The 133,973-nt window shown below is 51.0% G+C and overlaps 14 protein-coding genes across 31 annotated transcripts in view; 6 read left to right on the forward strand and 8 right to left on the reverse strand.

Annotated features, from left to right (window-relative positions):
- Window positions 1-4,493: 4,493 nt before the first annotated feature.
- On the forward strand, window positions 4,494-15,937 carry Prodh2 (proline dehydrogenase 2). 3 transcript variants are annotated; one of them, XM_038339206.1, is made up of 10 exons: window positions 4,494-4,765; window positions 4,839-5,035; window positions 5,125-5,263; window positions 5,341-5,427; window positions 8,865-8,945; window positions 9,019-9,174; window positions 9,253-9,419; window positions 12,250-12,360; window positions 13,595-13,680; window positions 13,850-14,441. In XM_038339206.1, exons 1-10 carry the CDS (start codon window positions 4,592-4,594, stop codon window positions 13,999-14,001), a joined length of 1,350 nt encoding a protein of 449 aa, XP_038195134.1. In that variant the 5' UTR covers window positions 4,494-4,591; the 3' UTR covers window positions 14,002-14,441. The 3 variants fall into 3 exon arrangements, with proteins under 3 accessions (XP_038195134.1, XP_038195133.1, XP_038195135.1); XM_038339205.2 differs by lacking the exon at window positions 13,850-14,441 and adding an exon at window positions 15,708-15,937 and having other exon boundaries at window positions 4,495-4,765; XM_038339207.1 differs by lacking the exon at window positions 13,850-14,441 and adding an exon at window positions 13,805-13,845 and having other exon boundaries at window positions 4,495-4,765.
- A 2,276-nt stretch (window positions 15,938-18,213) lies between these two features.
- Window positions 18,214-27,440, forward strand: LOC119820986 (inactive serine/threonine-protein kinase TEX14-like). Of its 9 annotated transcripts, none has more exons than XR_005286569.1 (15): window positions 18,214-20,647; window positions 23,599-23,713; window positions 24,007-24,172; window positions 24,252-24,406; window positions 24,491-24,748; window positions 24,843-24,989; window positions 25,298-25,633; window positions 25,710-25,867; window positions 25,948-26,141; window positions 26,223-26,280; window positions 26,365-26,441; window positions 26,527-26,656; window positions 26,786-26,833; window positions 27,046-27,104; window positions 27,192-27,257. XR_005286569.1 is itself a non-coding variant. In XM_038339763.1 (15 exons), the coding sequence occupies exons 1-15, from the start codon at window positions 20,515-20,517 to the stop codon at window positions 27,286-27,288; spliced, it is 2,067 nt and encodes a 688-aa protein (XP_038195691.1). In that variant the 5' UTR covers window positions 18,214-20,514; the 3' UTR covers window positions 27,289-27,440. The 9 variants fall into 9 exon arrangements, 7 of the variants coding, with proteins under 7 accessions (XP_038195691.1, XP_038195689.1, XP_038195690.1 ...); XM_038339763.1 differs by lacking the exon at window positions 26,786-26,833 and having other exon boundaries at window positions 24,491-24,551; window positions 24,624-24,748; window positions 26,527-26,712; window positions 27,192-27,440; XR_005286568.1 differs by having other exon boundaries at window positions 26,786-27,104; window positions 27,192-27,274.
- Arhgap33 (Rho GTPase activating protein 33) lies at window positions 27,433-40,071 on the reverse strand. Its single transcript, XM_038339769.1, has 21 exons — window positions 39,785-40,071; window positions 38,626-38,723; window positions 38,458-38,542; window positions 38,024-38,104; window positions 37,784-37,921; window positions 37,242-37,334; window positions 36,161-36,283; window positions 36,000-36,077; window positions 35,851-35,917; window positions 35,714-35,773; window positions 35,471-35,623; window positions 35,296-35,398; window positions 33,773-33,917; window positions 33,612-33,694; window positions 33,420-33,527; window positions 32,258-32,403; window positions 31,461-31,614; window positions 31,232-31,377; window positions 31,075-31,149; window positions 29,137-29,799; window positions 27,433-29,048 (listed from the first exon to the last, which is right to left on the reverse strand). The coding sequence occupies exons 1-21, from the start codon at window positions 39,860-39,862 to the stop codon at window positions 27,793-27,795; spliced, it is 3,933 nt and encodes a 1,310-aa protein (XP_038195697.1). The 5' UTR covers window positions 39,863-40,071; the 3' UTR covers window positions 27,433-27,792.
- Window positions 40,072-44,269: 4,198 nt separating this feature from the next.
- Proser3 (proline and serine rich 3) lies at window positions 44,270-54,781 on the reverse strand. Of its 4 annotated transcripts, none has more exons than XM_038340515.1 (11): window positions 54,622-54,781; window positions 52,140-52,235; window positions 51,642-51,806; window positions 49,459-49,586; window positions 49,278-49,378; window positions 48,032-48,114; window positions 47,780-47,862; window positions 46,249-46,430; window positions 45,170-46,145; window positions 44,816-44,897; window positions 44,270-44,653 (listed from the first exon to the last, which is right to left on the reverse strand). In XM_038340515.1, the coding sequence occupies exons 2-11, from the start codon at window positions 52,196-52,198 to the stop codon at window positions 44,512-44,514; spliced, it is 2,001 nt and encodes a 666-aa protein (XP_038196443.1). In that variant the 5' UTR covers window positions 52,199-52,235; window positions 54,622-54,781; the 3' UTR covers window positions 44,270-44,511. The 4 variants fall into 4 exon arrangements, with proteins under 4 accessions (XP_038196443.1, XP_038196442.1, XP_038196439.1 ...); XM_038340514.1 differs by having other exon boundaries at window positions 47,780-47,898; XM_038340511.1 differs by having other exon boundaries at window positions 47,780-47,931; window positions 54,622-54,780.
- Window positions 54,782-55,782: 1,001 nt separating this feature from the next.
- Window positions 55,783-58,073, forward strand: Hspb6 (heat shock protein family B (small) member 6). The gene is made up of 3 exons (XM_038340054.1): window positions 55,783-55,982; window positions 56,875-56,997; window positions 57,072-58,073. The coding sequence occupies exons 1-3, from the start codon at window positions 55,785-55,787 to the stop codon at window positions 57,237-57,239; spliced, it is 489 nt and encodes a 162-aa protein (XP_038195982.1). The 5' UTR covers window positions 55,783-55,784; the 3' UTR covers window positions 57,240-58,073.
- Lin37 (lin-37 DREAM MuvB core complex component) lies at window positions 58,073-62,440 on the reverse strand. Of its 2 annotated transcripts, none has more exons than XR_005286585.2 (9): window positions 62,304-62,440; window positions 60,304-60,379; window positions 60,072-60,122; window positions 59,711-59,740; window positions 59,547-59,632; window positions 59,296-59,462; window positions 58,473-58,617; window positions 58,316-58,389; window positions 58,073-58,237 (listed from the first exon to the last, which is right to left on the reverse strand). XR_005286585.2 is itself a non-coding variant. In XM_038340053.2 (9 exons), the coding sequence occupies exons 1-9, from the start codon at window positions 62,335-62,337 to the stop codon at window positions 58,156-58,158; spliced, it is 741 nt and encodes a 246-aa protein (XP_038195981.1). In that variant the 5' UTR covers window positions 62,338-62,440; the 3' UTR covers window positions 58,073-58,155. The 2 variants fall into 2 exon arrangements, 1 of the variants encoding a protein (XP_038195981.1); XM_038340053.2 differs by having other exon boundaries at window positions 58,477-58,617.
- Window positions 62,441-64,811: 2,371 nt separating this feature from the next.
- Window positions 64,812-66,065, reverse strand: Psenen (presenilin enhancer, gamma-secretase subunit). Of its 2 annotated transcripts, XM_038340056.1 has the most exons (4): window positions 65,926-66,065; window positions 65,662-65,804; window positions 65,202-65,306; window positions 64,812-65,088 (listed from the first exon to the last, which is right to left on the reverse strand). In XM_038340056.1, exons 2-4 carry the CDS (start codon window positions 65,720-65,722, stop codon window positions 64,949-64,951), a joined length of 306 nt encoding a protein of 101 aa, XP_038195984.1. In that variant the 5' UTR covers window positions 65,723-65,804; window positions 65,926-66,065; the 3' UTR covers window positions 64,812-64,948. The 2 variants fall into 2 exon arrangements, with proteins under 2 accessions (XP_038195984.1, XP_038195983.1); XM_038340055.1 differs by lacking the exons at window positions 65,662-65,804; window positions 65,926-66,065 and adding an exon at window positions 65,399-65,640.
- A 121-nt stretch (window positions 66,066-66,186) lies between these two features.
- U2af1l4 (U2 small nuclear RNA auxiliary factor 1 like 4) lies at window positions 66,187-68,548 on the forward strand. The gene is made up of 8 exons (XM_038340051.1): window positions 66,187-66,284; window positions 66,422-66,509; window positions 66,813-66,879; window positions 66,967-67,016; window positions 67,088-67,186; window positions 67,344-67,477; window positions 67,580-67,675; window positions 68,293-68,548. Exons 1-8 carry the CDS (start codon window positions 66,241-66,243, stop codon window positions 68,375-68,377), a joined length of 663 nt encoding a protein of 220 aa, XP_038195979.1. The 5' UTR covers window positions 66,187-66,240; the 3' UTR covers window positions 68,378-68,548.
- Window positions 68,549-69,123: 575 nt separating this feature from the next.
- Igflr1 (IGF like family receptor 1) lies at window positions 69,124-71,271 on the forward strand. The gene is made up of 4 exons (XM_038340099.1): window positions 69,124-69,732; window positions 70,095-70,279; window positions 70,536-70,860; window positions 70,946-71,271. The coding sequence occupies exons 1-4, from the start codon at window positions 69,567-69,569 to the stop codon at window positions 71,269-71,271; spliced, it is 1,002 nt and encodes a 333-aa protein (XP_038196027.1). The 5' UTR covers window positions 69,124-69,566.
- A 718-nt stretch (window positions 71,272-71,989) lies between these two features.
- Kmt2b (lysine methyltransferase 2B) lies at window positions 71,990-92,283 on the reverse strand. 3 transcript variants are annotated; one of them, XM_038339093.2, is made up of 37 exons: window positions 91,921-92,283; window positions 90,800-90,872; window positions 88,525-90,563; window positions 88,217-88,330; window positions 87,973-88,123; window positions 87,464-87,743; window positions 87,229-87,284; window positions 86,730-87,008; window positions 86,362-86,456; window positions 85,982-86,080; window positions 85,729-85,842; window positions 85,476-85,622; window positions 85,284-85,379; window positions 84,799-84,916; window positions 84,198-84,311; window positions 83,845-84,029; window positions 83,682-83,771; window positions 83,469-83,573; window positions 83,284-83,357; window positions 82,426-82,541; window positions 82,244-82,335; window positions 82,016-82,153; window positions 80,826-80,984; window positions 80,542-80,662; window positions 80,385-80,463; window positions 80,131-80,291; window positions 79,188-79,412; window positions 77,643-78,942; window positions 77,472-77,561; window positions 77,281-77,387; window positions 73,808-73,945; window positions 73,658-73,732; window positions 73,400-73,577; window positions 73,072-73,179; window positions 72,889-72,972; window positions 72,640-72,769; window positions 71,990-72,555 (listed from the first exon to the last, which is right to left on the reverse strand). In XM_038339093.2, exons 1-37 carry the CDS (start codon window positions 92,281-92,283, stop codon window positions 72,280-72,282), a joined length of 8,169 nt encoding a protein of 2,722 aa, XP_038195021.1. In that variant the 3' UTR covers window positions 71,990-72,279. The 3 variants fall into 3 exon arrangements, with proteins under 3 accessions (XP_038195021.1, XP_038195020.1, XP_041911448.1); XM_038339092.1 differs by having other exon boundaries at window positions 73,808-73,948; XM_042055514.1 differs by having other exon boundaries at window positions 73,808-73,948; window positions 88,217-88,333; window positions 91,921-92,100.
- An 839-nt stretch (window positions 92,284-93,122) lies between these two features.
- Window positions 93,123-95,564, reverse strand: Zbtb32 (zinc finger and BTB domain containing 32). The gene is made up of 5 exons (XM_038338322.1): window positions 94,637-95,564; window positions 94,368-94,441; window positions 94,205-94,273; window positions 93,923-94,087; window positions 93,123-93,786 (listed from the first exon to the last, which is right to left on the reverse strand). The coding sequence occupies exons 1-5, from the start codon at window positions 95,500-95,502 to the stop codon at window positions 93,509-93,511; spliced, it is 1,452 nt and encodes a 483-aa protein (XP_038194250.1). The 5' UTR covers window positions 95,503-95,564; the 3' UTR covers window positions 93,123-93,508.
- Window positions 95,565-97,937: 2,373 nt separating this feature from the next.
- On the forward strand, window positions 97,938-100,082 carry LOC119820212 (mitochondrial import inner membrane translocase subunit TIM16-like). The gene has a single exon (XM_038338323.1). The coding sequence runs from the start codon at window positions 99,687-99,689 to the stop codon at window positions 100,059-100,061; it is 375 nt and encodes a 124-aa protein (XP_038194251.1). The 5' UTR covers window positions 97,938-99,686; the 3' UTR covers window positions 100,062-100,082.
- A 10,648-nt stretch (window positions 100,083-110,730) lies between these two features.
- On the reverse strand, window positions 110,731-121,463 carry Upk1a (uroplakin 1A). The gene is made up of 7 exons (XM_038339820.1): window positions 121,383-121,463; window positions 118,767-118,967; window positions 115,570-115,644; window positions 115,322-115,429; window positions 113,443-113,622; window positions 111,416-111,499; window positions 110,731-111,289 (listed from the first exon to the last, which is right to left on the reverse strand). The coding sequence occupies exons 1-7, from the start codon at window positions 121,461-121,463 to the stop codon at window positions 111,245-111,247; spliced, it is 774 nt and encodes a 257-aa protein (XP_038195748.1). The 3' UTR covers window positions 110,731-111,244.
- Window positions 121,464-131,340: 9,877 nt separating this feature from the next.
- Window positions 131,341-133,973, reverse strand: part of LOC119820632 (cytochrome c oxidase subunit 6B1) — a 10,114-nt gene continuing 7,481 nt past the window's right edge. The window contains exon 4 of the mRNA XM_038339149.2: window positions 131,341-131,527. Within this exon, the coding sequence (XP_038195077.1) occupies window positions 131,474-131,527 (54 nt within the window). The 3' untranslated portion in view covers window positions 131,341-131,473. The remainder of the gene's footprint in view (window positions 131,528-133,973) is intronic.

Here is a 133,973-nt window from a genome sequence, read left to right on the forward strand (position 1 = left end):
ACCTGTAACTACAGCGCCAGGGACTGAGGCGCCCTCTGCTGGCCTCCCCAGGTGCCTGCATGCACATTTCATACAAGCACACGCACATACATTTTAAGCACACAAATGATGTCATTATATTATAGTATCAAAAGATAAAAAGAAATAATTTCATAAAGTAAATAAAATAAAACCCTGAAAAATAAAAAGCAGAGAAAATTGAAACCAACAACAGCTGTCAAGAAGGTGGAGAAATGCAAATTGATGAAGGGATGGAAAATGGTTTGGGGGCCATGAAACACAGTACGGAAGTCTCTCAGAAATGAATTCACCATTACATGGTGATCTAGCAATGCTTCTTCAGGCGTCCATACCAAAAAAGTCAAAACTAGAGAGTTGTACAGAGATAAACTCATCTGTGCTCAAACTAGTGTTTCTCAAAGTGTGAGTCAGTCTAAGTGTGCCAGAGAGGTAAATAATGGAATGTGACATGAGTGTGTGTGCATGCGTGTCTGTGCGTGCATGTGTGTGCATGTGTGCATTCATGTGTGTGCGCATGCGTGTGTGCGCATGCATGTGCGCATGCGTGTGTGCTCATGCGTGTGTGCATGCATGTGTGTGTGCATGTTGCATGCGTGTGCATGTGTGCGCATGTGTGGGTGCATGCGTGTGTGCGCATGTGTGGGTGCATGCGCATGCAGGCATGTGTGTGCTTGTGCTCATGACACACATGTAGAGGCCAGAGATCAACTTCAGGGATTTTTCTTCAACACTCTCCACATTTTTCTTTTCTTTTTTTTTTTTCCAAGATTGGGTTTCTCTGTGTAGTCCTGGATATCCTGAAACTCACTCTGTAGACCATGCTGGCCTTGAACTCAGAGATCCACCTGACTTTGCCTCCCAAGTGCTGGGATTAAAGGAGTGCACCACCACTGCCCAGCCCACAAATATTTTTTAAGTGGCTAAGATAGAAGTTTTTATTTTATGTGTATTTTTTAAAGGTGTATTTATTTATGTATACAGCATTCTGCCTGCATGTATGCCTACATGCCAAAAGAGGGCACCAGATATCATTACAGATGGTTGTGAGCCACCATGTGGTTGCTGGGAATTGAACTCAGGACCTCTGGAAGAGCAGGCTGCACTCCATTGAGCCATTCATCTCTCCAGTCCTTTATGTGTATTTTTACCCTAATAAATCTATTTTGTGTTGCTAGGTGGTGCCTGAGACTGGTGTATACTTGGTAAAAGATTTACCACTGAGTTTTATCTCCTGCCTTTGCTGTTTTTGAGACAGGACCTCATACGTAGCCCAGGCTGGGCTGGAACTCTCGATCCTCCTGTTGCAGCCTCCCAATCGCAGTACTGAATTATAAGTATGCGCCTCCATGTCCGGGCATTAAAATAATGTTTCAGGGGTGGGTTATCCAAGTAGCTAAATAGATCAAATGGGTTTTGCACGGGTTGAGGTTGTCTGGCGAAGAAGGGAGACCAGCCTATTAATGAGGCAAGTGCAGACGTTCATGCAATTTCCCTAAATATACACCAGGGGACGGTACTAGCGCATTTGAAAAGACCTAATCTAGCTGAGGTTTGTGTATTGAGTTCTGGAGATTAGGGTTGGATCTGGGCTGAGACTAAACCTGGTCAAGGGGTGTCTCCTACAGGTAAACAGTCCCTGGGTCCCACTATTAAGATTCAGTGGCCGCGCCGGCGTTGAGGCAGGATTCCAGGAGTACAATAGCCAAAGGAACCTTCTTGATGTGCGAAATCAAGCTCAAGGCTGGGGTTGGCAGAGCAGAGCTTGACTAGCTGTAGAAGGAACAGCAAGAAGGTCAGTCGTGTTCGGGGTTCACGTGCCAGCCAACGATGAAAAGCCGTTCTGCAGCAACAACGAGGCCATTTATGAGTTATTCCAGCTTGCCTGATCGAATTCTGAGTTTGGGATTGATTTGTTTATGGTGGAGCTGGGAACAAAGCCCTGGGCCTTGTGCATGCTTGGCAAGAGCTCTCCATGGAGACTCCAGGTTCTTGTTATCCTGTCTCTAGAGCCATCAGCCACTTGGCTATCCAGTGCTCCAATCACTCAAAGCCTGCCCACCTTTGCAAGTGAGGACATCGTCTTGCTTTGGAAAATAGCAGGTGAGAGCTCTGGACAGGAACGGGGAGGGAGGGGACAGCCCAAGGTGACCGGTATTTCCTTCTTCCCCAGTGATTGCCATAAAGGCCGTTGTGGAACCCAGTCAGCACCAGTGAGAGGCCTTCTGGCTCCTCCTCCTTAACAGCTTTTGTGCTATTAGTAAAAATCTTCCCTCATCTCCCCACAAAATTTTATTCAGGAATTTTCCATGAGACTCACATGGTACACTCCTGTAATCCCAGCCTGTGGGAGACAGAGGCAGAAGGATCGTGAGTTCCAGACCAACCTGGACTAGACAGTAAGTTACAGGCCAGCTTAGGTCTCAAAACAACCCAAAACCTCCTCTCCAGCCACCGAGCAGCCCACTGTGCTGTGCAAGTGCAGGCCGGCACCGAGCGCTCCCAGCCCGGCACCGAGCGCTCCCAGCCCAGCCTCTCCCCATCTTCATCTCGTCTTAGCTATGCTTTTAAATTATTACATTTATTTATTTATTTTATGAGAATGTGTGCCCGCGTACGCATGCCACGGAGTCCATGCACCGATCAGAGACAACCTGTGGGAGTCAGTTCCCCTGTCCACCTTATGGGTCCCGAGGACTGGGCTGCAGGCTGGTCAGCAAGTGCCTTCACCCAATAAGCCATCTTACTGGCTCTATTGCGCTCATTTATTTTCTCAATATATGAGTGTTTTTCTCATGTGTTTCTATGTGCATCCAACGGTGTCAGATCTCCTGGAGTGGATGGTTGTGAGCTACCATGTGGGTTCTGGGAACCAAACCTGGGGTCCTCTGGAAGAGCAGCCTGCACGCTCAACCACTGAGCCAGCTCTTCAGCGTCTCTATTTTATTTTCTGCTTTGTTTTTTTTTTTTTTTTTTGCCTTTTGGAGGCAAGGTCCCAAGGTGATGGTGAAACCCCCGCTTCATCCTCCTCAGAGCCACCACACCTGGCTCATTCTCAATGTCCCCCTCCCCCACCCCAGCTCGCTGCTGCCAGGGTGTCAGGACACTTGTTCCTCCAGGCCATTATTTGTTTCAATGTGTCTGTGGTCCCCACAGGAATTGCACCCAGTGGAATTTGAGGAGTCTCTAGTCTGTGAATCCTCAGGGATTCATATGGGAAAAAAAAAGCCATCTTGGGCATGGTGTTGCATGCCTGTAATCTCAGCACCTGGGAGGCTGAGGTGAGACAGGAGAATTGCTGTAAGTTCAAAGGGCCAGCCTGGGCTATACAGTGAGGCTGTATTTTGTTTGTTTTAATACTCTAATGGGCCTGGAGAGATGGCTCAGAGGCTGTGAGCCCTGGTTGCTTTTCTAGAGGACCCGGGTTCAGTTCCCAGCACCATGTCAGCTGACTCACAGTTGTCTGTAACTCCAGCTCCGGGTGGATCTGAGGCCTCTCCGTGGGTGCCTGCACTCATGAACACAGGCAGGCAGGCATGTTGTTGGATGAGAGGGTTCTGCGACGCAAACCTAAAAACTCGACAGATAAAAGCATCTAAAAAACAAACAAGGGCTGGAGAGATGCACTGATAGTTAGAAGCTTGATAGTTAAAAGTGCTTCTCGCAGAACTCTGAATTTAGATTCTCAGTACCCACATGGCAGCTGACAACCTTCTGTAGCTCCAGTTCCAGTGAATCTGATGTCCTCTTCTGGCCATTATGGGCACTGCATGCATGTGATACTCAAGTTCGTGCAGGTAAAATTCTCTCTCTCTCTCTCTCTCTCTCTCTCTCTATATATATATATATATATATATATGTGTGTGTGTGTGTGTGTGTGTGTGTGTGTGTGTGTGTTTTATATATATATAATAAAAAACAAATAATTTTTAAAATTAAATAAAGATTTGGTGGTGTATGAACAGTTCATTCTTTTCATTTCTGTACAGCAGTCCATTGTGTGAGTCCCTCTTTGTATACCTTGATGTTACCATCCAGCCCATTTGGAGGACATTTGGGTTGCTTTCATTTGGGGTTAAGGTCCTAATGGACATTTTTTCCTGATGCCCATGCTCATGTTCTGTAGACTACACGTCTAGCAAGGACAACAGGGCTGTGGGCTATGCGCATTTTAAGTGTGTGCAGTAACTCTACACTGCCGCTCCCTGGAAGACGGAACGATTGCAACAAAAGAGGCGAGGTTGCTCTGCTGAGACCGCAAAGCCCAACTGACTTGAACTAGAGTTCCCCACTCTTGGGTCCAGGCGCTTATTCAGCAGCGCAAGTTGGGCGCCTGAGATCTGTTGGCCTGTCAGGCTGAAGGTTATTGGGGTCTGTCACTGGGGGTTACCTGTCCTGACACTGTTATTCTGACCTCTGTCCCTAACTATTAATTATTAACTGCCCCCCTCCCCAAGAGCCTGCTATCCTAAAGATCTGCGCAGTTAATCAGTCACTGCCCCCTCACTGGGCAAGGGGCACTTGGTAGATCTGCTGTCTGCCCCTGGTGTGGTGTGTGACCAGGGATTTAACAATGCTCTGGACACGACTGCCGCTCTCCTGCCACTCCAGACCCTCTACAGCTGACTGGCAGCCCCTGCGTTTTGATGGTGGGGCCTTCCATCTCAAGAAAACAGCGGAGCTGGCGCGTGCTTTGCTGGTGCTTCGCCTATGCGCCTGGCCCCCGTTGGTTACCCATGGACTCGCGGTGAGGAGCCAGCACAAGGACTGGTCTGAAACTGCCCAGACCTGGCTCTGAGCCCTCACTCCCTACCACCCAGTTTCAGGCCTGGTCTCAGCGACTCCTGGGCTCCCGTCTCTCGGGTGCACTTCTCCGGGCATCCATCTATGGGCAGTTTGTGGCCGGGGAGACAGCAGAGGAGGTGAAGGGCTGTGTCCAGCAGCTTCAGGCGCTAGGACTCCTGCCTCTGCTGGCGGTACCCACGGAGGAAGAACCCGACTCCACTGCCAAGACCAGGTGAGCAGAGAAAGGGCGGGGCCAAAGGAGGATGGGATGAGGGTAGGGGACCCCTAGGCTCTGGAAATTGACCTCCACTGGCCGGGCAGTGAGGCCTGGTATGAGGGGAACCTCAGCACCATGCTGCGCTGTGTGGACTTGTCACGAGCTCTCGTGGACACCTCTGGCCCAGCCAGAAATAGCCTCATGCAGCTGAAGGTGACGGCGCTGACCAGCCCTCGGCTTTGTGTAAGTGACTAAGTGATATGGGGGAAGGGAACACAGGAGCGGCTACCCTCATCACGTCAGCCACCACCCCATTTCAGAAGGAGCTATCGACTTGGATCCAAAAGTCAACAGGCTCCTCAGAGCTGAGCCCTGAGAGGCTGGCAGAAGCTATGGACTCAGGCAAGGTAAGGGATAGAGGTGGCAGTCTCTGAGGACATGGTTGACATGGATAAATATGGATCACATGGTGTGGGAGCGGGGCTTGATGAGAGACTTAGCAGAGGGTAGCAGTCATGGCTGACCCTGATGAAGTCCTTGCGTCATTCGTTCACTCATTCATTCATTCATTCTTCTATTTCTTATTATTCCAGTATCCTCTCTCTCTCTCTCTCTCTCTCTCTCTCTCTCTCTCTCTCTGTGTGTGTGTGTGTGTGTGTGTGTGTGAGCATGCATGTGTCCACGCGCACGTACCTGTGAGATCAGACGCTGGAAACAGGTACATTCCTTATTCACTTTCTATTTTTTTGTTTTTCTACATAGCCCTGGCTGTCCTAGAATTCATCATGTAGACCAGGCTAGCCTCGATCTCACAAAGATCAGCCTGCTTCTGCCTCTCAAGTGCTGGGACTGAAGGCGTTCGCCAGCACACCAGCCTGTCTCATTTTATGTTTTAACAGGCAGGCTCTCACTAAACCTGGAGCTCACTGTGATGGCTACACTGGCTGGCAGGGAGCCCCAGGATCCCCGTGTCTCCATCCCTGAAAATCTGCTAGGATTACAGTAGCCCAGTCTGTTTGGAATACACAATTCCCCTGCCTCAGCTTTTCCAGTGCCGGGATTATAGGCATTTGCCACTATACTGGGCCTCTTTTTTTTTTTTTTATTGTTCTATGAGTTTGAAAATTTTTCGTAACAAAATGTTAACAAGCGAGGTATGACTGTACACATCTAGAAGCCCAGCACTCAGGAGGTTGAAGTAAGATCTCAAGTGTAAGGCCATCCTGGAATACATAGTGGTATCCTGTCTCAGAAACAAACAACAAAAAGTAAACGAGAACCTACAGATGTAGCTTGGGGGTGGAATTTCCCTAGAACACATCAGTTAAGAGGTTGCGGGAATAACTCAGTGGTTGAGCCCCTGCCTAGAATCTCCTAGTCAGGGGTTGGGCTGTGGATACATAATAGAGAGCTTGCCTAGCCTTCACAAGATCTGGGTTTATCCTCAGCACTGCAGGGAAAAAGTTAAAAAGTCAAAAGTTCATTGTGCAGTGATTGCCCACACACCTGCCTCCTTTAACATTTAACCACACTGCCATCTCAGTGAACCACCTTCAGATACCAACCCTCGAAATGGCCTGGCATTATTTGCCTATAAGCTGTGCATATCCTCCCATGCCGTTTAATCCTCTCTGGGCGACTTGTCACCAGATGCAGCGCAAATACTGAGCAAATGACCGCTCTGCAGCATTGGGGTGGATGTGTCTAAGCGTCTGTCCTGCTGTTGTAATAAACACTCAGACGAAAGTAACTGCAGGGAGAAGGGTTGGTCTGGGCTTCATAATGTGTGGTGCAGTCCATCATCATGGGAGATCGGGGTGGCAGGAGGTTGAAGCAGTTGGTCCTGTGGCATCTAGGATCAGAAAGCAGGGAGCCACAAGTGCTAGTTTCCTGATGCTTAGCTCCACTTCTCCATTGTGCAATCCAGGATCCCCACCGAGGAATATGCACCACCTCTGCAGGTGAATCTCCCTACCTAAACACAAGACAGCCCTCCACAGGCATTCCCGGAACGCTGGCCTCTCAGACGACCCTAGATTCTATCAACTTGACTGTTCTAACCATCTCAGAGAATAATGACAGCATATGACTGTCTATGCTCAGTGTAGGTGCAGGGTTTTTCTTTTTCTTTTTTTTCTTTGTTTTGTTTTTCAAGACAGGGTTTCTCTGTGTAGTTCTGGCTGTCCTGGACCTCACTTTGTAGACCAAGCTGGCCTCTAACTTACAGAGATTCCCCCTACCTCTGCCTCCTGATTGCTGGGATTAAAGGTGTGCACCACCACTGCAAGGCTGGCTTTTTCTTCTTAAATAAATCTCTTTATTTTTCATTGCATGTGTGTGCGCCACACGTGGGCAGTGCCCTCAGAGGACCTAAGAGGGCGGTAGGTTTCCAGAAGCTAGACTGACACCCAGTCTCCTGCCGTGAGTGCTGGGAACTGAATTCTGGTAAAACAGGACACGGTCTCTCCAGCTCTGCAAGGCTTTTCTGAAATTTTTTGACCTGCCATGGGATGAATCCATGGAAACAGAACCTAGAGTTGGGGGGTGGGGGGAGGAAATGGCACCTGCTGCCCATGGATCCATCTTACTTTGTGACGCTTCTCGGTGGCTGACGTCAGTTCACTTCTGCACCAAGTGCTTCAGGCTGTGAAGCACGCGGATTAGAGCTTCCTAATTGTTTAAGCTAGTTTTGCCTTTAGAGTTAAAAAGATTTTTGTTGCTGGGTGGCGGTGGCGCACGCCTTTAATCCCAGCACTCGGGAGGCAGAGGCAGGCGGATCTCTGTGAGTTCGAGACCAGCCTGGTCTACAAGAGCTAGTTCCAGGACAGGCTCCAAAGCTACAGAGAAACCCTGTCTTGAAAAACCAAAAAAACAAAAAAACAAAAAAAGATTTTTGTTGAATGAAAACTACAAATCGAAGTGGGTTTGGCTATAAACACCTCCAAACCAGCACTTGGGAAGCAGAGGGAGAAGGAGCAGAAGCTGGAGGTCATCCCTGACTACACAGTAGATTTAGGTGAGCCTGGGATACATGAGATCCTGTGGGGGCAAAGACACACCTTGATGAGCTTCAGCAAATACACACAGTAGGACCACACAGATCCCCTTCCATATGTGGAGCCTTCCCATCACTACAGAAGCCCCATCAATCAGAGGGTGAGTTTTGTTTTTGTTTGATCCTTTCTTTTTTACTTGTTAAATTTTTAGGTTGGGTCTCATATAGCCTAGGCTGGCCTCTTACTCACTTTGTAGCCCAGGATAGCCTTTAGCCCCCGATCCTCCTGCCTCCATCTCTTGATAGGATTACAGGTGTGCACTGCCATGTCTGGTTTATGAGATCGGTTTTTGTTTTGTTTTGTTTTGAGACTGAGTCTTACCCTGACTTTCTCTCTCTCTCTTTCTTTTCTTTTTTATTATTTTCTAAATTTTTACTGCTTTCATTTGTGTGTGTGTGTGTGTGTGCATGTGTGCACCCCTGTAAACATGCATGACAAAGCATGGAGTGGAGGGGTCAGAAAACACCTCCCAGGAGTCAGCTGTCTCCTTCCACCACGTGGGTCCTGAGACTTGAACTCAGGTCGCAGCAGGTGGCTTAGCCACTGAACCACCTCGCTGGCCCTCTTTCTTTCTCAATGGATAGACTAGCCCAGGCTTCCTCAGCCTCTCAGATCACAAGATTGTAGCACAGGTCACTACATCCTGAGAGTCACTTTTCTGATTTCCCACAAACTCTTCAACACACACACACACACACACACACACACCTTACCTGTGGAAGAGGGGACTTGGGTCCTGGAGGGAGCCAGTGGTCCTGAGCGCTGTCCCCTTCCCTGATGCCCTTTAGAACCTGCAGCTCTCCTTCCTCAACGCCCAACAGAATCAGCACCTGCAGGCCTCTCTCAGCCGCTTGCATCACGTGGCCCAGGTAACATGTGGGTCCCCTGGCTCCCCACCTCATGGACACTGCTGGCCCTGACACCTTTCTCTCCCCCCTTCAGTATGCCCGGGCCCAGCACGTGAGGCTCCTGGTGGATGCGGAGTACACTTTCATCAACCCCGCCCTCTCCCTGATGGTGGTTGCCCTGGCCTTGCGCTGGAACAGACCAGAGGAGGGCGGGCCATGGGTGTGGAACACTTACCAGGCCTATCTGAAGGTGGGCAGTGCGTTCTTAAGGGCTATGGGTGGGGGCCCAGCACCCTGACCCTCCTGAGTCTGCCTGTGCGCCCTGCAGGAAACTCACGAACGGCTGGAGCGGGACGCTGATGCCGCACACAAGGCTGGCCTGGCGTTTGGGGTGAAGTTGGTGCGAGGTGCCTATCTGGACAAGGAGAGAGCCGTGACACAACTCCAGGGGAAGGAGGATTGCACTCAGCCTGACTATGAGGCCACTAGTCGAAGGTAGGGACAAGGCTGAGAGGCTGTAGGAAAAAATAATAAATACTATAATATGTCACAAGGCTGAGGAGGCAGCCATCGTCAGGGTTCCTATGGCTGGGAAGAGACACCGTGACCACGGCAACTCTTCTAAAGAAACGTTCAATTGTGGTGGCTTGTTTACAGTTCAGAGTTCAGTCCATTATCAACACGACAGGACATGGCAGCATGTAGGCAGACATGATGCCGGGGAGGTAGCTGTTACATGTTGATATAGGGCAACAGGAAGTAGACTGACTCACTGGGTGTGACTTGAGCATCTGAGACCTCAAAGCCTGCCTCCACAGTGACACACTTCCTCCAACAAGGCCACACCTCCCATTAGTGCCACCACAACAGGGAAAGTGTTTGCTGCACGAGGACCGAGTGCCGGGGTACACACCTGTGATGTTGGAGACAAGCAGATGCTCTAGGCTCACCAGGGGTCAATGCAACTGAAACATCCATCTCTAGGTTCAGTGAGAGACCCTGATTCCAACAGTAAGGCGCACAGAGCTGGAGAAAGACACCCAACATTGATCTCTGCCTTCTACATGTGCGTACATAGGGAGCAAGCATGTACGTGCACAAGTGCAAACACACACACACACACACACACACACACACACACACCCTCACAAATCTGCATGTGGTAGCTTGTTACTGCAATCCCAGTGTTGAGAAGACAGACAGGAGGATCCCTGGATCTCACTGGCCAACAAGTCCAATCTAATCAGCAAGCCCCAGGTCCCAGTGAGAGACCCTGTCTCAAAGCGCAAGGTGGAGGGTGACGAGACAGCTCAGGGGATGAAGTGCTTGTCTCACAAGCACAGTCAGATCCCCTGAACCCATAGGAAAAGATGAGCCAGTGTGGTGGCTGCCTGTCATCCCAGACTTGAGAGGCAGAGACAGGAGGTCCCGGGGGACAAGCTGCTAGCTAGACTAGACAGAATTGATGATGGGTCCAGCGAGAGCCTGTCTTAGTAAATAAAGTGAAGATTCATTGAGAAAGACACCCAGTGTCAACCTTGGGCCACAACCCACACATGTACACATACACACTTAAATTTTTAAAATAGCATCTTACTCTTCTTCTGGGGGAAAGCAGGGTGCATAAGCCTGACAGTCACTCTGCCACTGAACCACGTCCCCAGGCCCTCACTGGGGGATTCTAGGCAGGGGCTCTACCACTGAGCCACACCCTAGCCCTCACTGGAGAATTAGACCACTAAACTATATCTCCAGTCCTCTTTTTACTTTTGTTTTTGAAACAGACTTGCTAAGTTCCCAGGGTGACCCTGAACTTACTCTATAGCACAGGCAGACTTTGAACTTGCAATCCTGCTGCCTCGTTGTCCAAAGTAAGTAGCTGGAATGACAGACCTGCACCACCAGGCCTGCACAATGAATGTCATCTTACACTTGCTCGTCACCCGCCATGGAGTTCTGTGCCAAACATCTTGTGTGTGTGTTCATGTCACTTACTCTCCAGGATTTGGGACACTGTTGTTTCCCACCTGGACAGCAACGTCCTCCTTCACCCCCAAAACCCCAACCCTCAAGCCCCTCCCAGCTTACAGCTTTCCTCTGCACATCATCACTCCTAAGGTTGCCTCCCCGTTTGTGGACACCTGGCTTGTTACTAATCGTCTGTAGATGTGTTCATCACTCTTCTTGATGCTTGACAAAATCCCCGACAGTAGCAAGTTAAGGAAAGAAGGGCTTGTTTTAACTCATGTTTGAGGGGACAGAGTTCGTAGTATCAGGGCGGTGAGGCAGTGAGAGGCGGCTGGTCACATTACGTCCACAGCCAGGAAGCAGAGAGAACTAGATGCCAGTGCTCAGCTTATTCCACCAACCCCTCTAAGTTTTGTTTGTTTCGTTTGGTTGGTTTCTTGTTTGTTTTGGTTGGTTGGTTTTCTGAAATAGGGTTTCTCTGTGTGACAGTCCTAGCTGTTCTGGAACTAGCTCTTGTAGACCAGGCTGGCCTCAAACTCAAAGAAATCCACCTGCCTCTGCCTCCTGAGTGCTGGGATTAAAGGCCTGTGCCACCATGCCTGGCTCTTACTTTCTCATTTTTTTTTCAACCAGGGACCACATACATAATACATAAAATGGTGCCACCCGCATTCAGTGTGTGTTGCAGGGACGTAGGGGTTCTTTCTTTCCCAGTTAAGCTTCTATGACAACGCCGTCACAGACATGCCAGGAATTTTCTCTTATACATAATTCCACATCATGTCATATTGAAAATTAAGCCAACCAATTAAGACAGGGCTGGTGAAAAGGCTCAGCAGGTAAAGGTGCTGGCCACCAAGCCTAATGGCCTGAGTTCCATCCCTAGGACCTCTGTGTTAGAGGGAGAGACCATGTGGAGAGACCTCCACATGTATGCTCTAGAACACACACACACACACTGAAAAAATTATTATTTAAGAAAAGAATCCGTCCGTGCTCTAGTGACTAATCCTGGGGAATGCCATCTTGGGCGGAGACATGGTTTTGCTGTGAGACAGTCATTGGGTCAGAAGCTGTTCACTGGTGGCCTTCAGAAGCCCATGCTTGTCGTCCTTGTTGATGAGGGGCTAAGGCGGGACTGGGCTACATAATGAACCCGTGTGTCCGAACAAAACAAAGTCCTGCTTTTCACCCCAACGTCCGTCCTGACTTCTACTAAGGAAGCTTAATAAAGGTTACAAGAGAGGGCGATGGTTCCGAGGAGCTCCTGCCTGAAGACCAAAGGAGGCAGGAGTCCCATCGTCCGTTGCACTTGGCCCTCACTCCCTGGAGAGCTGAGCAGAACTTCCCCCTTCAGTTACAGCCGCTGTCTGGAGCTGATGCTGCACCGCGTGTCCCAGCATGGTCCCCTGTGCCACCTCATGGTGGCTTCTCACAATGAAGAATCCGTTCTCCAAGCAACTAAGCGGTACGAGGTTGGAGGAGGGGAAACCAGTGTGCCTAAGAAGCCGCATCCCTCTCTGTGACTACAAGACAGTGATGGGAAGGCCGTAGTGTGTGGGGGACAATGAGGAGGTACATGGGGGGATTTTAATTCCAACCTGGCGTGATGATACACACCTGTTGTCCTCAGAAGGCTGAGGCAGGAGGATCAAGAAGTTGATGCCAACTGGGTTATACAGTAATTAGGTTTTAAAAAAAATTAGCCCCTTCTATGCCTGTGTTGTCCTATAGGCTCAGATGTGAAAGGCATTGCTCCTTATTTCCTGAGACATAGGGAGGACTGCGGACTCCAGAGAGCAGCTGAGGCTCGATGGGTGGAAGTCTCATGAGAGTGCATGAAAATTGTTATTGATTGATTGATTTGATTTATATATGTGTGTGTATATGTGTGCACCCATGAATGCTAGTACCAGGGGAGGCCAAAAGAGAGTGCTAGACTCCCTGGAACTGGGGTCGCAGGCAGTTGTGAGCTGCCTGGCATGGGTACTGGTAACCGAACTGGGAATCTCTGCAAAAGCAAGAACTCTTTATTAAATTTTATTTTATTTTTAAATGTTATGTATTTGGGCATTTTGCCTGCATGTATAATGTGTGCACATTTGCCTGCCTGGTGCCTGCAGAGACCAGAAGAGGGCATCAGATTCTCTGGAACTGGAGTTGTAGACAGTTGTTGAGTTGCCATGTGGGTGCTGGGAGTCCAATTCGTGTCCTCTGGGAGAGCAGTCAGGGCTTTTGACCACAGAGCCATCTTGCCAGCCCTACAGTGGTTATTTGCCATCCGGTTTGGGGCTAGAGTCATTTCTCAGAATCTGTGGAAATTTGTCCTAAAACCAATTTCCATGGAAACCAAAATTTTCAGATGTTCAAGTCCCACACATCAGATGACATACTATTTGAAAATTTGCATATGACCCACGAACATCCTCCTGTAGGCTTGAAATCGTCATGCTTGTTCATAACACCTAGAGCAATGAATGTAAACGCTACATAAATAGTTACACCAATCTAAAGGGGAAACCTGTGCCGGTTTTTAGCACAGACCTGATCCACCCTCATTTCTGGTCCCTGGTTGAATGTGTGGGTGTGGAATGTGGATCCAGCTGGCCAACTGCTCTTCCTCCATATTTGAATGCTTGGGTGGCTGGCTTGCTCTCTCGATGTAGCCTCTATCTGGACTGATAATACGACCCCTTCTGCAGTATGTGGGAGCTGGGCATTCCTCTGAATGGGCCTGTCTGTTTTGGACAACTTCTGGGCATGTGTGACCATGTCTCCCTGGCACTAGGTATGTGAATGGCCACCCTGCACCCCCACCCCCACCCACACCCACGCCTCCCCCCTACCCTCACCCCTACCCCCACCCACACCCACACCCACACCCCCACCCTCTCATTCCCTCTCACCCGGAGAAACCTCCTGCTGTTTCCAACCATGAACTGGCCCCACTCTCACAGAGAACCTGCAGCTGGCTCATCCTCCAGTTCCTCCCAGACAGATCAGTGTTCCAGGATTTGGAGCCCTCACAGGGATATGCCCTGTGTCTTCTCTCCTGACCTGTGCTGGTTCTCATTTATGGTGCCATATTGCCTGTGGTTTAGGGTCCTGACTGCTGCTCCCTGAGACCTTAGACTGGATTTTTTTCCTTCTGTGGGTTACTAAGGGTAACGAGAGCACTTTATTACTGGGAAGATGGCTCAATGGGTAGAGCGCCTAACGTGCAAGCCTGAAGACCTGAGTTTGAATCCCCAGGACCATGCCAAAGCTAGACAGTAAGGCAAATGTCTATCACCCTAGAATGTTTATGGAAATGGGAGACAAAGGTAGGAGGTTCCCCAGTAGTTTGCGGCCGACTAGTCTAGTTTTATGCAATTCATAGAGGCCCTTCTCGTGCAAGGTAAAAAGGAGAGAAACAACCCCCACAGGTTGTCCTCTGACCACACACATACACACACACACGTACATACACACAAGCACACACGCACACACAAGCACACATGCACACACGCATACCCCACAATAAAGAGACGTTATTGTTTTCAAAGATCACTTTGCTCTCGATCCACACTGCCAGTGTTTTCTGCTGTTTTTTTTGTTTACTTGCTTTTGTTTCTGAGCCAGGGTCTTGTTATGCAGCCCTTGCTGGCCTAAACTCCCAAGTAGACCAGGTTGGCCTCAAACTCACAGAAACACTTCTGCCTCTGCCTCTTGGGGGTCGAGGCCTCTTTCGATACCTTGATACAAATTTAGGCTGTCACTGTGTGAACGGGCTAGCCTATGACCCCAGAAAACAGCAGTGACGAATTTCTCTGGCGTCTTTGGGTCTAACCCATTCTGTAGGAGTGTAGAGAGGTAGGGGACTTCTCACTGACTCTCCCTCAGAAGGTTCTAGCTTCATGTGGGGCAGGGTCTTTATAATGCTCAGCTGGGTGAGGCACACATGTAATCGCATAACATGTTAGGTTATCCAACATTAATCGGACTCTCCTTCAGGGAAAGAGTGGCTTCCTGTGTCCCCATCTCTCTGAGAGTTTACTTTCTTAATTATTGAATTAGTCTTTTGCTCTCCTAGCAGTTCCTTTTCTTTCTTTCTTTCTTTCTTTCTTTCTTTCTTTCTTTCTTTCTTTCTTTCTTTCCTTCCTTCCTTCCTTCTTTCTTTCTTTCTCTCTCTCTCTCTCTCTTTCTTTCCTTTTTTGTGGTTTTGGGTTTTTGAGGCAGAGTTTCTCTGTAGCTCCAGCTGTTCTAGAACTCACTCTGTAGACCAGGCTGGCCTCAAACTCACAGAGATAAGCCTGACTTTGCCTCCCGAGTGCTGGCACAAAAACAAGTACCACTACCATCTGGCTCTAAGCATTATCTTAATAAACTGAGATTTTTTTTTTTAGCTAGATGTGGTGGTACAAACCCATAATTCCAACACTCAGGAGGCTGAGGCAGAAGGATTTGGGATTAGAACTGAGCATGGGCTACATAATAAAAGCCAATCTCATACCAACCAATCAGAAAGAAAGGAAGGAAGGAAATGAGGAAGGGAAGGATGGACAAGAGGAAAATTGTTTCTTTTAAATGTTTGCTGTAGAGTGTTTTAGTATTGAATTGTGTCTAACTCACCTAGTCTGCCATGTTCTGAGCAAGGGAAGTAGCATTTGCTGCCGATGCCCAGGAACCTCTCTCTGTCTCTCTCTGTCTCTGTCTCTGTTCTCTGTCTCTGTCTCTCTGTCTCTGTCTCTCTGTGTCTCTGTCTCTGTCTCTGTCTCTCTCTCTCTTTCTCTCTCTCTCTCTCCCCACACACTCTGCCAATACTCTTCCCAACAGGACAGGCTGGATATTTGGTGTATAAATCTATCCCCTATGGCTGCCTGGAGGAGGTGATCCCCTACCTGATCCGGAGGGCCCAGGAGAACCGGAGTGTGCTGCAGGGTGCCCGCCGGGAACAAGCACTGCTCAGCCAAGAACTGTGGCGGAGGCTGTTGGGAAGGAAGGTCTGAGGGTTACTCCATCAGCACCGTAGGGGCCATGTGCCCAATAAAGGTCCAGAGACTCTGCCTTTGCCTTTATCTCCCTGAAGCTGCCTACTTGGGGAAGGGCTGATCCTGACCTCCGGCAACAGAGCTCAGATAGATGGGGCATTCTGAAACTCAAGAGATCTTTAGTCCTACGTGGTGGCTCTTGGGAGGCTGGGGCAGGAGAATTATGAGTTCCAAGCCAGCCTGGGCTACACAGTGAGGAGGAAGAGGAAGAGAAGGAAGAGGCAAGAGAGAATGTGTGTGTGTGTGTGTGTGTGTCTTTAGATGACCCAGGGTGATAATGACTTGAAAACGTCTATCCTTCAATGAACTTGGTTAGGGTTTTATTAAAGAATTCTTTCCATCTCAGAGGATGTGCAATAAATAACACAGATGAAGAGCAGGCACTAGCAAAAGGCTGGGCCAAGGCCATGTGCCCAGGAGGTGAAGACCATTCCTTCAGCCAATAAGCCCCAATGTACAGGCTGGGGAGATGTCTCAGTCAGGAAAATGTCTGATGCCCAAAGACATGAGGACCTGAGTTTAACCTCCAGTCGTCATATAAAACTCCAGGCATCGTGTGTGCACACCTGAGACAGACAGATGTCGGACGGCCAGCCTAGCCCAACTGGTGAGCCACAAGTCCCAGCGAGGGATGTCTCAAAAGGGTAGCACCAGGAAGCTGTCTTTGTTTGAGTTTTCTATTGTTGTGAAGAGACACCATGACCACAGCAATTCCCATAAATAAAACATTGAATTGGGTGACTCACAAAGTTTCAGAGGTTCAGCCTATTATCATCAAGATGGGGAGCATGGTGGCATGCAGGCAGACATGGTGCTGGAATTGAGAGTCCTACATCTTGAGACAACAGGAATACTAGGCGGTATCATGAGCATATGAAACTTCCAAGCCCATCCCCACAGTGACACACTTCCTCCAACAAGGCCACACCCACTCCAACAAAGCCACACCTCCTAATAGTGCCACTCCCTATGAGATTGTGAAGACCAGTTACATTCAGACTATCACAGAAGCACAGGCAGGAGTGTCACAGGTTCAAGACTAGCCTGGACTAAATAGTGAGACTCTATCTCAAAAACAAAACAAGAGCTGAGGACGCTTGCCAAGAATTCCCCGTGGAGGGGCTGAGGCATGACTCAGTGGTAGACAGAGTACATGCTTAACATACATAGAGCTTGAATTACATCTCCAGCACTATAAATAATAATAAAGTTACAAAGATAGAAAGAAGCAGGGCAGTGGTGGCGCACGCCTTTAATCCCTGCACCAGAGAGGCAGAGGCAGATGGATCTCTGAGTTTGAGGTACAGAGCAAGTCCCAGGACAGCCGGGGCTACACAGAGAAATCTTATCTCAAAAAACCAACAACAAAGAGGAAAACGCACAGAGAAACGGTACAGGTTAAGGAGTGAAAAATCTAAGGGCAGAGGGATGCATAGGACTCAGTGGTGTAGCTTCAGGACTTGATCTGTGTTCCAGCCAGAAGCAGCAGGAATCATGGGGATTACAGGTGGAGGAGACATGTGTCAGGTTCCTCTACCATGTGGAGGGTGGGCCAAAAGAAGGCAATGATGTCAGGCAGTGATCTCTTGCTTTGAGTGGTATAGACAGAAGTTTCTTTCCCACCTGGTCCCACAGCTATTCAATCCCAAAGAAACACATAGAGGCTTATACTAATTATAAACTGTTTGACCAATTGTTCAGGCTTATTACTAACTAGCTCTTACAACTTAAATTAACCCATAATTCTTATCTGTGTTTAGTCTTGTATCTTGGTACCTTTTCTTAGTAAGGCAGTCTCATCTTGCTTCCTCTGCATTTTGCTGGTGACTGACTCTCTGCCTTTCCTCTTCCAAGAATTCTCCTAGTCTGGCTGCCCCACCTATACTTCCTACCTGGCTACTGACCAATCAACGTTTTATTAAACTAATATTAGTGACAAATCTTTGCAGTGTACAAGAGCATTGTCCCACAGCAGAGTGGCAGGAATGGGACCAAGCTGCCCACTATGCACAAGTGATGCAAAGCACCTTGATGCAGATCACGTGACACAGCATCTAAAACTGAATGGAGCCAGCTCAGACTAGAGGAGACCAAATTGCTCACCCAACACAAAAGGTGTCAGACTTTTTGGCACAGGAGGGGCATGGGCTGGGGTTTGTTAGCTGTCCCTCAGTCATGGGTTTTGATGTGAAAGCTGTTCTTTGAGTCAGAATCCCAGCAGGAGGACTGGGTGTCAAGGTCATAGTATTTTTTTTATTGTTTATTTTTTTTTTTTTTACTTTTTGGTTGTTTGAGACAGGGTTTCTCTGTGTAACAGCTCTGCCTGTCCTGGAACTCACTTAGTAGACCAGGCTGGCCTCGAACTCACAGAAGGTGATAATGAGTTTGAGACTAGTTACGGCTTTCCGAGCTCTTCCCTGCTGCTGTCCACAAGCAGCCTGGCTTGTACTCGGTCAGCTCTGTGCGGGAGCTGCTGGGGTCAACGTGCTAGACGTCCTGGGTTCATGACAGGGCTAGAGGATTTTCAGGCTGAAAAAAGCAGACACCCACTCCAAGGAACCAAGTTCATCCCGTGTTATAGTCTTGAGTACCCGGTTGTCAAAGGAGCAACGTGTCTACATGTCAGGTTGAGTCGGTAGTCTCATTCAAAGTTTGCAGCAGGAAGGGGTCAGACATGGCATGAGGGCAGAGAGATGCCGAGCCTTTCACCCCGTCTCCCACTCATCCATCAGTTTCTACAGCATCCAGGTAAGAGTGGGTATTTTCTGGGTGTGATAATATAAGCCTAAAATACCAGCAATGGGATCTAAGACTGGAGGTTGCAAATTCAAGGTCAGTTGGCAGTACCTAGTGAGACACTATCTCAAGCGTGTGTGTGCGTGTGTGCGAATTCATGCGTGCGTGCGTGTGTGTGTGTGTGTGTTTAAGCAAGAGCAGTCTTCGACATTTTGGGGACTTGTTTGTTTGTTGAGATAGGGTTTATACTGTGTACCCTAAGCTACTCTTGAACTCCTGGGAATCCTACTGCCTCAGATTCCTTAGTGCTTTGGAATCCAGAAATGAGACAGTAAACCTGTCTCAAGTTTCTGAAAAGTAACCAAGGCAACTGTTACCACAACCCCAGGTCAAGGGTGTTATCCTCAGTGGAGTTAGTGGAAGGCTATGCTGATCAGAGAGGCTTGGGCTCTCTAAGAATCCTTGTGTTCTGTGAGTGCTGTTGAGAGACATAAGGAGGGAGATAGAAGGGAACGCGTCATGTTTAAGTTGGTAACTGGTTAAGGACCCAGAATTTGTCTTCTGTCTCCTTTCTGTGGTTCCTGTTTCAAAGACTGGAGAAGCTAGGAAGGAGTGGGGACTGGGATGGAAAGGAGGGGAGTTGCTTAGAGAATGGGCCATGGGGCAGGGATGGGAAGGAAGTATCAGGGGCCCAGGAGAAAGCACAGTGTGGGGATGATCCTGAGGCCAGGCCGGTTTGATGCTTGACGGTCCAGGTGAGGTCTAAAGGGAAGTGTCCTGAAGGGCCCTCAGGTATGGGGCTCAGGGAAGAGATTGGAAATAGTCATGGGGTGGGAAGAGGAACTGCGGTTAAGAGGGTCCAGGAGGAGCCAGGCAGTGGTGGCGCACATCTTTAATAATCCCTGCTCTACAGAGTGAGTTCCAGAACAGGCCCCAAAGCTACAGAGACAGACAAAATTTAAAAAAAAAAAAAAGGGTCCAAGAGGGGCTGGGAGCAGACTGGATTCATAGCATCCACATGGCAGTTCACTGGCCCCTTTAACTCTAGTTCTAGGGGATTCTATTCCCTCTTATGTCCACCCTGGGTGCTAGGCTGCCACCTGGAGCACTTACATACATATACAGGCAAAATAGTCACACGCATAAAATTAAAATTACAAAAACAAGAACTACTGGGTAACTGAAGTTCTGAAGCAGGCAAGGGGGAAGCAGAACCCGCTGAAACCTCTTGGGCCGACATCTCGGTCCCTTTCTGCTACGGGATGGTTAGGGCTGCTTCTTAGGGTAGGCTACTGCGCAAGTGCAAGACGGCAGAAGCAGGCGAACAGGCGCCCAGAGTTCTTGCGCAGACTGCCGTCGCTGTACCAGTCACGTGACAGCCACACTTGCGCCCAACGGTAGGTACTAAAGCCATCTGGGCCAGAGTCCAGGCCTAGAGCGATTTGGAGCTTTCGGGACCCTCGGCTTTTCACCACACGCACTTCAGCCCCAGTTCAGCTGTCCTTTCGCTCAGACCCCATTTCTGTTCTGGGAACCTAAGACCTCCCCAGCTCGCGGACCCCACCAGCACCCTCCAGAGTCTCCTAGCTCTTTCATACTGCAGAGCCTCTCCCAGGCTCAGATTCTGCCCGCAGCCTTGAGTTTCCCTGGAATGCCCACCCGGCCCTAAAACTCCCACTATCACTTCTGACCCCTTGGGCCCTTGGGCTCCTGCTCTTCTGAAGTGCGGCTCCCTAGTCGGGTCTTCCAGACACCTCCTTTCCCATCAGACCCCCCTGAATCCCTGTCTCAACTACACCACTCTCACGCTCAGCCAGCCCTATTGGCCTTCGCCTCCACTCTGCCCTCAGGAGCCGATGCATTCGCAGGCCTCACGCTTCCCGGTGGAGCTGGGCACCGTGAGGGATCCAGATGCCCAGGTGGGCCGTCTGCATCGCCTAGCTCTGGCTGGAGGCCCATGCTGGGGCCTAGCCAGGCTCCTGCGCAGAGGTGAGGTTCGGAGTGGGAAAAGAACCAGCCAGCACCATGGAGCGACAACTTCCATTGACCAGTTCATAACTGGGTGCCAGGGGCCTATGTTGTCGCTGCTACCTGCTGTGTGCCAAGATCTATGGTAGAAATCAGATATAGGGTGAATCTGGCTTCTGGATCACCGGGAACAAAATATAGTCGGTGGGGAAGGGATCCACTGGGTGTGATACGATGTCTCACAGTGTAAGGCATTCTGCAGAAAGGTGGGAGAAGAGACCCTTGGAAGCTGGAATGACCTGGGCAAAGGCCCTGGTGTCAAAGTGAACTGGGCATGTGTGTGACCAGCCAGTCTCAGGGAGAAGAAGCTGAAGAGGTATTGGATCCAAACAGTAAAGAGCCTGAGATCCACTGTTTGATGTTGAGTCATAGGTGCTGCCATAGAGAGAAAGAGAAGCCCACTAAGATGCTAAGCCTTCATTATCCAAAAGAGCAGAGGGGTCCAACCTTCTCAGAGAAGACTGGCACCCAGCTAGCTCACTCTGGTTACTTTATTAAATTACAAGGTTGATTGGGGCAGGGAAAGATTCCAGTTATCAAAGTCATCTTGCCCTGCTGCCCATGAGAGCAGACAACACACATCTAGGTCCCTTTTGATTATGGCTTAAGAACTCCAGGTCAGCCAGGAGTGTCTTTGGACCAAGGTCGGTGCCCCAGCGAGCACTCACTCTCCAGAGAAACAACTCTTTGAGGTTTACACAGCCTCAAAACAATGTCTCAGCCCCTACGGATGAACCCTAACATAGCAGTGGCTTTGCTGAAACACTGCTCTAAAGCCAGACACAAAGCTTTCCTTCTCTATCGCGGCAAAGATGTGGGCTGTTGTTGGATTTTGTGGTTTGACGGAAAACAGGAGTAGAGAATTCACACTCCAATGAGCAGTCAGTGGTTTCACAAGTTCCACTGATTTTTGTAAGCTGATTATCTGACCACTTTCTAAACTTGTTTAATAGCTCTGATTGCTGGCTGTGTCTTAAGTTTTTGTTAGCTGAAGAGAGAAAATAGCCATTATGCTGCACGGCCACTCGCCACTCTAGTCCTCAGGAGGCTGAGGGTGAAGGATAGAGAGTTCGGGAGGAGCCTGTGCTAAGGAGACCCTGTCTCAAAAAAAATTTTTTTAACTCCCAAACTACTGTTGCCACATGGCACACACTTTATTTTTTTATATTTAAAGAATTAAATCTTTTTGTACTGTCATGCTTGCTGTTGGGGTTTATAATTATAATAATAGCTGGGCGGTAGTGGCCCCACCTTTAATCCCAATACTTGGGAAGTAGAGGCAGGTGGATCTCTGTGAGTTCGAGGCCAGCCTGGTCTACAAGAGTGAGTTCCAGGGGCTAGAGAGATGGTTCAGTGGTTAAGAGCACTGACTGCTCTTCCAGAGGACCTCGGTTCAATTCCCAGCACCCACATGGCAGCTCACAACTGTCTGTCACTCCAGTTCCAAGGGATCTGACACCTTCACACCAATGCACATAAAATGAATCTAAATAAATTATTTTTTAAAAAAAGAGCAAGTTCCAAGACAGGCCTGTCTCTCTCTCTCTCTCTTTCTCTCTCTCTCTCTCTGTGTGTGTGTGTGTGTGCGTGTGTGTGTATTCCCATCTCATTTTCTGAGGTTTTTTCTCCATAATTAGATACAAACACTAAATTTCATCAATTTACTTTTCTTTTTGTATTTTTTGTTTTTGTTTTTCAAGACAAGGTTTCTCTGTGTAGCCCTGGCTGCCTGGCTGCCCTGGAACTCACTCTGTAGACCGGGCTAGCCTAAACTCACAGAAATCCACCTGCCTCTGCCTCCAAGGGCTGGGATTAAAGGTGTGCACCATCACTGCCCGACTAATTTCATTTTTTCTATATCTATAAAGTTAAAATATGATTTTTTTCCTACTGTTGCTAGGGATAGAATCCAATGACTTATTCATGCCAGGCAAGCACTCTGCCACTAAGCCAGGGCCCAGCCCCTCACTGGGGAATTCTAGGCAGGGGCTCTACCACTGAGCCACACCCCAGCCCCTCACTGGGAGATTCTAGGCAGTGTTCTGCTTTCTGGGGATGAGTTAGGGTTACTTAGGTTTTCACCTGTGTGATCATAAATGGAATCCGTTCATAGTTTTACTTTCTGGTTCTGGAAACTGTAGTTTAGCTTTGGAATTAAGGCCAGGTGGGCCTCATAAAACAAACGTCACCCTCTTCGTGTATTTTGGTGTTGGAACTTGTTTGGGATGATCTAGTCCTTGCAACAATTTGTGTTTTAGGTAGGTGCCTTCGGGATACAGGTTGAGAGTGGAAAACCAGTTAAGACGTCTGTGCAGATGATGATGGCTGGGCTGTGAGTAAAGTGTGAGGCAGAGAACGTGGTGGAAGGAGCCACATTTGGTCCTGATTCCACACCTCTGGCTGGGGAGGATAAATATTGTAATGGCAGACAGATGTCTCACCTTGTTCTAGCTCTATGGAGTTACTTCTAGTGCCCTGTGTTGAGGAGCTAGTTCCAGGCCACAGAAATGGAGTCGGGGATGGAGGCGTAGGTGTGCCGCCATTAAGGCCTTGGCTAGGACAGCACCAGAGGTGGGATGGGTGAAGAAAGGGGAAGAACAGGCACCAAGCCGAAGAAACACAGTGGAGGCTGTGCTGGCCGGGAGACTTCGCCGAGTCGCTGGGGATGTAGCTCAGCTGACAGCATGCTTGTTCACAGTGCTCAGCGCCCTGGGTTGGCACCTCGGCACACGTAAACTAGTCATGGTAAATCCCCGCACTCAGAGACTGGAGGAGCAGAAGTTCGTGGTCATCCCTGGGTACATCCTGAGTGCCAGGCTAGCCTGGAATTCATGAGCTATGTGTTGCCTGGTGGCCAGAGAGACTCCCAGGAGCCTAGAGTGAGCACAGGTTTAGACTTTGCCATCCCTCAGTTGTCCAGGTAGATGGTGAGAACTCTGCTGGGCAGACGGGGCTCTTCCTGTCGGCACTACTGGGCCACACTTCTACTGTGCGCCTCTTACTGGCCTTCGGCGCCAACCCCAACCAGTGAGTAGACAGGTCCCAGTACCCCAACACTCTCAGGGCACAAATCCCCTTCCGGAGCCTAGTTCCTTCCCTGGCCTCTGGGTTAACCTCTTCTGGCTCTCCAGTGACTGTTCTCATTCTGGTGCCTTCCAGAGTTCCCAAAGATCCTCACCCCTCCCACACTGACCCCGAGTTCTCATGAAACCCGCTTCCCAGGACTTCTCCCTTCCACTCAGCCTCCATTCAGCTCCCTTTTGTGCCTGTCTCCTTCCCTTTCTTCATCCATCCCACCCTTGCCTCTGGTTCTGTCCCAGCCGCTGCCTTGATGGCAGCACACCTGTGCATGCCGGTGCCTTCTCAGGCCGAGGGCTGGTGGTGTGGCACCTGCTGCAGGCAGGAGGTGACCTGCGCCTGCATGACCGGCAGGGTCGCACGCCTAGAGACTGGGCTGAGCAGGGTGATGCCAAGCAGAGCTGGGAGGTGAGTAGTGGCCAGGGTACATTAGAATCAGCAAGACCAGCATGGGTGCCCAGTCTAACTAACCCTGTGTCCCACCCAGGTGCTGGAACTGTTGCGGTGGTGTCGTACCCACATGTCAGCGCTGGTGCAGAGTGGGGAGCTGGCGCTCACTGTGTTCCCAAGTCAATTACAAGCTAGCTCTGGACACAGCCTGTGTGGCACCCTGCCCTCACTCAGGCTGGCACGGGCAGACAGGTAACAGTACACATTCTTGAGCCTCCTGGGCCAGCACACCCAGTGACCACATGCTTACTACCCTCAGCCTGCCCTTTATCCCAGGGCACTGAGGCAAGGGCAGATCAGGAGATCCTCCCAAACTCCAGCCTTGGGGTTCGGCCAGGTAAGAGAGAGAGGATGGGAGAGCAGGGACCCCTGCATCCTCTTGGTGCTCAAAGCCCCTCTTTTCCCTCAGCTGAACAGCCTGCAGCCACCGGCACTGATAATGGGCATCCCGCTGGTAGACCCCAAGGAGCTAGTACCAACCCAGGGTGAGCCTGAACGCACCTACGAGAGCAGTTCTCAAACCCTCATGGCCAAGTGAGAGCCCCTTCCATGCCTTGAGAGCCCCTGCCTCCTGTTTCCCTCACAAAGAAATCCTGCCCATGTCACTCACCTGCTGCCCATTCTCCAGCCTCCTGTGGAAGGGGCACCCTGTTACTGTACGTCAGCTGAAGACCCCGGAAACCCGCCCTGACGTGCTGCTGGCTGACCTTCAGCACTGCAGGTTACCAGTCCCAGCTGACCGCTGGCTCCAGCAGTCCATAACCAAGAGGATGTGGTACTGGCCATGGCTGTAGTTAAGCGTTGTCTCTGGGCTAGCATCCAGCATGGAGCCCTCCAGCTGTAATGACACCATCCCGTAGAGTGGTACCCAGAGAGGAGGGAGGGATGGGAGGGGACTTAGGTGGATATGGACTGGGGCTGACCTGTCACTGCTAGGCTGTGATGGAGGGTCTCAGTGTTTTCTGCATGGTGGCTGGTGAGACAGTCTTCCCCTGGCCCATGGTAGGTGGCCTGTGGCCAGAAGCAGCCCTGACCTTGAGCAGGTGGGGAACATTCTGAAGGACCTGCTCTGCTCCCTCCCAGCATCCTGCACCACCCTGGCCTGCTGCTACTGATGGCAATGAGCCCCTCAGAGGACCTGTCCAGACTCAGCCTGCTCTTTGAGCCAGTGTGGCTGGGCTCCCTTTATATCCTGCTGCACTCAGCAAGAGCGGTTGAGGAGGGTCCCCGAGCGTTGCCAGGCCTGCTGCCCAGCTCTCTGCTGCTCCAGGTGGTGGAGGCCCTGTTGTTCCTGCAGTCCCGCTGCTGGGCCCATGGCGGCCTCAGTTCTCATGCTGTGCAGCTAGTGCGGCCAGGCCTGGTTAAGGTGAGCCACCTAGAACACGGGCGTCCGCTGAACCAGCCCAGGCTGCAGCCCAGGTGAGAGCCTGCCCCCATGTCTGCCCTATCTCCCTCCTGGCAGCCACTAGCTCACTAGACCTTTTGACCTCCCCAGGCGGCAACGGGACTACCCCCAGGGAGACCCAAGTCCAGGGCTTTCCCCACCCCCTGAACTGTACCCATGGCTACCACTTGAGCTGATCCATGGTGACATGCCAGCCCCTACCTCAGACCTCTACAGCCTCTGCATCCTGGCCCAGGAGGTCTTCACTGGTCAGTGGCTTGCCCTACACTTCCTGCCCACCCTGGAGACGTAGCACTAGTGTGGGTCTCCTCATGGTCCTTCTTCACAGGAGCACTGCCGTGGGCTGGGGGAGAGGGACTGGAGGTGAAGGCAAAGCTGGAGGCAGGTGAGAGCCCGGCCCTGGACCCCTTGCTGCCAGCCCCTTATCAGGCCTTGGTTCAAGCGGGGCTGGGCCTGGAGCCTGCTGACCGCTGGGGCAGCTTGCAGAGCACTCGCTACCTATTGCGAAAGGCCATGGCCAAGGTACAGGAAGGTCAGAGTGGCTTGGGTACTTATAGAACCCCAGGGAGAACTCATGGCATCACATCTCACCTCTTTCTATAGGACTCAGAACCAGCAGAGTGGACAGCACTGTCTCCTGTAACCCTGGGTTCCCTGCCAGGTTAGAGGGTACAGATGATGATGGGGTGTTCTGGACACCGTGGAGGTGTGCATAACTTTCCAGCCATCTGCTCTGTATCCCCAGAGCATCTGTACCGTGAAGTGACCCCCAGGGCCAAGGCCAGATCAAGGCTTGTGCTCCCTTTCCCAGACCCTTCCCAGGTAGGAAGCAGGGAAATGATCAATAACCAAAGGAGGTATGGGGACCCAGACAACCATGCTAGTTCCTTGCCTTTGTTTTCTATAGGCCCTGGATAGTTCTGAGATCACAGATCACAGCAGAGTCCAGCAGAATGCAGCCTGGGAATCGGGCAGCAGCTTGACTCTAGGCAGCAGCTTCAGCCCCTGCTCCAGTCTTCATCTGGACCCCAGCTCTGGTGTGGGCCCCAGCCCCAGCCCCAGCATGCACTGTTGCCCGGAACCCATCTCAACAGTACGGATACCCCTACTCCATTACTAACGGGCACCCTAGCCTCTGACCTGTGATTCCCTGACCTTCCCACCAGCCTTGTGGAGCAGCCTCCCTGCTGGGGACCCAGGCTCTGAGGAACAGGGTGAGAGGAAGTTCTGTCAGGACCCAAGCTCTGCAGGGGCAGCTGTGGCACACATGGGAGTGCTGTCCTGGACCCCCATCCCTACGTGCTGACAAACAGAGGCTTCAGTGCCCAGAGAGCTGCTGCCAGGGAAGGCCATGAGTAGAACACCCAAAGCCCCAGGCTCTGAGCCTCCGTGGCAGCTGGTGGCACCTTGCCCTTTCCTCCCACAGAAACCTGATAGTGAGGAGAGTGAGCTGATGGAAGGCAGTCTCTTCTCCCGGCTACAGGAGTGAGATACAGAGGCTGTGGTGGGCGGCCCTGGGCCCCTCCCTCACCCTGAGCTAAGCCCAGGTCTGTCTGCCCTACTGCTGCCCAGGATGGATCTGCTGGAGGAGATCATGGCCGAGCTGCAGAATAAGTGCCACCTTGAAGACACTCCCAGGCTGAGCCCCACTCTTAACCCAGACTCCTAGGGTACCCACAGCTCTCCCTGCAGACATTACCCTGGGAGCCTTCTCAGGACTGACCCCATTCCTCAGTGTCTGCCTCAAAGCAAAGAAAGTCCCCGGTTTCTCTCTTCTTCATTCAGTGGCTCCAGAAGTCAAATTTTTGCCATTTTTATTCATTAATGTTGTCATGTGGTTTAGTGGGGTGCATAGGGAGAGGTGGGCAGGGACTGTCCCCCACCCCTGTGCACAGAGCAGCACGGGCTGGAGGCTCCTGGAGGGAGGAGGAGGACAGGATGTCAGCCTTGTTCCACCACCCCCAATTTGTGCAAGGGCCCCAGGAGGGAGGTGGGGGATGGTCACACCCTGCAACTCAGGGTACGGAAACAATGATTTTGGGTTAGGGACCCACATCAGAGCAAGTTACAAAGTTAGAAACCTGGAGTGGGGTAACGAGCTCAAGAAAATACAAAACAAAGGATTGACTTGGACCAAGATCCAATGTGAGGAGGGTCCTTTCCTAACCCTAGTTCAGCAGTAACTTCTGGTCTGTCCTTCTGAATGTAGGGACCAGCTGGGGGTGGGATAAGGAGGAGGGGGACCAGCCCCCTCTCCTCTATGCCCTCCATTTCTGTACAAGGATCCTCGAAGTTCACCTCCCCTCCCATAGGCTGGTGGAGCTGCCCTATAGAGCAGGAGAGGCTCAGGGGAGCCCCAAGGTCCAGGTACCCGATGTGGGGTACGGGGACCCCAAGGAGCCCGCTGCTTCTGGGGGAGGCGGGGAACAGGGGGCCCAGGATCTGACCGGCTTCTGGGGTGGGCAGGAGGAGAGGAGGAGGAGGAAGAGGCAGGTGATGGGCCCCTGGGCCCTAGGGCTAGGTTGACATAGAGGGGCTCAGGCTGGTTAGGGCGCCGGGCAATGTGCTGGGAGACTGAGTGGCTAAGATGGTCAGGTGGAAAGCAGGAGGGGGGCGGTGGGTAGCTGAGCAGGAAGTCAGGGGACCTGTGGAGTGGTGGTGACTGGCCAAGCATGCCATATGAGGCATTGAGCCTGTCGGGAGGCATGGAGCGAAATGGACTCCAGGGCTGGCTGGGGCCAGAGTAGGAGGTCCCCTCCCCTGCCCGGATCTCATAGTACAGATTGTCTCCCCTGTCGAGTGCTGAGGAAGCACCCAGAGAGTTCCTCCAGACTGGGGCCGGGGAGCTGGGTGGGAAGGATGGGGGACCCAGGGAGTACAAGCCTTGTTTGGGGATCCCAAGGAAAGGTGGCAGACACTCCCGGGGGGCTGAGAAGAAACTGGGGTTAGAACCCTGTGAAGGGACAGAACATGGGGACTGGGCTGTCATCTCTGGGGCATCCCTGTAAACCCCACTTGCCCTAATCTGGGCACTGACGTGGGAAGGGGCTCTGGGACCCCTCCTTGAGGTCCCCAAGGGCCGCTGGCTTCTCACCAGGCTCCCATCACTTTGTTGCCTTGGGAGGTAAGATGGAGGACCTGGAGCCCAGGCATCTGGGTTGGCTAAGGAGGGAGGGTGTGGTCCACTCCCTGAAGTCCCCAAAGGCTCCCCACCCACCTCTAGGGATAGTGAGCGACGAAAAGGGGAGTGGGGAGCAGGCGGGGTGCCCCCCTGCTCTTGTTGGCTCTGTTGCTCTGCCACCTGCTGAGCCCTCTCAGCCAAAGCCAGGGCCATGAGACGAGCTGGGTTCTTGGGGGGTGGGGGTGGAGCCCCACCAGGGCGCAGTAGAGACAAGGGTGGGGGCAATAATGGTGAATCCATGCCAGGACCTACAATACAGAAAGGAATAGAAAGGGGGTCAGCTGGGTCCTGGGACAGTTTGGGGACTGGGTGTGAGATCTACTGAATAAGACTCACTGTACTGGCCTGGAGCTCCCCGGGGACCTGCCGGTACTAGCTTACTGCTGATCTCCTGCTGACAAGTGTCACTTAGCTGGGCCTCAGCTCCACGCAGCAGCAGGGGGATGAGATGGGGGCGCAGGCCTGGATTAGGGCTCAGAGTCGGTGTTGGGGTGACTGAGGCAGGTGTTCCTCCAGCCCCCAGCAATTCCAGGACAGCAGGTGGCACTGATACAGCCAGTGGCTCTGAGATGTCCAGGGCAATGGGTGAAGCAGAGTTGGTGGGTCCATGGGGTGACAGGGCCTGTGGGGTTGCCCGAGGTGGGAAGGCAGAGGCAGAGGCTGGAGGTGCTGGGCTGGCAGGAGGTGCAGGGTCCCCTGGGGTAGGGCTGCTGCAGCGAAAGGTAAGGGGATCGAAGTCGAGTCCCCGAAGCCCTTCCAGACAGCGGGGTGGACTGAAATCCAGCTCATCGCCGTCATCTAGCCAGGCTGATGTGCGGTGTGAGGGGGACCCAGAGAGTGGCCCCAGGCCAGCTGCTGAGGACTCTGAGGAGGAGGACGAAGATGAAGATGACGAGGAAGAGGAGGACAGGCTCTCACATGAGCCAGCAGGTGCTGGGCCCACAGGGAAAGCGTCACTGCTGGAATGAGGTCGTCGCAGCCGGTGCAGTCTCTGGAGGCCTGTTGGGAGGGGGCAGCACAGAGGTGAGAACCTTACAGACCAAAACACCCCGTGAGGACGGGATACAACTTGGCAAAAACCATGTGAAAGGAAGTAGAGCTCCCTAGAAGACGCCCGACTCAGAAAGGGCTGTTCAGAGCATGAGTGGTTATGAACTAGTCCAGACCAAGAGCGAGGATTGCACCCGGTGCATAGCTATTGAAGCATGAGCATGGCAGGCTGTCCTGATGCTGTGAGCGTGTGCTGAGCCCACGCAGCCGCAGCTTCATTCACTCCGGAGCATCGTGCAGAGCCTGCTCACTAGGAGTGTGACGGGGATTGCTGACAAGAACCACCAAAGCCATTGGGTGGAGGAATGGTGAACACAGACACACACACACACACACACACACAGAGAGAGAGAGAGAGAGAGAGAGAGAGAGAGAGAGAGAGAGAGAGAGACAGACAGAGAGAGAGGGAGAGAGAGAGAGAGAGAGAGAGAGAGAGGAAGACAGACAGAGAGAGAGAGACAGAGAGAGACAGAGAGAGAGGGAGAGAGAGAGAGAGACAGACAGAGAGAGCAGTGGGAGGAGCTAAGTTGCACTGGTCAATGTAGGTCGTCTGGCTGTGTGTTCTGAAAATCAAGCAGCATATGCAGCCTGCCTCCCACTTACCATGTTGCCCACACATGCGTCAAAGCAACTGGAGCTGAGCAACAAGGCTTTCACATAGACACCTGCATGGGCGTGAGCCTCCAGAGTAAGGGATGATGGCTGTCAAGAAGATGCCTCTGGGCAGGGGGAGCAGCAGGGAGGCACTCCCAGGTAAGGTATGGGGACTCTTTTAATTGCATCCGGATCGTTTTGGGGTGTTGATAATATTACTTAAATATTTTCGAAAGGAACGACTAAACAAAAGACCCTGTATGAACTAGTGAATGCAGTGTGTATTGTCAATAGCAATTTATATCTAACTCATACCTAAGACTTATCTAGCTTACGCCCTGAGGCCTTGGTTTTATAAGTTTAAATCCCTTGCTGGATCTGGTGACTCACACATGTAATCTCAGTTCTCAGGCTCAAGACAGTTAAGAGTTGTGGGGCCAGCCTGGACTATACAGGCCAGCCAGAACAACATCAGCAAGACCCAACCTCAAAACCATAACAAAATCCCCCAAAACAAACAAAACACAAGGCCCTCTCCTCTAATCTGAAGTACACCATTTAAAGGTGTAACCAGGGCCTTGGTTTCTCCTTGCTCAACTTGGGCACATGTAGGGTCCACACTATGCTTACCAGCCCCGCTGGCCTGCGATGACAGAGACTCCTCACTTTTGGCAGATCTCAGTGTGACAGTGTCAGGTCTGCTACCTGTAGGGAAAAGAGAAGTCACGGGCCTCTCCAGCAATATAGTCACTCCCACCACCCACACAGCAAGGGCTCAGCCTCTGACCTGAAGGCTGTGGTGCAGCCCGGCTGCCGCCCAGCCAGGGCAGGGGCTTCTTTCGGGGTATGCTGGGGCCCCGCCCCAAAGCAAAGAATGTTTTCCAACTGCTACCCCCTGGCTTCCGTTGTTTCTCTGCTCTCTCTCTTTTCCTTCTGGAGTTTGGGTGAGAGAGAGCAGGCAGTCTGAGAAACCAGGGCTCCCAGCTACTCCTCCCTCCCCAGCATCCCACGCATACCTTTCCACTGGTGAGGCTGGGGTCTTGGGAGTTGTGGGCTCAGTAGGTGTTCCAAGACGGCCCTGGGTGCGTGCCTGGGCTTCCTCCAGTGTCAGCAGGCGAGTGGAGGGACTGCTTCCCGCAAGGGACTTAGGTCTGGGAAGGAGGCAGCGACCTGGAGAGGTCCGAAAGGGGACAAGTATAAGCTTTGGGCCACTTGAGACTATAGGCAAAGCCAAGCGCCACAGCCCAAGCCCCGGCCCCGCAGCGTGCCCACCCGGGCTGGCAAGGCAGGGGCCGGTGTAGATCAGGCGGGAATGGGGGGGCAGCAGGCAGGTAAGGAGGAAAGGTGAGGCAGAACGAGCTGATGAGAAGGCAGCTCCCAGCAGCCAGCAAGGGCAGTGGCTCTGGTCAGTTACCTCGGGCCAGAGGGCCCTCCGACGAGCAGAATCCTGACTGGGCTGGGGTCCGGGGCAGGGCAGGGAGTCTGGGCAGGGCCAGGGTGGGGTCAAGTCTGGGGACCTCCCACCTCCTCCCAGGTGGACCCAAGGCCCCAAGGGCCCCCAGGAGCTATAAGGGGTGAAGGAAGAACGGCGTCCTGGCCAAGAAGTGGGGATCCTGGGCGTAGGAGCTGAAATGAGAAGGAGGGGGGCGCGGGGAGGGATGGGCCAGGGTGGGGTCCTCAAGGAGCTGGGGGGGAGGTCTAGTCAGTGGAGTAAGGGTAGGGCCAGGAGCCCACCTGCCCTCCCACTGCAGCCCTGACAGAGCCTGACACTGAAGGGCAGTAGCCAGGACGTCAGCGAATGGACTGGACATACCTGCAGGGTCCAGGCCAGCAGAGGTGAAGGTATCACTGAACAGGACCTCCACGTGGGTGAGCAGGAACTCCACCACCACCGACTGCACCCGGACCTCACGGAAGGCTGCTGCCCCACCCAGCCCCACTGACTCCAGCTCCATAGACCTGAAGGCAGGGCAAGTAAGGCCACATACCTTGAGCCTGATTGGCAGTGTGTGGTGCCAACGGCAGAGACAAGCAGAATCTTGACTGGGCTGGGGTCCACTGTACTTCCAGCCTATACCTCTGCCAGTCTTGAAGTGACAGCAGCTAGAATCGGGCTTTCAACTCTTCCCAAACCTGCTTCCCCCCACCTCCTCTACCTCTGTCAGTCCTGAGCACCCACATTCAGTCTGTCAGTAAACCGCCCACTGCACCTGGAACTCCAAAAGTCTGCTCAGATTTTAACACACCCCTTCTGCCCCATCCTGCTTGGCATAGTATCCCCAAAATGTCCACACCCAGTAAAGACTTGGTCCCCAAGGTGGGGATTTAGGAGGTGGGACCTGGTGGAACCTTTATGTCACTAGAGGCATGCTCTCAAAGACAATCATGGGGTCCTGGCTCTCCCCTAACCTTTCCTGTGTCCTTCTGCTACATACTCCCACCATGTTACCCTGTCACAACCCCAAAGCCCAGATGGAGTCAGTTGATTGTGGACTGAGACTGTGTTTCAAACCAAACCCTTCCTCTTTAGAAATTAACTGCTATGGGTATTTTGTTATAGTTACAGAAAAGCTGACTGACGTAGTCCAGTCTCCATTCTCCACATGTGGATGTCCTACTCTGTTCCTCCCCCTGCTCCAACACGCTGTCCTCAGACTGTCAGTCAGGCTTTCCCAGCTTAGAGGCCTACCTTGTCTATACCTCAACCCACAATGAAATCTTCACTATGACCTATAAGTCTGGTCTCCTCTCATCTGTGACTTGGTCCTCTGCTCCCTGCCCTAGCTCTTTCACTCAACTGCAGCCCAACAGACCTCCCTGGGATACCTCCTAACCCCCAGGTCCATATCTGCCTCAGGTTTGTACTCTGCTCCCTCTGTGATCTGATTCTCCCCAGATACTCTCGTGGATCCCATGTAGGTCTTTACTCTAGTGTTATTTTCTGAATGGAGTCTGCCCCACTGAAGGAAGCTTACCGTAGCAGGTTGGGTGCCCAAACAATGGCCAGGTTGCGGGCATGCATGCTGGTGTTAGCACTGTGTCTTGCCATTCGGGCCAGGTGCCTCAGCAGGTACTCTAGGGTCCTGGGGGCAGAAGTTATAGTGGACAACTGCTCGCCTCAGTTCCTTGCACCCCTACTGTAGTCCTTCTTGACCCTGCCCATTTACCTGTAGTGTGGAGGGGGCAGCTGCTGGATGACATCGTGTACTCGCACCAGGCGTTCTTCCTCTCCAGGCACTGACATAGCCTCCTGCGATGATGGACAGGCATGATGGTGCTGGGCCATATGCAGCTGGGCCCCTCTGCCCTGGCCAGTCCCTTTACTCACACTGAACTTCCCATAGAGCTGGTAAGTGAGCAAGGGGTTGGGCAGCTCCCGGAAGTAGAGCTTGCAGAGGGAGGACACACTGTGGATATCTTGTAGGAAGGCAGGGCCAGACAGCTCGGGGATCCTCTCACTATCAAACTCATGCCTGAGAATCACCAGATCAAGGAGAGGAAGGTGTGTTAACCTGGTTCATCAGGTTATGACCCCTGTCCTAACCTACAAGTCCCACAGATGGATGCAACACTCTTCCCTAGGCCCTGCGCAGGGATCCAGAAGGAGAATCTCACTGAATCTCCCAATGACCCTGAGTGGCAAAGACAAGGGAGTCTCAATTTTAGAAAGGGGAGCATTGAGGCTCATGTGCAAGATGCCTCTACCTGTAGCTACCTAAGGCCAACTCCAAAGTCTAACTATATTCCTACCATAGGCCACATGCTGTGCCATTCTCAGGGCTTTAAGCAGTCCCTGGAAAATGAAGGTCCCAATAGCCCCTGCTCACTACTCTATTGACTGTCTGCTACTCACAGGGAAAGCCTTTCTCCCCTGCAATTCCACTCAACTCACTGCCCCCTCAACTCTCACCTGCAGTCTCTGCTGGCCCCTGTCCTTGCCACATTCTTTCCCACTTTTATGCCTCCTTGGCTTAGAACTTTCTGGTGTTTCCCTTAAATGAAGTCCAAATTCTAAATCATCCAGATGGCCCTGTACAAGTGGAGCTGGGGTGTGGCTCACTGATAGAGTACCTGCCTAGAAACCCCAGAAGGGCTAGGAGCATGGCTCAGCAATGGAGTGCTTGCTTAGCATGCACATAGTCATCCCAGTACAGAAGTGCAAGAAGCCCTGCATGTGCTTCCTGGGTGAGTCTCCCTACTGTCTCCACTGCTATCCCCCTGCATGACTGCCTCCTCCACCATGGGCACTTTTGATAGGATATCGCCTGCTCTCTCACCTCTTCCCCATGAGGTCTCCTCCTTCTGCTACTCAAGACTATGAGTTGTCCATCCTGGTTTTCTTTTGTAGTGGTGGTGTTTTGTTTTGGGTTTTGAGAAAGTCTCTTACATAGTTCTGGCTGGCCTATAACTCCCTACATGGCCAACTATGACCTGAATGCCTGATTTCCCTACATCTACCTCCCAAGTGCTGTGATTCCTGGTATAGCCAACTATTCCTTGTTCTTTCTCCTAGTTTATTTTGGTCCTCATTAGCCCAAATCCGTTTTTCTCCATTACAACTGTAGTACTTCAGCCATCTTGTTTGTCCCTCAAGGCCTTCCAGGTGTGTCATTTACTGTGGTGTCCCCAGCCCTAGAATCAGTCTTGGCATGTGGTGGGGTCCATGGAGCTGACCCTCTAAGGATGCTACTTCTACTCTTACTGTCCAGCGTTGGCCTGGCTGTCACCTCCTCAAGGAAGCCTCAGGTCACCATTGCACCATGCCTTCCTAACTCCCAATAAATACGACCCTGACATGTAACACAGGGCTGGGACAGAAGGTGCTAATAAATGTAGGCTGTGCGTGCTCACCGAAGCCTCTGGATGTTGGAGGACACGCCTGAAAGCCGGTAGATTCCATCCACCACACCATGGGCCTCAATGAACTCGGAGCAGCATCGCAACACTTGGGGCACTGGGAGAAAGAAGCAGGGTCAGGGCCAGAGCTGCAGCTGAGACAGGATGGGTGAGAGATCCCAGGCCTCACCATCCTGGCCTGAGTTGCTGAGGTGCTCTCCAAGATCACAACCGAATACCCTCTGCCGCAGGATTCCCCGTTGGCGCAGCCGCTGGCGGGAGGGTCGAGAGCGCATGAAGGTGCGGAGGAGCCCTGCCAGCTTCCCACGTGGCCGGGGCACAGCTGTGGGGGCAAAAGCAGACCACTTAGAGTCAGGAGCACAAATGATTAGGTGGGGCCAGGGGCAGAGACCTGATCCCTTGTTTGCATTACCTGAGGTCAAAGAAGAGATACCCTGAGGAGCTGGGATGCCACACAGGGAACTGTCAGCGTCTGTGGGGTGGATAATTGTAGAGAGGACAGGTGGTAGGCAGAGGGTAAGGGGACTGCCCACTCTCCATGGTACTTACCTGCCTTTAGGCCAGGGCCTGGCCTCTCTGTGAAGAGCTCCACACACTCACTGGGGAAGAAACCAACCTGAGGAAGGACCACAGTCAGTAGCTGGGGCACCTTCGTGGGCATCATGCCCTACTGCACATGTCCACCTCACCCAGCTCACCTGAAAGCCCCGTTTGCCTCGCCACCAGCTACGATCCTCTGTAGGTGGCATGTCGATCACTGAGACAATGTCTCCCACCTGGGAATGGGTTGAAGAAGGGGGTTCGGGAAAGGCAGAAGAAACAAGGAGCAAAGGTAGAGGCCATTGCTGTCAAGTCTCACCTCAAAGGACAGCTCATCTGGTGCCTGGGCAGTGTACCGCTTGACCACGTGGGCGGCAGCCACGGCAGGAATGTTGAGAGAGGCCTCTTCACTGAGGAGTAGGCGCCGGCCATGGTTGTCCAGCTGAGACAGAGTCAAAATGTGGCAAGGGGAAGTCAGAGCCATTAGTAAAGTCACACAAGCCTCCTCCGTGTCCAATGAGGCCACCACTTATCTGTCAGAGTGGCTGTCAGTCAGAACTATAGTCCATACACATAGATTCTTTTTGTTTACTTGTTTTTTATTTGTTTTTGTTTGTTTTTTCAAGACAGGTTTCTTTGTGTAGCTTTGGAGCCTGTCCTGGAACTCGTTCTGTAGACCAGGCTGGCCTCGAACTCACAGAGATCCACCTGCCTCTGCCTTCTGAGTGCTGGGATTAATGGTGCACAACCACCACCTGGCCAAACACCTAGATTCTCATTGCCTCTTTAAAAAAAAGGCTGGTGAGACGGCTCAGCAGTCAAGAGTGTTTGCTAGAGGACCCAGGTTCAGGTCCCAGCACCCACATGGCAGCTCACAACTGTTTGAGACTCTAATTTCATCCAACCTCTACAGTCACACATATGTGGACATACATACAGGCCAAACACTCACCCACATGAAATTAAAAAAAAATTAAAGCCACCAAAATAACAGCAACAGCAAGAAAAAAAGTTGCCTCTTCTTCCCTACCCCAACTTGTCCCAAGACGTTCCTGTCCCCAAAACCCCCATAGATACCTGCACTTTCATCCTTCACAGCAGACACTGACATTTTATCCATCAAATTCATTAAGTTTACGTCACTGTCAGCCAGATGTGCTGTGAGTCACAGCAACACATTTCTAGCTAGTATACCTTTAAATCTCCACAGCCACACAACTACACACACACACACCTACCTTTCTCTCGCAGGCATGCACCCACACAGACACTAAAATAATACCAATGCCTCCTCCCCTCTGGCTTCCTTCTTTTTCTGTGCCCACACACTCTAGGCTGCTTCTTGTGCCTCAGACACTTCTCACTAGATCCTAGCTCCAGCTTCTCCATGCCAGGCCCACCTCCATCCAAGTGAGCACAGGCCCACAGTTGAGGTTACTGTCCACCAGTCCAGACAGGGTCTCCAGGTACTGCAGCAGCAATGGTACCAGCATCTGGGAGCAAATTGCCAAGGACTCCTGTGAGTGGATGAGGACAGAGCCCACTCCCCTCCCACAGGACCCAAGCTCATCTCTCATCAAGGCTGAAATCCAGCCCGGATGCCTGGGCGTGGCTCAGCTGTTAGCTTCTGAAAAACCATCATATCACACTGAGCTGAGCTCTGGAGTGGAACTGATGTAGCTGTGCTGACCTGTGAGCCCCTGAACCTTCCCATAACTGCCAAACCAAAGGGACCCTCTAGTCTCCTGTCCTGTTTCTAAGGCTTCTCCATTCTGATTGTTGAACTCAGATCACTGGAGCCTTCCACTTGCTGAGATTACAGGCTCACACCAGCATGTCCTACTCAAGAGATCTGTACTATTTCCCTCCCCTTGCTGGCTGTACACATGGCTGATAAGGATACCCTTGATGGCTCAGGCAGGGACTGAGACAAGCTGGTTACCTGGGCAGCCCTGGCACCCTCTGGGGGTGGAGGGAGCTCTGGGAGACAGGAAAATCTCCGGTCAAATATGCACCGGTGGAGATGGGCATCCAGGGAGCGGAAATCATCATAGCTCCGGAGAACTGGCCAGGAGCGACCCTGTGGGGACAGTCAGGACAGAGGGTACAGACTCCATTACACAGAGCTGAAGACTACAGTGACTAGTCCCTCAGGCTAGATGAGAGGCAAGGGCAGCCTCACCTGACAGGTCACCTGTACTCCAAACACCAGCTCATTTTCTCCAGAGAGGCTGGGGCCTTCACGCTCTGGAGACAGCAGGAGCTGCAGAAGGAAGCACAGACAAAAGTGGGGGCTTCACTTTTGTCCCAGACCTAACCTTTCTTGGCTGGGACTATCTAAGGGTAGATCTGGTTCCCCTCTTGGACATCCACAAGGACAGGCCTGGCAATATCACTGTCTGGGAACAGAGCCCTGGCGTGGAGCAGGTGCCTAGCTGAAGACTGCTGTGGAAGAATACAAAGAGTTAAGTGTATTAAGAGCCCTTCCAGTCGGCTCACGCCTCTATTCCTGCTGGTGTCTGCTCAAACATGAGGTGGCCAGGACTCAGGGATGTGCTTCAGGGCAAAGTGGCTTGCCAGTAGTTCACCTTCCCACCTGGGTAGAAGTTCCCTTACCTGAATGTGACCAAAGTCAACATTCTCATAGTGGAAGTGGGCACAGTCAGCCAGCCGGGGGAAGGGACCTCGAGGAGCTGAGAGCCTGGGAGAAAGGCAAAGTATCAGCTACAGTTCTCTCCTGGAGCTCCCCTCCCTCCTAAGATAAGCCCCTTGGCATCCTCTCACCTCTTCCCGGGCTTGCCCTTTGCACCAGGCCCCCCTGTAGGGGGTACAGGCTGCACTGAGCCCTCCCCTGGGCCATCCAGACTGTCAGTGCTGCGGGCCTGTAAAAGAAAGAGAAGAATCAGAGGCCCCCAGAGATGGGAGCAGGACAACGGGAGCATTGTTATCTGCCAGTCTGGGCCTTGAGCCTGGAGGCTCTACACATTGTCCAGCAGCAGGGGCAAAAGGGTAGGTCAACAGATGAGTGCTGGGCTATACAGAGCCTTCTTCTTCGTGTGTGGTCTGGGATGAAGGACTGGAGGTGCAGGAACCAAGGGTGAGCAGGTAACAGGAGCGAAAGCATGCTGGTCCTGTCTGTGCGTGTTCAAGACTCTTCTGTAGCCACTGCAGGGTACAGTCACTTGCCACTGTCTGGACTTCACAGTACACACTCTCCCCCCCGCCAGGCTGGTTTTCACTAAGTACAAGCGTGACTGTTTTTCCTAGATTCCGTTTCAATGACTCTCATGCATTCTAGATGAAGTCGGAATTCTCAGGTCTGGCAGTTACGATTCCTTGAACTGGGTGCTGTTTGCCTCCCCAGTCCTGCCTCTACCCTGCTGCCCCCATTCTCAGAGCTCTGACTTTTCAGAACACAAGTGCCACCTTCCCAGTTTCCTTCTATGTCTTTGCAAAGGCTGTTCCTCAGACTGGAACCTACTTCACCCACCCTGTCACCAGGTTCTCTCCTCTTCGTTCTTCAGGTCTCACCTCATGTGTGTTGCTCCAGAAAGCCCTCTCTGTCCGCTTAGGCTCTTACACACCTTTGTCTCCATCCCCTGGGCTTCCTCCATCCCAGGCTGCACAGCTATACCTGAGCTTATCCATCTCATTCGTAGACACCTCTGGCGAGAAACTCATCTTTCCCATTGGACTCTGACCTCCCCTGAAGCAGGGCCCCAGGCTAGGACCCCCAGTGCGCCCGAAAGAGTTGGGCAGAGTTGGAACTGTATATTGCTCTCTGGGTCCCTGATATACCATGTCCATCCAGTTGCACAGTGCATAGACCGGACATCTGATAAATAAATTAAACCAGCTGCCAGATGGGGATTCAGGGATTTGCTAGACTGGGCTTTTCCCTCCTCCATGTCCCTGCAACCCCGAGTTCATCCCTGAGTCTCACCCTCAGAGTCTGTCCCCTGCCAGCCCATGAAGTTCCCCAAGGCAGGATGTGATCTGACTGTTTCTGTGCCTGGAGCATGGGGCCTGCACAGAGGAGGTCTCAGTGAATGTCTGTGGAGTGAGGGAATGAATGGATGAATGAACGGGAGCAGAATGGTGGGAAAGGGAGACATGGAGGAGGGGAGATGAAGACAAGAAGATGGAGAAACCCCCAAGACTCAAGTGGAACAGAGGCACGGTGTTGGCCTCTAGGGTAGAGGAAGGCGGGAGAGGATGAGAAAAAGGTTCAGATCGATGTCTGTGGGAGGATTGAGAGCGGGTGGAGTGGGCTGAACAAGAAGGAAAAGGAGAAGAAAAGGGTCAGGCAGGGAATGGAGTGGGATGGGGGTGGGGCTCTGGAACGAGCAAGGGGCTGTTGGGAGCGGGAGGTGGTGGTCGGGAGGGTGGCTGGGGATGAGGATGCTGAGGAGGGCACGGGGATGGGGGCTGGTTTCCAGGAAACCTCAGCAGGCGCCTTGGGGGGGGGGGCAGAGAGGGTGCAGCTCATGGGGCGCGGGTCCTTCCCTGAACCAGCCCCCTCTTTTCTCAAGTACGGGGTCCTCCGCCACTGTCACCCCTTTTGCAGGGCTCGGAACTGGGGGGAGGGGATGTGCGCTGAGGGGGCGGGGTCGAGGCCCGGGCTGCGACCCAGGACCGGACCGAGGTGGGGACCGTAGGAGACCACGACGGAGGGTGAGGGGCGGCGGGCGGGCCGCGGGCTCGGGCGGGGCCGGGGGCGGGGCGCGCAGGGCGGGGCCGCGCGGACAGACTGGCACGCGGACAGACAGACTGATGGCCCCGAGGGCCCCTCACCACCATGGTCGCGGTAGCCTCCTCAGACCCTGGCGGCTTTCGAGTCCTCGTTCGTAATCCTCGCCGCCGCCGCCATGGTGACACAAAGGGGAGGGCGTGAGGTGCGCGCGGGCGGCCGCAGGCCCCGCCCCTAACGGCTGCCGGAGGGCTCTGGCGCGCGCCCCACGAGGGGCGGGCCAGCGGGCACGCGGAGGCCCTTTTTATTGGCTCCGATTTTGGCCTGAGGGGTACGCCCCGCCCACAAGACGGTTGTTTATTGGCTTGGGGTAAGGCTCCACCCTCCAAAGTCCTCCCCGTTCAGCCCTGCCCCCCGAAGTTTGACAGCGCCACGCCCACGGCTGCTTGGCATTGGCCGTCAGCGCCCTCCTGAGATACAAGCCCGTGTTCTTTATGCTCCGCCGCTGCCACTGTCCCTAAGCAGTCGGCCCTAATCCGCGGTGCGCGGTGGCTCCTCGGACGTGCTTCCTTGGGTTCTCTTGGCCATCCCTCAAGCAGCCTTTTCGAAGTGTGGGTCCTCCAGTCTCCATCCTGTCAGTCCTGATCCCGACCCCACCCACAAGCTTTTGGATCTAGCACATCCAGCTTGTGTTCGCACCCTATCCACTGGACATTTTCCCTTGTTTCCCCACATCTGCTTCTTACAGGTCAGCTTCTAGTCTTTAACTCCTTTTTCTGGGAAAAGCTTCCGTATGGAAGGCTAGAACATTCACGCCTCTCAGAAACCCAGGCACGGTATTTTTTTTTTCTTTTAATACGAACGATAGAACAGTGCCCAGAAAGCATTGCAGCCACACCCTTTCCGGAAGGATGCTTCCACTGATGAGGACCTACACAGGGTCCTCTTTTGGGAGCATGCCCCTGGTGCATTCGTTCAAAGACTATGATCATTTAATTAGGGAATACACCAGTAATCAAAACAAGGGGGGGAAAGACAGCCTTGCCCACGTGGAAGCCCAAACTTCTTCAGGCATCCTTCTAATCCTCCCTCTCTACTTGACCAGGAAGTTATTATAATATCTTTTATTGTTCCTTGTGTCTAAACAGCCACTCCCTTCTTGATTCAATCAAATGTGTGGTTTGTTAAAAAGACTGAAAACACATATTGACCTTGTTTCTGACATAGAGAACTGCCTGTTAGAAATCCACCCCTTTTCTCTTCATAGATACATATATTAAAACAACCCTGGCCATATAGTCGCCATCATTTTATTTATTAAAAGTTTCTGAGATATGGCAAGTTGACACCCACATATCCACCAGGTAGACCTTACCATTAGCATTTTATCTCACATTGCTTATTACTTCATTAACCCATCCAACTCATCTTTGGGTGCATTTTAAAACAAATAATGCTGGGTGTGGTGGCACACACCTGCAATTTCAGCACCTCAGATGTGAAGGCAGGAGATTCAGAAGTTCAAAGTCAGGTTTGTCTACATAGTGAATTGGAGCCTGGGCTATATAAAACCCTGTTTCAAAAAGCAAACAAACCATTACATCCATACCATCCTGGAATGTACCTGATTTCATTTATAAAAATGCAGTATTGGCATCTAAGTATTTCAACATGAATTTTGTTTTGTTTTTGAGACCGAATTTCACTATGTATCCTTGGCTGGCCTGGATTTCCCTATGTACATCTGGGTTTTTAAAATAATTTATTTTTATTTTATGTGCATTGATGTTTTGCCTGCGTGAGGGTGTTGGGTCCCCTGGAACCAGAGTTACAAACAGCTGTGAGCTGCCATGTGGGTGCAGGGAATTGAACCCTGGTCCTCTGGAAGAACAGTCAGTGCTCTTAACCACTGAGCCATCCCTCCAGTCCCATGTCAGGTTACTTTTACACAGAGTTCACCTGCCTCTACTGGGATTAAAGGTGAGTGCAACTATGCCCAGCTAGCACGCATCTCCTTAACTAGAACCCAGCATTTTTCTTTTGAGAAAAAACACTGTAGTGGTTTGAATGAAAATGGCCTCCATAGGCTCATCTGTGTACACTTGGTCCCTAGTGCTGGAACTGTTTGGGAAGGTTCAGATGTGTGGAAGGAGTGTGTCACTGGGAGGTAGGCTTTGAGGTTTCAAAAGACTCCTATTTCCAGTTCTCTCTGTCTCTGTCTTGTTTTGTGTCTCAAGCTGTGAGCTCTCAGCTACTACTCCAGCCATGCCTGCCTGCCTGCTGCCTTGCTCCCCATCAGGATGGTAATGTACTCTAACCCTCTGAAACTGTAAGCCCCAAATCCACATTTTCTTTTATAAATTGCCTTGGTCGTGGTGTTTTCTTACAGCAATAGAAAAGTAAAACGGGCTGGAGAGATGGCTCAGTGGTTGAGAGCATTGACTGCTCTTCCAGAGGACCTGGGTTCAATTCTCAGCACCTACATGGCAGCTGACAACTGTCTCTAACTCCAAGATCTGACATCCTCACACAGACATGCAGGCAAAACATCAGTGCAAAATAAAATAAAAATAAATTATTTAATAAAAAAAAAAAGAAGAGTCAGGCAGTGGTGGCACACACCTTTAATCCCTGCACTCACTTGAGGGGCAGAGACAGGTGGATCTCTGTGAGTTCAAGACCTTCCTCGTCTACCAAGTGAGCTTCTAGGACAGGTTCCAAGGCTACAGAGAAACCCTGTCTTGGGGGAAAAAACCAAGTAAACAAACAAACAAACATTTTAAAAAGCAAGAGAGACCAATACAATAAAGAAGAAAAAAAAGCAGAAAAACAAAACAGCCATACACAATGAAATTCACCAAACTCAAACTGAGCTCAGTGGGGGACATCCATACGTGTTTCATCCCCATTGTAACAATTGATTTATTTTTCAACACAGGGTTTCACTATGAGGATGTCTTCAAAGTTGAGACTCTCCTGCCTCAGACTCCTAGGGCTACAGGTGTGTGTCGCCACATCCGGCAATCAGATGTTATTGCATGCTCTCCAAAGCATCTGAGTCTGAGAAGAGAAGGAAAAGGAAAACAGGTGGATGGTGCCCACTCTCCTAACTGAAGCTGCATCCTTTGGTTGCGTGCAGTGTGTTGAAGGGCTCAGTTTCAAAGAGAAGAGAAAGGCTCTCCCTGGATGGCAGATGTGTTCAGAGAGATGGCGCAGGTAGGAGGTAGCCCAGACAAGGGGAGGGCAGTGAAAAGGAGTTGGATTCTGATAGATTCGAAAGAGAACCAAGAGTTTGGATCTGCCAGGGGACTGTGTGTGGGAAGGGGGAGTCAGGCTTTGGTGCTGAGCAGTGAGATCACAGCTGAAGAAAGTGGAGAAGGGGAACAAACTTAGGGGAAAGACAAGGAATTTGAGGACCTATGGATGGAGGTGTGGACCAGAGAGGGAGGGATGCCAGCATAATGCGAGAAGTACTAACACTGATGTTTTCAAGACCAAATGACAATGCCTTTGTCCCCACCTGAGACATAAAAATCCACTTCTGAGTTACAGGAGTCAGGTCCCCAATATTACCTAGAACCATGGGCTTACATACCAGACACACATACACACAACCAGAAAGGAAATTTTGTTTCTTTGGTCAGGGGAGGTGGGGAAGAGGTTACATTTCCTTATTTGTACAATCAGCCTTTCTACAACAATCCATTTCTTAGAGATTAACAGTAAACTAGAAAAATGTTGACTGGAGACAACTTTATTCTTAGTATGTGTGTGCGTGTGTGCCCCCCACAGCTCGTGTATGGGGGAGGTCAAAGGACTCTGAATACAGGTTGTTGGCTTCCAGCTTGCTTGAAACCCAGTCTCGGTGGGCCAGTTGGCCGGTCAGTTTCCTTTATGTGGGTTCTAGAGATCTAAATTCGGGCCTTCACACTTGCAAGTACATTATCTCTCCAGCCCAGGAAAAACAGAATTTTTACAATTCAAAGTCGCCTGGCTTCAAGGGAGCCTCCTTCCCTCCTCAGTCGCATTCTTGGGGACCTGGGAGGTGGGCTGGCTGGTGGAGAGGAAGATCCTGGGTCTTCAGTGTGGTCCAAAAGGAGAGATAATTGGGCATCCACTTTCCTGGTGAAAAGTCAGGGAGGTAGAGGCTGGGGTGTGTACTCATGGTAAGAATCTGGGGCTGTGGGTGGGGTTCTGGAAAGGGGCTTGGAAGAGGCAGACACCCAGTAGGGTTGTCATAGGACTCAGGGCTCAGGATCAAAGATCCTGGTGGGGAGCACTCACCTTTTCTGCTGCCTGAGCTCTGCCCTCTGAGCTCTTAGCACCCGCAACACAGGGTCTTCCTGAAACTCGCTGCCATCAGAGTCTGAAGAGTAAAAAGGCTGAGCTCCAGAAGGTGGACACAGGGTTTAGGAGCACCGTCGAGATACCCAAGGGCCGGGTTGGAGGGATGGCTCAGAGGTTAAGAGCACTGGCTCTTCCAGAGGACCTGGGCTCAATTCCCAATCCCCATGTGACAGCTCACAGCTGTCGGTAACTCCAGTTCCAGGGCTTCTGACACCCTCGCAGACATACATGCACATAAAATAAAAATGAATTGGAAAAAAAAAAGATACCCAAGGGCTCAGGGTCCCTCACCTTCCGCAGCCTGCAGAAGTCGGGTGGCCTGAGAAAGCAAGTCCTCAGAGGGGGCAGGGCCTGAGGCAGTCGAGGCCGTGGTCAAGGCATCACCAGCTCCCGCCTTGAATTCAGGCGACTGGACCTTCTCCAGTCTTCTGGATGCCTTTGGGGTTGTAGCCAGCTGTGGATCCCTAGCTTCAACTGAGAGGGTGACTTTACTTTTCCGAAGCACCGACCGGCCCGTGGAGGACGCGGCCATGGCTTTGCTGGACTCCGTCTTGGACCCACACTGAGACTCCAATGGAGGGGGCAGACCCTTGGCTTGAGGGGGTGTGGCCTTGACTTCCTGAGATTCTGCCTCAGGTGAAGACGGGCTCTCTAGGCTAGGGACCCTGTCGTCCAGGCTGTCTGGGAACAGCCGAGCTGTCACTACCTGGCCCAGGGCGCCCCTGAGCTGCGAACAGGGACTCTCGAAAGCTGCTGCAGCATTTGGCTGAGCTGTCTCCCTGCGCGATGAAGCGCTGGCCCTCCGAGGTTTGAGTTTCTTGGGCTGGGCAGAACTACTCAGCTCAATGGTAGTTGGCTCCTGAGGGGTGTCCGGTAGTGGAAGGGTGGAAGCTGGGAGAGTGGGGGTGGAAGCCCAGGGAGGTGGAGTGGATGCTGGGGGCACTGGGATGGAGACTTGGGGAGTAGGGGTGGGGGCTGGAGCAGCTGGAGTGGTGGTAGGGGGTGCTGGGAAGGAGGCCACGGGAGCAGCTGGGGAGGCGAGCAGTGTGGTAGGAACCATCCCGAGAGATATCCATGAATTGGCCTGTGGGGCCCAGAGGAACCCGTGAGGGCTGGGGGTCCAGATGTGTGGAGAGGGCCCTGGAAGAGGAGGCCTCTCCACATAGAAGGTCTGTGGGGGAGAAGGCTGGGCCACATTGCCCCATGGTGGAGCACAGTTAGGCTGGGTCCCTAGGGAACCAAGATTCACTGCAGGAGCAGGAGGAGTCTGTAGACAGAAAGAGGTATCTGAGACAGGAAGGAAGAGCTGGAAGGTCCTCTGTCACCTTTAGGTGTCCCTTACCACTGTTGGGCTCTCATCTCCAACTCACCTGAGTGGTGAGGGCTGGAATCCGAGGCAGCACCCAGGTTCCATCACCCTCAGCTCCTCGGGCCTGCTCAAGCTTCCGCCGCTGCCGCCATTGGTATAAAATGTCTTCCTCGGGCTGAAGGGTTGCCTGGGAGGAGGCTGTGCGGGCAACAGGGATGCGGGCCTGGGATGGCTCTGGGACTGCTGTGGGGGGAGTAGAGAGGAAAGCGCTGAGGGAGCACAGGATGACACCTGACAGGCAGCCCAGACACCACACAATTCCTTTGTGAAATGAGAAGGGCGGGGCAGAAGAGGCTTGGGATTCTCTTTCTCTTGCGATTTTGCTTTGTAGCCTAGGCTGGGTTCAAACTGGCAATCCTCCTGCCTCAGCCTGGGCTTATAGACAAGTGTCACTACACCCAGTTTGTGATTGTACTTGTATTTTTCCTTATTTATTTTTATTTCTTCTGTGATTCTTTTGAACTTGATCACATCCCTCCCTCCTGCTCCAGGTGCTCAGAGCACCTGCAGGACCCTATTTTCTTCCCAAAAGTCAACAACGTACCCTCCATGGTCAGAAGTCTCCTGACAGTCTCACCAGGCCTTTCCCACCTATACCACACTGCTCTACTGCTCTGTCACTGGCCTGGAGCTCCCTGTGTACCAGGCTGACCTGTGACTCAGAGATCTGCTGAGACTGAAGGTGTGCTCTCTAAAACACCTGTTCCCCTCTAGCTTGTGAGAGTCTCACCTAGCCTGTGCTGGCCTCAGACTCAGTATGGAGCTGAGATTGACTGTGAGATACCGATCTTCCCACTGCTCCCCCTGCCAACAGGCGCCACCATTCCCAGCTTCTCGCTGAAGTTTTTCACCTTCAACGGTCCTCATGCTGTAGCTAAGCTGCACTGGTATGTGTGGGGTAGATGTGGGCTTGGGACAACACACCAGTCCTGAGCACACTGAGACTTAGCCAAGCCGTGTGGAATTGCCAGATATTCAACTTTGGGTTGTTTTTGTTTTTTGGGTTTTTTTTTTGTTTTGTTTTGTTTTGTTTTTTTTGCCTACAAAAAAGTTCCATATGGTTCATTGTGACATTAACAATACAGAAAAGCATGATAGGCATGGTGGTGCCTTCCTGGAATCCCAGTACTGGGGAGGCTGAGGCAGAAGAGTAAGAGTTCAAGGCCAGCAGGAGCTGCACATGAGTTCCAAGCCAGCTCGGGCAGCGTAGGAAGACCCTACGCTCAAAGAAAGAAAACTAGAACCAATGAATATTTCCTCTACTCTGTGGTAAGCCTTCCGATTTTGGAGCTTACTGTCATAATAGTAGCGAGTACGGTAGGCCTGCCACAGCCCTGACAGCTACTGTTGACAGGCCTGTGTGAAGGGCCTCCCAGGTACTCAGGAACTCAGTTCATCTCCACCATACCTGTGAGTGAGGGGTCTAGTTTACTATTCCTATATCCCAGTTAACCAAGGCCCAGAGAGGCCACAGTCACACAGCCAGTAAGTGGACACAATGGGATGTGAACCTGGCTGCCATCAATTCTTACCTCCCGACACAGATTCTTTGGGACTAGACCTCTTGTTGGAGTCTGGGTTGAAGGTCACAGAGCAGGGAGAGAGTCCATTGGAGCTGATGGGGAAGGAGGAGCTGCTGGCATCACTGGGACTGAGGGAGGAGGAGGAGGAGAGGGAGGCCTTGCTGTAGGGAGAAAGTACTTGTGAGGGGAGCGGTGAGCCAGGCACAACTGGTGAGGGAGAGGACGGGGAGAAGATGGGGAGAGGACGGGGAGAGGTGTCACCTGCGCTTCAAGAGCTTGGCCGCTCTGCTTTGTAGGCTCAATGTCTCCAAGTCCAGCAAAGATGAGTTCCAGGTGTTCAGGCTCTGCACAGCGAGAGGGGCCCGAAGCTAGTCCCTGTGCCAAAGGCTGCTGGGAAAGGGGCTCTCAACAGAAGGCCTGGGGACCTATATTGCACCTGGCACTTTCCCGTGGCAGGGAAGTTTAAATCTGCTTCTCTTGAGAAACAGAGGGTTACTTTCACTCTTGGAGTTTCTGTAACCCGGGCTGGCCTTGAACTCGCGATCCTACTACCTCAGCCATGCCAGTATTGATTATCTAGTGGGGTAAGTGCTTTCTGTACAGGTCACAGACCTGAGTTTGATCCCTAGAACCTATGCAGAAGTGAAAGAAGGGAATCAACTCCTGGGCATTGTCCTCTGACCTACACACACACACACACACACACACACACACACACAGAGAGAGAGAGAGAGAGAGAGAGAGAGAGAGAGAGAGAGACCCATACACAGACACATCCTACATTTAAAATTTAAAAAGGAAAGATTGAAAGATTGAACCTATCTCCCTGACCAGACCTGCCTAATCAAAAGATTCTATCAAACAGTTCAGTGATTAACTTGAAGGTGTGTGAAAAAGACAGAAATGTAGGGCTAGAGAGTTGGCTCAGCCATTAAGATAACTGACTGCTCTTCCAAAGGCTCTAAATTCAATCCCACCAGATACTCCTGCCATGCTGGACTGGAATCCCCTAAAACTGAGCAAATACACCTTTTCTCCCTGGCTTCTGTCAAGTGTTGGTCACAGCAGCACTGCCCATAACGAATACGCATGCGCAGCACAGCATAAACATAACGAATACGCATGCGCAAACACATCTACTTTTAGCGTTCAAAATCTCATTCAACTAACAAATCCTTCTGCTAAAGACTATTTTATTCATTTGTTTACTTACTTAAGCTAGGATATCATATAGCTCAGGGCAGCCTCCGACTCCATACACAGCTGAGGGTAATTTAAGCCTCTGACCCTGGTGCTGAGACTACCGCTCTGTACCATCAGGCTTGCTTTTATGTGGCACTGGACTTTCTGTCGGCTGGGCGAGCATGTTCCCAAATGAGCCACATCTCCGTGCCCACAAACCCTTTCTCGTTTAGGATTCCTTAAAGTGGTCATTGTCTTTAATTCTATCCCAGGGCTGGTGCTGTCTACTCAGGCACGCAAGAGAGGGAGAAGGTAGCAATGTCACCTGCTTTACTTTCTGAAGAGGAGCTGAAGCCAGAGATGCGCTGCATATCCCAGCAGGAGATGGACCTGTCATTGGGGATCTTCCTTTGGGTTCACTGGCTCCTGCAGGGAAACCTCAGCTGATCACAGGGGCTGGGAAGAGCAGTTGCTGCTGGGCACCAAACAGGAGAGGTTTTAGGTACCTGCTGCAAGGTAACTGCTGATGTCTGACGACTTGGGCTGTAGCCACCAAAAATCAGCTGGGGTCGGGCCTGCAGGTTGGCGTTCCTCTCGGCTTGTAGGCTGAGCTTGGCGGAACCTGTTTATGTACCTGTGAGCATCCGGGGTGAGAAGCAGAGGGACTAAGGGAGCCATGTGGTCATGACAGTAATTATCACAACAGCAGCGGGGACAGTGCTCTTCCGTCTGTTTGTCAAGCACCGCGGAAAGTGGTGCTCAGAGGCCCAGAGAAGAATAACTCCTTTTGCCAGCAGTGGTGGTGCAGGCCTTTAATCCCAGCACTTGGAGGGGAGGGTGGAATGGGCAGAGGCAGGCAGATCCCTGAGTTCGAGGCCAGCCTAGTCTACAGAGTGAGTTCAGGAGAAGCAGGACTACATAGAGAAATCCTGTCTCAGAAAAACAAAATAAATTACATAAATAAATAACTGCTTTCTTCAAATCTACCAAAAGCAAGCACTTGGCATTAAAAATCCATTTCTCTTTCTTATATATTAATGTAATTTTAATTTTTTTACATTTTTCTCTGTGTGTACATATACACACCCTTACAGGCATGGGTGCACACTTGAGCAGGCATGCTACAGTGCACATGTGGAGGTGGGTCCCAGGGATTGACCTTGGGTTGTCAGGCTTGGTAGCAAGCACCTTTATCCACTGAGTCATATAGCCGGCCTAATATTAATTTTCTTTAGTTTTTTTGTTTGTTTGTTTGTTTGAGACAAGTTTGAGACAAGGTTTCTTTGGGTAACCGTGGCTGTTCTGGAACTCACTCTGTAGACCAGACTGGCCTCAAACTCAGAGATCCCCTGCCTCTGCCTCCTTCCTTAGTGTTGGAGTTGAAGGTGTGCCTTTTCACACTTGATGTGCATGGGATAGCACACACATCACAGAAGACAACTTTGTGGAGTCAGTCCTCCCTTTCCATCTTCATGTGGGGTCTTGGGATCAAACTGAGGTTGCCAGTTACCCACTGAGTCATCTTGCTGGCCCCTTCTTTTTTGTTTGTTTTTACACAAGGTATCATTTAACTTAGGCTGGTTTTGAATTCACTATGTAGCTGAGGGTGATCTTGAACTTCTGATCCTTCTGCCACTACCTTCTTTTTTCTTTTTCTTTTCTTATCTTTTTTTTTTTCTTTTTCTTTTTTGGTTTTTCGAGACAGGGTTTCACTGTAGCTTTGGAGCCTGTCCTGGAACTAGCTCTTTTTTTTTTTTTTTTTTTTTTTTTGGTTTTTCGAGACAGGGTTTCCCTGTAGTTTCTAGAGCCTGTACTGGAACTAGCTCTTGTAGACCAGGCTGGCCTCGAACTCAGAGATCCGCCTGCCTCTGCCTCCTGAGTGCTGGGATTAAAGGCGTGCGCCACCACCGCCCAGCTGGAACTAGCTCTTATAGACCAGGTTGGCCTTGAACTCACAGAGATCCACCTGCTCTGCCTCCTGAGTGCTGGGATTAAAGGTGTCTGCCACCACGGCCCAGGTGCCTCTACCTCCGAAATGTTGAGTCTACAGGCATACATCACTATGCCTCATTTTATGTGGCTTTGAGAATCAAACCAAGGGCCCTGTGCATGTTAGATAGCTGAACTACATCACCAGCCAGACTGGCTCTTGAGCAACAAAGAATAAGGGAGTGTGAATCTGGAAGAGAAATGTCAGTGATGACCATTTTGGCCTATGAAGGAAAGGACAATAGCTCAGAGACAGAACAATAAGACAGATGGAACCTATGTTCCTAACACCTTAAATAACGGCTGCAATGTCAGCCCTGGTTGTTTCTGTCTGGACCACTAAATGAAGGAGACATAATTATTATCAGGGTTGAGCCGTAACTAATCTAGGACCTCTATCTTTCAGACCCAAGGACTCACTCTACAATGCGTGGTCTCATAGATCATTATGTGGAGGAACCGAGAATTCAGAACAGTCACAGTGCATATGTGTGGTTAGCATTCCCAATTCAAGGAAACTGAGACCAAAGCAACTCCAAGAATAATTAACCAAGGACCCAGGCAAGACCCCTCAATAACACTCATGAAGTGCCTGGTCCTAAGTACTGTGTAAACAGCTCTGTCTAACGGCCATTATGGGATGCCTTCTTCCTTCCTTTGGCCCCAGATCTCCCTCCTCCCAAGGAGTTCTGGCACTTACTTGGCTACCACAGAGTCCCCGCTGTCAATTACAGCAAGTGGTGGAGAGGTACATTGTTCCTCAGTGCTGAGTGGGGAAGGGGTTCTGGAATCGGATGGCCAGGGCGCCTCAGACAGCTCAGGGGAGTTGCTTGCTGTGGCCTGGGGAGCTTGTGGCCTTTGAGACCTGGATGGACACAGGATTTAAATTGGGAGAAATCACAAGAAGAAAAAAATCAGATCAGAGGGTGATCCCGGTGGGGAATGACCACACATAGAGGTAGTTCAAGAGAGGAGACATCCCACTGTTACCAGTGGAAGGGTCAGTTGACAGCCTTAGGGAGGCTGTGGTTGGGGACCCCGGTGGCAAAGAGCCGGAAGTGGGATGGCAACCAGCAGTGGGGCAGGGGACTTCTCTTAATCGGTCATCCCCATTCTCATCACAGGCCTTCCTTCCTTCTAGCGGTCACTTCCTGCTGTTAGTTTATGTCACAGAACTTTACCTAAAGCGTGTCCTCACCTTGGGGCTCCAGTTCTAGCTCCTCGATGGCCAATAGGGTTGTCCACCCTGGAGAACATTCCGAAGGGGTTGTCTTGGGTAGTGAAAACTGACAGGCTACAAAAGAAGCAGAGCATGGTAAGAGGGGGACAGAAGCTAACAAGTCCCATGGATTCCTGGAAGAGATGGACTACAGTTCCCACGAATCATCACTTCATAGTCAAGACAATGCTTAAGAGGTGTGATTCCATGACCTCTTGAAAGAGACTTAAGAGAACCTAGGAACTAGTAGTTGGTAATTCTTAACTCTGGATCCAGCCTAGGAGGAACTTTTATTATTTATTTATTTTTGAGACAAGGTTTCACTCTGTATACAGCCATGGTTAGCTTTGCACTTCAGGTTATCCTCCTGCCTCAACCTCTTGAGTGATAGGATTACAGAAATTTAGGAGAGGGCTTTTAAAATCATAGACTTGCCAGGTAGGTGGTGATGGCACGCACCTTTTAATCCCAGCACTCAGGAAGCAGAGGCAGGTGGGTCTCATGAGTTCGAGGCCAGCCTGGTCTATAAGAGCTAGTTCCAGGACAGGCTCCAGAGCTACAGAGAAACCCTGCCTTGAAAAAAAAAACCATAGACTCCTATGTGATGTTCACCTGTCATTCCCCGCACTCAAGAGATTGAGGCAGGAGGATCAGAAGTTCCAGAGGCTGGGGAGATGGCTCAGTGAGCAAAGAGCTTTGTGCACAAAGATGTGGACCTGTGTTCAGATCCACAGAACCCATGTAAAGCCATGTGCTAGCACAAGTCTGCAATCCAAGTACTCCTACACTGAGGTGGGAGGTGGACCCCGGAGAGCCCCCCAAAAGCTTATAGGCCAGCTAACTTGTAGTACTCAGATGTAAACATCAAAGAGACCCTGTCTCAACAAGATGAAAGGTGGGGTTGACACTTGCCTAGCGAGCGCAATGCCCTGAGTCTGGTGCTCAGCTAGGGACTGGAGGGAATGGGGGTGAGGGGAGATGGGAGGATGACAGACAAAGCGAAAGATGAGGACAGACACCTGAGGTTGTCTGTTTTCCACACTTACACACAGAAACAGATGCACTTACACACAAAGGCTACATGGACAAGAATAACATGTTATAGAATCACAGTTCCCACTCCAAGCTAACAGAATCAGAATGCCAGTAAACAAGCTAGACATTGCATCTTCTCTGAACTATCCAAGCAATTTTAAAAAAAGATTTAATTCTTTTTATGTTTTGTGTATGAGTGTTATATCTGTGCACTACATGTGTGCAATGCCCTTGAAGGCCAGAAGAAAGTGCCAAATCCCCTGGAATTAGCACATTGCAGATAAAGGAGAGCAGCCATGTGGGTGCTGAGAATCAAACCTGGGGACTCTAAAAGACTAGCCACTGCTTCCAAACTCTGAGTGAGCCCTTTCTCCAGCCCCATCCAGGTAAAATATGGTCTGTTGTATGGTTTTGTATGTTTTTAAATGACACATGTTAATTGTACACATTTATGAGGTGCAGTATATTTCAATACATGTATAAAATGCCTTATGATCAAATCAAGGTAATTAATCTCTTTAAACATCTTCCAGGAAACCCATTTCCTGAAGCTCCGGTGAAGACCACGGCTAAAAAATAAGTAATTTAGGGCTGGAGAGATGGCTCAGTGGTTAAGAGCATTGCCTGATCTTCCAAAGATCCAGAGTTCAATTCCCAGCAACCACATGGTGGCTCACAACCATCTGTAATGAGGTCTGGTGCCCTCTTCTGGCCTGCAGACATACACACAGACAGAATATTGTATACATAATAAATTAATTAATTAATCAATTAATTAAAAAACAAGTAATTTATTAGCCAGGCATGGTGGAGCACGCCTTTAACCCCAAAACTCAGGAAACAGAGGTAGGAACAGAGGTAGGGGCAGGCAGATCTCTGAGTTCAAGGCCAGTCTGGTCTACAGAGTGAGTTCCAAGACAACTAAGGGCTACACAGAGAAACCTTGTCTCAAAAAAAATAAAAATTAAATTAAAATTAAAAAAGAAGAAAGTAATTTAAAAGACATAAATGAAAAAAGAAGAACAAAAACAACAAAAGAGGAATAGACAAAAATAAAACAACAAAGAACCGGACTAAAACGTACACAGTACGTTTCCGGTTAAATCTGTTGAGGGGAGGAGGATGTGGAATGAGGACTACAATCCCCATGAGCCACCGAGAAAGTTCAAAGATAACACCATGGTTGTCTGGGGAAATTTGGAAACCAACTTTCCAAGTTTCTTTTAGACTCCCTTAGAGCCACCCAGAGAGAACAAAAGACAAGAGTTCCCAGGGATGGGGAAGCTCACGGCTGGAGCGCCAAAACCTGCGTAGCATCTTGGGAGTTGTAGTTCCAGTGCAGTTGGGCCGGAGACCCCAGGCTCCAGCAAACCCGTGTTACCTTCCCTGCGCTTCCTGTGATCTCTGAGGGAGGGACCAACCTCACCTGCAGTCCGTCCCGCATCTACCTCAGCGTTAGTGCCAGCTGAGCTCCTTAACCCGACACCCGGACGCCTACCCTCCTTGCTTAGTAACGCTGTCAGCTCCGCCCCTTTTTGGGGGGCCTCCAAGGCGACCAATGATAGTCTAGAAAATAAAAGTAACTGGAAAAGCGGCCGAGGGGCGTTCTCTCGTGACTGGCTTCAGCACTGCTGAGGGCGCGTGTTTGATTGGAGGCAGGGAGTGTGCAGCAGTCATTGGCAAGACTTTCGACCAATAGAAAGGATCAGAGGCTGGGCAGCCGCTTGGAAGAGCGCTAAGTGTGTTGGCTTTAACGCAGTCCTTTTTTTCCCTAACCGCCAGAGTTGTTGCAGGAGCTAAGTCCCAGCTCCAGCCTAACTATTGTTGCGGGGCTAACCGGGGACGTCTGTCTTCACTTGGCCATCCCTCTATCAGATGGACCGGCAAACCCGTCTTGATGGTCACCTTAACCACTTTCCTCTTGCTACTGAGCAGCTGGTCTCACTCCTTGCCAGGTCCGGGCTCCTGGCCCAAGCAGTAGGATCAAAACGAGCTATTTCTGGCCCCGGCGCGCAGCCCCTGGGGGCCAACCTGGAGTGTTCATGCTCACGCCCCCCCCCTCCCCCCGGCCGCTGAGCACCCGAGGCTGAGTCAGAGGCCCAGAATTAGGCCCGACCTACTCTGGGGTAGGGTCTGTTCTGTGTCCTCTGACAGCCTGGCGTGGCTGCAGCATTCTCCAGGAATCTTCCTAAGACTGGTGCGTCATCCTCAGATGCCAGCCGGGCAGAGATGGATTAAGAGGACGGAGAACTCTTTGGTGGACCCTTCGGGGCCCAGGTTTCCAACTGCTGCCACAGTGGTTCGCCACACCTAGAAGGGTCTGCCTCCTTAAGCATTAGCTTCCCCTTCTAGAAGTGGAAAAGGCTTAATAACAGTACCCTGGTGTCCTTTTCCAGGCATCCAGTAGGCGTTTAATAACTAGCCAAGTCATTATTGAAGTTTCTAAATAAGGCATACTAATGGCTGAGTCTGGCCTCAATCCCAGTGTCCCTGAGAGGCCCGCCGCGGGGGCTGCACTGGGCACAGTATAAATCGGAGAGTGCGTGCGCTTGGGCACTGCGGAGCCCAGGGTAGCAGCGGAGGAACAGAATGGAGATCCCTGTGCCTGTACAGCCTTCTTGGCTGCGCCGCGCTTCAGCTCCTTTACCTGGTTTTTCCGCTCCGGGACGCCTCTTTGACCAGCGTTTCGGGGAGGGGCTGCTTGAGTCCGAGCTGGCTTCGCTGTGCCCTGCTGCGATTGCCCCCTACTATCTGCGCGCCCCCAGTGTGGCACTGCCCACAGCACAGGTGCCAGACCTGGGGGAAGGGACAACTCAACTACTAATAAGACTAGCGGTCTTGATCTCCCTGGGGTGGGGGTACGGGAATGTCTGTGGATTTTAAGTTTAGGGAAGAATGCCACCTTTCAGCGGGCCACTGAGAGTCCTGCGAACGTGGTGTGTTGAGACCATGTTACTGTTCCCCTGAGGGGCGAGGAGTGGAGTCTCATAGCTCGGGGTGGAAGGACTGAAGGAGGAAGGTGACCCGAGGAATCCGGGGAAGGGACAGTGAGTCCCAAATGGTTGGAATGGTCTTGTGTATCGGTCTCCCAGTTGGGTGATTTGATAAAGGCGGTCTTGGTCACTTTAAAGCAGAGGAAGGGTAACATAAATTCAGAAGGTACCGGAGGTTTCATAAGCTGAGAGCTCTGGAGATGGGGAAGTGGCATCATTTGCCAGCATGGTGGGGAGTAAGAGGTCTCTTAACCAAAGACATGGTGGCTGTGGAGTCAATGACATGGGGTAGGGGTGCAGGACAGGTCCCCAACTCTGTCACCCTATGAATGCGGAAGTTCAGGAGAGGTGGACCCAGTGCCTACAAGGGGAGGGAGGAGGCTAGTTATTTGTGTGTGAGGTTGAGGTTCTGGTGACTCCGAGAAGGGGACTGTCTACCGGAGTCCTTGGGCAGCAGCACTGTAACTTACATAGGGTAGGGGTGCTGAGTCGCCAGAAGCCGAGCCCCCCACCCAATGAAAATCCCACACCTAGGGGCTGGAGAGATAGCTCAGAGGTTAGGACAACTGACTGCTGTTCAATTCCCAGCAACTCCATAATGGCTCACTCCCATCTGTAGAGAGATCTGGTGCCCCAGAAGACTACACATAATAAATAAATCCCGCACCTATGTCCCATGTGTGCAGGTGGCCAAGGACCCTGGGTATTTTTCGGTGCTGCTGGATGTGAAGCACTTCTCCCCAGAGGAAATCTCTGTCAAGGTGGTTGGTGACCACGTGGAGGTTCACGCACGGCATGAGGAGCGCCCGGTAGGCCTGCAGGCCAGATGGAACAGCGGGGATGGGCAGGAAGGTGGGACGCTCAAGTCCATTTCCTCCCCCAGGATGAACATGGATTCATTGCTCGAGAGTTCCACCGCCGCTACCGCCTGCCTCCTGGAGTGGACCCTGCTGCCGTGACCTCGGCACTGTCTCCTGAGGGTGTCCTGTCCATCCAGGCCACACCAGCATCGACCCAGGCCCCACTTCCATCACCACCTGCTGCCAAGTAGGGGTCCGGGCATTATAGGACCGAACCTAAGAAGCCTCTCTAGGCTCCCTTTTAAAAGCCGATCTGACTCCGCTGCCCAGCCAAATGTCCCAATCGCTGTCAAGACAGTTCCTTCCCACCAAATCTGGGCGTCTTCCCCTAGGACCTTTCCACCTAAAGCCCTACCTGGGCCTTAGTAACTGAGACACCCCACCCCCAAGCCTGCCCTGCCCATCAGCTTTCAGGCCCCACCCATAATACCCCTCTAGGGACAACACAAACACTGTCACCCTCCTTGGCCTACACTCCCACCTGACTGACCCCACTTTGGGCTTATACTAGCACTAGGCCTCCTACTGCACTTCTAAGTTATAGAATACCCACACTGTGAGACCAGAGTACAGATAGTGCTCCCCCCACCCCAGGCCTGTCACCTATGACCTACCAGGTCATTCCCCACAATGTCTGACCCAGACTGAATGGGCCTTCCACATCAGAACATTCAAGTCTGGTCCACCAGACTCTAGATCCTGTCCCTGCCACCTAACAGTCTGCCCCGGGCCATTTTCTGACTTGAAACTCCAGAAGCCTACGTTCCCAAATTCTGTTGACTTCCCAATCCTTGGAAATCTATTCCCAACCAACCAAGAGTCCCAAACTCAGATTGTATAGACACCCAACTTCCCCAGATGTGCTAGGCCAATGAACCAGAACCCTTGGGTTCCTTTGTCCCGGCTCCCCACCTGCAGCCAGATATCCTAAGCAGCCACCTCCACATCACTTGTCCTGTAAGATCAGTCACAACTTCGTTCCCTGTCACCTCATGCCCTTCCTATCAGTCCCCAATAAAGGCGCTAGAGATTCATCGACTGCTTTATGTCTGGGCCAGTTTTGGTTGGGGGCAGGTTTATTGGGTTGGGGGTGGGAGACTGGGAACATCACTGCCGATCATACATCTCCCGCAGGATCTTCATGCTTTCTGAGTAACGAAGCTGATTCCGATGAGATGCCTCCTTCCACCTAGCGAGGTAAAGGAGGATTTAGCAACTGCTGTAGAGGGCATGCAGGCAGGGAGCAAGTGGGGCAGGGCACGCTCACCTCTGGCGTATACGTTTCCAGCGTTGCATGTTGCGATAGATGAGCGTGGAAAGAGAAGGTTCAGGCTCGGAGGGCTGCATGGACAGAGAGACCCAGCTAGGTGACCATGCCCCAACCTCCCAACACATGCCATGAAGTCTAGGCCAGCCTCATACACTTACTTCATCATCTGGGGTACCCTGGGTCTCAGGCTGCAGGGGGGATGGAATTCGGGATCTGCAGGTATCGCCAAGTGATCCAGGGGCTGTGGGTGGAGGCAGCTTGTACACATCACGGCTTTTGCTGTTGATGACCTCTGAACCCTAGGGAGACCAAGCCCCACTGTGAGGCCCAAGAGTCAGAGAAGAATGTTTAAAGTACATGCATCCCTCCTACCTTTCCCAGTGACACAGGCACGAGTCAGAAACCTGCACTTGGAGGAGTCACAGCAGAGGGACACATACCTTTACCAGCTAGAGAATGGTCTTCCTGTTCTAGGGACCGGATCTTCTTGTCAGTCTGAGAACCCTTGTCTACCCTTGCCAAGCCCAGGGAATTCCATCTATACCTGTCAGCCCAAGGTGGGGGTCAAGACACCTGCCTTAAGGAATTGTCCAGGGGGCAACACATCTACCCTTATCTTGACAGAGTCAAGTCCTATGTCCGTCCCAGGGATCCCTGTCTGCCCTCTTAGGCCATATGACTTCCAAACCCCACTCACAGGGTCCACATTTGCTCACCAAGGCCCCACCTCGTAGCCACATCTGTTTGCACTAAAGATCCCTGTTTAGCCCTTTATTTCTTGGAATCCCTGTTCCCTAGCAAGCTGTAGCTATCTGGCTAAGGACCTCTGTCTTCACCTAATGGCACAGCTGTGTGTCCTACTCTACGACTCTATACTCATTTAGGGGCCCCAGAGATTATACCCATCTACCACCAATGGGGAGGGGGATCTTGAGTCTATCCACCCACTGCTCTCTCTGGCCTCTGGGTCATCCCACCTCCTCATCCTCAGGCAGAGGGGGCAGTGGTGAGCTGGGTGACCGCTCCCGCTCTCGCACTGAGGGACTGTTGCGCATCCAGGCACGGCAGATGGGGTACAATGGTGTGTTCTCACTGAACTGGGCCAAATCCACACTCCGGTCAAACAGCTTGATCACATATGTGTCTGGGGTGGTGAGTGGGACATAAATGAGCACCCTCATTTAGTTCCTGGCTCCATGCCCACCCCCTCAGTCCCTGGCCTACTCACTGGATCTCTGAGGACCCCCCTCAGCCAGCCCATCGTCCATCTCCCTCCTCTTCTTCCTCCGCTGGTGGGGGAAGCGGGCGGATGGCCTGTGTGGTGAAGGTGAGCATCAGCCCGAAGCTGAGGACTGGGAACCCAAGAGTGGGCTGGGGCCCCAGCCACCTTACCTTTTGCCAGTAGCAGCGATGGAGCAATCCCTGCAGGGAGAGACAGGGTATCAGCATGCAGAGCCTCTAATAAACACCTGCTCAACACCCCCACCCCAAGGCAGGGGTGATGTAGTTCGGTAGTAGAGCATTTGCACAGCATGGGCAAAAACCCTGGGGTTCAATCCCTAGTACTGAAAACAAACAAAATGGACATCCTGGGGTTTACCGCTGCCCCTCGGGCCTTGTATCCACAAACACCCCAAGGTGTGAGCCACGTACACCACAGGTATCTCTGTCTATATAAAATGGTTATGACTCGGAGGAGGGAAAAGTTACCTGACCCAAACTCTCAGGTCTAAACTCCACCAAAACCTCTTACTTGTTGTGTGTATCCGAGGGTGTCTTCCCAGCGTCTTCGTCCAGACGTTCCCTGGGAGCAAAAGAGCACCATTGGCTTAGGGTACTGAGGGCCCAGAGTGTGATAATAATGGGTCTCCCCACGGAACACTTTTCTCCCCGTGTCGGCCTCTTGTCTCCCATCCAGATCCCAACCACAAAGAGTCTGGACACAATCCCCACCCTGTGGTCCCCAGGCTAGAGCAGACCCCAACCTGTCCATGTGACTCTTCTCCAGCAGACACTGAAGAACGGCATCCAGCTGGTTCCGGGCTTTGGCCATCTCCATCTCTGAGGGCAGAAGGTATGAAGTAGGAATCAGTTCACATATGTGCACCCCCCACATCCTCTGTGGGAGGCAACCATGGTGGTCCAGGTGCCCTGAAAGTGGCAGCTTTAGTGCTCCTCAGTGGAGAAATAAGACAAAGACAGAATGGGGCGGCTGAGCCTTAAGCAGTGGTCAAGCCGAGGCCGCTGCCATTGCTCCATTCTGTTGGCTTCTCTCCCACACAACACCAGCTTAAGGTCTATGATCTGCACACCTTCCATGGACAGCCCTTAGAGGCTTTCCACTGGGTCCTGTACTAGGTCTGGCTCTCTAAACTAACCCCTCTTCCTGAATCCCCCACCAATCCACAGGCTCCTGGACTCACTATGGATACCCCTTTCCCTTCCTGGTCTCAGCCCACTTGGCTTCCAGTGTGTCTAACCACGTATTCCCTCCCCACCTTACCCTCCCCTCCCACTCAGCTCCTAGCCTCATTCTCTCCTTCTGATCCACTTTCCACGATGTGGACAAGAGACCCCCCCCCATGAAGGAAGTCAGGCCTAGCTAGGCTAGTGCTATCCCAGCACCAGCTCTGGAGACTGTGGCAGGAGGACTAAGAGTTCAAGGCCAGCCTCAGCTACATGAGACCCTGGCTCAAACAATAAGCAAAACAGAGAAAAAAGTAATAAAAACAGACAAGCAACTTGGCTTTGATCTTCCCCAGCATGGACCCCTTTAGGATTCCACAATCCTGACCCCAGAAAATGCAGTCTGGACTCAGCCTGGTGTTTCCAAGCCTACCCTTGTCCTACTGCATATTTGTAGCAAGGCTCCTTCTACTTTAGTGTCTCCCACTAGGTAGCCGTGGTGTGGCCTGGAATTTACTAAACAGAGCAAACTGACCTTGAATTCAGAGATCTGCCAGCTTCTGCCTTCCGCACACTGGGATTAAAGGTGTGTGCCAAGACAAACGGCCCTTCCACTATTCCACTTAAGTTTTCTTATTGTTTTTGTTCTGTTTGGGTTTTTTGTTTTATTTGGTATTTTGTGGCACACATTTACCAGCTCACTCCTCGGTTCACAAACCTCCCTAGACTACCCATTTCCCTCAGAGGAAAAGTCCTGGACCCATCAATCTGTGCTCCTCCCCACCACCTCTTTGCCTCCGCTTCTTCACGGCCGCAGCCATCCTGGCCTCCCCGGCCTCCCCGGCCTCCCCGCTGCTCCCTTGGTTCTGCTGGCTACTCCCCCACATCGCCATTCCAACTGCCATTTCCTCCCACCTTGGGGACTGATTTGTTTGATTAGCTGTGACTACAGGAAATATCACTAGGGCCTGGTTTTACTTATTTTTCAGGGCTGGGGATGAAACCAGGGGTCCAGGGCGTGCTAAGCAAACGATCTACCATAGGTACGCACCTACAGCCTTATCTCGTTTTAGGTAAGTAACACTTCTCCCATTTCACACCTCACATCACTATTTACTACTGACCACCTTTTCCTTCTAGATTCTGTGCTCCCGCCTCACTGCCCTTTACCACGCCATTCTAGGGTTCCCGTCTGGCTCTGCCCGAGTCTCTGTTTTCTCTTCCACCACACTTCCTACGCCCTAAGGTTACTGGAATACAGCAACTGAGAATTGATGCCCTGTACTTCAGGGTCATAGCACAATTGCTGACTCGTGCCCACTTCCAGAAATGGGAAAACTGAAGTAGAACAAGAAAAAGACCCTTCTTAGAGTTAGGGGCTCCGGACCCCGCAGTTTTACTACCGCCACAGGACCAGAACGAACACATTCAATCTCAAAGCTACTCTGGACACAGCCCGGGATGGTTTGAAGGTGGCATGCTCCGGGTGACTGTCAGATAGGCTGCAGAGCGATGCCACATAGTTCCCTTTTTCGCGATAACCCACGTCTCTCGGGTATCCTGGATCCCCAGTCCTCACCTGATTTCTCCACTTTTACCTTCACCGGGAACATGGTTTGGGTCCAATTCTAATTCACTGGATCAGAAACACTTAAAGGAGACAGGATTCACAAGCCAAGGCAGGAGGCGGGCAGTCAAAGGTCAAAGGTAAGCCTGTGTACCACTGGCCCTCGGGCCTGAGCACCGTTCAGTGGCCACTACCTTGACCGCCACCTCCCTTCCTTCCCTTCTGTAGGCGGGCCCCTTCGGCAGCCGCTATTTCCCATTAGTTAATGAAAACGTCAACTTCATTCGCTGGCTAATTGACAGCCTGTACCATTGGCTCCCCAGCCTGTAAGTTCCACCTTCCCGAGGCCCTGTTTCCGGAAACAAACCAACGACAACCCAGGAAACTACTGGGAGGGCGGGGGAGATCATGTGATTCAAACTTCCAAGGCTCGCCGCGCGGAGCACTGTGGGAAGCGCAAGACTTCTCGAGATTCGTAGTGGTATATTTTAGTATACTCATTTGTCAGTATACTCATTTATAGCTTTGAACTACCTACTGTAGCTCTTTGTCACCGAGATCCCTAAAAAGGAAGACCGATCTGGAGTTGGACTGGCTCCTTAGGGAAAGCTGGCTGGGTATCAATTGCCTGCTGAGCAAAATCTCTGTGATTTAAGTATTTAGAGTGCCGGCTATTCATGCGGATGGTGAAGACACTGCGAGGAACAAAGCAGGCGATGCTGCCTTGCCCTAAGGTGGCTTATCCTGTAGAGACCAGAAGATAGTCAATAAACAAGCCAAAAATTCTAAATGAAATGTAATAGGAACAAAAATATGCTCTAAAATAGTGCTAGGGAACATCAAGGTAGGACTGAGATTTTATACCGTTATTTATTTATTCATTTATTTATCTATTTATTTATTACCTCTCACTCTTGTTCAGTCTAGCCTGAAACTATATATGTAACCCAAGCTGTCTTTGAACCTTAACATACCCTGCTGGGTATCTTTGTCTGTTTACTTATTTATTAGGGGTTGGGGTGTGAAGGGGCACTCATGTACCATGGTACACCTGTAGAGGTCAGAAGATCACTTAGGAGATTTGGTGGTCAAACTCAGGCCAGGATTGGCAGCAAGTGCCGTTATGCACTGAGTCATCTCACCAGACCCTTTACTGAAACTTTTTTTTTTTTTAATGTATCTTATTTATGTGAAGGTGTCAGATCCCCTGGAACTGGACTGACAGAATTGTGAGCCATCATGTGGGTGCTGGGATTTGAACCTAGGTCCTCTGGAAGCGCAGCCAGTGATCTTAACCACTGAGCCATCTCTCCAGCCCTGAAACTGTATTTTATTGTTTTGGGACAGGATATCAGTATATAGCTCTGGCTGGCCTGGAATTCACAGAAATCCACATGCCTCTGCTTCCAAGTGCTGGGATTACAGATGTGAGCCACCAAAATCATGAGATTTTCAATAGGAAGATCAAGGGGCCAGGTTCACTGGTCAAGGGGACCCAAGTTGGTTCCCAGTACCCACATGGAGACTCATAAGCATTTGCAACTGCAGTTCCAGAGGATAAGACGCCCTCTTTTGGCTTCCATGGGTACTGCACTAAAACACAACACACACACACACACACACACAGATGCCCTCTTCTGGCTTCCATGGGCACTGCATTAAAGCAAGCGCAAGCGCACACACACACTTAAAAATAAGGAATAAAAATAGGGAAGTCAATGAAGTTTTTCTAAGAACGCTCTTAGATAGTTCTCTTGCTCTAGACACCTCCAGAGTCTAGGCTCATATGAGTTCTTCCTTGGCCGACAATACTAAAACACAGAACAAGAAAGTAAGTATCTTGTTTGGTTTGCCTACTGGGAATTGAACCTAGCTTATTTCTCATGCGGAACAAGAGTATTACCAGTAAACTACATCCCCAGTTAAGAAAGTCAAGTGTTTGTTTGTTTGTTTGTTTGTGTGTCCCGACTTCGTAGACCAGGCTGGCTGCAAACTCAGAGATCCGTTTGCCTCCGCTCCCCAGAGCTGAGATTAAAAACATGCACCACCACCATCTGGCTTAAAAAGTTATTTTGGGCTGGAGAGATGGCTCAGAGGTTAAGAGCACTGACTGCTCTTCCACAGGTCCTGAGTTCAATTCCCAGCAACCACATGGTGGCTCACAGCCACCTATAATGATATCTGGTGCCCTCTTCTGGCATGCAAGCATACATGGAAGGAATGTTGTTGTATACATAATAAATAAATAAATCTTTAAAAAAAGTTGTTATTTCTTAATGCACAACTACCAGTACAGGATAGCAGTCCCTAGAAGAAGTGGGGTGTCATTCTTTTCTTCCTCATTTGTGAGACGAGGCTCCTCAGCAGGAGAGTTCCTTTTCAAAAGGGTCTGAGTGGTAGTCAATAAAATCAAAATTCGCACAATGTGTGAAGCCTAACACATAACACATTCAGTAAGTGTTTTTGAATGTTGGCAACCATTTTATGTTTCTACTTCCAAAAGATCCCAAGAAGTCAATATTTAAAGTTAGGGCCATTTATTGGAGCAGTTGGGAAATGGGGGACAGACAGCCTTCAGGGTTTGAGAAAAAGCTTAGAGCAGAGAAGCCCATCCTGGGAGAAAGAACAGATGGCTAGCTTGCCAGCTTGTGAAGTTGTCAGGGGGTGCCCAGGGGAATGGTGAAGGAAAGGTAGTCCCCAAGAGCACCCCAGCGGGGCCGGTAGATCTGGAAGATGGTGATCCAGGTGGTGAGAACAATTACCCAGAAGAGGAAGCCCACAGCTGAGCGCCAAACATCTATAATGAAGAACAAGGGTAGGAAGAGCTGGCCTCCCCCAGGCCCGCCTTTTTATCCTTCCAACCACCCGCTACCCTGTTTATTTGTTTTTTGCTGGTGCCCTAGAACTCACAGCCTTTGATTTGGCTCTGCTCTGTGTAGGCTGGGGCGAGGAAGGCCTCTCTGAAGAACCAGAAAATGTTGACCAACCAAAGAAAAGGCAGGAATGCAAAACCACCTAGGAAAAAAATAGCCACACTTGGCCAACCGGCAATGAGAACCTTCCCTAATCCCCACCTTAAAAGGCCCATTTAGAAGGTCCTCTCCCACGTTCAACCGGAGATCTCCGCTGTTTGGGGTTACGGATCCAGGGATTCCTTATCTGGATCCAGGCGTTCATTCTTTCTCTTGGGACTCAGAAACTGAGGCTCCCAGCTTGCTCCTTCCTGAGGTCTCTTTTCTCGCGGACCAGAGTCTACATTCCCAGTTGCGTTACCCCTAAGATCCACAATCCAGGTCCCTATGTCCTCTAGCCTCGGGGCGCTCTAGTCCAGTCCCCTGTATTACCCGAAACCTAGGGGGATCGGCCTTACCAAGATAGTACTTCCGGCACAGATTCAACTTCTCCTCATTGGACACCCGCTCCAAGTTCATAGCTGCGCTGGAGCCCGGTGGTCCTCAGGGTCTGCAGACCAAGACCCAAACGACAGGCGCGATATCACGAACTACCACGCCCCTATTTCGACAAATTAGATAAAGGCGGGGGGTTGCTACGAGGAGGGTACCTTTGCGCCCTCGAACAGGCTGGTGGGGAGTTCTTTATATAGTTAGGGTGCGCCAGACAACCCCCAACTCACCAGTGGAGTTTATCCCTTCTGCCGGGATTCCTTCGTTGTTTTTAACTACGGCCGTTTGCAGGAGACGCGGCAGGTTTCTGTGGAGTTTGTAGTTTTTTTTTTTTTTTTTTTTTTTTTTTTTTTTTTTAATTTCCCCGGAGGCTACGTTGTACGCATGCGCTGCTAAGAATCTTGCGCACGACTGTCTGGGAGGACCAGCGGGCCTCCAACACGCGTGCGCAGTCGCGGCACAGGCAGGTACAAACTACACTTCCCAACGCTCCTGAGCAACGGAAGTGACGCAAGGAGCAGGCGCGTTGGAGTGTTCGGGTAAAAATGGCTGAATATTTAGCTTCGATATTCGGGACTGAGAAGGACAAGTGAGAATGATGAAGGGAGTGGCCTCTCAGGGAGCCGGGGCACTTGGGTCCTTATGGGCTGGGTGGACATGGCAGTGTTCGTGGGATGCCCGGCCTTCCCGGCCCTCGGTTTACCTCTGTCTTTGCACCTCTTCCAGGGTTAACTGCTCTTTTTACTTTAAGATTGGGGCCTGCCGGCACGGGGACCGGTGCTCCCGACTTCACAACAAACCGACTTTCAGCCAGGTGAGACCCACATTCGTGCCACTCCGCGCTTCATCTGCTGCCCATCATCCCGAGGTCCCGCCTCTTCCGGATTCCTAAGGCCAATCTCTCTTGCTTTCTGACCTGGCCCTCTGAGTAGACCCTTCTCTCGGGGACTGGGCCACACCTCCCATGTGCGCAGGCCACGCCCCTTTGCTGTCCAGGTCGTTTCTTAGGCGCAAGCATCTCTGACAAACTCCAGTGGTTCCCATCTCCACCCAGCCTCACACCCACTCCGCATGCAGCCCTGATTTCTGAGCCCAGGCCTCTTTATTTTTTGTTCAGACCATAGTGCTGCTCAATTTGTACCGAAATCCACAGAACACAGCCCAAACCGCAGACGGATCGCACTGTGAGTAAGAAAACCAGTCAGGTGAGGGGCCGGGCAGACAACCCCTAGCAGTCTACGCCCTCATTTCCCTCTTTGTCCCGCCTCCAGGTCACGTGAGCGACGTGGAGGTGCAAGAGCACTATGATAACTTCTTTGAGGTGAGATTTGCCGGGATAGCTGGGTTCCCTGTGTGCCGGACCTTAGCTGAGTCTCTCTCCATCTCCTGCAGGAGGTGTTCACAGAACTGCAGGAGAAGTACGGAGAGATCGAAGAGATGAATGTGTGTGACAACCTTGGGGACCACCTCGTGGGCAATGTCTATGTTAAGGTGCCTGTTGCCCCCTGCTTAGAGCCCAGCAGTGGAAACATTTGAGTGCCTGATGGCCACCACTGAAACCTCACAGCCTGAGGACTGTCACTCAGAGCTGACTCGTCCCCTGAAGATCTTGACTTCCACAGCCCATGGTCATCCACTTTCCCCTCAGTTCCGCCGGGAGGAGGATGCAGAGCGGGCTGTGACAGAACTCAATAACCGCTGGTTCAACGGGCAGGCTGTGCATGCGGAGCTGTCCCCTGTCACTGACTTCCGAGAGTCGTGCTGCCGGCAGTACGAGATGGGGTATGGCAGAGCAGAGGAGTGGGCTGGGCCTCAGAGTCCCAGGCGCTTCAGGGTTTGGTAGGGGGTTGTTAAGTGATGATGGCCTCTTCTATCCGTTCTTAGGGAATGTACCCGAGGTGGCTTCTGCAACTTCATGCACCTACGGCCCATATCCCGGAACCTGCGCCGGCAGCTCTATGGGCGAGGACCCAGGCATAGGTACCTCAGGTCCAGCTTGCCAAGTTCTCCTATACCTTGAGATGAATCTGATTCTGATTTTGTGGGTATACCATTTCAGGGCTCTTGATATGTGTGTGTGTGTATATATATAGTTTTGAACCCTGCCTGAAGAGCAGTACCAGTAGGCAGTTTTCCTGTCCTGTAGCCGCTCTCAAACAAACACTGAGGCTTATATTAATTACAAATGCTCAGCCATTTGTTTGTTACTAACTAGCTCTTACAACTTAACCCATTTCTATTAATCTGTGTGCTGCCACATCTGACTGATGACCCCCCTGACTCTGCCCTTCCTTAGCCCCTCATTCTCAGTTTCGCTTTCCTGCCTAACTTGATTCTGTTCAGCTACTGGCCAGTCAGCTTGTTTAGTAAACCAATCATAGTGACACAGTGTAAAGATTATTCAGCAGCAAGTACCTTAGTCTCAGTGCCCCAGTGTGAAGTCCAAACCCAAGACCAGCCTGAATACCCACCCCTGAGTACTAATCCTGAAATGATATTAACAACCATCCTGTGCCTGAGAGAGCGGCCTGGGAAAATCTTCACACCATTCCTAACTTTCCTACCCATCTCTGTCCATACCTCTTCCCACTTCCCAGGTCACCCCCAAGATCCCATACAGGCCACCGTCCCCGAGAAAGGAACCGGCGCCGTTCCCCAGACCACCGGCATGGTCGCTTCTGAGACTGGTGCTCCTGTTCCTCACCCAAGGGCAGAGACGTTCCTGTGCAGGGTCCCTTCTCAAAGCCCTCTTCACTCCAGCTCCATCCCAGGCTTCAGAACTTCACGATGTAATCTGCTCAGCAGAGGAACTTGCTCCTCCTATCCCTCCTCTAATAAAGCTTTAGAATTTGAGTGTGTGGTTTCTCTCCACCCCCACATCTAAGAGAATGTGTACGCCAACCACGGGCCCAGTAGAGCAGCTTGGAGCCAGCCGTGAAAGGAGGCTTTGGGTCTGGGTCTGCACTGGTAAGTTGGGACTGACCTTTCTAGTGCCTTTTAGGGAGAGGTCCCCAATTGTGGCAGGTTGGAGGATTCCTAACAGATGGGGATGAGAAAAGGAGGGGGAGGGGTGGCTTGGGACTGTGAGTCCGCAGGTTAGACCTGAACACTGAAGCCCGCCATGCCACCCTGAGATGAGAGCACTAGTCCCTACCCTTTCAGAGCTTGGAAAGCTTTGGCCATCTTCTAGTACTGTGGTGTTTGGTTTGTGGTTTGTTTCAATTGGTTTTGGGTTTGTTTTTGTTTTTCAAGACAGGGTTTCTCTGTGTAACAGCCCTAACTGTCCTGGAACTAGCTCTGTAGACCAGGCTGGCCTCAAATTCAAAAAGATCCACCTGCCTCTACCTCCTGAGTGCTGGGATTAAAAGGCGTGCACCACCACTGCCAGGCTTTAATTGGTTTTTGAGGCAAGGTCTCACCGTGTAACTATGGCTGGCCTGAAACTCTCACTGTAGACTATGCAGGTCTCAAACTCAGAGCTTCTCCTGCCTTTACCTTCCAAGTACTGGGATTAAAGGTATGCGCCCCACACCTGACTACTGGGATGTTTTTAGTAGATTCATAGATTCCCCCCCCCCCCCCCCCAGCCTTCACCTAGTGAGACAGGTTCTGTTACCCCATTGTAGAGAAGAAAATGAGAAAGCAGGTGTGAGGACGGATACTCTGACCATCCACATCAAGTTCTTTTTAGGCCTGTGGGTCTGGAGTTGGCTATGGGGCACACCAGCCTTCAAAGAGGCCCCACCTAGAATTCTGCACCCCTACACCCACCACTTCCTCCTGCCCTGGACTTCCTGGAAAGTGCTGCAGAAGCGGTGTGGATGGAAGAAAGTCCTGTGGTCACAACCCACAGGTTACAGGCTCTGCTGAGATGGGGTCCAGATGTCCTTTCTGGACAGCCGCAGTGGCCTTGCTGCTGCTGATTCGAGCTGCCTCGCGGGAAGTCTCTTGGTTCTGCGGCCGCCTTGAGTACTGGAACCCTGACAACAGGTGCTGCCGGAGCTGCCTGCAGCGCTTTGGGCCTCCAGCCTGTCCTGGTGAGCTGTAGATAGTACCGAGATAAGGGGCGCTCGCTAGGAAATGGCAAGGTTCTTGCTGGGCCCGGCTGTGGGGCTTGTTTGAGGAGTATGGGCGCTGGGTCTTTGGCAAGTAGAACTGGGAGGATGGACTGAGCCTGTGCAGAAAGGACAGGTTAGGAGAGGGACACAAAGCAAATTTTACCTGTGAGTGGGGAGAGAGGGAGAAAGGGCTTATGTAGATTTTACAATGTGGGCAGGACTTGGTAGAGTGGGTGGGGAAAGGGGTGGGGTTTCCTGTGGATTTGAAGGGGAAGGGCCAACTAGCGTTGGAGGGAAGGCCTGTGCGCAGACGTGCTTCTGGAGCCCATATGTCCTACTAGACTACGAGTTTACAGAAAACTGCGGACTCAATGACTTCGGCGACACCGTAGCACATCCTTTCAGGAAGTGTTCTCCTGGGTATTGCAACCCCAATGGCACAGAGCTGTGTAGCCCCTGTAGCAGCGGAGCCACAACCCCCGCACGTATGGAGAGCCACAGTAGAACCCAGCAGCAGTGTAGAAAGGTGCTTGATGCCTGGGCTCTGGGACAGGGATTGCCTGAGGTAGCTGTGGGCTGCTGTGGGTTCCATGAGCAAAGCTTGGGTCAGTGGGGGAGCCTCACTCAATAGGGTGGGGGAGCACAGTAGAATCCCCAAGTGCAACGCCTTTAGTGGGTGGATGAGGTGGGGGCAGGAGAGGTAGATCCATTTAAGGACCTAAGGGGTGGGTGGGAGGCTTGGCCGGATGGGCCCTGTTTCACTCTCAAACCCCTATCCTCAGAAGCCCATCCCTCCCAAGGAAGTCTGTCCTCTGACAGCTGGAGAAGCAGGGCTCTATGGCTCCCTGGATCAGGGACAGACAACCAAGAACAAAGTCTCCAAGCCGGGCTTTGCTCCACCCTCAGTGCTGACCCTTTTCCTGGTGCTCCTCTTCTTGGTAGTGGTCTTGCTCTCTTTGTTCAAGAGAAAAGCCTGCTCCCATTCCTGTCTCAGCTTGGCTTCTGGAGGCCCCAGCACCTCGGCACACTGGTGCTCTCCAGGCACCCTGGAGGTGTTGGGAAGTAGGAACACCGGCAAGACACCACCGCTGCAGCTCTCAAGCTGGGGTTAGTAGGGGACAGCCCTGCCCAGGAGGGAAGGTGACCTTGAAGCTTGTCCTTCCTCCCCTTCACAACCCGCCTGGTTTTCCAGAGCTTCAGGGCCTGACCTCACAGCCCCTGTCTCGCCTCCTGGACGAGCTGGAAGTTCTGGAGGAACTGATTATGCTGCTGGACCCTGAGCCTGGGCCTAGCGGGAGCATGGCTTATGGTACCACACGACACCTGGCTGCAAAATATGGGCTGCCTGCCACCTGGTCTACCTTTGCCTACTCACTGCGGCCCAATCGCTCACCACTGAGAGCCCTGATTGAGATGGTGGTGGCAAGAGAGCCATCTGCTACTCTGGGACAGTTTGGCATACACCTGGCCCAGCTAGGGCGGGCAGACGCACTGCAGGTGCTATCCAAGCTTGGCTGAGTCGGGGTTTACTGGAGCTTACTGCTCTCTCAATAAAGTTTCCCTTGAAGCTAATGTCTGCTGCTCATTAAAGAAGTCTTCTTCGAATATAATCCTGGTGGGGCCCCAAGCCAACAGCCTTCTTTCCTGTAAAGGGTCCAATCCAGTATGAACAGGACCCGTATGAACCTGGCCACTCCTGGAGTTATCTGACTGCACTCAACTTGTGCACGAAGGCAGAAACTAGCACACTAGCTCTGACGTCTCCGCGACCCTGATTTTGAGGCTGCATCCCACATAATCCAGGATGGCCTGGAACCCTGTATGATACTGAAGATGACTTTGAATTCCAAGAATCTGGGACCTCCATCTGCCTGCCTTTACTTACCAAGTGCACATCACCTTGTCAGTTTCCACAGTGCTGTGGATCGCTTATATGATGTACAAGTATGGTATCAACAAGATTGTATTTCTAGCCCTGCCACCCTAATCTGAACTGGTGGCCTCATTGGCCACTGTGGCTTTCTCGGTTACAAAGGTTGTGTTAAGAGCTCCCATCTGCCTCCAGCACAATACAAATGGAAAGACCAGGGCTGGCAAGATGGCTCAGTGGATAAAAGCTTACCACACAAGCTTGAAGACCTGAATTAGATCTCTGAACAGTCTCTGACGTCTATGGGCACGAGACAGCACATGCACACACACAACCACCACAATAAAATCAGGGAAAGACCACCTCTCCAAACATTGACAGACTTTATTGAGGGGGGATTCCCACCTGGGACCCCACCCTCTTAAATAAAAAAGTGCATAGAAAAGAAGGGATTTAGAAACCTTTGTACAATATCTACATCCTGGGTTCCCAGGCAGGAAAGAGACGATGGCTGGGTGGGCTGGAGGCAGGGCTCCTGCCCGCTACATGCCCACATCCACCATGAACAGGAGGGTAGGAGTGAGACACTGAGACTAGGGAGCCACAGGCCAGGGTGAGATGGCAGCGGGCACATGAGATCTGAGGCAGCAACAGCCTCAGTTAAGGAAGCGACGGCAGCGCTTGGCGCCACAGTTGCAGGGCAGCTTGTTGCTGGCATCCTCGATGGGAAACTTGTAGTCATAGGTGAGCTCCTCACCTCGCAGGATGCGGCGCAGGGCAAAGATGACAATGTGTTTCTGGCCTTCCACATGGATGACACGAGAGAAGCAGTTGGGCTCACATGAGTGGTTGATGAAGCGGGCAGCATTGCCGTGCATGGTGGCATCCACCACATCAAAGTCATCCATGCGGAACATGTAGCACCCAATACCCTACAGCGATGGAACAAAGGAATTCGCTTTCTGCACCTGCAGGTCAGCCAACACCCACTTACCTCATACCCTTATGGCACTTACCTTTCCATCATAGAACTTCTCTCGCTTGTCAGTCAGCACAGAGCGAATGACAATGCCAGAGTACTCAATGACCATCTCACCAGCATCGATGTTGCGTTTACAGAACAGGCCTCGTCCATGGATAGCTGATCTACAGGGTAGGATGTGCCATGGAAAATTAGGGGGCGGGGGACAGACACCAGGCAGCTCCCCATCATGGCATCTATCCATCCACCCAAGGGGCATCCCCCCCCCCCCAACCCCACTAACCTGTAGACACCCACTGCCTCTTTGGATGTCTTTTTGAGATGGCGAAAGCGCATGGCCATGGGAAGCTCCAGGCTGGTGGCACGTCTGGTAGGGTAGAGCAATACCACATAAGTTGATATCCAGGAACAGCACCCTCTTTAGGACCCTTTCAGACCAGGCCCAGTACTCCCTTGCTCTGCACACCTGGTGGACCGAAGCTGCACCTCATCCTCTTCTTCATCGCAGGTGGCCCCCTCAGGGAGCACCCGATGTTGGGAAGCCAGGAAGTTGAACATGTCAAAGGTACACTTCCTGAAAGTGGGAGGAAGGTAGGACGGTCACAGTCATGCCTTCAAAGAGATGTTGCCTAGCCATTTTTGATCTGGGCCAGTATTGCCAAGGACTATAGGGCTGAAGACAACATAGAGGAGGTGGGTGGAGGTCCATTCTTCTGACATTAAATCTACAGATTACTCTTCAGTGGCCTAGTGTCTCAGTTTCATCTTTTTAGACTTAATTCCCAACCACTCACCGGAGATAAACCTCAGCTCGGGCAGCCCCATGAGGATTCAGCGGGGGCTCCTCCTGACCCTCTCCCTGCTGGTGGTAGCGGAACTTATAATGCTGGCAGCGCTGGGCCCCAGGCAGCTGCTCTGCCAGGAAGATGACAGCATCGTGGTGGATGCCCAGAAGCCGTGCTCCACTCATTCCTGAGAAAAAGGAGGACAGAACAATCACATGGAGGGCCCACCTTGCCCTTGCTCCCAGCATTCCTGGGGATACCTCTTACCACTGAAGGAGAGATGCCTGAGTCGTGCATGCCCTCGAGCCTCTTGCACTTTCTCAATCAAAGTTCTCCATGCTCCTGGAATGAGGGGCCAGAGTAATCAGAATGGGGTCTGAACACTTTCTTCCTCTGCTACTGCTACCCCCAACTCACCCTCCAAGCTCTCTGCCTCCACACTGAAGCCATCATCGCTGCTGATCTCAAAGCGCAGGTGCGGACCAGCTCGTTTTGGAACCTGGTTTTCTTTGTCCTCTGGGGATGGAGGCTCTTCCTCAGAGCTTGAGGCCTCCCCTGCTTCCATGGGGAAGGTAAGAATAGGATCACATTTCTGGACTCAAAAGCTAGCACTCTGCCAGGCTAGCAGCAGACATATTTGATCACAGAACTTATGGGGCAGAGGCAGGGGTAGAACTCTTGAGTTTGAGGCCAGACTGGTCTACAGAGTGAGTTCCAGGACAGCCAGCACTACATAGAAAGCCTTGTCTCAAAAAAAAAAAAAAAAAAAAATCCAGTGCCCCTGATTCCCAATTGACACTAATCTCTCACACCTCTGGGCACAGACAGACAGATTTAGGAGACAGATGGCCCTCATCCTGCTTCAACTACCTAGAGAGTCCTGTGGCATTGATCTGGATGTTCTAAGGGGCCTGGAAAAATTTTTCCATCGTAGAGCTGTTTCACTGAAGCATAAAGGTCTGGGCTCTGCAGGCTCACTGAAAGCCAGCCCAACATTCACACCCATATGCCTATGATTATTCTGCTTCTGAAACATTTTATAGATATTGGAGAATTACTTATAAGAAATAAATAATGGGGGAACACTAGGAATTGAACCTAGAGTCTTGAGTGTGTGAGGTAAACATTTTATCACCAATTTACATACCCAGATCAATATATACTAAATATTTATAGATATTAAAATGTATAGGCTTGGACACATACATTCAAGTACACTCTATTATAACCCGTGGGTCATGACTCTTTTGGAGTCACATATCAGATATTTACATTATGATTCATAACAGTAGCAAAATACAGTTATGAAGTGGCAATGAAGTAATTTTATGGTTGGGGTCACCACAACATGAGGAATTGTATTAAAGGGTTGCAGCTGAGAACCATTGTTATAAATTATTTAAGGAACTTCTTAGGGATTGTCTGAACTTAGTATTGTTGAGACAGAGTTTTAATACATTGTCCAGGTTGGCCTTGAACTCCTGGACCTTCTTGCCTCAAACTCAGAGCAGCTGGGATCAGTCACAAATGATAAAGATAAAGTAAACAGGACTCTAGATGTAGCAAGCGTTAATTGTGACATCGGAATGGTTAAGGACGACCCTGAGGTCTGGGGCTTGAACAGTAAAGCTAAGATTGCCATCAACTGTCATGGTGAGGATAAGGAACGCTTTGGGTGAAAGTCAAAGACTGGGACATATTAACTTAGAGCTCTCTCAGAAAAATTTCCCCTGCTACTTGATAGTGGAGATGGCAAATGAGCAGAAAAGAGAACGCAGGCACACGAGTCCAGGGACTAGGCCTAGGCTGTAGAAAGTAATGTGGTAGCTATCAGAACATGGATAGGATTAAGAGACTTGAAGTCCCCCAGAAAGCAGGTTGTGGGAACCACACAAACCAAGGCCCAGACCCTGGGACATAGAAATTGAAGGTTGAAATGAGGCATGACCAGAGGTGAGAAGAAAATGTGAGGTCCCGGAAGCTAGAGAAGGAAGTGTTTCAAGGAGGGAAGTTAGAGAGCAAACGCTGCTGCCAGCAACTGCAGTGTACAACACAGCCAACAGCTTTATCCTGGGCAGGGGTGGAGCACGACACAGGAGCAAGACCCACATGCCCAGTCAATCAAACAGTCTTGCACCTTGTCCAAGTCTAGTCAGACAACCCTGACAGCTGCCTCAGAAGTCAGATGTCTCCAGGCCTTCAAGGCCTTCCATTACCAACTCCTTCCCACGTCACCTGCTGTGCCCTGAATACATCAAAGACCAGCCACAGAGCCCTTCCCCGCTATTCTTTCTCACACCGCTTATCTAACATGCAGGGTCCCTGAGCTGCAGAATGGACACGTCTGGGTCCCCAAGAACAGCAATGTGCCCGTCATCATCACCATCACAACAGACTGAAACCTCTCAGTTAAGCAGCCTTAGTCCACGTGGCTCTCAGGCTAGCTCTATGTACTGAGAATGAGAACCCCAACACCTGGATAGGACTGGGTCACTACAAACCCAGCTTGCCCACCAGCTTACTTGGCTGTTCTAATGAGTGACTCCAGAAACCATCAGAAAACCTCACTTCCAGTCTCACCAAGTCTTAACAAAAACCATTTGAGCACCTGTGATCCAAACTGCAGGTAGACCTGCTAGATTATTCTACCCCAGCAGTCACCCACTCAAAGCTCATCATCATTCTCTCAGTCTTTCCCTCAGCCACTACCCTTCCCCCTCCCATCAGCTTTGAAGCTGCAGTCCTCATAGCCCCAAGCTCTTTGACCTGCTGCCCTACCTCCTCCTGATGCTTAGCTCAACTTCTTGGCCAGCTGCCTGAGTGTTGTTCTGGCTTTTCACCAACCATTATCTTCAACATCCGACCCACTCCATGCCACCTGCTCATGCACTCTGCCAATCCAGGATTCACAGGCCTGGTCTGATGGCTCACTGTGGTAGATGAACTGCTAACAACTCCACCCTGGCTCCTGGAACACCAGATTCTTCTCATCTTCCTACTGTTCCTGCTCCTCACTTGGGTTCTGGATGATCCCCTGACTTTTTCGCTTTACTGAGCACTAACTTTGATACCAACATTAGATGTGCCCCTACACCATCCCCACAGCTGCACAAAACTCTGCCATTTGAGTCTGTACACAAAGTTGTTTTCCTTCTTTTTGTTGTGAGAGAGGGTCCCACTATGTGGCCCAGTCCACTGCTGGATCGGAATCAAATCTGGCTCAGCCCAGCACTGCTGGCATTACAAGCAAGGCATCACTAAACCTCATTTCTTTTCTTGTCTTTTGCTGTTGTTTAAGACAGGGTTTCTTTGTGTAGCCCTGGCTGTCCTAGAACTTGCTATGTAGACCTGGCTAGCCTTGAACTTCAAGCTCTGTCTGCTTCTGCCATCTGAGTGCTGGGATTAAAGGCGTGTGCCACTACTGCCCAGCCACTAAACCTGATTGCTAACAACACTTCTGTTTCTGTGACAAGGCTAGGAGCTCCCTGTGAGTATCTGTGTAACCCTAGCACCTAGCTTTGGGCTTACACCCATAGAGTGTGTGTGAGTTTTGTCTGTTTCTGCTGTTGAGAGAAAGAGCCCAAGACCTCAGCCCCTGGTCCGGACTGAGTTGGTTTTGTTTTTGGGTTTTTTTTTTTTTTTTTTTTTTTTGAGGCAGGGTTTCCCTGTGTAACAGTCCTAGCTGTCCTGGAACTAGCTCTTGTTTGTAGACCAGGCTGGCCTTGAACTCACAGAGATCTGCCTGCCTCTGCCTTCTGAGTGCTAGGATTAAAGGCATGCGCCACCACCATCTGGCGTGCACTGAGTTTTTGAAAATAACCAATTCAGGTTCTGTCAGTCACCATTGGGTCAAGCACAAGGAGGCAATGAGGGGGAAAGGTGGTCTCTACCTGAATAGTGATGCCACTGGGACTCAAAGAGTAGGTCTGAGGGACCATCAGTGGCCCGGGCAGGACCTTCAGAAAGTGGCAGCAAAGGGCACCGGTCCTGAAGGGGCCTGTGAAGAGAGACCTGTCAGTAGGCAAAAATTACTGGGGAGGAGGAGGACCAAATTCTCCAGAGAAGGGACCTGGTCACTCACCCAGGACTTTCCTCTTCAGGAGGCTCCCCAGGATTGTTTAAGTCTAGAACCCCACGTACTGTGGGTGTCTTCATCCGCACGCGGCTGGACCTGGAAGGAAGCACAGAGGCTCAACTGCTTTCTCCTGTCCACCTCCACTGCCTGCAGCACCAGCCTGAGACCCATACTTACCCACTGCCACTGATCCCTGGCACTTGGTGGGTATCCTCCAAGGATTCTCCATCTTCATCCAGCCGGGGAGTTTTGTTTGGGGGAGGTACTGGAGGGGATCGGCCAGAGAAGGTGGATACCCTCTTGACACGGATGGCCTGGCGCGGTGGGCTGGGGGGCCCACTGCTGAACACCAGTGTTAGTGGGGGTGGGGGTGGGGGTGGGGCAGGCCGGACCACTCCTACCCCTACTACAGGTAACACACTGAGCAGGGGTCCTGGGGGCAGAGTCCAGGAGGTAGGGGCCGTTGGGGGAATGATAGGGGGAAGAGGCGGCTGCTTTACTGGGGGTGCAACAGGATCACCCTCCCCAGCCATCTTCACAAATACTTGTCCTAGCTTGTTAACAAGGATGATCTTGGATGTAGCAGGTTTAGGGGGTTCTGGAGCAGGACCCAGACTCAACACTCGGACCCCTGGAGTCCCAGGGAGCCAGGCAAATGTCCGGGTAGGGTCAGCTGGGCTAGCAGGCAAGCCTTGTAGGGGCTGGCTGCCATTAGCCAAGGGAGGTGCTGAGGGGAGAGATTCCTCTCTGGGACCAGCAGCCCCCTCCCCAGGACCCCCTAGGTTCTTTAACACAAAGTCCACAATTTCTGAAGGCAAGTCTTCAGGAGGTCGGGCTCTGTCCCCAGCTGCTCCGAGGACTCCACCCCGGCCCACTCCTGGTCCTGAAGGAGGAGTCCCCTGTCCCCGAGGTTGCTGGACAGCCTCCGCCTCACTGTCTGTGCCATCATCCACTCCATCCAGCTGCTCAATTCGGGGCGCTCCAGTGAGGGAACTGGGAGCCAGGGCAGGGCTAGATACCACCGTCACAGGGAAGTGAACATAGTGAGTGGTGGGGCTGGCCTCCTCCTCTGAGCTGTCCCCTGGGCCTGCCTGGCTGCTCCCCACGGCCCCAGCAGCCACAATCTCTTCCTGGAAGGGCTCAGTCCCCAGCAGGCTGGCTGCGAAGTCCAGGTCAGCAGCACTTAGTTCTGACACCACCTCCATGTCTTCGAAGTCTGGGCCCAGGTCTTCAGGGGGTGGCAGAGGAGATGAGGCCAGGTCAGGGGGAGCCAGCTCCCCTGAGGTAGGTGTGAGGGCTGTGACTGAGGTAGACAGGGGAACCCTGAGCTGAGGGGAAGTTCTAAGAGGAGAGGAGGTCCGCCGGGATGGTGGTGGCCTTGTGGCCAGGGGGCTAGGACGGCGAGATCGCCTGGGGGGAGCTGGAAAGTCCGAGTCTCCCACTGTAGGGATATGGTGGGTCAGGGAAGATGGACTTCCTGTGGAAGAAAAGGTCAGTATCAGCAAGGTGTTCCACACTTCCTAGTCCTTCCTAGTTTCACTCATTTTTTTTTCTAAGACAACGTTGCTCTGTGTAGCCCTGGCTGTCCTAGACCAGGATTCTCTAGACCAGAGTGGCCTCGAACTCAGAGATCCGCCAGCCTCTGCCTCCTGACTGCAAGGATTAAAGGTGTGCACCACCAACGCCCAGCTGCTCTAGCCATTCTTGGCACCATGTGCTTACCTGGGGAGGGGAGAGGACCAAACGAGACACCACCCAAGGGCCTCCGAGATGGTGAGTAGTTGGGCACTTTGATTCGAGCCCCTGAGAAGGAGCGGGGGGTGGGAGGAGGGCCACTGCTTGAATCTGTCCGAAGTTGGGGATCCAGATTCTGAACGGGTGACTGGTGTACAGGATCTCCAGGAATCAGAGAATCTGCATCTGGCAGGTCATCATGATTGGGGGGCTCTGAAATGGCAAGGAAACTGTTTTAGGGGAGGTGGAGACTCAGTACCAAAACTTCCCTATACATGCCCCTTTAAGTCTGTAGAGAGACGGCTCAGTAGCTAAGAGCACTTGCTCCTCTTCCATGAGACCAGAGTGCCTTTCCCAGAGACTATGCGAAGTGGCTCACAATCACTCCAGCTCGAGGGGATCTCACCCCTCTGGCCTCTGTAGGCTCATGTACACACAGCCAGGAAATAAGCACATCTGGGCCCCAAACCGACTTTACCACTTATTGTAGTGATAAACCTTCCCGTTGTACATAGTACAGTGGAGTCTGTGCCCTTAGCAAGAGCACACAACCCTTAGGAAACCAGCTGTGACCATTCCTGTTCCCTATGGCTGGTGCTCTTCCCTCACTTCCTGTAAAATGCTGTGCACAGCCTCTGTAGTATGCTTCAAAGCCAGCTGCTATTGCTTCTGTCATTCCAGGAAAGGGAAGATAAGTACATCCTTAAGTTTCTTTTTCTTTCCTCGAGACAGTGTTTCCCAGTAGCTATGGAGTCAGTCCTCGCTCTGTAGACCAGGCTGGCCTCGAACTCACAGAGATCCACCTGCCTCTGCCTCCCAAATGCTGGGATTAAAGGTGTGCACCACAACCACCTGGTTCATCTTTAAGTTTCTTAAGGCAAGGAGGGTATGGGGTTTGAGAGGTCCTATCTAGGGAATGGGGTGAGGCTACCTGAGGAAGGGGTGGGGCTATGCACAATGGTCTGGTTCTCCTCTGCTGTCTCCAGGTGAACCGGCTCTTCCCTTGGCCCCCAGGGGCGATACTCTAGAATTCGGCACCGATACCAGCAGCGCCTCCGAGCATCCACTGTGCTCCAGTACAGGCGGGAGCACCTGGAGCAGACAAAGGGGACATCAGTTAGGGAAACCTAGAAACAACATCCAGCCCTCAAGTCCTCCTCCCCCCATCAGCCCTAGAGTGCTCACTGATAGCCAATGGGGAAGAGCCGACCCTCACAGTCTGAGAGATCAGACAGGGTGCCCAGGGAGTTGATTCTGATGGAGCCTATAGTACAAAGGAGAGGTCAGATAGGGTAGGGCCAAGTGAGGTCAGCAGCAGTATGTAAGAGAGCAAATGACTTACCAATGAGTATATTGATGACATCTGGTTCAAGCCCAGTCAAGAACTTTCGTTTAAAGTTGATGCCCTCAAAGTCCACATAGACCCGCCGGAGAACATCAAAACCATCAGGGGTCACGATCTCCTGGGAGGCAGAAAGCAAATGGGAGTTGCTGAATTGGCAGAGGGTAGAGAAAGAGGGAAAAGCTCTGAAGGCAGGGACTCGGCACTCAAGGGCTTGGTATAGGACCACAGGGAAACATAAGACAATAGGGGAATGGGTAGCTGATTAGAGCATCCTGGCCTACCTTGCCATCTAGGAGGTCTGTGTGTTTCTGGCAGAAAACCTTCTTGTCATCCTGGAAGATGCAGTAGCTGGCCCGAGCACACATGAAGTGGAAGTTGCTGAGGCAGGAGGACAGGCAGCAGCCCACTGTGGCTCCAGGCTTCAGGCAGAGCTCACAGCGCTGGGGGAGGAAGGGACTGCTGAGATGAAAACTATGTGGCTCAGCATCACTGATAATTTGCACAGGCCCTGGCTGGCCTAGCATTACACAGCCTTCCCCGGCTGTCCCCAGGGCCAGGTGTACACCCAAACAACCTCCGAAAGCTGAAGTGACCCTGGGGAAAGTCACCAACTCTTGCTGACTGGTACTCGCCCCCTTCTTTACACTAGTTATCACACAGCTCCCGCCAAGGGAAGAGTCTTCTCTGAGACTCCGCCCAGGGACACACAGTGAGAAATGTCTTTATTGTTGTTGTTGTTGTTTGTTTGTTTCTGTTTTTTCCAGACAGAGTTTCTCAGTGTAGCCTTGGCTGTCCTAGAACTCACTCTGTAGACCAGGCTGGCCTCATACTCATAGAGATCCTTCTGTTTCTACCTCCCGAGTGCTGGGATTAAAGCTGTGCCATCAACTCCAGGCTGAAAAAGGATTCTGAAGCTGACTTGAGTGGGTTAAAGAGACTGCCTAGTAAGAGGGGGATGGCACTGTATGGCAGGTGTCCTACAATGGTGCTGTCAACAGGTGTTTAATACCTGTCTCTTGGGATATCAGCCTAGATCAAGCTAGAGAAAAAATGTCAATCATCAGTGCCAGAGTCTTGAGACAACCAAATGGGCACTGAGAGAGCCAGACCAGGGGCATATGCCTACAATCCCAGCATTCAGCAAGCAGAAAGAGTACGTTTGGAATGCGATTGGGTTACATATGAGTACCAGGACAGCCAGGGCTCATGACACTGTCTCCAAAAACCAAACAACCAACCAAATAAATAAATAAAAGGGGGAGGGCTGAGAATATAGCTCAGTGGTAAAACACTTGCCTAGCACCCGTGAAGCCTTAATTTCAATTCCCAGCACCACAAAAGGGTACTAGGGCCCAGTAGTGGAAGAACATATCCCAGAAATTACCATGTAATAAAGGGTAAGTTCTACACTGAAGGAAGGACCAACCTGTGACCCCAGGAGCTGCCCACCTTTCTGGGCCCACGCCCTTACCATCTGCCTTCCTCGTGCAACAGCAGCATGAACATTCTTAAGGGAGCCGTCATTCTCCTCAAACACTTCAGCTGACCAAATGGCACAATTGACATGTGTCCACTCATTTTGCCCAATGTATAGGAGCCGCCCAGCCTCCTGTGGGAAGAAGAGGAGTGGCATTAAGGGAGATGGGGGGGTTCCGAGGACCAGGCCCCAAAACCTAGAGCTTTGCATAGTAACCTTTACCTTGGAGTCAGCATCCCCATACTTGAGACAGAGTGCACACTGACGGGGGTCATCCAGGTGCGAGAAAGCAGCTGGGTCCTTGCTCTGGAAAGCTGTGAAGGATGCGGGAAAGTAAGTAAACCTAGGAGTCAGGATCTAGAGCGTGGCCCAACAATCAGGTACCAGCCTCTGCTTCCTAGTACCTGCTGAAGGATCCCCTGGAGGTTGCCCAGATTCTGGGGTTTCTGATTCTTGCTGTCTCCACTGGGCATAGACATGGTCCAAGGAAGGGGGCAACACGGCATTGGGGAGGACTCCGCTGTGAAGGCAGGGTTAGTATCCGATGTGTTCAACAAAGGTAATTTAACTGGAGCCCACCCACAATATAAGCTTTAGCATACCATGACTCCTTTCTTCCATTCTCACTTGGACTTTTTTTCTCCCAAATAAACTACACTCCTCTGTGCTAGCTAGATGTGCTGTTCCTAAACTCCTGGAATACTCTGCCTCTCAGCTTAGGTGTCACCCTTGCAGGACTCCTTCTGATCCCCAGACTCTAGTGGCTTATTTCTAGGCTCCCACAGCCTCTTGGGCTCTGACCACTAGGCCATTAGTGCCTGCCTACCATCTAAAACATGAGCTTCCCCAAATGCTTTCTAAAAGCAGAAACAGTGACTGGAGAAATGATTCAGTGGTTAGCAGCACTGGCTGCTCTTCCAGAAGACCCAGGTTCAACTACCAGGACCCAAATGGCAGCCTATAACTGTAACTCTAGTTCCAGGAGATCAGATACCCTCATACGAACAGACATGCCATACAGCAAGCAATGCACATAAAATAATTGAAGAAAAAAAAAAGCAGAAGCAAAGACAATGCTAATCACACACATACACCTTTGCTAGTCTAGAAGCAATGAGGAAAGCTTACCCTGGCTCCACCACCCTTCTCTCCAGCCTTGACCCAAACCCTGCTCCTTATCCTAAGCCTCATCCCTGGAATCCCAAGTGCCCTTGCTTTTGGCCTCACTCCTTGATCCCCACCAGCTACTCAGTCTTGCTCACTTTGGCAGCCGGGTACTCCGTCGCCAGTACTTAGGGTCATGGGCGTCGAACCAGCAGAACGCAGACTCTAGCAGCTGGAAAATGGGTTAACAGGATGAGAACAACAGATTGGGCAGGGTCTGAAGGGACATTCTTTGTCCCCTACCGCCACTCCAATTACCCTCTAGCACCACCCCAGCATTCACCTTCAGTAGGAGTCCTTTCATCTGGTTCCCAGCCCGGCGCTCTGGGGTCTCTCCTTCTTCTGAGTGCCTCATCAAGATGGCTACCATGTCTTCCATGAAGCTGTGCTGTAAGGGAGTTTCTTAGTGTCTGGGCCCTGACCCCAAACCCCAGCCCCAGACCATCTCTGCCCTCTTCTTACAGCAGCCGGCTGCTCTTCCCTATGCCCCACTCACCACAGACTTATAGTGGCCTTCCTCAAAGCGCTGTCCCACAGCTTGCAAATCGCAGGGTCCTGGGTGGAGCTGCTTCCCATCCTGCCCACACTGCAAATTCAGAAAGTCAGAAGAGCTGATCCTGAGCCCGACCCCACCCGACTGCCTCTGGGGTCCTCCAGACCTGGGTGCACAGCAGCAATGGGCCTGCCACCTTCGAGCTCAACAGGCCCTGAAGCACCTGGCGCAGGCCTCCCTGCAGGGCCCCACTCAGGGCCTCTCTCCAACGGGGCTGTGTTGCCCCAGCACATGGCCCACATGTGTACAGCACCGAGTCTGGCAGCCCAGAAAGGATCTCATAGTCTTCATCTAAAACAGCCGATGACAAAGGAGAAAATGGATTGGAAAGATTTAAGGGCTCTTGGGAGGCCCCTGGACCCAAGGACAGTTAGTGTACCTGTCATCCTACAGGCCTGGGGTGGGAATAGGGTCCCCCCAAGGGCTGAACCTGTGCCCCTTAAGCACTCTTCTTCTCACCTGAAAGTCCCTCACATTTGGCATGCACCCAGTGGTCACACTGTGCGCACTGCATCATCTTGCTCTCATAGTCATTGTCTTCATAGCAGCGTGTGCAAATTGGGCAGTAGTTCCCTGGGGGAGGAAGTGAGCGGTCAAAGTCAAGAGCAGCCAGGAGCAGGCCCGAGTCAGGTGCAGAAGCTGTGCACATCTCTGACAACTACACAAACTGCTTCCATTACACCCTTCAGTCTAAAAGCTGTCTGTGGACAGAGCATGTGTTCTCTGTAGTCAATACCTTTCAAAAAGAAAAGAAAAAATTTGCTGAATGATCTGGGTGAACAAATGAAGAAAGCACTGGTCTTCAAGCTGCCCTGTGGAAACTTGGGTTCTTCCAGGAGAGATCTTAGTGACTAGGTGGATTCCCAAGCCCTGTACTTGCACTTCTCAGAGTGGCTCTGCTCTGTGCTCATTATTCTGTATACTGGAGGACTTCTGCAGCTAAAAGCTGGAAAGCTACTAGAATTTCTTCCTTTCGTTGCTGGAGGCCCACTGAGTAGGACCCTAGTCCAGAGCCTGGCCCATTCCACCATACCACCCCTGTTCTCCTGCCAGGTCCCACCTTTCTCATAGAGCTCGGTGCACCTAGGACAGAGGCTGTAATCTCCAGACCACTCGACGTCCCAGTTCTTGCCTGGAGTTGCCCCACAGCTCTTACAGCGCACACAGGCTGAACAGATCTGGGGAGAAGGATGATGTTAGAAGACAGCTGGACAGCAGGCTGCAGCAGACTGACAGGTGTGATGAGAGAAGAGGTGGAAGGAAACAAATGAAGGACCAGTACAGGAAATTATGCTAAGATGAGGAGAAAGGGAGGGGCAGAAGTGGATCTCAGGGTCCTTCCTGTGAGGCTAGGAATACTGAATTCATGAGCTCCTAAAAGTCAATTCTGCCTGGGTGTATACTCTACCCAGAGAATGTTGCTTGTCACATTCTCAAGAGTGATGACCAGCCCAGCCCTTACATCTTTTGAGAGCTTTGGCTAGGTTAAATCTGAGGGCGGAACAAGTAGAATGCCAGAGCAAGGGACATGGGCTCATCTCTCACCCAGTGGCGCCGTTTACGTGTGGCCCGGGTTGGGTAGCTAGGTCCTAGGCAGGCTGGGTGGTAAGCATGGCGGCAACGTTCACATTCCAGGAGGTGCTAGAGGACAGTGGAAGAGAAAGCAGGGTAAAATATACTATATAATGATACCCCTCCCCCTAGGCCTCCATCTGCTCTAGGCTGCTAGTGCCCCACCTTGGACCCACGGCCTTTGCGCCCACAGACATGGCAGAACTTGCAGCGCCGGCAGCACCAGGTATCTCGATGCTGGGGCAAGGGCCGTTCAGCCTCCTCCAGACAGAAGGGGTGGAAAGGATCACAGCAAACTTGGCAAAAGACCAACTAGGAGGGATAAGGAAATGAACAGAATGAGGCTGGACAGCCAGGGGACAAGCCCTGGGTGAATGGAGAGGTCAAGATTATCTTTAAAAAACGGCAAAGCACCAACCTCATGGAGGCCTTTGCTAGCACACAGAAGGCACACCATCGGTGGTCCCCCTGGCACAGAAGTAAGCACACTGAGACCGCCCATAAGCCACACGTTCTCTAGGTCACAATCCTCCTGGGTAATAGAAGAGGACACAGGATCAGAAAGCAGCCAGGAACACGAGTCAGATCCATGCTGAAAGCTCTGTTTACTCTTGATACAATCAAGAAGTTTCTCCCACCAAAGGCTCTACAACTGGCCCTCAACCCCGTACCTTAAAATCTACTCGGACCCGGTGCACACCATCAGGGGACTTCTGCTTTCCAGTCCAGCCATTGGGGAAAGAGGCAAAGGAGCCAGGGGCTAAAGAATCCTAAAAAGGGACATGGCATTGTCAAAGGATGTCAATCCCACCCCTTGGTAGACTCCTCTCCTCACTGGCCTCCCCCAACCTGCCAGACCCTGTCTTTTGCCCAGATCCCACTTGGCTTTCCAGAAAGGCAAGGCCTGCCTCATCCCTCAGGACCTGTCCTCTGGTGAGGACACACCACAACACTCAGGTGTGCCCATCACCCTGACTTGCCAGGTAGCTCCTGGAGAGCAGGAGCCATGCCTCACACAGGGCTTGGGGTTCTCGGAGCGGGCCGTGCTGACCTTGTCCAGGCGCCTTCGGGCCTTGAGCTGCAACACAGGCTGCAGGGTGGGTTTGCGGGGCCGGCTCTGCTCCTCAGGTTCTAGCACTGGCAGCTCTAGGCAGGACACAGGACAGCTGACCCTTCCCATGCTGGGCCCTCCACCCCTCTGCACCTACATCCAGGGCTTTCTCCAACCAGGCCCTTAGTGAGCACCTCATACCAACTGTTTATGTGCATCCCTAGAACTACTTCGTCTTTATCCCCAGCTACCCTTGTGGACAGACTGAGGAGCCCTGCCCTTCTAAACAAAAGGCAGAAGGCCCTGGATTTCACCCCCAGAATGGCCAAAAGGAAAAGAGACATAGGACAAATTAACTGAGAACGCACCATGTTCTCTGGGGGTTCGACGTCTTGGAGCAGGGGGACCCCCGGGATCTGAGTCATCTGAGTCCTCGAAGACATCATAAGAGGGCCTCTGTTTGACGCAGCGTCGAGCTGACTTGCGCTGCAGTAGGAGGGAGTCCTGCTCCTCGGGCCCGGGAGTGGCCCCCACCTCCTCCCGGGTCCCCCCAGCTCCCGCCCCCCGGCGTGGGCCTGGAGGACCAGGGGAGGCCTCGGGAGATTCATCGGAATCCCAGGGCAACAGCGTCTTCACTATCGTCCGGCCTGTGGGAACAGGGGACTTGGTAGGATTTGAACTCAGCAAGGGACATGGGCACCAGGACAAAGGAAATCCAGAAAGTGTGGCACAAAAGGAATGCAGGAGAGATGCAAGCTTTGGTAGAGAAGGACACGTGACAAATGCAAAGGCAAGGCGGAGAACAAAGAAAATGTGGCCTCTGCCACACTACTAAGGTTTTACAAACAAATGCTCTTCACTTATTACCTTTTTTTGCTAGCCGCTCCATCTTCCGAGCCTCTATCTTGTCACACTTCCGGTATCTGGGGAGGGGAGCAGCACGTCACCAGGGTAGGGGACTGGTGGTCTGGGGGAAGAGAGGAAGCTCTCCACAAGGATGCCAATCCCACTGCTCTGACTGGGCAGAAGAAAGGCTGGGGCAGGAGGCTCAAGTGACTAACAACCCCAGATGGGACCAGAAGGCCACACTCCAGCTACTTACACACAGCACTGCTTCTTAGTGTTGGGGCCCCCAAACTTAGGTTTATCCAAGCAGTTGACACAAGAGCCACAGTCTTGCACACGCAAGCAACCCCGGCAATGCCCGCAACGAGCCATTCTCATCTTCTTGCCATGGTGAGATGGCAGTGACCGCCGTGGCGTATGGGCCAGGGCCCCTGCAGACCCTGTAGGCTCCAAGTCTCCCGCAGGCCCTGTGGATTCCACCTTTTCCCGTTGGGATTGGGATGGGACACTCTCAGTCTCTGATGCTGATGACGTATCTATTGTATACAGATGGAGGGGAGACAGAGCCACAAAACACTAGGTATCCTACCTTGTTTCTCTGTTTTCCCTATGCTTTCCCACACTGACAGGCTCCAGGTACCCTGGAACTAACTGGGTTTGTCCACTTGCCCCCTAAGCCCCAACAAAGCCCTCTACTCAGCTCCCTGGAGCTCTTGCTCATGCACAAACCTTGTTGTCTAGCCTCCCCCTACACAAGTCCCCTACCCTCAGCTGCGAGGTCCTGCCGATCCCGGAGAGGGAGGGCACTGAGGCGGGGTACATCTTCAGGCACCATGGCCCGAGCCTGACCCAAGGCCACAGCAGCATGACGGCAGACATGTTTGATTCTGGGGCCTTGCACAGGTGACTCAGGGCCCTGGGAGAGGAAAAACCAGGAACAGGTGTGGGAAATTGTTCCCTATGATCCTGTAGCCAGCCTTCTTCAGAAGACCCTCCTCTCACTGCATACCGAGGCTCCATCTCTCTTAGCGTCCATGGATTCATCTTCAGACTTGACACAGCCTCTGTCTGGGGTCTGTTTGACAGGCCCCACAGCCTCCTCCATTTGCACTGCAGGACTTGGCTGCTAGGGGAAATAACAGGGTTAGGGGCTGCAAAGTGAGGACCAGTGGGAACAGGGGAGTAGGAGAGGGAAGGGGTGGGGCCAGGGAACAAACAGGTGGAAATGAAGGGGAAACTGGTCAAGTGTTCCTGCTAAACACTGGCTAGGGAGACAGCTGCATGAAGGCAGGGACCTGCTCAAAGCATTGCACTCACCGACATTGAAGCTGCCACTTTCTGCTGTTGCTGCTGATCAATCTTGAATAGCTGCACCTTAGCTCTCTTAAGAAGGCTAAACATTTTTTCCTCCACCCCAGACAGCGGCAGCGGACCTAGACTTGAACCAGGGGCCTTTTCCAGTGGTGGTGTCTGCTGCGGTGATGGAGGTGGCTGCAGCTGTACCTGTGGCTGTACTTGCGGTTGCTGTGGTGGTAGTGCCTGGGGTAGGAGCTGTGTCTGCAAGGCCTGTGGGGGCTGCTGGAGCTGAGTCTGAAGCTGCTGCCCATTGCTCAGAGCTGGAGCCCCATTGTGGGGCACCTCGACCTTAACAGGAGTGGTGACCACAGGGACAAATCGAGGCAAGCTGAGGTGGTTGGTCCGCCCCACTGCCCGAGGCTCAGGCTCAGCTGGAGAGTCATCAGCAGGAGGCAGCTCTGGCTCAGGGGCTTCAAGAGCCCCAGGAGGAGGAGGAGTAAGCACCGATTCATAGATCTTCAGATGGGCTTCACTTGGGGTAAACTGGGGGGCCCGAAGGAGTAGGGGCCTCCGGGAGGGAGTGGCAGGGGTGGGTGGTGGAGATGGTGCTGGTGGTGATGAGGCTGGTGGAGGAGCAGGGGGAGGCGGCGGCAGCTCCCGGGTTAATGAAGTCCAGCGAAACGTGGGTTCTCTTAGGATAGACCGTCTCTTCTCAGGGAGTGGGACTGGAGTAGATGGGGGAGTTGGGACACGAGGTGGAGAGGGGACTGGTACTGGCTCCTGGGGAGCAAGTGGGGAGGTCGCAACAGGAGGTCGAGCAATAGAAACCTCCACCTTTGGAGGCTTGGGAGGGTCTTCATCCATAAATCGCCGAGGTGTCTTGATAACACGGGAGGAACGGGCACTCACCACAGGCATAATAAACTGCCGTATATTCTTCAAGAAGGTGGTACTTTTGGGGGCCACAGTAGGACTGTCTTCTGGAGGGCTTCCTGTGGTGGTGCTGGGGTTTGGAGTGGGAGAAAAGGTGCCCTCTGGTACTGACCGAGCAGCTTCCCGCTCTGCCCGTTGGCTAGGAGTCAGGGGAGGCCGGCCCCTCTTCCTAGAGCATGTAGCTGGCACCACAAGAGGAGGAGACTCTTCTTGTTTCTCTGAGGCTGGGTGTGGGGAAGGGGATGGTGGGGGAGGAGGAGAAACTGGGGGTGGCAGAGGGGATGCTGGAGGTGGAGATACTGAAGGGGGTGGAAGAGGAGGTGGTGGTGAAGGGGCTGGAGGAGTCAAGGGTGGTGACGGCAGCTTTGCCTCTTCCTTCTCCTTGACTGGCATCACTTCTTCCTCAGTCACAGCTGTCGCAGTCTCCTCTTCTTTGTCCTCAGTGCTGTCTTCCTTTTCTTCCTTCTCTTCTCCCTCCTCCTCCAGCTTCTGCTCTGGTTTCTTCCAACAAGGGTCCCCTTCCTGTTCATCTTCATCTCTTCTTTGGGGGACATCCTGCCAGCTTTCTCCATGTTGACTACGACCCTGACCTGATTCTAGTCCCTGGGACAACTGTCCCATCTTCACTTTTTTAGCCTTTGAAACAAACTTGATCATAAGGGGAAGTCCGCCTCGGCCTCTGCCCCTGCCTCCACGGCCTCCTCTCCCAGGCTGTCCTCCACGTTTGGGGGTTCCAGGTCCTGGACCAGGTCCCTCCTTGCACTTCCAGCTGCCAGTTCTGTTCTTTACTGGAACCACAGGAGGTGGAGGCTCAGGTTTAGGGATTGTCACAGCCGCCTCTGCTATCACTACTGCTTGCTGCTTTTTCCGACAGGGGCCTGCTGGCCGTCCTGGGGGTCGTCCCCGAGACCGACGGGGAGTAGAGGGCTCACATGCCCGGCTCCGGGGGGCTTGGGGTGCCTGGGCCCGCCGGAGAAGTTCAGTCAGTGCCTGCACCATCCGTTCTGTGCCCTCCTCACCCCGTTTCCGAGAAGAGGTCTTTGGGGGACCAGAAGCCACATCTGCTAGGCGAGGAGGAGGAAGGGGGGTCGTCTTATGCTTTCGGCCCCGACCCCGAGGGGCTCGACCTAAAAGGAAAACAGTTATGGGGAGTTGGGTCAAGCTGGCCCGGAGGACTAAAACACCCCAGAAGGGCAAGGTACTAAGTCTTACTTGTCTGTTCCCCCAAAGCCCCAGCTAGCTTGGACTCTGAACACAGGACACACTCAGGAACTGGTGGAAACTAGGTGACTGCCAGAGAGCTGACACAAAGGGCAAGACCATCCCCGTCAAACTAGAGAGGTAGAGCTTCCCCATCACTCACCTCGCTGGGACCGGAGCGCAGAGCGCAGGGAACTGGGGGCCACATCTTCATCTGAATGAAAACCCTGAAATTCCTGATTTAGGGGACCAGGGGTGAGGGGAGAAACAGCAGTCAGTGCCAAAGCCCTGGTTCCACCTGGGTTTCAGGTGCTGAGGATATAATACTTAGCTTCCACCTTAATGTACTCCCGCTTATTTACCAAAAAACTTAACAGACTGAGGCCAGGTCAGAGGAAATGAAGGCACAACGCAGTTGTGAACCAGACCATACCAGCACAGCCTTCGATGGGTCACTGGCCCAGAACACTAGAGGGTCTCTCGCCTCAAGAAAAGCAGTAGGCATTACACTGAGGGCTAACTCCAACTTAATACAAAGCAAGTCCTTCATCTACACACATTCAGGGCATTCCTAAATGGGAATGGGAATGCTGTGGGGTGGGGGGGGGAGAGAAGGTGGAGCAGGTGGTTTATCACATTAGAAGCCACTTGGAGCCCTCAGAGGACTACTAGCTCTCCTAAGCAATATAATCCACACATCCACACACTCCTCCTTCTCCAAAAGGCTCAGAGGGCTAAACAACCAGCTGCACTCACCCCAGACTCAAGACTCAGCTCTCATTCTATCCCTCTTCAACCTGTGCCCGGAGAATCCTCCACCACTCTATCTTAGAACCAAACAGCAACAGGGACACTGGGAAACCAGGGATGTGTCGCGGCTTGTGAGGCCCAAGAAGGCAGCCTGCAGGTAAGAGCCCATGAGGCTCTAGCCCTGGTCCATTAAGGCCACGCTGCTGCTGTCAACCACCACTGGTCGAGCATGCAATCCCTGTGGCCCCTTCACCCACTCCTCTTCTGCTCTGCCATTGCTACCGCGAAAGATCAGCTCAGGACACCAGCAGGGCTTGCCTGGAGCCCAGGCGTCTAGCTGCAATCAGGTTTTCCCTGACCACTTTCAAAGGCCCTAACCGCCCGAAAGCTCCACGCAGCCTGCCTCCTTCCATGCTTATTTCCAAGCGCCCCGAGAACCCCACTTGTCCACAACACCCTTCGAAGCTATCCGGAGCCCTGCAAGCCCCTGGCCTCCGCCCCACCCGGCGCCAGAGACGCCTCCGACCGCCTCACCTCCTCCTCGGATTCCCCGTCACTGCTCTCCTCCTCCGGCATGCAGCCTCGGTTCGGGCCCCAGCCCCGGCCCCGGCCGCGGCCCCGGCCCCGCTGAACGCGCGGACCAGCCCACAGACGGCGGAGCCGGCGCAGGCCCCGGCGGAGCCCCAGCAAACGGAGCAGGGCCGTGTCCTCCCCGAGCTCGGCTCCTCCCGGCCCCGCCGCGCCGCCGCCGCGCCGCAGGGTTACCCGCACTCTTTCGGCTCCGCTGCCTCGGCCGCCGCGGCCCCCGCCCCCGCCGGAACCCCGCGGCCGGCCCGGGAAGCGGCCCCGTGCGGAGCCAGGCCCGGGGCAACTGCCGCCGCCCGCCGCCGCCGCCATCTTGGCACCGTGAGAGGGGCCGGGGAGGCGGGGGGAGGGGCGGCCCGTGCGCAGGGCCGGGGGGAGGGGAAGAGGGGAGGGGCGAAGCGGGGCGGCAGCGGCTCACGACAACAACCAGCGCCGCTGCGGGGCGGGCAGGAGCCGGGGTGGGGGGGGGGAACTGGGCTGGCCACGCGCGGGGCACCACGGGAGCAGGAGTCCGGGCCGGTCGGCCGTCACGCTCAGACCACACCTGGAAAGCGAACCCCGCGTCGCGGCCTGAGAGCGGGAGGCGCAAGGACCTCTGGGAAATGTAGTCCAGACGGCCTTGCTTCTTCCGCCGATAGCGAGGGCGCGAGAACTGGGACTACGGGGTCAGCGACGGAGAGCTGGAGAGCCAGTTCCTGGTCTCGAGGAGGTGTGGTCCCCGGTTCAGACTCCTCCCATTGTTCTAGTCGGAACTAGCGGCCTGCACGGACTACCATTCCCAGGGTACCGCGGGCGTCGGACCCTGGGAACACTACCGACACCGGCAAACGAAGTTCGCTAATGCGCTAGGCGTGGGCTGAGGGAAGGGCGGTGGCGTTCACTTCCAGGCGCAATCCTGTAGCCGCATTGCACGGCGCGGAGGGGAGATGCTCGAGAGGCTGGTCCCCCGTCCCTTGCTCTCAGGGAGAGCAGACGGGTACCTGAAAACACGACCTGAGCCTGCGCTCCTCTCCAGTCTGGAGTACGCGTGCGGTGCATTGCTGTGGAAGGGACCAGAGCCTTGGAGGCCTCACAGCCACCCTGCCCGTCCCCCAGGGTCTGTAGTGCCTTTGCGGCGTACTGCCCTCGGGAATTATACGGAGTCCCCGGAAATGAAATGCCTGACTCTCGGTTTAGTGTGCGAATGCCCAGCAGGTGCCGCTACAGGACAAGGGGCACCACCACCACCACCCACACACTCCGGCGCAGACGAAAATTCTGGACTCATCCTGACTGGAGAGCACAGAAAACTCTTTATTATAGTGATGAAATTGATAGTCCCCAGTTAGTCTTCACTTCAACCAACTAAAATATGTCTTTAACTCGGACTCTCCAGTCGGCCGAGACTTCTGCAACGCACGCGCATCCAGAGAGGGTTCGTGGTTCCTGTCCCGCAGCGCTTCTGCGGGACAAATTAGCCAGGTGGCAATAGAGACAGGGTTCGCCTTTCATTCTTTGGTTGGACACTTATCAAGCCAGAGAAGCTACCAATACCCGGTCAGGTGCCAGAGGAGGAGGTAGGACTCCCGGGAGAGATCGAGGCCCGACTCGGCCTCGAGGAAGAGTAGAGGAAGGTGGAGCGTATGGTCCATCCAGGCGGCAGCTGGCTGGGCGAGTGGCCACGCATGTGCGCCTGCATGGAAGCCAGGCTGGGGCAGCCAACCCTACACAGAGGGCAGCGATAGGGAGCAGCCCCATGTGTCCTCAGGTGCTTGGTCATGGCAGAGAAGTCCCGGGAGCGCTGAGGACAGAGGCTACAGGAGAAGGGCTTCTCTCCTACAGGTGGAGAAAGCCAGAGAAGGAAGAAATGGGCGAAGGTTGGCCAAGCTAGGGGAGCGTCCAGCAATGGGGCAAGGGAGGAGCTGGCAGACCAGCGATGGGAGCAAAAAAGACAAATTCACACAGTCCATACCTGTGTGGACTCGGTAATGCGTCTCCATCTGATGCTTGAGTGAAAACCTCTTTCCACAGACAGAGCAAGAATAGGGCCGAGAGCGAGCAGGAAGGGGTAAAGGAGGGTGTTGGTGAGACGGGCAGCGCAGTGTGCATTCTTGACCCACACAGGTTGCCAGTGGGCCTGTGTGGACAGAGAAGTCAAAATGGCATGACCAGAATCCCTGAGGCTGAATCCATCCATCCAGGCAAGCTGAGCCCTTGGGAGGGGCAGAGGCAACAGTTCTCGTACCCTGCTTACCTGTGTACCCTTGCCCAGACTCCTCTATCTCCCAAGGGCTGAGTTGTTCGGGGCCCTGGGGAAAGGATCCTGCAAGTAGAGTGTAGTAGGGGCGCTGCTAAGGCTGGACTCTGGGAGCCCAGCGGCTCTCCGGAAGCCTTGGATGAAACAGGAAGGGGCTTACCTGGAGTGGGGCTGGAGGAGGGCTGCTGATTCTGACTCCAAAGACCTTTGGAGTGGTTCAAGGTCAGTGGGATCCTGGATGGAGAAGAATGATAGCCTTGGCAAAGCCTGAGAACCTAACCAGATCTGGCCTCTCTCGTGACCACAATATTTTGTTGTCTCCTTAGCTCAGGAAATGCAGAGATGTGGTGCCTTCCCACGCGTTACTGCTGCCTCTCCTGAGCTACTCCCTCCCATCCTAGATCTTCCACTAAGCCCTTCTTCACTCACCTCTGGTCTTGAGGCCAGACCTGCCAGGCTGCAGTGATGGGGGTGCTAAGGGAGAAGGGAGTGCCATATCTGGGCGGCCACAGGAAGATGCTCCACAGGGCAGGTTGGCCCTCCCCCAACCAAGGGGCCTCAGCCCAACAAGGCCTGGGAATGAGGCTGGTTAGGAGTGAACCTGGTGAGGAAAGGGGACCAGAGCACCCACGAAGACACTCCTCAGAGCCCTCAGGGCTCTCTAAACCTCGCATGGCCTCTCCTTGCTTCCTCTCTGCTCCTCCAGAGCCCACCAAGGCTGGACTGAGGGCCTCCTCTGATCTCCTCTTCCTAGTTACCGCTGCCGTCTCAGGGCTCTCTCCGGGGGTTTTGCGCTTGTACATGGTCTCCTGTCCTCCCTCATTACTTCCAAAATCCTTCTCTGGTGTCTGTTTCTCTCCAGGGCCCCCCAGTCCTCGCTCAGAATTCCTCATGAGTTCTTCTGACTCATGGTGCCTCTTCTGTCCTGGATCCAGCTCGTCTTCATTCTTATCCTTTTGAGCTTGCTTGCATGCCTCTTCCAGGGCCTGCACCCCCAAGGCCCTGGCTGCCTCTTCCAGGTTCCCCAGCTCCCCAGGCTGTAGCTCTACACTCTCTCCATACACAAAGGTCAGAAGCTGAGCAAAGGTAGATGGGCTGATGCCTTCAACCAGAGCCCACCGGCCCCTGCAACCCAGCCTTGGGCTTGCTCCTGCCAGCACCAGACTGTGAGCAGGGAATTCCAGGCCCCCTACAGTGATTAGGGTGTCACACAGTGCTGGCCGAAGCCTCGCGGCTAACTGCACCAACCTATCAGAGCCATAGGGGCTAGTTATTCTTGTGGGGGTCTGGGGCATTGCTCCTGGCTAATCTACCAGTTTCAGAGGCTCTAAAAGAAAAGTCACAATGTGGGGTCCATGGCCGAAAGGGGAGGGAGAAATCGCATATTCAGGCCTGTGGAGGGGAAGGGAGAAAGAATGAGTGAGTCTCTGGTTTCAGATTGGGCTGTCTATCCTGAATGAGTCAGATAAACTAAGTCAAGGGCAAGCTGTGGGAATGCAGCAGCTGGAGAATCCACACTGGGGCCTAGGGAGCAAGAGCCAGGCAGATAGCAGAGGTATCAAGTAGTGGGCTTAGGACTGTTTTAGTTAGCAACTCAGGTTAAAGACTTTTGCTTCCCTGGGCCCTTTTGCAGGGGAAACCCTCTGAGCAGTCTCGCTTCACACGAAACCTGGCATTTAGGAATGGAGTAAGGTGTAAGTTCATGAAGGAACTCAAAAAGCTTGTGGGTCCTTCCCCCACTGTAAGCCCAGAAAGCCTGAGAAGGCAGCAGACAGGTTATACCTCAGGAGATCAAACCCTAGGGCATCCCTCTCCGAAGCTGAAGCTTCTAGAACACATCCTCAGAGAAGGGATTAGGAAGACCCGAGATTCCCATCCAGTGAGCTGAGAGAGCCACAAGTTTAGAGAAGGCTTTGTGCCTGTGGAAGTGAGAGAGGAAAGGGAAACTGGAGAATGGGAAGCTCTTTCCTCTCAAAGTGGGGCTAAGGAATGGCTTGATTTCTGTTTTTCATAAGCCAAAAAAATGAAGACCAGAAAGAGCCCAACAAGTCAGAAGTTTAAGCACACACAAAACCATCACACCAGCCTCCCAGAATGTTGGAGGTGGACATTGAGAAATAGCCCAAGTGTCTTAGCACCTAGCAGGCCTAGCCCTCCCTGTGTGCATACCCTCCATGAGTAAGGAGCCCTGTAGGAGGGAGAGGTTATACATGGACACCTTGAGGTGGTGGATGCAAGCTGGCAGGGAGTAGACAGAAATGGTGGAAAGGCTCGGCTGGGGAGAGACAGTCACTCACCTCTGTAGCTGCCTCCTGGCACCGCATGCTCTCTACTGCTCTTGGGGCTCCTGCCCCCCACCTCCAGCTAGCTCCACCCCATCCTCAGTCATCCCAAGTATCAGTCTGCCACAGTCCCCCAAAGGGGTGTGGCCTTATACCTTCTGTCTCTGCTTGAGACCTACAAGAGACTACCTCCTACTTGTAATACAGACAGTTCTTCACCCTAACTCTTACTTGTGGTTCCTTAGAGTCAAAGACGTGAGCCTCTGGTGACAGGCACTTTGGAATAGTTAGAGGCTGAGCCTCATCTCTGCCATTAACTAGTTGAGTCACCTTGGGCAAGTCATCTGTCTGAGCCTCTGTCACCTCACGCATCTCATCTCAGTGATGTCCTTCGGAGGTGGAGGTGTGGATGAAGAGCCATGCATAAGGAAGTGCTCTGCAGTTCAGGCCAGCGTTTGACTGCTGTGAGTTCTGTGTCTTAGAGGTAATAGTCGCATGGAGTAGCTGGAGACCATTTCTGACACCTCAGAAGAATAAGGACAGAAGCAGAATTTGAAGCTCCTCATTCTGTAGGCTGACCCTTGTCCTCTGGACCACAGCAAGGACTGGGTCTGTGTGACTCATCCTCCCAGCAGACTCTGAGGGGGTAACCCCAGGAAGCCTGTGGTGGTCTTTGAAGAGAGAAATCTTTTCCTGGGCTGATGACAAATGACATTTCTCTGAAATCAAAACCAGGGGCTTCTTTCACTTTCTGCTCAAAGGGTCAAGGTCCCTGGAGATTTCCGTCTCTTCACAATTTTGGCCTCTCTCCCTCTCTCTTCCTCTTCCTGTGTAGTTTAAGATGTCCTTGAAATCTCTGTTCTGCCTCAGCCAGGCAGTGCCACCACAGCCACCACACCCAGCTTTGGCTCTTAAATTTGAGGATGGGATAAAGTCTTTGAGACTTTATCTTTTTCTTGCTTTTCTTTTTCCCCCCATTCTATAAATCTGATCCTTAAGCTGATCTTCTTATTCACTTCTTTCCAGATATCTGTGTCTGGTATGTCATATAGATGCAATAACTAACTGGGAGAGAAACTAGCCAGACGTTGATAGACTACTTTAATGACAAGAATCAGTCTGAGTCCCCATACATTTCTCCCTGGATTCCAGCCCCCTCCTAGACCCAATAAGGTAAGGTTTGCTTTTCTCCCTTAGGCCCCAGTCCAGGGTATTCAGAGCAGCCTTCTACCACTCTCTCCCTCCAGGTCTAGGATGCTCTCCCTCCCATGCTAGCTTGGATACAGGCAGGTGTCAGCCCCTCCTAGGTCAGAGAGGGTGTGTCAGGTGGGTGAGGCTGGTGAAGGGGCAGTAGGGTGGAGATAGGGGAAGATGAGTCAGAGCGAAAGGGAAAATGCAAATGGCAACCTTGTGTTCATCTGCTCCCCGAATGTTAAATATTTTCCATTTCTGAGCTTTCTAATTCCTAACCTCACACACTTGGGAACACATTAGATATTCCTATGTAAAAGACACCCAGAATGTCAATCCTTCTGATAGGCGTGCAAACACACAAACCTTCTCCAACACAAAAACACACAGTCTCTAAAAACAAGAAGTGGTACAAAGCCACAGTGGTAGAGGGACAGGTACTGGGGTCTGGCGACAGCCTCTTCACCCACAGGAGGAAGCCCCTCCCCTCCCCCGCCAGTGACTCAGCTACCCCACTAGTATGCATTACCCACTGATGACCAAGAAATGGAGGCTGCTCAAAGTATCTCTGTAAGCAGAGATAGTTGACGGGCAGTGACAGTGGGCTTTCATTTCAGGGCACCGAAAGGGAGAAAAGAGCAAGGGGACGCCCCACTGAGTAAACAAAAGCCCCCTAAGAATAGGAAACCCCATCTTGCCTCCCACTTGGTGTCTACCCATGGTAAGGCTATCCCCTTAGAGAGCCCTTAGAAGTATTCTCAGGGCCCTTTGAACCCGAGCCCTTATGCTGGTGCCACTTGAGGTCTTTCCCTAGCCTCTTCCTACAGCCATGGAAGGGCAATGCAAGTCATTGGGCATTAAACAATGACAACAGAAACAGATCCTACAGCAGGTACTTTGACTTGCAAGAGTAGGGACACACTGTTAGATCACAGACCCTCTGGCTGCCTTAGCCCCACCCCCTGCTGCACGCCACCTCTCTGGGACACAGTTAAGAAGCCCTGCTGTTCTGTGGCCTCGCAGCTCCTCGGCCTTGCAATTGCAATATAAGGCTATCAATACCTGGCTCCATGTAATGCCAGGAGTCACACAGATCTTGCTCAACTAAATCACATGGTATAAAACTTCTGCTACTTCATAAAAACCTATACAAGTCAGAAAAATCCTCTGGGACCAGATGGCTTCTCAAGACTTCTGTGCATGCTGTACATGGAGACTCTCTCCTAGTGAAGTACTTCTCTGGGAAATTTTGGTTTGTTCGAGTCAGGGTTTCTCTGTGTAGCCCTGGGTGTCCTGGAACACTCTGTATACCAGGCTGGCCTCGAACTCACAGAGATTTACCTGCCTCTGCCTCCTGAGTGCTGGAATTAAAGGTGTGTGTCACTACCACCAAGCTCTAAGGGGCAATTTCAAGTTTGATCCTTTCCCAAGCTAACCTACCTGCTGCATCTGGCTTCCGATTTATCACCTGACTTATTCTTGGAATGTCTCCCTTCTCTGAGAAAAGTGGCTCTTGCTGGTAATCCTAGTACTCAGGAGGCTGAGGTAGGAGGATCAGGAGTTTGAAGTCAGCCTGAGCAACATGAGACACTGAATGAAACAACAACAAAAAATGTCCCCATTTTCTGCTTCCCAGGCTCATGCAGAGAGCATCATCTGTTACCTTCACCCTGGGATAGATAGTCAAGAAACCTCAGGTCAGGAGGACACAGCCTGTGACCAGGCAGAGGCTAACGCAGATAGATTTGAACATATGATCGGAAGAGAAATATGTGGGAAAGGGAGGCATGATTGTCTCACTGTTTTGTTGTTAATTTGATTTTGTTGTTTGAGATAAGGTTTGTTGCCCAGGCTGACCTGGAACTCATTCTATAGCCCAGGTTGACCTCATGGAAATCTTCCTGCCTTAGCCTCCCAAGTGCTGGGTTCTAAGAATGAGCCATTATATGAGCTGGTCCCACTGGGTTAGGAAGCGGCAACTGTGCCCCTGAGGTGGAGCGGCCGCCATGGCCAAGTACCTGGCCAAGATCATTGTGATGGGTTTGCAGGTGATGGGCAGAGCCTTTGCCCGGGCCCTGAGGCAGGAGTTTGCAGCAAGCCAGGCAGCTGCTGATGCTCAGGGTCATGCTGGACACCAGTCTGCAGCCACATCCAACCTCTCTGGCTTCAGCCTCCAAGAGGCCCAGCAGATTCTCAACATCTCCAGGCTGAACCCTGAGCAGGGCCAGAAGAATTATGAACACCCATTTAAAGTGAACAACAAATCTGTGGGTGGCTCCTACCTGCAGTCAAAGTTTGTCCACGCAAAGGAACGCCTAGATGAGGAACTTCAAATACAAGCCCAAGAAGACAGAGAGAAAGGGCAGATGCCCAAAACGTGACTGATGGGCACGCCCCACCCCACCATTGCCTCATAATTTATAGCGTGGTAATGAATGTCTTTTCCGTGTTAAAAAAAAAAAAAAGAATGAGTCATTATACCCAGCTTTCTCTGTTCTCTTTAATACCCATATTACTGAATCAAACTTGAGGGCTGACATTTTTATTCCTAGTAGTAGAACTGGCCAATGACAGTATAGGGAACATGCATGAGGTGCTTAGTGCACCCAGCCTGGATCCCAAACCAAAGCTTCTATAAACCACTGTATTGTAATGCAAACCCAGCTCAATGTAACGTGTCATCAAAGCCATACAAATATTGATTCTGTTTAAATATTACAATTAAATTTAGATTATCACAATATGCCAGGGGTGGTTGTTTGTGGAAAATGTTCTTTTTGTCCTCCCCCACCCTTCTTTGTTTGGAGACAGGCTCTCACTGTGTAGCCCAGGCTGGTCTGTCAATTCCCCCACCTCAGCCACCGGAGAGTTGTGATTACAGGTATCACACCTCCCTTTGTCTCGTGTGTTTGAAACACTGAGTCCACGCCTCAAGCCAAGCTGAACAGAGTTCGTTTTAGAAAAATTCTGTTAGAGCAGAAATCCTCCTAGGAGCACATTGTCCCCAGATCAAGGTTTCCAAATGCTCCACAGTGTTTACACATGCTAAGATCGATTATCCAAATCTGAAAACATCTGAGCTGCTCACCCGAGTCAAGCGTACCCCACATGTACCAGAGCAGACAGACACCTGGTGAATTTGCCCCTTCTTCCCTTAAACCATCACATGGGGCTAAATTGAAGAAAAAGAATTCTTGCACTCAGCATAACATGAGAGCAGAATATAGTCGACAATCAGGGGAGCCCCTGTGATAGCACACCTTTGTGGATCAGGTGACAAAGGAATGCGACCAGCTGTCGGAAACGATGGGCTCCTTGAGTCTTCACAATCCCCCTTTCAGTCTCACTGTAAGGCTAAACTCGCCCCACAACCTCAGCCTCCTTATGGGGACTGCTTCAAAACAAGGACCAAATATTCATATTCACCTAAACCCAAGCAGAGGGCCTCACTCTGGCCTTCTTGGGCTTTGTCCCCTGTAGGCTGAAAAGTCCAAGGGGATCAAGGAAGTGCCCACTTGGATACTGAGAGAACCCACACATAAACTCACCCATATATCCCTAGACTATAATCTGGGAATCCAGAGCCCAGAGTTTACTGGACCAAATGATGCTAAACCCACAAGGACCACAACTGTCCACTCATGAGAGTGGACTGTGAACAGACGCATCCTTCAGGGCCTCTGTTGAGTGGAGGATGTGCAGGTTAGCATATGAAACTGACATATATTGTATATACATAGACAACGCTTGGGAAGCGGAGGCAGGAGGATCTCTGAGTTTGAGGCCACCCTGGTCTACTGGGTGAGCTCCAGGACAGCCAGGGCTACACAGAGAAAAGCTGTTTCAAAAAAATATTATTAATAATAATAAATTAGATTTAAAACGAGGCCAACAGCAAGCATGGGGAAAATGGGTGATTTGTGGTCTTGCCCAGAATCCATACAAAGTACAGGAATCTGCTTTATTCCAATGATTCGTAGCCTCTCAGGAGCTCACCTTCCAGACACAGGAGCAGCCCTTTTACATTGAACATTTTAGATACTCATACCATTTTACATGTAAATAAATAACAGATCCCATAGATTTCTCTGAAACCCATGCCTGTGCAGGCTAATATTTCCTTCATCTTTCACTGAATACATACATGTGCACACATTTCCTTATGATTTCCAAGAGCAAACAGACCATGGAAGCCCAGTCATGGGACTGCCTTCCATATCTACATCCTGGGTGTACCCTGAAGTACGCTGAGAACTTTAACACCGCTCAACAGCCAAGTGAAACTAGGTGTCAACACACTGCCCCGCAAGTATAAAACAAAACCATCCGTGAGCCAGGAGTGGGAACGCTCACTTAGAATTCTATCACTCGGGAAACTGAGGCAGAAAAATCGTAAGATTGGGGCCAGACTAAGAACGTATAGCGAGTCCCTGTCTCAAACCACCAAAGTAAAAGGTCACCAGTCAAGATGATTTCCTACAGCTCAGAGGAGCTCATGCAGCTCTCGCCGACAGGCCAGCACAACTGCTATACCTGCTCCGTGCTAATAGCTCACGCCACAGATCCCATCGGGGAAGTATTCATTCCTATTGGGCCACAGGCTTGAGTGGGGTTTAGAGGCTCCCTCCCCAGAACCCCCAGAGAACCACTGGCCAAACATTCTAGTCACATGCCCAACCTACACACAATACTGAAAACTCTTGAACACGTCAACCTATGGCGGGAAAACATAGGTAGCCTGGGAAAATGGCTATTGACAGTTTCCCAGTAGGCTTTTAACCTCACGAACACTGACTCCAATCCGAGCTGGGTCCAAAGACCCCAAAGCTTCTCTTCACGTACACACCAGTGAACCACAAGCCTCTCACTCCAGTTACCAGAGGCAGGCGGAGCTGGTGGCGCCCTGTTTACCCAATTCAGCCTAGGCTGGCCTCAGGGACCATGGGCAAAAGTCAGAGAGCATGCTGCCTCACCTGCTCGGCCTGGGCCCAAAAATGACGAAGAGACGCACGCGACCTAAAACCACTCTGATCCTCAACAATATCCCTTAAGGACACTCTCACCCTACCCCTAGCATTCTCTGGGCTAGGCCCAATATCAAAGAAAAAAAAGGAAGAAAAGCCATAGCACTTACCAGTTCGGTCTCCTCCCACATCAACCTCACCCACTTTGAGGACAGCACAGGCCAGAACTGACCGTTAGAAAGCAGGGCTCAACGCAAGGCCGGGGGCTCGAGGCCATCAGCGCGTGCACAGCCTTTGAGGGCTTGGTGCTGAGGCAGACGCTGATTGGCTGCAGCTCTGGTGCTGACCAGCCAGTGATGCACCCGGAGGCTTCTCGCTGCAGCTGATTGGCTGCGGAACTTGGGCCTTGAGTCTGATTGGCCTGGGGGAGGGGATGTAACTGTCAAGGCGTGAAGCTGAGATGTCATGTGTCCTCAACCAGCCCACAGTGTTGATTGGCTTCAGATTTTGCCCCGTTTTTGCCCTCTCTACTGACATTTTTCTGTCACTGTTAATGACCTTGGTGGGTCCTTCAACACGAACTCAAGGAAACCACCATCTTTCCTGCTTACGCTCTGCCGTTTGAGCACCTCCAGTCTGAAGACTCGGGCTTTCTCTCAACCCCCACAATGTGGAGTTTACAATGTACAGGGAAGACGTAACCAAATGCAGCGTCTTCGTCAGTGCAAGGTCCAAATAAACATAGCCAGACATGAAAGAAGGGAGACAGATGTATCTTTTGTGAGATATGAGGAGAGCACAGGAATAATTTCTAAGGGGGTATTCTTCATCAAAGAAAGGATGAGGAATTTTTTAGGGAGGCTACACATACCCATTTTGGTGAGACACTGAGAGGGGTTCATTACTGCATATACACTGTTTGTACCATAAAATTTTATCTGAATATAACGGAAAGGATTTTAAATATGTATATATTTCACTCTGGAGGCAGATCTCTATGAACTTGATGCCAGCTTGATCTACATAGCAAGTGCCAGGCCATCCAAGCCTACATAGTAAGACTATGTTCCTGCCCCCACCCACTGTTAATCTTGCTTACTCGCTTGTGTGTGTGCGTGCGTGGTGCGTGCGTGCGTGCGTGTGTGTGTGTGTGTGTGTGTGTGTGTGTGTGTGACCCATGTGTGTGTGCAGGTGCCCTCAGAAGACAGAAGGTGTCAAATTCGCTGGAGCGGAGTTATAGACAGTTACGAACGGCCTGACGTGGGTGCTGGAACCCAACTGAGTCCTCGGAAAGCACAGTATACTCTCTTATGGGAGCCACCACTCCAGGAATACAAGGCTATTTAGAACGCACATTAGGCCCTTGTAGGAAGCTGCTTTGCCTTGTTATTAACAAAGTGAGGGGAAGTAGGGCGAGGGTGAATCGGAAAAGCCTCAAAAGCCAACCCTGGCTGTGGACGTTGGGGAGCTCCCTTCCTTGCCTCTTTTCCTAAACCACCGCGGACTGGATAATGAGCTGTGTCCGGGCAGGGAAGATGCCATCAAGATTGGCCTGTTTGAATAAACACTTCTATTCTATTCTATTAAATAAAGCGCTTCTAATTCTCCCTGACTCGACAGCTGCTGAGCCAGCAGCAACTGAGTGCATCCCGGTGCCCAGGGTCTGCTACTACCTGGATCTTGGCCAGGGAGGCACCTTGTACAAACCACTTTTGGGCTCAGCCTGCTCGTTGGCTGGTCCTGATACACAACCAATGAGACACGAGGGCGCTCTCGAAGAGGCAGACCTAGATCTGCCGCTGCCGCTCTTGATTGGCCCCGAGGCTGCTCTAGCTGTTGATTGATTAGGGGGCCGGAGGCGTGGAGCCCGCGGCTTTTTCCGGCTAGGCACCTCCTTTAATGAGGCCTACCGCAGAAGAGCTGCTTTGGGGATGGGTGGGATGAATATCCTAAAAAGAGCAGCACTTTGGAAGAGCATGGCTCAGTACCCACAACTGTAAGCGAAAGGGTTGGAAAGAAGTACTGTAGCATTAGCGACGGTTGACTCAGCCCTTTCTAGCCATCACGCTGTTTATATCAGCCTGGACAGAGGATGGGTGTCCTATGGAGTTAATATCTGAAGGTCAAAGAGGTGAAACCCGTTGTCTCAATTCACGCGGACTCAGTCACTGTTCTCTGAGAGTCCGGCCTTCGAACTACATCATGTTGAATGGAGAATGGCGAAACTCGCCTGTAATCCCAGCACTTGGGAATCTGAGTCAGGGGTCAGACCGAGCTACACATCCAGATCCTGTCCCAGAGAAAAAGGAAGACAAATTAACAAAACAGTACGTGATTATTAAACAGAGTTGATCCTGTAGATGTGTAATAGGGTCTGATGGGGGGGGGGTCAGTGTAATCACGTGGTCTGATTTGCCTTATCTACAAAGGGGAGGGTTGTGATTACTTTTCCTGCTCTAATATTTATTATGACCTATCTCTTACTTTTAAAATATACTTTTATTAATTCTTTGAGAATCTAATACACGTATATTTTAACCATGCCCCCCATTCCCCCTCCATCCTAGGAGGATGCCAGAGGTCCTTGCTCTCCTAACTTCTTCCCTTGAGACAAGGGCTTCTTGTTGCTTCTAGAGCTAGACTCCCAGCCCGCAAGTTCCAGCAATCCTCCTGTTTCACCCTCCTATGTCCACCCCATTCACAACATGGGTTGAAGGCACAGCCTACCACCACTGGTTTTTTGTATTTACAAACACAGGACTCTAGGGATTTGAACTCTGGTCCTCCTGCTTGTGTAATTACACTGAACAGATCTCCCTAGTTCCGTGGTTTAGATTTTAGACTGGATTTTAGACTTGGATCTAGTCCTGGAGAGTTAGCATAATCAGATCCTATCTCAGAAAGAGGGAGAAATATTTGTTTCTCCATGGCTGCTTAACGATGAGGGACTGTTACGCCCAAATCCGTGGGTCCCCACGAAAGCCAAAAAAGGAGACTGAGTCCCATATGTAAAAGCAAAGAGCCTTTATTTTAACCAAGTTTGCAAACTCGGTCTCTCTGCATTGGAATAACCAGAGAGCCCCAAGCTCAATTAGAATTGGGTTTTTATAGTAGTAAAGGTGGGGGTGAGAGGTCTCCGAGGTCCAGGACCCCTGATTGGCTGACAATTGTCTAGCGGTGTCCTGGTGAAGTGCTGGCAGGTATTTCTATTTACAGTGCTTGGAATGCCACGAATTTCCTTTGAATGGTCTGCTCTTGGGTGGACATCAGGTAACCTCGGCCTGCCAGGCATTGTCTCAGGGTAAACTATTGAGACTCTAGGCTCTATTTAAATTTATCAATGGCCAGAGTCCCAGGTTATAATGGTTGGAGGAAGTAAAGAACTTCCTTTCTGCCCAGACTTAGATTATCATGGCTGGCCCTCACAGGAGCACAGGAAGAGAGTGGTCTTTTGTCCCCAGCTGGTGACACTATTGAGGAGTAATGGGGTCACAAAAGCACTAACTTCATTAATGGATTAATCAGTTGATGAACTGACAGATGAATGGGCTGTTAGGCATTGGGGCCCAGCTATAGGAAGTGGGTCACTGGGGGTGTGTTTTCTGGGTTTTGTCCTTTTATGTGATCAAACTCAGGTTGTTAGACTTTCTTTTCTTTCTTTTTCTTGGGGGGGGGTGGAATTCGAGACAGAGTTTCTCTGTAGCTTTGGGGTCTGTCCTGGAACTCCTTCTTGTAGACCAGGCTGGCCTTGAATTTACAGAAATCCTCCTGCTTCTTCCTCCTGAGTGCTGGGTTTGAAAGTGTGGGCCACCACTACTGAGCCCAGCAAGATTTCTTATTCAAATCATCACATTATGAAAGTCTAACAACCAATCCCAGCACTTGGGAGGCAGAGGCAGGAGGATCTCTGTGAGTTTGAAGCCAACTTGGTCTACAAAGTGAGTTCCAGGACAGGCTCCAAAGCTACACAGAGAAACCCTGTCTTGAAAGAGAAAAAAAGAAAGAAAGAAAGAAAGAAAGAAAGAAAGAAAGAAAGAAAGAGAAAGAAAGAAAGAAAGAAAGAAAGAAAGAAAGAAAGAAAGAAAGAAAGAAATCACACAGGGTGATGGTGGCCTTTAATACCAACACTCAGGAGGCATAGGCAGGCAGATCTCTGTGAATTCAAAACCAGTCTGATCTACAAAGTGAGTTCCAAGGCTGTTACACAGAGAAACCCTGTCTCGAAAAACATAAAAAAAGAAAAGAAAGAAATGTCCTCTATGGGCTCGGACATTTGAGTACTTGTCCTCAGTTGGTGGGTCTGTTCAGAGGAGTGACGAGAGGTCTATGCAGCTGAAGGAAGGACAACACTGGCTTTGGGAATGTAAAGCCCTTCATCCCATTTCCAGTTTTGTTTTCCTTGGAGATGTAATGTCTCAGCAACCTGCTCCAGCCAGCATGAGTACTATGCCTCCTCTCCATGAGATACTCTTATCCATTGAAACCATAAACCCCAATAAAGTTTTTCTCCTAGCCTTGGTCAGAGAGTTTCAGTCACAGCAACAGAAAAGGGACCAACACATATGGCATGCCCCTTTACCCACCGAGCAGTCTTACTTGCCCACGTGTCTCCCCCAGGGCTTTGCGCTTGATAGGCAAGTGTTTTATGATGAACTGCATCACCTAAACCTCCCTTTCAAGATGAGGGCCAGGGTGTCATTATGTAGCCCAAGCTGTTTTCAGACTTGAGATCACCTGTTTTAGTCTTCCAAGTGCTGGGATTACCGGTAGCAACCACCACAGCTGGCTTTGGAGAGGGGCCCGATTTACATTCTCATGGGTCCTCAAATCCTAGAACAGTGTTTGTTTGTTTTAAGGTGGAGTCTCTCCGTAGCCCTGACTGTCCTGGAACTCACTATGTAGATCAAGCTGGTTTTAAACTCATAGAGACCCTCCTGCCTCTAAAAGCACCTCCATCCCCCAACTATCTGTTGGTTATTTGAAATAGGATCTCCTGGTCTCTCCATAGGTCAAGGTGGCCTCAAACTCCCTGCATAGTCCATGCTGGTCTTAAACTCCGGCTCCTCCTACCTGTCTCCTGGATCCTGCATTAAAGGAGTGTGCCACACACCTGGCCAGTTATTACTTCCCAACTCTCCTTGTGATAATATGTATCTGCAGGCACTTCTAAGTGAGTATTCAGGACAGGTTCACAGAAGTGGAACTGGCTGGGTAAACATATGCAAGCTTTACATTGAAATGAAAAACAACAAACTTATTTTTGTGGGTGGAATAGGATGGGTTGGCGGCCTGCTTGGTTGCTGTGAACCATTGCATTATTCTTCCTGTTCTATGAGTTCTCATGAGATGCTCAGTGGGGCAGAAAAGAGAGATAGGCACGGGAAGTAGCGAGGGACCGAGCCATGTGGATGCTCCCTATCAGGTGAGCCACAGCTGGTTAGAGGTGGATGATGGAGGAGAGTTATCTATGTTACTTTCATTGGTTTATTAATAAAGAAAACTGCCTTGGCCCTTTAAGAGAACAGAAAATTAGGTAGACGGAATAGACAGAACAGAATTCTGGGAGAGTTGGGGAGAAGCTTCAGGCAGTCGCCATAGTGAGTCTCCATGCTTCTCCTCTCCGAGATGGACACAGGTTAAGATCTCTCCCGGTAAGCCACACCTCGTGGTGCTACACAGATTACTAAATATGGGTTAAAGGAAGATGTGAGAATTAGCCAATAAGAGGCTGAAACTATGGGCCAGGCAGTGTTTTAAAAGAATACAGTTTCCGTATAATTATTTTGGGTAAAGCTAGCCGGGTGGCGGGACGCAGCCCCGCTGTTCCCTTCTACAGGAGGAAGAACAATACAGTCTTGAAAAGGCTGAAGGATGGCAGGGAGGAACAGACACCAGAGGGCCACCTCCCTCTCTTAAGCCCTGTTCTGACCTGGCCCTTGCCTCTCTGCTCCCCTCTTACCCAAAGGCACTGGTCTCTGGGCAAGAGGCCAGAGAGGAGAAACCTGTCAGGCCAGCCCAGGCTGTCCCCACCAAGCCACACAGCCGTCAGGCCAGCTGAGCCACTTAGCAGGTATGTGGCCTGGAGCGGTCAGCAAGGGTGGTGGCAGACCTAGGACAGAAATCAGGTCTGCCTACCTGACTCCCTCCCCTAGAGGCCAGATTCACCCTAAGCTCCCAAGGCCTGGCCTGTCTGAACTGCTTTAGGGCAAGTTCAGAAACGCTTAGCAGAGTAATTCTTCCCTCCATGGACATTCTGCACAAAATACCAGCAGTGGCATATTTTTTTTAACTTTTTAAAACTTAAATATTTGGGACTGGAGAGACAGTTCAGTGGGAAGGGCTTGCTGCTCAGTCTTGAGGGCCTGAGTTCAGATCCCCAGCACACGTGCAAAAGCTGGGCCTAGCTCATGTGTGCCGCTGTGGTGGGTGAAGACGGGAGCGGCCAGCCAGTCCAGCAAACAGGTGAGCTTCAAGTTCAGTGAGAGAAGACCCTGTCTCAAAAATAAACCAGGAAGATAGCCAACAGCCACACAGCCAGCATTAGACAGGTGGGGGTGGTGCAGGCCTTTAATCCCAGCACTCGGTGTGGGGGGGGACAGAGGCAGGCAGAGCTCTGTGAGATCGAGGCCAGCCTGGTCTACAGAGCTAGTTCCAGGACAGCCAGAGCTACACAGAGAAACTCTGTCCCTGCCTGTCCTGTTTCAGGACAGGCTCCAAAGCTACAGAGAAACCCTGTCTCGAAAAACCAAATAAATAAATAAATAAATAAATTTTTAAAAAATAGTAAAAAGAAAACAAACAAACCCTAAAACAATTGGGTCCTGCGCTAAGAGACAGCGACTATTATAATCCCCATTTCGTAGATGACACAGTGAGGCTCAGACTGTTGGGGGGGGGAGACTGGGGAGAGCACAGGGCTGCCTCTCCCAGAGAATCCCAGCCACGCGCTAAGTCACAGTGAACTTGTTCAGGAGGACATCTGCTAAGAGCAGAGCAGCACGGAACACCCCATGTCCTTGATGTGGTCACAGGTTAGTCAGACATGTGCCTAGAGGTGGAGACAGTTTCATACTAGGGATTACAGAGAAGCCAGTTCAGCCAGTCAGCGAGCTGGGCCTCCTCTTGTGTATTAAAATCTGGAATATATCACATCTCTGTGGTGTTTTGAAAATTCTGATTTGAAGACAGTCATAGTGATGCATATCTGTAATCCCAGCATTCAGGAAGCAGAGGCAGGGGCATCAAGAGTGTGATGCTAGTGGCACAATGACTCAATGGGTAAAGAGGACCTGAGTTCAGATCAGTAACGCCAGCGCTGGAGCGGGCAGAGATGGGAGGATTGCTGGGGCTTGCTGGCCAGAAAATCCAGCCTGAAAAATATGTTGGGCTCATGGTTCAGTGAGAGACCATGTCTTAAGGGAATAAAATGAGGCCCAGAGAAAGACAGCTGACCTCCTCTGGCTTCTGAGTGCGTGTGTGTATGAGTGAGCACATGCACACACACACACACACACACACACACACACACACACACACACAGAGCCTGGACTACACAGTGAGACTATGTCTGTCTCAAAAAAAAGAAAAAGAAAAAAGAAAAGGAAAGAAAGAAAGAAAGAAGGAAGGAAAAAAAGAAAAGAAAATTTCAAAGTGTGAAGTCTGATGTTCTCAGAGGAGTCTCGTCTGAGAGTGAAGGCAGTTTCTGGAAACCTGGACGGAACTGTATCCAGACATGCATGCAGCCAGTCATCTTGAATCAACGGCATGAGCCAATATATCCCATGTGATGCTTCCCCGATGCCAGCCAGATTTCACCACTTCCTTCTGAAGTGTTACTCACTCACCCTTGTCCCCAAAAGAAAACAAACTCAGGCTGAGGGGAGTGTTGCATGCCTGGGATACCAGCATTCTAGAGGTGGAGACAGGAAGGGGAGGTGGTTGTGGCTCGCACCTGTAATCTTATCCAGGGGCAGGGGGCAGAGATCACCTTGGCTTCCAGGCTAGCCTAGGATACATATGAATTCCAAAGACTGTCTGGGCTTCAGAGTAAAACCCCCATCTCCAACAACAGAAAAAGAGGCTCGTGTTTATTTAGTCAGCCAGTATTTATTGGCTATCTGACCCATGCTCAGACACGTGCTGGGTGATGCCAGGATCCACAGTGACCATAGCGGATCTGCCCCTCCCCCCGCAACAATCTAGGTCTGTTAGAGCTTCTACAAAATACTGAGCAGCAATGGCTATGCCTGCAAGAAGTTCTGGAAGGCACAAGAGAGGTACATGGTGGGTTGTCAGGAACAGCGGCAGGGCCTCCAAGGACAGGCCACTTCATTGTCACCAGAAAGATAAAGAGATCAACCAAGTGCAACAGGACCAAGGGGGTCCAGGCACACAAATCCAGGCCTGGGGCACAGCTAGGGCCCAGGGCAGCTCCTATACCTACAAAGGGACTTTGGGATTGCAAAAAGGGAAGATGGAGGGAGGTGGACAGGGATGAGCTGTGGCTGAGGTACACGGGGCTGGGGGTGGAAGGAAGGCCCAGGTGCAGCTGAGAGGCAGGAGCTTCAGACAGAGGAGCAGATACGGCCTCACCTTCATCTTCAGAGAGTGGTGTAGAAATACATGGCTACCAGCATCACAGGGAGCTAGGTGGGAAAATGACGAGATTGGGTGCTCTAGCTCAAACCCACTTGCTTCCCCCAAGCCCACACCCACACCCTTGGACACCCACAGGTCCCTCCTCCACAGCCCCCAGGTGCCCCTTCTCTCACTGTCCACATCAAGATGGCGAAGCCGAACCACGATATGCCCCAGGTGTAGCTGTCAATGGCATGACCGATGTGCTCAAAGCAACCCTGGAGAGGGGAACGGTAGAGGCTTGTGAAGCTATCGTGGGAGGGTGGTGGGTGATGGAAAGTCACCATGTGCCCTGGGAGACATCCCTTTCTTCCCTTTCTTTGCCTTGGGGTTGTAGACATGTTCGCCTTCTTAGGGAAGCCAAGAGAGTGATCACTGAACCCAGGGCCGGAGCCAGCAGGTGCTGCTGGGATGGCAGCTGTCAGTCTGGGCTTGCTTGTGCTCTGCCCGGCTTTCTATGCTACCCACAAGCCCTAAGCATTTAAAATCCAGTTCTGTTTGTCATTCATACCTATTACCTCCTCACTAGAGACAAGGTTGAGCCAGGCCAGAGCCCTGTGCCAGGGTCACCTTCCTGGATCCTGTTCCAGCCACAGAGCAGCTAAGACCACAGGTCCAGAGTACATGACCCTGTCCGGTGCAACCAAGCCTGGGACCAACTCTGTTCCTTGTTAGTAGAACACAGGCACAATTCTGGTTCTCTGAGCCCCAGTTTTCCAACCTGCTAAGTGGCAGTCTGGAGAACAGATGCGGGGATTCTGAGGTCCCTGGGATATGGAATAATCTGGAATAATGGAAGGTCCCTGAAATAACGGAAGAACATGCATGGGACTTTGACTTGAGAATGGGCTGTCCTAGTCTGTCCTTGGGGGTGGGGTATCCCGGGACAACTCCCCTCCAGACCTGATCGAAGACTTGTAGCCACAGGTACAAGTGGGACTAGGTTTCATCTTAACCCCCCTACCTCTTGCTTATGCCCCTGCCCTGCCCTGGCCTCCCTGCTTTCCCCCTCACAGGGACGAACCTCTTCCTCTGTCGTGTGCCAAGCAGGGCCATTGTCATCTTTTCCCCCATGTGACTGTGATGAGCAGCTGCAAATGCCAGGCAAAGGGAACGCTCCCCGTGGGTCCTTACTGCTGGCTGTGCTACCGCTGTGACGGCCGCAGTAGTTTCCGCTTTGTTAAGCTTTGGTTGAGACAGGATCTCACTATGCAGCCCTCTCTGACCTAGAATTCATTACGTAGACCAGGCTTGCCTTGAATTGCTTATTGTTGTTATTATTTTGAGGCATGATGTAGTCCTATCTGACCTAGAACTGCTATGTAGACCAGGCTGGACTTGAATTCATAGAGATCCGTCAGAATGGGGTCAAACCCGAGCACCGCCACACTTCACCTGCTATTATTATTTTCTTTTTTAGGTTTTTTTTTTTTTTTTTTTTTTTTTGAGACAGCGTTTCCCTGTGTAGCCCTGGCTGTCTTGGAACCCACACTGCGTAAAACTGTAAACCAGGCTGACCTTGAATTTACAGAAATCCTCCGTCCTCTGCTGGGATTAAAGGTGTGTGCCACCATGCTCAGTTGTCATTATTTTCTGAGACAGGGTCTTGGTTATATTGCCAAGGCTCAAACTGGCAGTGGTCCTCCACAATGGAGATGACAGATGTGCGCCACCATGACCGCTTTCCGCTGTTATTTTTTAATATTAGCGGTACTAGGAGTTGAATCCCAGGCCTCTTACATGCTTAGGAAATCACTGTATCACTAAGCCACACCCCAGGCCCTCACTGGGGGATTCTAGGCAGAGGCTCTACCACTTAGTGCTCTCCTTGGCCTTCTTTTTACTTCTGAGGCAGGGGCTCCTGAAGTTGCTCCGACTGGTCATGTGTCCAGCCTAACTCAGCTCACTAGTTGAGCAGGATGACAGGCATTCATGCAAGGCCTAGCTCCAGCAACTGCTCCTCTTGGTGCAGACATCAGGTCTGAATCAGAGTGTCTGTGCATCCTGCTTACTCATACAAAGAGCTGGGAGGACCAGGGAAAGAAAGAAAAGGCCAGACAGGAGAGGCTGGAAGACAGATGGACAGACGGACAATTGAAGGGGGAAAGGGAGAGCAGAATGGACGGACAGACAGACAGACGCAGAGGGCAAAGGGACACACCTTGGTGAACAGGTAGTCCATGTGGCCCACTCTGCAGCCTTCTTCACTGATGGGGATGAAGTTCCCTGTCCGACGACAGCACAGAGGGGGCCAGGGAAATTCCACTTCTGGAGTGGCTGCCCGGAAGGCAGATGTGTAATTCACCCAGTCCAGGGGGCCAGATGTGCCACAGCATTCTTGCTGTGGAAAGAACCAACTTTAGGCAGGGCTGGGCTGAGGTGACACTGTTAAAGAGAGGCAGATTGGCTTTAGGCACAGCTGGTCCTCATTTGTTAGAATCCTGGGCTCTAGTGTGTGCGTGCGTGCGTGCGTGCGTGCGTGCGTGCGTGCGTGTGTGTGTGTGTAAGGCTGATAGATTGGGCCCAAGCCTAATTTAAAATTCTTTTGTTGATAACTGTGCTGACAAAATGACACCAAAAACTAGATGGAGTGGGGTGGCATTGCTGGGAGACAGCCCAGCAGTTAAGAACACCTGATGCTCTTCAAAGATCCAAGTTCAAATCCCAGCATCCATGTGGGGTGGCTCACAACCACCTGTAACTCCAGTTCCAGAGAATTTGATGTCCTCTTCTGACCTCTGTGGGTACCCACACACACGTCTACACACACACACACACATTCACATTAAAAAGTTGAAATCTGCCCTTTGGCGGTGGCACATGCCTTTAATCTCAGCCCTTGGGAGGCAGAGGCAGGTGGATCTCAATGAGTTTGAGGCCAACCTGCTGTACAAAGCAGTTCTAGGACAGCCAGGACTGTTACAGAGAGAAACCCTGTCTCAAAAAACAAACAAACAAACAAACAAACAAACAAACAAAATATAAAACAACCAGAAGATTTAAATCAACTCAGCCTCCCAAGAGCTAGAATTCTAGGGTTTCACCACAATGCCCATCTCAAACGGGTATTTAATCAGAAGCCCTTGGATGGACACCCTTCAACACGGTGTAGTTTCTGGGCTCCTGCATGATTTGGGCTGAGCTAGGATTCAGCAGCTTCTTCCTCCTCCACCTTCTTTTTCTGCAATATTATGTTGGATGCAATTAAGAGTTCAGCTTCTGAGCTAGACACGGCTGTATTGTATCTCAGATCTGGAATATCAGAACGGGAAGGTGGAAACAGAAGCGTCTGGATTCCAAAGTCATCCTTGGGTGTACAAAGAGTTCAACACCAGACTGGACTTCAGCAAACCCTTTGCTGTCGTTGTTTTTGTTTTTTTGAGGCAGGATTTCCCTGTGTAGCCCTGGTTGTCCTGGAACCCACCCACTCTGTAGGCCAGGCTAGCCTCGAACTCACAAAATCTACCCATTGGGGTTAAGGTGTGTGCTACCTGTTCACTCAGCTTAGTGGAACAGGGCTGTAATCCTAGCTAATCAGGAGATTAAGACAAAATCACAAATTCAAGGTCTGCCTGGGCTACATAGTGAATTAAAGGGTAGTCTGGGTAACTTTGGTGACCCCATCTCAAAAAGTTAAGAAAAAAAGAGGGGGGGGCTGGAAGGTTGGGTAACAAATAGCTAAGTGGTAGAGCCTTTGCCTCAAATGTATGAAGTCCTGGATTGGGTTCCCAGCAACACACACACACACACACACACAACAGTGGGCTCAAGGTCAGCCTGGCTTACATCCTAAAGGTCATCATTTTCACCATCACTACAATGGATGGAGAATCACTGGAGAATCCACTGTCAGAGTCACACACAGTGCAGGCTGCCCTGCCACTTACCAACCTGGTGACGAGAAAGGAAACTTCTGGGTCTGTGGTCTACAAAACCATAGCAACCAAAGGCTCCCCTACCCCGCCTGGGTCCCCTGAGTGGATTGTCTTCTGAATATCCCCTCTGCTGTCATGGAGAGATGATCACAGAGCCCAACCAACCTCAATCATGACTCTGTCCCAGAGGCGGGTTAGCTCCTGGCCCTGGTCGCTGTCTGCGCTGTAGAAGGTTAGCATTTGCTTGGTGATCAGGGATGGGTTGGACACCATCTGAGGAGTGGGGGGACAGGGAAGAGCAGGAGCCAGCTGGCTAGGGATGGAGGCCCACCTCCCCTCGACCCTTCCAACTCTAGGGATGCCATTCCTCCCCCATCCCTTCCCGACAGGGTTCTAGCCCCTGCCTGGCTCACATAGTCTCGGTGGGTGTAGGATGTGATGCAGGAGGCACACTCGAAGATGTAGACTATGAGCATCAGCAGCAGGTACTGCAGAGAGAGCAAGGGCAGCCATAATGCAGAGGCCAGATGAAGGCCTTGCACCTCCTCCACAGTTAGCCTGGAAATCACTACATACAGAGCTGGATTCAAATTCACAGAAATCTGCCCACTCCCTCCTGCCACCAAGAGATGGAATTAAGTGTGTGCCATAATGCACAGTCCCAAACAGAACTGTTATTCAGCAGGAGAGTGCTACCTAGCATATATAAGACTGTTTGCCGTGCAGTGGTGGCACGCACCTTTAATCCCAGCACTTGAGAGGCAGAGACAGGCGGATCTCTGTGAGTTCGAGGCCAGCTTGGTCTACAAAGCAAGTTCCAGGACAGCCAGGACTGTTACACAGAGAAACCCTGTCTCAAAAAACAAAACAAAAAAGAAAAACCAAACCAAAACAAAAGACTCCGGGTCCCCTTTCTGGCAATGTACATACACACACGCACACACAAATCAAATGGAGGATTGAATTTTGAAAGAAGTAGAGGTGGAAGACTGAAAACTCGAGACCAAGCTTGTCAGTGGTGGCGCACACCTTTAATCCCAGTGCTGGTAGGGAGGTAGAAGCAGGCAGATCTCTGAGCTCTAGGCCAGCCTGATCTACAGAGTGAATACCAGAACAGCCATGGCTACACACACACACACACACACACACACACACACACAAATAACCCTTGTCTTTGGAAAAAACAACAAACCAAAACAAAACCAAAAAATGGGGAGAAAGATATGCCAAACATATTTTTTTAAAAGTGGTTAGGGGCCAGGCATGGTGGTGCATGCCTTTAATCCCCAAACTCGAGAGGCAGAGGCAGGAGGATGTCTGTGAGTTTGAACCTAGGCTAGTCAACACAGGACAGCCAGGACTACATAGAGAAACCCTGTCTCAAAAGAAACAACAAACAAAAACAGTAGTAAGGTCGACTTTTAGGCTTTGATGAAATTGTTCTGCTGAATGTGTGATTGGAGAGTGGGGGAGAATGGAAGGGAACAGGAAGAGAGGAGCTGGGTGTGGTGGTGCACACCTTCAATCACTTGGGCGGAAGCAGCAGGTATCTGTGAGTAGCTTAGCCTACGTAGTGGGTGCTGGGCCTGGCCAAGCTACACGATGAGACCCTGCATCAAGAGAGGGGGATGGGGGGGGGGATGAGAGGAGGAAGGGAGTGGTGAGGAACTCCTTTCAATAACAGCTTCCTCTTATACATAATAAAGCAAAGTGTCCCAAGCAGTTCCCCTCCCAGACCCTGCCCTGTACTGTTTTCTGACTGCCAGAGAGACTGCTGCCTCGCTCCGGCTGGAGGACCCTTGCTCACGCTGCTCCGGCCACCCAGAACACCCTTCTGTCAGTGCGCACTGGGCTCACTGTCCCCCACATGCTTTTCTTTGCTGCTGCTGGCTGTGGGTTTTCCTCAACCTACCAGGCTCCCTTCACTCCCCAAATCAAGGGCTTTTTAGTTGTGTTCAGAGCTACTTGTTCAGTAAACTTTATATAAGCGATGACCCCGGTAGCCTAAAGGACTCTCGCTCCGTAGCAGGGGAAACACCTGGGAGAGGCCACAGCTTCCCTCTTGGAGCTTTGGTTTCTCTGCCTGGTGAAAGGGCTTAAAAGCACAGTTTTACAAGGCTTCATGAGGACAGAGAGTTCATTGCCTGAACCGCTTGCTGCAAGGTCAAGGGCAGGGCAACGTGAGGAGGATTAAAAGAAGGGGTTCAAGCTGGGCGGTGGTGGTGGCGCACGCCTTTAATCCCAGCACTCGGGAGGCAGAGGCAGGCGGATCTCTGTGAGTTCGAGGCCAGCCTGGTCTACAAGAGCTAGTTCCAGGACAGGCTCTAAAAAAAGCTGCAGAAAGACCCTGTCTTGAGAAACCAAAAAAAGAAAAAAGAAAAAAAAAAAAAAAAAAGAAGGGGTTCGGCAGTTCATTTCAAAGCAGGCCTGGTTTGCCCAGTAAATTCAAGGTCAGACAAAGTTTAGCCAGACCCCCATCTCAAAACAAAACAAAAAGACTATGGGCTTGGGTGGTGTGACGGCACACACCTATAATCCTAGCACTTGAGAGGCTGAGGCAGGAGGATTGTCAGTTTGAGGGCAGCTAGGGCTACATAAGGAGACTTTGTCTTCAGACAAACAAACAAATGAAAGCGGGGGCTGGAGAAATGATTTAGCGAAAGCCATGTGCTGCTCTTACAGAGGACCCGAGTTCAGTTCCCAACTTCCCCACCATCACCCAACAGTCAACTGTTACTCCAGCTTCAGGGCACCCATCTCTCTCTTTTGGTTTCCTTGGATACCTGAGCGAGTGTGCACACACATATGCACACTCATGGTCTAATAAAAATACAAGAGATCTTGGGGCTGGAGAGGTTAAGAACACTGGCTGCTCTTCCAGAGGACCTGAGTTCAGTTCCTGGCAACCACGTGGTGGCTACAACCATCGGTATTAGGATTTGATACCCTCTTCTGGCCTGCAGGTGTACATGCAGAATACATAAATAAAAATCTTAAAATAGAATAAATTTTAAACAAAAACTAGACTGGAGTCAAGAGCTGGTTTGTTCCAGTGTAACTGGGCTGTGACCTCCTCTCTGAATCTGTCAAATAGTGTGGAGATGATGACAGTGGTGGTGGTGGCATTTCATCATAGGTCACGTGACATGTATGAACTAATTGTGTAAAGGACTGAGTTCAGGGCATAGGTTGCATCTTGTTCTTGTTAAATGCTAGCTGTGTTATTACATTTCATTATTATTGCCCCAACTCAGACCACAGACCTTGGAGACCAAATAATTGGGTTTCAATTGCCATTATTTTATTGGGAATATATATATATATATATATATATATATATATATATATATATATATATATATATATATATGTATAAATACATTTATATATTTACTTATTTATTTATGTCACTTTTAGGAGTCTCTTTATAGCTGTCTTGACCATCCTTCCCCTCCCTGTACCCCAGTTTCCTCTGTACAATGGGGGTAATGGCTGAAACTGAGGTTTGGGGCCAGGACAGGGAAATGGTGCTGTGAGGTCCTCAGTGGGTGCCATCCAGAGTCATGTCATGCCCTCACTGTCGCCTGCCATCCCCCACCTGGGATCTCACCGTGAGGATCATGGACCGATGGCGGCAGAGTGCGGCTCCTACACCAAAGCTGGCCACCACGAAGAAGGAGAAGCCGCAGAAGATAGCAATCCAGGCACCCGCGAAGACATCATCCTTGCCTGAGACGCCCATCAGTGGGTACACACGGTACTGGTCAGCTGTCACCCACACTGTCTCGGCAAACAGGGCCAGGCCTGACAACTGGGCAAGGAAAGGTTAGGGATGTGTGCCTGGAGCCAGCAGTTCAGAACCACCACCCCGCCCCCTGCCCCATGCCCTTGGGATAAAGTGGGCTTGGAAGGGAGGCCAGCTCACACCTTTATAAGCAGGGATGGGGTGTAGAGAAGCCAAGAAGGAAAAAACGGTCCAGCCAGACCCTCAGCCCCCACATCCCAGGAGCCAGTGGCTTCAAAGATAAAAGGAGAGGACCCATGCCAGGCTTTAGCCAGTTCGTTCATCTGACATCTTGCACTGTCCCGAGCAAGGCCTGTTTCTGTGGCACCATGATGAGGGCAGTAGAGGCCACATGGCAGAGTTGCCTGTGTGACTGTCCAGATGCCCGGAGCCTGGCATCCTGTGGTCTTATGTGGAGCAGCCGAGAGGCCATGGGAGCAACTGTTGGACATACAGCAGGATACACTGGAGCAAGAAAATAGGCTTATCTGTTTCTGTTTGCTTGTGTTTGCTTAAGGAAATATCCGAAAGACTGCGGGATGTCTCTCAGTTGGTAGAGGGTTTCTCTAGCCTGCAGAAAGTCCTGTGCCAGTCTCGTATAAACTGGGCCTACTGACGCATATCTGTAAGCCCAGTAGAGGCAGAAAGATCCAAAATTCAAGTATTATTCTTAGCTACATAGGGTGTTTGAGGCCAGGTTAGCTTATATGAGGGACTTTCTCTAAAAAATAACAAAAAAGGTAGCTGGAGAGATGGCTTGGACGTTAAGAGCACTGGCTGTTCTTCCAGAAGTACTGAATTCAATTCCCAGCAACCACATGGTGCCTCACAACCATCTGTAATGAGAGCTGGTGCCATCTTCTGGCCTGCAGGCAAAACATTGTATATATAATAAATAAATAAACTTTTTAAAAATTAGTCTTAAAAAACAAACAAGCAAACAACAACAACAAAATCAGGGGCTGGAGAGATGGCTCAGTGGTTAAGAGCACTGGCTGCTCTTCCAAAGGTCCTGAGTTCAATTCCCAGCAACCACATGGTGGCTCACAACCATCTGTAATGAGGTCTGGTGCCCTCTTCTGGCCTTCAGGCATACACACAGACAGAATACTGTATACATAATAAATAAATATTTTAAAAAAAATAAAAATAAAAAGTCTTGGCTAGACATGGTGGTGCATGCCTCTAATCTAATCCAGAGGTAGGCAGATCTGTGAGTTCAAGGCCAGCTTGGTCTACATAGAAATACCCTAAAAAATAGAAGAGACAGCTATCTCTGGATGTGGTACATGTCTTTAATCCCAGCACTCAGGAAGCAGAGGCAGAAGGATCTCTACAAGTTAGAGGCTAACCCAGTATACTTAGCAAGGTCCAGGTCACCCAGGGCCACCTAGCGAGACCCTGTCTCAAAAAACTGAAAGCAGTCACGTTGTGATCATAGCTGCCATGTTTAAAGATGTTTATTATGTCTTGTGTATGAGTGTGCATAAGCAGAAGTGCAACGCCGTAAGTGTGGAGGTCAGAGGACACTTTTGTGGGAGTCAGCTTCCTCCCTCCATTCCATGGGTCCCAGGAATTGACCCATAAATCCTCAGGCATAGCCACAACACCTTTATTTACCTCCAGAGTCATTTCAAAAGCCTGCATGTTTTTGTTTGTTTTAAGACACAAAACTTTATCTAAATTTTGTTGGTAGTTCCAGGCTCAGTGTGAGCAGACCTGGAACTGACTGCCCCAAGTGCCCAAGTTGGGGGAAGGAGGAAGGGAGGGGAAGAGCCCTGTTCTGCCTTGGTGTTGTGTTCTTTTGGTTGTTGTTATTGTTTTGCTTTGCTTTGTTGTGACTGAGTCTTGCTATATAGCCCTGGGTATCCTAGAACTCCCTACTTAGACCAAACTGTCTTTGAATTTTCAGCGATCCCCCTACCTCAGCCTCCGAAGTGCTGGGATTAAAAGTGTGGGCCGCCACACCCAGTCAGAATGATTTGTTTTAAAGATTCGGTCTCCTTGCAGCCCAGGCTGGTCTTCAAATCTCTACTTAGCTGAAGCTGGTCTTGAACTCTGTCCTGCTGCACCTCCAAGTGCTGGGATCATAGAGGTGCACAGCACCCCGCTGCTCCCTCTTCCTCTCTCTCTCCCTCCTTCTCTCTCAGGACTCTGTTCTAGGTCAGCCTCCAACTCACAGCAGCTCTTTAGCCTCATCCTTCCAAATGCTAGGATTACGTGTTACGGGTGTGCCATCATTCCTCTTACCAGGCATTTTTCGCAAGTTGTAGTTGAATCTACAAGCGCCATGTGGACTCAGTTAACAGACCAGGAAGACTATGAGAACAGGCTGCTCCTGCTCCCCCCACTCCCTTCAGGGACTAGAGACTGAAGCAGATAGACTTGGGGCTGTCATCCCCCCCCACACACACCCCATGCTCCCCAGAACTGGGGCCTCACCAGAATAATGATGTTGCCTACAACCAGCAGCCCCACCACCACAGGAGACCCCTTCTCTCCCTCTGTTGCTGCAGAGGCCATCTTCCTGCTGGGGACATAGAAGCAGGGGTGAGATAGGACAGAAGTTAGGAGGGAGGACCCAGCAGATCCTCTTCTCCTTCTCTCAGGGGATGCTCATTTGCTGCAGAGCCCAGGCTGATACCCATATGCCCAGCATCCCACAGCCTGGCTGTGCATCTTCTATAGAATAAGAGTTGTGCTCTTACAGGGCAGTTGTTGCCTCTCTGCTCCCCCTGCCCTGTTAATTCCCAGAACCAACCCCCTCCTTACCTTCTCTGCCAAAGCCTCTCTGGCCAGCCCCACCCACCCACAGCAGCTCCCTATATAAGTCCCAAACCCTCCAAGGAGGAGGGGACAAGGGTTCAGCGGGCCGACCATGATGGGAAGATAGATTTTATGAGTGATTTCCAGACCTGAAATTCAGGATTGAGCTTGTGACTGGCCAGTGGGGCAAGGGGATGCATATGCCCAGGGCCTCTAGTTCCCAGGCTGCAGTGATGCAGGAGGGGTGGGGGAGGGGTGGACAAGCTAATCCCATGACATGCTGCTCTTTCCCTGGGGGCAACAAGGGTTTTCCTGGGAGCAGAAGTCAGATCCATGACAGATCCACCTGGGAATCCCTGATCAGAAAACTTCCTCCCACACAGAGCGAGAACTAGAGGAAGACCCGTACAGCAGAGGAGCACAGAGCAGGCCCAAGGCAGGCCCCTGGGAGGGGCTAGAGAGGAAAGGCACTGGGTTAGGGCTGCGGCAGCAGCAGAGGATGGCGTTAGCTTAAGGGGGTTTGAGACAAGTGTGTGTGTGTGTGTGTGTGAAGAGGGAGGAAGGAGTGTGCTAGAAGAAGGAAGGGGACATATGGCACAGGCTTGGTGGGACACAAAGAGCTCCTTTCCCCAGTACACACACACACACACACACACACACACACACACGCATATGGAATGGGCTTGGTGGGACACAAAGAGCTCCTTTCCCCAGTATACACACACACACACACACACACACACACACACACACACACAATTCCTTTCCCCAGTACACACACACACGCATATGGAATGGGCTTGGTGGAACAAAAAGAGCTCCTTTCCCCAGCACGACCGCATGCGTGTGTGCGCGCGCAGGACAGAATAGTGCACACATGCCTGTAATTGTAATTCCAGTAGTGGGGAGATGCAGGATCATGGGTTCAAGACCATCCTGAGCTTCAGAGGCTGCGGGGTGGGGTAGGGACAGAGACGGGGAGGGAGTGGAGGTGGAGGAGGAAGAGAGAAGACAAAAAGGAAAGGGAAGGGGAAGCAAAAGAAAGAAACACATCTAGGCTTAAATCTTGCTATCTCCTAGTGCCGCACGACTATGCGCACATCTGCGGCGTGAGTAACTCAGTCCTTGGTTTTCAGGTGGCAGCGCCCAAGAAAACTTCGGAGGCTCGGTAGGCTAGCAAAGGCCGCGGTCTCCCCGACGGCACCCCCTGGTGGTCCCTTGAAGCAAAGTCCCTGCCCCAGAATATCTCCAGAGCTTTGGTTGAGTTTTCTCGGCCAGCAGTCACTTCCCTATCATAGGAGAAGCAGGCAAACAAATGGCGCTTAAAATTCCCTTGTGGGAGACCGGGACAGAAGACTATCAAGTTCAGGATTACTCTGTTATGTGGCTAGTTATACGGCCAGCTTGTGTTACAAAAGGTCCTGCCTTGGCACAAGCCATTAATCCCAACGGGAGCAGGAGGATGGATCTCTGTGAGTTCAAGACCAGCCTAGCTTCCTAAGTGTGACTTCCAAGTCAGCCACAGCTGAACAGTGAGACAGTACCCCTAAAACAAAACACCAGGCATTGGTGTTAAGAAAGAACATAAGGTTACACTGAGAAACCCTGTCTGGAAAAACAAAAACAAAATAAAACAAAAAAAATTATTTTCAGCTGGGTGGTGGTGGTGCACACCTTTAATCCTAGCACTGGGTGGGGGGGGCTGAGGCAGGTGGATCTCTGTGAGTTTGAGACCAGTCTGGAGTACTGAAGAGCTAATTCTAGGACAGCTAGAATGTTACACAGGGCCAAAAACCTGTCTCGAAATACCAAACCGAGAGAGAGAGAGAGAGAGAGAGAGAGAGAGAGAGAGAGAGAGAGAGAGAGAGAGAGAGAGAGAGAGAGAGAGAGAGAGAGAGAGAGAGAGAACATGAGATGTTTTCCAATTTAAGTAATTGGAAATTAAATAATCAACCTACTTTAGATTTAAAATAGTTTTCTCTTTTGATTTACATCTATTTTAATGTCTTCCAAGAAAATCTAAATAAATATTGATGAACAGTAGATAAGTTTTGGTCTAAATAATTTGCTAAACAATTGGGCCATGCTAAAATAAATATACATAAATAATAATATATATATTGCTACAAGCCGCAACGTTATATAGTAATTGTCCAGCCGTCTTTTTATGAGCGACTTATAAGAACCGAGGGAACTGGTAAAGGCTAAACCAAAAAACAAGGCTTTGTGTCACTATTGCTTTGTGAATAAAAGGCTGTCCTTTGCTGTAGCTAACTCCCTTTGTGTTACATATTTGGGGATTAATTCCCGCAGTTCAGAACTGTCTCATGAAAACAGTTTCCCACTGCCAGGCCTGTTCCTTTCCGCTAGGTAAGTGCAGAGATCTGCCTTCCTGCAATTATCTTTATCAGCAGGCATTTGATCAATGATTAGGTCCAGGCAGAAAGCTTCCCATCTAAGACCTTCACACATCTCCAAGGACACAGAATCACTACCTGCCCAAGCTGCTGCTCTGGTTTTACCCCTAGACCAGAACGGCTGATAACAGTTTAGCCTGAAACTGATAATTTAGAGACCTGGGTCTCTTCTTGCTTAGAGCGGTAAGTCTAACCCCAGACCTAGGCCCATAGACACTGCAGTGTCTGTGTTAACTGTGTTATCAGATTCAAGAGCCATCAGCTTCCCCCTGACTTTTTAAGTAGGTTGCCTGGTTACCAGGTAGCCTCCATGCTTGCTGGGAGAAAAGAGGTGCGCTGATTTAAACAATCCATGCCCTATTTATAATCTCACTAGAGATAAACCTTTTAGCTCTTCCTACTACTGAAAAATGTAGTATAGTGCACCAACCTTCCCCTCTAGAATCCCCTGATGATTTTTCCCTTTCTTAATTAACTTTCTCCATTTAGGAGTTCACCGGACACGCACTAGCCACTCCCATGGATCTGTGTGTGAGTGTGAAAACCCTTATCTGATATTTTACGGGGCAAAAGAATTCAGACCCAGGAACCTGCTAGGGCTGGGGAATTGCTGGTTTTAAGGATATATATGACTGGGAGTGTTTGTAACAGGTGGGACCAAGAACAATGTAGAAAAAGGAGAACAAGTAACAGGTGGAACAATGGGAAATGATGGATTGGAGAGAGAAGAACAAAGAAACACGGACAGACAGTTCCTATTGTGAGGAGACTTCTTTACCCTCAGATGTTTAGCTCCCCTTTTGCTATTCTTGACATTTTAAATTGAACCCTGAAGGGGAATCTTAAAGACTAAAACCTTTAAGGAAACCCATATATAGTAATATTATATTATATGTAAATATACAAATAAAATGCTAATAAATATAATTATATTTATTTTATAGTTTGCATATATGATTTTCTAGACAGGGTTTCTTTGTGTAGCTTTGGACCCTGTCCTGGCACTGTAGACCAGACTGGTCTTGAACTCAGAGATCTGCCTGCCTCTGCCTCCCAAGTGCTGGGATTAAAGGTGCCACCACCACTCAGCATAAAATATATTTTATATAAACATACAAATATAATTCATTTATTTTGAGACAGAGTCTCTCTACACAGCTCAGGCTGTCCTGGAATTTACCATGTAGACCAGGCTGCCCTAGAACAAACAGACCTCTACCTACCTCTGCCTCAGTGCTGAGATTAAAGGTGAGAACCATAAAGTTTAGCCCTAAGATAACACTTTCTTTTTTTCGCCCCTTTCCTTGGATAACTTTTCTTTGCCGTCCCTGCCTCCCTGGCCCTTCTAGCTTGTGCCCTCTCTTTTTTGCTCCAACCCCTCCACGGTCATTCTTCATAGCCTAGCTTCCTTACCCCCACTGCTTAGAGGCTGAGGTTTCTGGGACTCCTTAGATTGTATTGTAGGGAAAATGGATGCATTTTAAAAATCTTCTATTTACTTCACTTTTAAAAAGACACTTTTTATCATTATGAATTTTATGTGTTAATTATAGAAAAATTGAAAGTCAGAAATGTAACAAAATGCAAGAAAATGTCTGAGTGCTTTATCCTGAGATTGTCACTTAATATCTTGTCCTTTGGGGGGTATGAATGTTTTACATTTCTCGATCCTCTATGTTCTTTATAATACAACTTCTGTTTTTACGTCTTCTCTAAATACTATATATGGTTATTAGTGACTTTTGCAGATATTTTATATTCTGGCAATATATTTTATTGCAATTTTCTAACCCTTTCAATTGTTGGAAATTTAGGTTATTTACAAATTTTCACTATTACACCTAATGTTATGATCAACTTTGTGAGTAAAATGTTATGTATTTCAAATTATTACCATAGGACGGTATTACCATTACTTGGCTATCACTGCCAAGTCATCCAAAGCAGCTCCGTTTTGTCCTCTGTTGCTGCTATAGCATACTAAAGTTAGAAAACAAAGTCAACAAGCCTATACATAAAACCATAGCATCGAGAAAGCAAGCCTGTGGTCCAAAATAATAGGTGAAAGTGGATCCTGCTTTGACTTCTGATTCTTTGCATATTAGTGACATGAGCCATTATTCTCTCTGTGTGACAGGAGGGTTTTGCATTTCTAGTTGTCTGACTTTGTGTGGTCATATTATTACCTTTTAATGTAATAAAATAAGTTGCTCTTTTCTGGTGTGATAATTTTTCCTCATATTTGTATTAGCCATAGAACAACTCCATCTGAGAACTGAATAAACACTTGTTTTCCTTTGGAAAAAAAATAATAAATGTTTTTCAAGACAGGGTTTCTCTGTAGTTTTGGAACTTATCGTCTATAGACCAGGCTGTCCTAGAACTCACAGAGATCCATCTGCCTCTGTCTCCCAAGTGCTGGGATTAAAGGTGTGCTACACCACCACCCGGCCTGCTTTAAAAACATTTTTAAGCTTTATTTATGTTGTGTGTTTGAGTGTTTTGCCTGTATGTTTACATTTACCTATATGCCAGAAGGGGGCATTGGATCCCCAAGAACTGGAGATACAGATAATGCTGGGAATTGAACCCAGGTCCTCTGAAAGATCAACAAATACTCTACACTGCCTAGCCATCTCCCCAGCTACATTTTATAAAATTTATTTTTGTTTTATGCTTATTAGTGTTTTGCCTGCACATCTGTCTGTGTGAGGGTGTCAGAAGTCCTGGAACTGATGTTACAGACAGACGTGGGTGTTGGGAATTGAACCTGGGTCCTTTGGAAGAGCAGCCAGTGCTTGTAACCACTGAGACATCTCCTCAGCCCCCAAATTTTCATGTTGCCAAAGCCATAATTTGTATTTTTTGAGATCTTTCTTTTGTTTTGTTTTTTCAGCCAAGGTTTCTTTGTGTCCTGGAACTCACTCTGTAGACCAGGCTGGCCTCAAACTCAGAGATCCACCTGCCTCTGCCTGCCGAGTGCTAGGATTAAAGGCCACCAAGCCTGATGACCTGAACTCCATCCCTTGGACTCATGGTTGGAGAGAGCTGTCTCCTGCAAACTGTCCTCTGATCTCTACCCTCAGGCTCCGGCACAGGCACCCCTAATACTCATGCACATGAACAAACACACACACAAATAAGTGTAAGAAAAATACTAGCCAGGTGTTGGCACATGCCTGTAATCCCAGCATTCAGGAGGCAGGGACAGGCGGATCTCTGTGAGTTCGAGGTGTGCCTGGTCCACAAATGAAGTTCCAGGCCAGCCAGGACTGTTACACAGAGGAACCCTGTCTTGAAAGACCATAAAACAAACAAACCAAATCAAACCAAACCAACCAACCAAACCAAACCAACAACAACAAAAACAAACAAAAAATCCCCTCAAAAACCAAACAAAAGCCCTAGAGCACTGGGCTGGAGAGATGGCTCAGCAGTTTATTGTTATTGCTCCTGCAGAGGACCTGGGTTCGATTCTCAGAAATCACATGGTGGGGGCCCAAAGTCATCTGCATAACTCTAGTTCCATGGGATCCAGTGCCTTCTTTCTGGCCTTCAGGGGCACATACATAGAAGCAAAATAATCTTTAAAAATAAAACATTTTTTAATATTTATTTATTATGTATACAATATTCTGTCTGTGTGTATGCCTTCAGGCCAGAAGAGGGCACCAGACCCCATTACAGATGGTTGTGAGCCACCATGTGGTTGCTGGGAATTGAACTCAGGACCTCTGGAAGAGCAGGCAATGCTCTTAACCTCTGAGCCATCTCTCCAGTCCCCAAAGAAAACATTTTTTAAAAGTAACAGGGCAAAATGGCTGGGAGCATAAAAGGTGCCTGCTCTGCATACCTGCCCTGCATGCCTGCCTGCATGCCTGAGACCCTATGGAAAGGCGAGAGAAGCGGCAAAGCTGTCCTCTGACCTTCTCGTGTGTCCAAACGCACATTATACACACCTCTAAACGGGAGGGAGGGGTGGAGAGATGACTCAGTGGTTAATAGTACACGCTGCTCTGGAGAACCTGAGTTTAGCTCCCGCCACTCCGGTGGAAGCTTACTACTGTTCCATCTCCAGCTTCAGGGAACATGCTGCCCTCTTCTGGCCTCCAAGGCACATACAATCCCTCACGCACAATTAAAAGTAAAATAAAATCTCTAAAAATAAAGAAAATGGCCAGGGCTGGTGATACAAGTGTGTAATACAGCCACTCAGAAGGCTGAGGCAGGAGGATTCCAAGTTCAAGGCATGCCTGGACTACACAGTGAATCAGTCCAAGGTCAGCTTGGGCAACAATAGCAAAATCCTATCTCAGGAGCTAAGAACATCCACTGCTCCCGTGGATGGGAGCTCATCCTCAGCACAGAGATGGCTCAGGAGCTAAGAGCATCCTCTGCTCCCGCGGATGGGAGCTCATCCCCAGCACAGAGATGGCTCAGGAGCTAAGAGCATCCTCTGCTCCCGCGGATGGGAGCTCATCCCCAGCACCAGTTATCATGCAGTGTACAACCACATGCAATTCCAGTTCCAGATTCAAAGCTGTCTTCTATCCCCCAGTGAGGAGCTGGGGTGTGGCTCAGTGGTAGAGCCCCTGCCTAGAACCTCCCAGTGAGGGACTGGGGGTGTGCTCAGCGATAGAGCCCCTGGCTAGAAACTAGCATTGTGGAGCTGGGGGTGTGGCTGTTGTTTGCCTCCGGGGTTCTCTTGAGTTCAACCCCCAGAACCAACAAAACAGTTCTCATTGTCTAAACCAGTTACAAACAGCCCCTCAAGGCCTGTGAACACTAGTTACTGGCTCTCCTCTACGCAGGTGTCTTAGAGATCCCACTCAAGGGCTGCTATCCTCAGGACATGCAGCATCTCTGTTCACTGAGTTCTCAGCAGACACAGCCATGGTAAGAGTTCCTGCAGTCATTGCAGGCTTTCTAGCTTCCCAGGCCGTCTTCCTGATACATAGGTCTATGGCAATTCCTTCGAGTGACGGGTGCCTGTCTGGCCTTCTCTTACTGACTTTTCATTAGCCCTGGCTGTCCTAGAACTCACTCGAGATCCACTGCCTCTGCTGGGATTAAACGTGCACCACTACAGCCCAGCGTTTCACTGACTTCATCAATCATCATGGTGATAAACACACGAAGAGGAATGAGACCTAGGACAGGAGAGGGAACCTCGAGCAGGAGCTTGTTACTAGGCCTGAGAATTTCCTGCATTTTAGAATGTTAAAAGTCCAGCTGGTGGTGCGTGCATGTAAGCCATGAATTTATGGAGCAGAGGAAGGTTGTAAATTTGAAGCCAGCCTGAGCTAAAACAAAACCTACGCATAGTTACAATAGAGGAAAAATCTTGAGGATTGACTTCTTCTTCTTCTTTTCTTCTTCTTCCTCCTCCTCCTCCTCCTCCCCCTTTTTCTTCCTCTTCTTCACCTCCTTCTTCTTTGTTTTTCCGAGACAGGGTTTCTGTATTTAACAGCCCTAGCTGTCCTGGAACTAGTCCGCTCTGTAGACCAGTCTGGCCTCGAACTCATGAGACTCACCGGCCTCTGCCTCTGGGATTAAAGGTGTGCACCACCACTACCTGGCAGGATTTACTTTTTTTGTTGTTGTTGTTGTTTTTTTCGAGACAGGGTTTCTCTGTGGCTTTAGAGCCTGTCCTGGAACTAGCTCTTGTAGACCAGGCTGGTCTCGAACTCACAGAGATCCGCCTGCCTCTGCCTCCCGAGTGCTGGGATTAAAGGCGTGCGCCACCATCGCCCGGCTAGGATTTACTTTTTTTAAGTAAATTTAATTTTCACTAAGGAGGAGAGCTGGAGAGATGGCTCAGGTTAAGAGCACTGGCTGTTCTTGCAGAGGATCTGAGTGTGGTTTCTAGCATCCACATCAAGCAGTTCATAGCTCCCCATCCTGTAATTCCAGTTCCAGGAGATCCAAAACACTCTTCCAACCTCCAAGAATGTAGCAGTCATGCACACAGCCTCCCCAACACACACATATGCAGGAAAATAAAAAACAAAACAAAAACAAAAAAACTATGGGGAAGAACCAAGGCATGGTGTGCAGCACCCTGTAACACCGACACCTGGGAGGTAAAGCCAGGAGGATCTGCAGTTCAAGGTCATCCTATGACAAGACAAAACAGAAAGGAGAAAAGGTAGAAGAAATGGATGGGGCTTTGTTCACAACTGCTGACTCTAGTTGGGGCTGCAGCTCAGCAGCAGAGAGCTTGCTTAGCATGCATGAGACCTTGGGTTTGATTCCCAATACTGCCAGAAAAAAAAAAAAACCTATCCACATTAGGGGCAACATGGAGATTAATTTTAGCACACTGGAGACTTGAAGCTATTTTGTGTGACCATCCACTCCACTAACCTAGGGGTGATCAAAATTCATAAAATAAAAATGTAGGGCTGGAGAGATGGCTCAGAGGTTAAGAGCACTGGCTGTTCTTCCAAAGGTCCTGAGTTGAATTCCCAACCACCACCTGGTGGCTCACAACCATCTGTAATGAGATCTGGTGCCCTCTTCTGGCCTGCAAGTACACATGCAGGCAGAACACTGCATACATAATAAATAAACCTTTACAAAATAAACAAAATAAATGTGAAACAAGCAGGAAAGAAATGGAGACTGGAGAGATGGCTCAGTGGCTATGAGCACTGGGTATTCCTTCTGAGGATCCAGGTTCAATCCCCAGCACCCATATAGCAGTTCACCACAGGCTACACAACCCACCTCAGGGTGTCTGATGCCCTCTTCTGGCCTCTGCAGGCACTGCATGCACATTGCACACAGACACATGCAGACAAAACACCCATAAACAAAACACTTGCTGCTCGTGCAGGACTGGAGCTTGGTTCCCAGCACCTACAACTGTCTGTAACTCCAGCTCTTTCCGTCCCCTCAGGCTTACATGTGTACACATACACATAAAATAATACATAATTTTTTTTTTGTTTTTGTGAGACAGGGTTTCCCTATGAGGCACTGGCTGTCCTAGAACTCTCTGTAGACCAGGCTGGCCTCGATCTCACAGAGATCCGCCTTCCTCTGCCTCCTCAGTGCAGGGATTAAAGACGTGCGCCTCCAACAGCTGAAATAACTAAATCTTTAAAAAAAAAAAATCTACTCTTCGTTTTAAAATAAGAACAATAACCACGTGAGGCCCCCTCTGGGCCAGTGTACCCCATTACTTGCCCAGCTGTCCTACACACACAGTGTCAAACTTTTCAGTGAAATTTTATTAGGTGTTGCATCATGATTCAGGGTCCCAGAGTAGGGACCATCATATACCCAGGTCCCCCTTTACTGCATGGGGAGAGGAGAGCGAACAGAGGAGAGGTGGGTGGAGCCAGGTCAGATCTTCCCAGGAAATGTGCCTTCTGCTCTGCGGTCATCCCAGGCTGAGACCTGTAAAAGACAATCAGCGTTAACTCCTCCTCCGGTGACAAACCACATTTCCTTACTTTGCCCACTGACGCATGTGGCCAGCAGAGGACAAGTCCTGCCATGTGCCAACCACTGTCCCAGGGAATCAACACTGACTCAGAAAGACAAAACCACTGTTCTTTTTTTATTTATTTATTTTTTTATTTTGAGGCAGGGTTTGTATCCTGTGGGCCAGGTTGGCCTTTAACTCAGAGATCCACCTGCCTCTGTGTGCTGGGATTAAAGGTGAGCACCTCCACTGCCTGGCTCAGGTTGTTAGACTTTCATGATGCAATGGTTTGAATAAGAAATCTCACTGGGGAGGCTGGAGAGATGGCTCAGAGGTTAAGAGCACTGGCTACTCTTCCAGAGGTTCTGAGTTCAATTCCCAACCACCAAATGATGGCTAGTGACCCTCTGTAATGAGATTCGGTGACCCCTTCTGGCATGGAGGTGTACATGCAGGAGGAAAATTGTATATACAACAAATAAATCTTAAAGAAGGAAAGAGAGAGAGAGAGAGAGAGAGAGAGAGAGAGAGAGAGAGAGAGAGAGAGAGAGAGGTCTCATTGGGCTGGGTGGTGGCGGCGCATGATCTTAATCCTAGCACTTGGGAGGTAGAGGTAGGCAATCTCTTTGAGTCTGAGGCCAGTTTGGTCTACAGAAAGTGTTCTAGGACAGCCAGAGATACACAGAAAAACCCTGGGGGAGGGGAGGATCAAAAAACAAAAATAAATAAATAAAGAAAATGCCTGTATGTAGGCAAGCCTGTAGGGCATTTTCTTAATTAGTGATTGATGGAGGAGGGCCCAGCCCATGGTGAGTGGTGTCATCCTTTGCCTGGTGGTCCTGAACAAAGCATGAGGAGAAACCAGTAAGCAGTTCTCCACGGCCTCTGCATCAGCTCCCGCCTCCAGCTCCTGCCCTGTATGAGTTCCCGTCCCCACAATTTGCTTTTGGTGTTTCATCACAGGAAGAGTAACCCTAAGTGAGACACTGGCGTTTATAGAAAGACGAGGCTGGTCTATATCTAGTGCAAATGAAGAACCAGTTTCTGTCATCCAGTATCAAAAGATGCCAAGCACAAGGGATTTCACTGCTCATCACAGATGCCGAGTAGGAAAGGAAACTATGGAAAGGCCCCTATCAAATTGCTAACATTCTCACGAAATAACACCATTCGGTGGATCTACTTACATACAGATACACATGATCTGTTTTACATTTGTGCGTGTGTGTGCATGTATGTGGCGGGTGGGAACAACTGAAGGAGTTGGGTCTCTTCTTCCACCGTGTGGGTCCTAGGGATCCAATTCAGGCTGTCAGGTTTGGTAGCAAGTGCCTTTATTCACCGAGCCATTTACTCTCACATTTATTTATGAGAGAGGCTGAGTCAACAGATAAAGCACGGACAAGGGAGACTGCAATCTGATCGCAAGGGAGCAGGCCAGTTTACAGAAGCAACAGCACCCGCCAGGAAACCCTGCTTGCCTACCAAGGCCAGCACCAAGCTTTGTCATGTTCGCAACACCTCTGCTGTTCTGCTGCAGTGGCGCCTGGCACAGGATGCACCCTTCCCAAGGCTGGTTTTGTCTAGAGCCCACACAGACTTCACTGGCCATGGCTGTCTCAGAATTTTTCAGTTACTGGTTTACCTTTTTTGATTTTGCTTTGTTTTTTAAAGAAGGGGTCCTTTTATTTAGATAGGCCTCCCCAGATAGCCCTGGCTGTCCTGGAACTCACTATGCAGACCAAGTCGGCCTCGACTCAAGAGATCCGACTGCCTCTTTCTCCTAAGTGCTGGCAAGACCTGTTTCACCACACTCGACATAAGGGTGTTGTGGGATATTTGTACACTGGGTGAAGCTATATTGCCGTGACTGGTGTAATAAAGAGTTGAATGGCCAATGGCTAGGCAGGAGGAATAAGTGGGACTGCTGGGCAGAGAGAGAGGAAGTAGGAGATGAATCAGACGTGGAAGGAGCAGGATGGTTGGTACATGACAAAATGTAAAGTAATGAGTTAACTTGTTAGAAAAGCTAGTTAAAAGCAGGCCTAAACTAAGGCCGAGCTTTCATAATTAAGTCATCCTGTGGTTATTTGTGAGCTAACGACCCAAAGAAAAATCTGATTGCATAGGATTTTCGTTTGGTTGGTTTTGGTTTTTTGAGACAGGGTTTCTCTGTTTAACAGCTCTGGCTGACCTGAAACTCACTTTGTAGACCAGGCTGGCAGTGGTGGAACAGACTTTTAATTCCAGCACTTGGGAGGCAGAGGCAGGTGGATCTCTCAAACTCTGTGAGTTTGAGACGAGCTTGGTCTACAAAGTTAGTTCCAGGACAACCAGGGCTATTACATGGAAAAACCCCATTTTGAACAAAACAAAAAACCAAAACAACAACAAAAGCACACCAAGGGAGTTAGATGG

The sequence above is a fragment of the Arvicola amphibius genome, chromosome 8 (genome assembly GCF_903992535.2).
Source record: "Arvicola amphibius chromosome 8, mArvAmp1.2, whole genome shotgun sequence".
Classification (NCBI taxonomy): domain Eukaryota; kingdom Metazoa; phylum Chordata; class Mammalia; order Rodentia; family Cricetidae; genus Arvicola; species Arvicola amphibius.

Coding starts and splice junctions, on each gene's coding strand:
- Prodh2 (XM_038339205.2), top strand. CDS start 4,592: ATGCTCTGGACACGACTGCCGCTCTCCTGCCACTCCAGACCCTCTACA. Junction 5,036..5,124: donor GACTCCACTGCCAAGACCAG/GTGAGCAGAGAA, acceptor CTGGCCGGGCAG/TGAGGCCTGGTATGAGGGGA. Junction 9,175..9,252: donor CTTACCAGGCCTATCTGAAG/GTGGGCAGTGCG, acceptor TGCGCCCTGCAG/GAAACTCACGAACGGCTGGA.
- LOC119820986 (XM_038339761.1), top strand. CDS start 20,515: ATGCATTCGCAGGCCTCACGCTTCCCGGTGGAGCTGGGCACCGTGAGG. Junction 24,407..24,490: donor AGGCTGGCACGGGCAGACAG/GTAACAGTACAC, acceptor CCTTTATCCCAG/GGCACTGAGGCAAGGGCAGA. Junction 26,142..26,222: donor TGCGAAAGGCCATGGCCAAG/GTACAGGAAGGT, acceptor CTCTTTCTATAG/GACTCAGAACCAGCAGAGTG.
- Arhgap33 (XM_038339769.1), bottom strand. CDS start 39,862: ATGCTCCAGGCACAGAAACAGTCAGATCACATCCTGCCTTGGGGAACT. Junction 35,918..35,999: donor GAGGCAAACGGGGCTTTCAG/GTGAGCTGGGTG, acceptor GTCCTTCCTCAG/GTTGGTTTCTTCCCCAGTGA. Junction 33,695..33,772: donor AGCTCTATGGGAAGTTCAGT/GTGAGTAAAGGG, acceptor CCATCATCGCAG/GAGGCTATGTCAGTGCCTGG.
- Proser3 (XM_038340511.1), bottom strand. CDS start 52,198: ATGTTCTCCAGGGTGGACAACCCTATTGGCCATCGAGGAGCTAGAACT. Junction 51,807..52,139: donor GCTAGAACTGGAGCCCCAAG/GTGAGGACACGC, acceptor GTGTCCATCCAG/GTCTCAAAGGCCACAAGCTC. Junction 44,654..44,815: donor GAGCTCAGGCAGCAGAAAAG/GTGAGTGCTCCC, acceptor ACTTTTCACCAG/GAAAGTGGATGCCCAATTAT.
- Hspb6 (XM_038340054.1), top strand. CDS start 55,785: ATGGAGATCCCTGTGCCTGTACAGCCTTCTTGGCTGCGCCGCGCTTCA. Junction 55,983..56,874: donor TGGCACTGCCCACAGCACAG/GTGCCAGACCTG, acceptor CCATGTGTGCAG/GTGGCCAAGGACCCTGGGTA. Junction 56,998..57,071: donor CACGGCATGAGGAGCGCCCG/GTAGGCCTGCAG, acceptor TTCCTCCCCCAG/GATGAACATGGATTCATTGC.
- Lin37 (XM_038340053.2), bottom strand. CDS start 62,337: ATGTTCCCGGTGAAGGTAAAAGTGGAGAAATCAG. Junction 59,741..60,071: donor CCCTCGGATACACACAACAA/GTAAGAGGTTTT, acceptor CTCTCCCTGCAG/GGATTGCTCCATCGCTGCTA. Junction 58,618..59,295: donor CTCTGCCTGAGGATGAGGAG/GTGGGATGACCC, acceptor TGGTCTCCCTAG/GGTTCAGAGGTCATCAACAG.
- Psenen (XM_038340055.1), bottom strand. CDS start 65,468: ATGAACGCCTGGATCCAGATAAGGAATCCCTGGATCCGTAACCCCAAA. Junction 65,307..65,398: donor GCGGAGATCTCCGGTTGAAC/GTGGGAGAGGAC, acceptor TTTTTTTCCTAG/GTGGTTTTGCATTCCTGCCT. Junction 65,089..65,201: donor GCAGAGCCAAATCAAAGGCT/GTGAGTTCTAGG, acceptor TCTTCATTATAG/ATGTTTGGCGCTCAGCTGTG.
- U2af1l4 (XM_038340051.1), top strand. CDS start 66,241: ATGGCTGAATATTTAGCTTCGATATTCGGGACTGAGAAGGACAA. Junction 66,510..66,812: donor ACAAACCGACTTTCAGCCAG/GTGAGACCCACA, acceptor TTTTTTGTTCAG/ACCATAGTGCTGCTCAATTT. Junction 67,187..67,343: donor TGGGCAATGTCTATGTTAAG/GTGCCTGTTGCC, acceptor CTTTCCCCTCAG/TTCCGCCGGGAGGAGGATGC.
- Igflr1 (XM_038340099.1), top strand. CDS start 69,567: ATGGGGTCCAGATGTCCTTTCTGGACAGCCGCAGTGGCCTTGCTGCTG. Junction 69,733..70,094: donor TGGGCCTCCAGCCTGTCCTG/GTGAGCTGTAGA, acceptor ATGTCCTACTAG/ACTACGAGTTTACAGAAAAC. Junction 70,861..70,945: donor GCTGCAGCTCTCAAGCTGGG/GTTAGTAGGGGA, acceptor CTGGTTTTCCAG/AGCTTCAGGGCCTGACCTCA.
- Kmt2b (XM_038339092.1), bottom strand. CDS start 92,283: ATGGCGGCGGCGGCGGGCGGCGGCAGTTGCCCCGGGCCTGGCTCCGCA. Junction 82,542..83,283: donor CGGAGTACCCGGCTGCCAAA/GTGAGCAAGACT, acceptor CTGCCTTCACAG/CGGAGTCCTCCCCAATGCCG. Junction 80,292..80,384: donor CTCTTCCCCATTGGCTATCA/GTGAGCACTCTA, acceptor TGTCTGCTCCAG/GTGCTCCCGCCTGTACTGGA.
- Zbtb32 (XM_038338322.1), bottom strand. CDS start 95,502: ATGCCCCAGACCCCCACAAGAATAACTAGCCCCTATGGCTCTGATAGG. Junction 94,442..94,636: donor GTCTGGCCTCAAGACCAGAG/GTGAGTGAAGAA, acceptor TTCTCCATCCAG/GATCCCACTGACCTTGAACC. Junction 94,088..94,204: donor GTCTGGGCAAGGGTACACAG/GTAAGCAGGGTA, acceptor CTGTCCACACAG/GCCCACTGGCAACCTGTGTG.
- LOC119820212 (XM_038338323.1), top strand. CDS start 99,687: ATGGCCAAGTACCTGGCCAAGATCATTGTGATGGGTTTGCAGGTGATG.
- Upk1a (XM_038339820.1), bottom strand. CDS start 121,463: ATGGCCTCTGCAGCAACAGAGGGAGAGAAGGGGTCTCCTGTGGTGGTG. Junction 118,968..121,382: donor TAGGCAACATCATTATTCTG/GTGAGGCCCCAG, acceptor TTCCTTGCCCAG/TTGTCAGGCCTGGCCCTGTT. Junction 111,500..113,442: donor TGGACTACCTGTTCACCAAG/GTGTGTCCCTTT, acceptor TCCCCTCTCCAG/GGTTGCTTTGAGCACATCGG.